A 121,896-nucleotide genomic window follows, 5' to 3' on the forward strand; every position below is an offset into this window, starting at 1 on the left:
CAGGTAATAATATTTCTTGTTGGAAGTTGAAACCGGAACATGCATCTGTCTCAATCAACACTGTACGGTCAAAACTACATTATAATTTGATTAGTGCGATGTCACATGCAACCGAAAGTTTTTCACTGTACGCGCTGATTGATGTTTACTCTGAGCTTACGAAACAACTATGGAATATGATAAACATGAAAATATATTTATTCAGCGGGGAATTGCCTTACGCATTTGGTTGCACAAATTATTAAATCGACACGATGCTTTTAAAGCTTATAGCAGTAAGACCTCTATAATCTACAGAACAATAAAATGAATTGAAAAACATTGAAAACGTTCACACAAAATTCACTGGAATTAAAAGCGAAGATTATAGAGACAAATACACTGGAATTATTTATGTGCTTGGTCATATCCTGAACTAGAGATTTTTTTGGTTGTCCATGCTTTGGACGTGACATTATTGGATTGAATTAATCTTAAATTTCTTCTGCATTACATAAGTCACACGTTCTTTTTCAACTGGTGTCTGCCGGAAAGATTCAAGGTTTATGACTCTCAAATATAAGTGTGCTTAGCGGTTCACGCAGTTCAATATTGTAGATGCCCGTATTTTTCGAATTCTAATTTCCTTTATGAAGTTTCTGTATTTTCTTAATAGTACAGTAGATTAGGTCAGAAATTGATAAGAATTGTTCAAAATGTGACAAAAGTATGAAACTTGCACAATTACTAATTTGTTCTTTCCTTTAAAAGCAAGACCCATGTCATCCAATAAAAACTGTAGCCGCCATCTTGGATTTCAGGATGGCCGCCATGAATGAGCGAAAGTAAGTATATTTGTGCTCTCAGGTCAACAATAATTATAATTTGTTGATCTATTCCTATGTTTTTGAACCCAAGGAATTCACTAAAACCAACAAATATATATTATCTTTAGTATTTTTGAACAAACATGACGAAAATAGCAAAACTACAATTCTTTGTGATAGTTGGTCTCACTCAAAACCTGAAAAGTAATATATATTACTTCTTTCAGGACAACTATAAACATAATTTTAATACATTTTCTGTTTTTGAATCCAAAGAATTCAAAAATCCAAAGAATTCAAAAATACCGACAATTATACATATACTTTATTATTTGCACTGTAGAATCACTTGAAATTGTTGAATAGCCTATAGGTTGTAAAGCACCCATTACAACAAAATAGATTATTCTACTATAACAGTGGTGAAGAATCAATGTCAAATTAATATTTTTCTACATGTATATTAGTGATGCACATCAGAGCGTGTTTTTTTCTTTATTTTCAGGAAAAAGTTCAATTAACAAAAGTTAACTCTTCTCTGCTTCTAATACCAGTAGCTTTGTAGAACGCTTTGCTAATACACATCTGCAAGCTACTCTAGAAATTTTAACAGCGTAGAAATGTTAAAAACAGTCAAGCTTGTAGTTCCACAAAATACATCTGCATTCTCAACAAGTGGTTCTTCTATTGAAAAAACAGACTGGAAGCTGTGTGTCATATGTCAGCAGAGTACAGCTGAGAAACTTGTTGTGCCTTCATTGGAGAAATACAGAGGGAGTAACAAACAGTGTGGATATAAACTATTTGCTCAAAATATCCTTGATTTTCACGAAATCAACTGTTTACCCTGGGATGTCAATATTGAGAGATTAGATAACGGCAATGGCATTGAAATTATGCTTGAAGTAAAGAAGGCTGTGTGGCATAAAACATGTAGAAACAGTTTTGATACACACAAACTCAAGCTTGCACAAAAAAGAAAGGCAAAAGAAATGACAGAATTTTAACCAAGTCCTGTTAAGACCAGACAGAGCAGTGCTTCAATGACAAGGTCAAATCGTTGTTTCTTCTGTGATGATGATACAAAAGACAAAACTTCACAACGCTCTGACTGCCAAACTTGGTCTTCGGGTTCGTGAATATGCACACGTATTACAGGATAGGAAACTCCTTGGTAAACTCTCAGAAGGTGATATGCATGCATTGGATGCAAGATACCATCTGAGCTGTATGACTTCATTAAATAATCATATCCGGACACACAATGCTGAACATGTAAAGGACAATCGAAAGCGTAAGTCTGCTAGTTTTGTATTAGCCGAGCTTGTTTCATATATCGAAGAATTTCGTCAAGATGAAACATTACCAGTTTTCAAGCTTTCTGATTGGGAAGGGTATATGAGTCCAGACTGAAAGAACAAGATCCAGACTTTGTAGGAAAAGTCAATACCACCAGACTCAAAAATAAGTTACTAACACTTATTCCAGACTTAACAGCTCAACAACAGGGACGAGATTTTGTCCTGATGTATAATTCTGACCTTGGAGAAGCTATCAAAATCGCTTACAGTAATAATGATGATGACAAGGCCGCCCACTTAGCAGCAACTGTCCGAATATTGAGAAAGGAGATATTGGCAATGGAGTACAATTTTGATGGGTTTATGGATCTTGGATATGAAATTCATGCTGTCCCAGAAACACTCCTAGCTTTAGTAAGAATGATTCTGCATGGACCAAGTATTCAGAAGCAGAAACATCCTTCAGAAGCATCAACAAAAATAGCCTTATCACTATCAGAATTAATAATTACAACAGAAAGAAAACGTGCCACAACCAGGAAACATCTGCATTTCGCCACATTAAAGCTAGGGAAAATCCACTTGTAATATACATTGGCCTTATGCTCCATGCCAAAACTAGGCAGAGGGCACTGATTGACAAGTTGTCCAACCGTGGTCTATGTATTTCATATGAAAGAGTCCAAGAAATTAACACTTGCCAATAAGTCTTGTCAATACCGTTTGTGCTCCATTCAACAGGGATGGATATGTCTGCCTTTCTAGATTGAAAAGTCAGCTATTTACAGTTGGGGCAGTTGATAATATTGACCACAATCCCTCTGCCGGAAATACTATGGATTCCTTCCATGGGACAGCAATTTCTCTCGTCCAGTTCCCAACGAAAGAGAAAACAGGAAATGCTAGAGAACCAATACGTATCACCGAGTTTGCTGCAAAAGGGACTTTGCCTATTCTACCAGAAGACTATGTAGAAGTAGCACATATTATGGTAAAACAGTCTGACTTGTTTGTACCTGCCTCAGATGGCCAAATGTTAGCAGATTCAACAATGATGTCAGAATCCAAGAGAAATGAAGATGGTTGGTTGGATGCTTTGTCAGGCATCATTGAAAGGGATAAACTTGAACCAGAGGACTCTGTGTCATGGGCAGCATACCAAGCAAGCAGACAGTCAGCTGAAATCAGACCAATATCCCCCATTGCATTAATGCCTTTGTTTACAGAACCAGCATCTAGTGCAGCAATGATAGCCCATGCGATGAAACAGGTTGCAATGGCTATCCAGCATTTGCATCCTGGCCAAACACCTATCATAACCATGGACCAACCATTATTCTGCCTTGCAAAACAGATTCAGTGGACATGGCCTGAAAACTTTTGTGAGGACAAATTTGCTGTGTTGATGGGGGGGGGGGGGGGCTTTACATTGAAATGAATGCTTTGAAACTAATTGGAGATTTTCTACGTGGAAGTGGCTGGTCACAGTTATTGTTCAATCAGAAATTACTACGTCTGACAGAGCTGATGTTATACTGAAATGACTGCATGTAACCCGGTCTCGATATGTACACCAAGTTACAGCAGCTGCCTTACACCTTCTTCAGTTATCTGCATACCAATCTTATGAAGAATCACTTGAGCCAGATGATGACAAGATGGACTTCAAAACATGGTGCAACACCACTGCTAACAGAGTGCCTCAATTCCAATACTAGGCTTTAGTACTTGAACTTAAACTGCTAGTCATGCAGTTTGTCCGTTCCCCCCGTCAGGCAGACTTCCAATTGTATGTGCAGTGTCTGGGACAGCTAGCACCATGGATGTTTTCGTTGGACCATACTAATTTACTCCAGATGGCTTCCAATTCACATCAAGGATATTGTACAGCTACAACAGCAAGTACTATCTGTTTACGACGAATTTCTATGTGGTTGCTTTGTTGTACAAAAATGAGAGCATGTCTTCTCTACTATGGCCATTGATCAGGCGCACGAGCAAATGAATGAGCAGATCAAAGGTGAAGGTGGTGTTATTGGAATCAGAGACAATGCTTCTGCCCTTATTAAATGGATCACAACTGGGCCAGAAGTTTCTTGAATCACTGACGAGTTTGAAAGCTCATTTCAACCAAAAGAAAAACAGCGCCATTTACAGCATCATGACCAAGGACTGGCAACTCAATCAAAATTTGTCAAACATGTTAAGTCAATGGTGGAAACATTTGAAGAACTAGGAAACCCATTCAGTGAAGACAGTACAGATTTGATTGCGCTTGACACAAAAGAGATCATGGGGGAGAGTGCGTTAATTTGCTTACAAAGCATCAAAACAAAAGGAAAATGCCAATATGAAAAATATGTTCAACAGCGTCTACAACAGCGAGTGACACCAGTTTCAGATATCATTCCTAAAAACAACATGTCTGTATTCCACAAAGTCACACATTCAAAATCTCTAAGAACTACGCACCTAATTAATACTCTGAAAAATAACTGTGAGTTATTTGGCAGGATGTGCATCTCTTGCCAATCTAGAAACGGGGACATAAATGAATTTTTTCGCCATGAAAATCAGGGAAGTCCACCTTCTTTATCAGATATGGGAGAAATTCGTCAGTGTACAAAGTCTGATTTGGTGGGTTGTTTGGAGAAGATATTGAATTCAGCTTTGGAACTGGTTACACCAACTGTTGATGCTAAAATCCCTGATGGCTCAGTAATTGTCAACATGCTTCGCCCAAAATGATGCACTAACTTAAGGTAGCGAGAAGGGAAATTTTCACTTTTTTCTTGATTTTTCAAAAATTGATAAAACGGTTATTTTAGACCTTGATACATCACCCCAGGTTTACAAAAGATCGAAATTGCGAAATAACGTTGCTCAAATTAGTGTTTTAAAACACTAGCAGAAAAGACTACAACTGCCGTTTCGTGGATATTTGCATAGTGTTTATCTTTGGAAGGAATTAAATGATAAAATCTTATCTGTATACTCTGTTGTTGACGATTCTGATATAACGGGTGATAAGCTTCCAGTTGCAAACAATGCGTGTTTATCTAACGTCCATTGTCAGCATTATTGTCAGTCGAGACTTCGTCGGAGAAACATGGTCATACAGTACTCATTTCGCCCAACCTTCCGCTTTTACATCGACCGCTTATCGCTTAATTTCCGACCACGCGGTCTTGTCCGACCGGAAACCGACCGCATTTTAATCGCGTTTTTTTTTTCGCTCGCTCGCTTATTGAAAACATTGACCGCTCGCCCTAACACTGAAAACTGGCACATGGGTGGTCGAAATGGTGGTTTTGATAGTGAAGTGTGAACATACAACTAGTATTAACTATTATTACATTCTGAACGACACTTCAAATCTAATAGCTGTATTACACTTGTATCGTGAAAGCAACTGAACTGGGACCTCTTGTTACGTGTTTTGGGTGCTTGTTCTAGATGTAATATTTTTATTTTTATTTTAATGAGACAGTTACGTGAAAAAAGCTTAGGTAACTCCTTTTGACAGAGCAGAGAAACAAGGAAATGTTAGTGATTAATTCCAAAAATAACGATATCGAATCCACATCGGTCCACGTCTGGTAAAATTCATTGACATTCAATTTTTAAAATTAAGTCACGATCATTGAATGAGCTCGGTCTATACTGTATACGTACCGCAAAAGTGTTCCCACAAAAAATATTTTCGACTAAAAACGGCCACATGCCCTGAACAAATCGAACAGAGCTTGACATGTATGAATAATTTATTGGGCTTAAAAGAAAAACGTGTCAAATCTAGTTATAGCCATAACTATTTGGTGGCCAGTCGATGAAAAATTCAATGTCCTTCAGGGCTGAAAATCATCGACGCTACTCTGGTTTACTTTATTTCACAACTTGCAGAGAAAACTGATTCGCGTGAGCTCTAATGTATCTTAACCTAGTATTTTCTTTTTGAACTAAGGTCAAATTCCATCAGTTTGTCAAAATATATGTTTTTCAGCGAATAATTTTGAAGCCTGTCACAGCACAAACAACTATGTGAATCGACGCCGGTGATTGGATTGTACGACGACCTTCAATTAGCGTCAAATATGCTTTGTTACAACATCATTGATTGGCTGAGAGTCACCTGATTGGAGCACGAACTGGGTCACAGAACCATATTTGTCCGTATAATCAACAGGACTTTGCAAAATAACCACACCCACATTTTCAATCTTTTTTAGCGCGGAAGTTGCCAACAAATGTAAAAAAAATCGTGAATTTCATGGATTCGAATAAAATAAAGCAAGCGATTGATAAGGATGATTATTAATATTTTCCCCGATGCTCTTCGAATTTATATTTTTTTTATTTCAAGGTAAGAAATGGCTAGTTGAAGTTGCATCGTCCTCAATGCGGTTGTTTCACCGCGAACAACTCTAGCTCTGTTTTGGGCATGGTTTAGTTTTGCGATGTAAAATAAAATATATATTAAAATAATAATACTTGATTAATTATTTGGGGTTTCAGCCCACAAATTACGGACATGATCTCCATGAATTACGGTCAATGTTTGTCTTCTCTCGGCTGATTGTCACGGTGTTGATCGACGCCCTTTCTAAACTCAGTATGGAGAAACCAATGGGGATCGACATTCCAAACAAACAATCGAAATTATCAACGAAAGACGAGATTTTTCTAGATATTTACAAACATACTGTCATGACAAACATATGTAAAATTAACAAATACACAAAGAGGTGTAATATTAGGTTTTATTTTAGGCTTAGAAATATTTTCTTTCACTCAGCCCATGTATGTAACTGCCATTTAGCTTTACGGTCCTTCAGCATCGGGGGAAAACAACAATAATTATACAAAACACATTGCGAAGACTCAACAATCAGGAAAGAAACCCCAGACAACCATGTCGTACTTGTGTTGAAATACATTTTGTATTTCACGTCAGAATATTGTTTAAAATAAAATATTCAGTCCACGCCAAAATCGAGGTCAAAGGGTCAGGTTGCGTGCATATAATTATATATAGTTAAAACAAAAAGTATTTGAACTTTTGTCATCTGTTCAACATCTATAAAAACCAGAAAGACAATTATAAGACAATGTGAACCTCGGAAATTATTCTGTTAGTTCGAATTTTAAATGCGCGCGAGCGAGCAGGTTGGCGGTGATATTTCGGGGTTTGCGCGGTCGAAAAAAAGCGGAAATTGTCCGGTTGAATTCAACAAGCGGTCGCAAAAGCGAGAGAAAAAGGTGATTGGAAAGCGGAAGCGGGCGGGAGGTTGTGCGAAAGGACTACTGTAACTTTGCACAACTTTCTTTTAAATCGTTTTATTTTCCAAGTCAATATTCTATTTTACTAATACATTTTTTTCTAACGCAATGGCGAAGAAAAGAAAGAAAGCGTTGACAGACGAGGCAAAGAAAAATCTGCCACTCAGTGTCGCACTCTGACACAGCAATTTTTTTTTCAAACATCGGCCATTTTGTTTCACCATGAAAACCGTTTTATTAGATGTCTTATCTGAGACACTTAAAGGATTAGCTTGTTTGTAAACTGTCAGCGTGTACAGTGGGACAGTAATGTTTGTCAGAGGATTATCCCTCGTTGTTCGTTTGCATAACAATGGAAAACCCGAACGTTCCTGGAGTACGGACTCAAATGCCAGCAGTTTTTTTCATTTTTCACGCTCGAGCTTGAAATTATTCATTATCTGACACTCTTTATGAGTTCTATGATATCAGTGGTTAATATGTTTGGCCATTTTTAGTGTATATTTATAATAATGCAGCAAATCTACAGTGTTTTATTAACCAAAACTGTTTTTCGCGTTTTTCTCGAGTTGAAGTTTTGATCGAGAACGACTCATTGGGACCGCCGCCAAATCAAGTGCGTTCGGACTAGGACATTCAAACTCGCAGTTATCGTTCAAAAGATAATGATGGTGCGAAATATGTCTGGGTTTTTAAAGAAAATGCTTTGTCACAGAATAATAGTCTGTTAAAGGTGCCAAGTATGAAATAATTTTGGGACAAAAAAACAAACCTGCATAGAAATCGGAATAATAGGTCTTTTGATTATCGGAGACGCATTTCAATGGACTTGATTACGGACAATGCATAACATAAATTTCACCAGGAAATTCCGCAGTGTGCTCTCGCAATCGCGTACTTAGTCATTTTTACAAGGTTCGCCATTTTTGATGTCACGTGATAATTATGTAAACAATGTCTGTCCAGTTTGTGGAAACTTGCACCTCTATACTTAGTCTTTTGATATATATAACCTAAATTACTGTTCTGAACGAGACAACAGATAGAGAATGTTTTATTTAAAAACGTCACAAAACCTTCTCGCTACCTTAAATACAAATACAAGACAAAACTATTTCTTCCTTACTTGGTGAAAACCTTGGAAAACACAAGGCGAGTTGATGTTGTATGGGACTGTTATGTTGACAACAGCTTGAAATCCTCTCAGCGACAAAGAAGAGGATCAGGGACCCGCATCAATGTCAAAGATTCTACTACTATTCCAAAAAACTGACATAGTTTCCTGCGAGTAGATCGAAACAAAACCGAGCTGTACCACTACCTGTCCAACAGTATCTCTACTCTGCAGGTTGAAGGGAAGAAAGTCTATAGTACACTTGATTCAGATATTGTATCACAAAATGGCCTTAGCAGAGATCCAGATCTAGTTCCATTTGGCCATGAAGAAGCTGATAGCAGAATATTCTTGCATGCCCGTCACTGTACAAAAAATGGGCATCGCAAAATATTAATACGATCTGTTGACACAGATGTTGTTGTCCTGGCAACAGCCACCTTTTGTGACATATCTCTTGACAATTTATGGATAGCCTTTGGAGTAAAGAAAGACTACAGGATGCTACCAATTCATGTAATTGCACAGAATCTCGGAGAGAAAAAGGCACTGCTATTTTTTCATGCATTTACTGGTTGTGACACATCTTCCTCATTTAATGGCATTGGAAAGAAAACGGCCTGGGAAACACGGGCTGCTTGTCCTGCTATTACAGACTCATTTGCGGCTCTATCACAAACACCTTCATCAATCTCAGAAGGGACAGTGTGTCTGATTGAAAGGTTCGTCGTACTACTTTATGACAGATCAAGTGAATGTACCCAAGTCAACCAGGCAAGAAAATTAATGTTTGCAAAAGGAAGGCAGATTGAGCGCATACTACCCACAAGAGCTGTACTTGTAGAACACATAAAACGAGCGACCTATCAAGCAGGATATGTTTGGGGGTGTGCGTTAGTACCAAGACAGCAGCTACCAAGTCCCAGTGACTGGGGATGGACATTGAATGCTGGACAGCAACAGATTCCTTTCTGGACATGCCTTTCTGAAGCGGCCAGTTCATGCAAGTAACTTGTCAAATGTTGCAAGAAAGCATGCCGGCCTCCATGCAAATGTATCATGGCATCACTCAAATGTACTGAGCTGTGCAGTTGTGCTGGAACATGCTATCGTCCTAACTGAATGGAATGGAATAAAATAAAATACATCACAACATTTTTTCTGAATAATGTGCCCCAAAAAGGGAGTATATATGGTCATTGTATGTATTGTATTACTTTTGAGTAATAAACACTTGATATATCATATATTTGTTGGTCTTTTTGAATTCTTGGGGTTTGAAAACATAGGAATAGTGTCTGAAATTATGATTCTAGGTTCCCCGAAGGAAAATATATTACATTTGTTGCTTATTTGCGGCGGCCATCTTGAAATCCAAGATTGCGGTCATACTTTTGTTCTGATTACGTGGGTCCTGCTTTTATATGAAAGAGTATACAAATCTGACATAGTATAGCAATTTTCATATTTTTTTTCATCTTCTGAACGATTTTTTGATAATCTACTGTACTATAAAGGGCTGTAGTCGTCGCGCCACACATAAAAACAAAGATGGCGACTTCATTCCCATTAGAAGAGCGCATTGGATTGCGGGAAAATCAATGTTTATCAACACAAATGTCGCACATGCGCAGCGCGACGACTGCCACCCTTTAATATATTTTACCCTTTGCAGTATTTGTTATCAGTGTGAACGTCTTCTATCCAAAGTGACCCGAAGTATTCTTCAAGTTGATCCCTTATATTTGTTTACTTTTGGTTTGAAATTGTTGTGTCAGACTAAGTGTTCTTTTCTTTAGACGGCTTTTAGCTTCGGCGAGCCATTTCATGTTTGTTTGTTTGTTGTTTATTTACTTGTGTTGTTACTATGATTGTCTGTAGTTAATGCAAGGTTTTCAGTGAAAGTACACGAACATACACGCAATTTTCTTGCCTTGTAGAGTTTGATATAGCTATTGCTGCCAATAGCAAATATCGAAGATTTTAATCAGAATTGTATACAATGCAATCGTGCATTATTTTCGATTTGTCCATCATTTAGAACATCCATGATTTAATCGATGATTTTGTTGCTGTTCTCGTGCTTCACGGACTTTCGAAGATCGCGTACGGAAAGGAGGGCAGTCTTCTTTGTTTACGACCATTTCTCTCACCCATCAATAAGCTTCTCAAGACACCTCAGCGGTCGGGGTAAATCCATTAATAGGCACGAAAATATGCACTGACCAATATTATTATTGATGAAGGTTGTGGTGAGCGGAGAATTCTATTCTGCAAATACTTAAATAATTGTGTTTTTACGGACAAGCCTGACGAAGAGCGAACTACAGTAGAATAAAATATTAAAATATTTACGAAGGTAGAAAATAGTATTGTATTGTACCATCAATGTCAATAATATAAATAACTTTTTGTTTAATTTGTGTGGGTTTCTGAACAACATAACTTCGATTATTTCCACATTTCCACAATTGCGTGCGTGTCTTCGACATAAAGATAATTTGAAAAACTATAGCGCTTAATGCTACCACGTCGGGAGGTGTACATTTTAAAATAAATATTTTTTTTACTCGTGTGTCACGTACTTGGATTTAGATTATGTACTCTGGTGCCCGGTTATAAGGAGCAAACAAATCAGAGCAAATACGGATATCCTTACAGACATACTACTTATCGGTCATAGCTAGAAAACACAGACAGTTACAGAATAACTGAGACGCGATCGTTTAGCCTAGAGCGTTATGAACATCCATGGAACGGTCATTCGCGTGACTGGCAGCGTTTTCAATAGTCAGAATAATTCGCACAGCCGTATTTGCATATATCTAAGCTTCCGGATAATGTATAGGTTATTATAGTAGCATGCCGCGTTAGCAACTTTAAAAGAATGTCTGAATCACAGATAAATATCAAGTCCTTTTCCCCCTGTTGCTACCTTAAAGGCTACGTCCAGCATGTTATTCCCCAGAACAACGAATCCAAGGCATTCATTGCCAGCTAAATAGCTACCCACATGGAGCTCCATCCCTCAGGCATATCCCCCGTATACATTATGTATATGTTTACAGATATTTTACAAAATTTCAACAAATATTCACAATGTAGTGTACATAATAGAGAGAATAGGAAAATGTCAAATGAAGCAGAGCATGATGGGCATGTTCTGGTTAGCTGTGTACAAGCTGTAGAATGAGATTGGCTAAGCCACTTTAAAATCACCTTCCATCCACCCTAACGAATTCTACATACCTTCATTCACAATTCAAAAATGTTAGGGTGTATGTGAAGATTGAATTTTAGTTTTTTGTCACTCTTAAAATGAACATGTTGATTTTGCTGTGTTTTTGAAGTAACTCACTATTTTGTGTGACATTTTCTGCCGTTACATATACGTAACCACACCTTACCCATACGTGTATAACATGTTGTGCTTTGTAGTGAACAGACAATGGATAGGCATTCATTTTTTCACTGATCGAAGGTTCAGTAGTGAATGACTTGTTTGTTGTTTCATGGTCTTATCTTGCTGGAAACTACCTTTAAACACTAATTTGCAACCTTATGGTCAAACCGCCGTTGAAATTTGATTGATGTGTTGTCACAGGTGACCAAACCATTTTCATTATACACGCTATTTGAAGTTTATCTTAGAGAATATGATGAGCATGCCAATGCGAGGCGAATAAAGGAGAATCGTATTTGTGTGAAACTAAAGTACATCCATTTATCATAGCGTATATAACAGGTGACTGATTCTACATTTACGAGATGAATAACGAATCCACACAATGTTATAAATGTGATTTTCAAAACACGTTTTTAATCAAACTACGGATAACTATTGAAAGTAAACAGGTATTCTCATAGAAAGTCAAAGAACTAATAGATAATGCAGGGACACGGTGACATCAAACTTCGGTACTATTACTCAACAAATCCATAAACGCGTTCAATAAATGTCACCTGTGAAAACTTACCTACTTAGTTTACATTTCAAAAAATCTCCCCGTGCGTACATGCACAGTTAGAAGTGAAACGTGTATTGACACGTTAAAATCACACATAGAACGGTCGAAGAACTGTGAACTAAATTTGTTGCCGATCATTAAATTATTTGCAATATAAATAATGTTAGGACCTGTTTATCACTGTGTGATGGTTATATGTATCATTGATCATAATTTTGCAAAGAAATCGCTGAAATGATTTCATCTATGCGCATAAATAGCATTGCTTGACACGTTCCACGCATGTTGGGCAGCTCCCTTTGGTGCAATTTCTCCAATGATTAATTTCTATGTCCGTATGAACTCCAATCCATTCCACGAAGCGCCCGCGTACCAATCAGAAATTAGAACAGCGAATAAATATTTAGGTTTATAAGTAATTTATAACGCACGTGTCTTTGTTACAGCGTACATACGGGTCACATATTTCTATTCAGCAACAGCTCCGTTAATTTGTAGAAATCTGCATGCGATAGCATTGTTGTAATAATATATTTAAGTTTGACATCAACTGACACGCGCGATTAGCGCCAGAGTAGAACTATTCTCTCATATGCCTCGGATAGAAAACTTGGCGGTAAATATCATTTCATGTGTGTATTTCTCAACACCGGTAAACGCATTCGACATAGGTGGTAACTGTGTCTGGCAGACTCCGAAAACTTTACGACAGTTTATTACAAAATTAAATAAAATATTTAAATCAAAATTTTTACGAAATAGAGATAATACTGTGTGTATGCAGTTGAAGTACGACATAATATCGAGCACATACATCAGTGTTGACAAAGTCCCATGATGCACTTCTTTTTTGAACTTCTGTGAACTAATTGTGAGTAATGTCATACACAACACCTGTACACTCCAATTATATTAGTGGAAGAGAAAATTCATTCAAGCATTTCCAATATGTGCGAGTATGTATGATATAATGGTACGGGTGATTGTACAGTAATACGACTTCGAACACATAGCAGAAACAATCAATTGTGCAGCTTTCAATTTTGAAGCAGCAACTCGAGAAATAGAAGATGGCTGTTGAATATTACATTATCAATTCGCAAATATGTAAAATATCACTCCCAGAACAAGCTGAAACATAACATGGGTTTAAAATAATAAAAAAACATACCCATGAACTAATGTTCTTGCTCATTGCATTTTGCGGGTAGCGGAGGAACGTTGCCCCCCACCAGGAACAATCTACAATGTAACTGTCCTTCAGAGATAAACAAAGTATTCCAACTCAATGAGTGGTAAGCCGGGTTTAATTCATAGTCTGCCCTAAATGTCTTATTAATCATCTCAAATCTCAACTTTACATATTTGCAAAGTGGAGATACAATTTGAGTAACCACATTCGCAGATTTTCTCAACTTCAAGGAATAGTGTTAGATTATAGTAACAGCCAAGGTGGACGCGTCCTGTAGACTCCACACGGCTAGCAATTCCCGCCCGTGGGATTTCCTCGTGAACTGCTATTCGAACAATGGTCACTGTGGGATATCGTCAATTGTTTAGTCTATATGAACTTCCAAATTAAAAAAAAACGTACACGTGCACATTCACCGCATGGTGGCGTCAATTTGAACTCCAAGTAAATGCAAAACTGAACAGACGGCAGATTTAATAATAAAAAAGTGCGCCAACTAGTGATCGTTGTTTGTATCTTTGATGGAGCGCGACACGTAAAATGTGGAAACAACAACAGCTGAAAACATGCGTGCATGCATATGGATCATAGAATCACGCGGTACATGAATATGTAAAGTCTGCAATCAGTAGTGACGATATCTTAAGGGCTATCTAAACGATGACATTTCAAAGCTCTCGATTTTTAATATTCATCTGCAACGCGTGGCGGCGTCGGAGTACTTCCATAACAACGATGGCATGGGGAAGCAATTATATATTTATTCAACAATTCGATGACAATTGTAAATTACGTATCACCTAATATAAATTGTCGCAGTCATTGACCCCTGCGAAATGCGCTAGTATTGAGTCTATACTGAGATTGAATTGTCACTCAGTGGTCACATGACAACTGATGGAATAGATGACTACAGATTTGCAATAAAAATCGATTAGACATCAACAAAGCGCGCATTGATCTTCCTAAAAATAACGAGACTGGGAAACGTGATGTAAATTGGTTATTCGTCCGCAATTATTGACTGTAACGCATGATATGTAAATTTCATATATATATATATGAATATAATATATTTATGATATATTATTAATATCTACGTGCAATGTGTCTATTCCTTCCAAACATGGAATAAGTCTATTATATCTTTAACACAAATGCACGCATTTTTGTTTTCGTTTTTCTTAAATTAATTATTAAATTATTTAATACTTTTAATGATGGCTCTTTTCCAGATTGTATACAGTATGATTATACAAAACAACATTTATTCATCTTCGGTTATACTTACCACTAATAATACATTTCCGGCGGCACAGGGTTTGTAATTATTCAGGTAAAGCAATTTGATGCAATATCCTCCCTTAGAGTAATGGGCGGTTGTGGTTACTCTTGATAACTGCTTTATAATGACAATGAAGCCGTTTAAGGCGATGATTCAACTTTACGTTTGAAAAGATTCTGACGTAATGATGTAATCATCTAACGCCTTCTGGATCTGCGTCATCGATTTTGATCTATGACAATAGAATATGATACTGTCAACTGAATAAGCGGATGGTGTGTCACTATGCTTCTTTTGTTATACATTGTCGCTTCACGCTGCTACTGATCATCGTGTAGGGAAGCATTCCTCTTGCCACGCTGTCGCACACATCTTAGAGGCGTGCAGATGTCCTCCGAACGCATAAGCGTGCCGTTGGCATGGGAACGCATTCATACTTATCACAGTAAATTCCCCAAAATAAAAACCAAACACTGTGATTAAACTATATATCTACTACATCACTGTTGAAGGTGTTTATTTTATATTTTAAATGTAGACATACTTAAGTGGAAAAATAACTCAGAATAAATTAAAATGTACTAAACAGTGAATAAAATATGCATAATATTTGCATTTATAAATAGCAGTTGACGTCATTTTGTAAAGTGAGTGCCACGACCTTTCAATATATTGCACGAGGCAAAACAATTCTTTTACGTATAATATCGGATAAACGCACGAGTTAATCAACCTGGCAGCTTAATGAATCCTTTGTAAAACCTTAAGAAATCTTATCATTTTTCGATTGCGCCAGATTAAAACGTTTAAAAATTGAAATTACACTTTGACGCATCTCAGAAATCCAATCTTTTAGTGGTCTGAGCCCACACTCCACACCTCAAAATGTTAGCGCATTTTATCATAAACCACTCTGCAAAGCGCATTTCGAGTGGGTTGATGTTTTATCAAACAGTGCAATTTGCTACCTATTTAACTGGCATAAACAACCTGTCGCACATTCTCACAAACAGTGCTAGTATTGACAAATGTAGTGACCGTGGTTTAGATATTATATATATATATATATCCTTATTAGTGAGAATTTACTTTTTGGACGACTAGCTCCCGCCATTTTGGAAAACCGAAATTGTCGTCTGACTGTAAGGCCGTCGCTGATTGGCTGCTGAGCTGGAATGACAATTTTTGCTTTCAAATACCCCAGGAAAGTGTACTATGTTCTTCGTGTAATTAGGTGTTCGTATGCAAGAGATTTTTCAACACAAACACGCCGAATTCGGCCGAATTCTGTTATCGGTTGGCTTAATATAACCCAACGGATCGTATTTTTGTGAAAGATTGGTATTTTTGTTCAGATTTGTAGGAATCTTAAAAACGCGTTTCACAACTTGTCTCTTATTTCGTTTTATGCTGCATTCAAGATCCCGGCGGCCGCCCATATAGTAAATATCGTATTTATTTTATTATCACGTGTGCGCCAGCTGACTGTGGTTATAACGTTTAAAACAGGAATGAGTCAAGACAATAACGTACTATCGTTGTATCATGGAGGTTTCCACTCAACCAGATCCATCCACAGCGTGCAGTTAGTTAATGTCAGCTCTGTTCAAAATGGCATGTTCTAGCTGTACATGTCCTAAGAAGTAAGATTCTTAGAAAAAGTTCCCTTATATTGCTATAACATGTGGTCATTTAGACTTGCGTGCACTGCGACGCAACGTGGCGTAAAGCTGTGTAGATTTTGGAAACAGAAAATAAACATGAAATTGTAACCATGACGTCACTCAACCAAAACCCTGCAAATCAGTTTGAATGCGCACCGTCACTAACATGAAACATGAAACTATAAAGGATATACAAAATGTGTCTGGAGATAGAGTGGGATGAGTTTATCTGGTTAGATGGTGACAATAGTGCCCTAGGAAAATCATTTGATTAAATGCAAGTAGCAACACTTCAAGGCACTGACACCTTGCAATAATATGACCGAGAATTCTAAAGATCAAACGAAACAAGTTGTTATTATATGGATTATTAGGTTAGGTGAGAAGGTGAGTGGACAATGCAGATAGTGACGTCAACAATTTCAGTGAGCTTTCCAAAGTCATAACAGGAAATGCATTCTTTATTTTATGACTAACCCTGCTTAAAATACTGTAACCACGATTTATGTTGTTTAAATTACATCTTCTAATGCTTTTTCATGCCCGACAAAATAACATCGTTGTGAAATACGGCCTAGTAAGACGTTTACCCGACATTATTAGTATGCGTGTCATTACATCATATAGATAATTACAATTCGGTCCACGATTGTCACATCGTGATGATAAAACGGTACAGTCATACAATTTGTTTTTCTTTGCTTGTCTGTTGGAACAGACATAAATTTACCATGCCGTACCGTATACCCCATGCTAAATGTCACAAGCATGAATTATGCAATAGGTAGTACATTCTGGCACGTGCTAGCCAACACGTGCAGACTAGCATGTTCCGACAACTGAACGCTCTGGCACACACTGAAAATGGGTCGTGTAAAACGAAACCATTCCTTGCTCATTACTGCAACCTTGGAAACAGACTAGTTAGCTGTAGTATTAATTTTAATGGCCTTGGGAATCTTTCTTTTTTTCAGATTAAAAGCAAAACCCACGGAAGTGTATTAGTGCCATGTTAACGCGTTGTCTCGTTATATAATAACGAGTTTCTATCAATGAGTTAATATAACCCATGCAATTTGCACATCTTATTTGATCGGCCGCTTGAGATACTGTCTTAGATTGGACACAATAATAGATGTAAAGCTATCAGCCATATGTACTGTTTCTATCACTGAGTGCGCGTAAAGGATTTTGTTGTTGTTTTCGCAAAAAAGTTGTTATTTCCGCGGGACAGCTGACGTATTTCTTACATGATGTATTTCTTAGTACTTGTGAGTGCTTGAGTTGTGTTGTCCGTCATTCGCGAGTATGTATATGTGAGACAGGCCTCAAGATATAGCGTTCAGATTGTCCACAAATCCTTGTAACTTTACCGAATTCAGTGTTGGATCGAAACGATTAAAATGCCACTATTACAGACACACGTTGTGAATACTCATAGAGCTTGGGGTTACTTTGTGACATGTATGGTGGTGCGTGTTTGCGTGCATTATGCATTTTATATCTGTCATTCTGCCTATGCACAAATTCAAACTCACAACCAAATACAAACAATGGAAAGATCGATATCGTTTGGACGTGATGAACAGAATTGAAATCGATATCAAAGAATAAACTGCACCGACAGCCAGAGATTCGGCTCATGCGACTTGCATGTCAGTAATTAAATGACACATTAATTTGTATATCGCTAGTGAAAATAGCGCTCGGCGATGCATGTCATAACCATTACTACATTATGAATTCGTTTTTTTAAACCAATTTGCTACACTTCAACATCACTACTGATTTAAAAAAATATGCAATTAAAATGTGACGCATAACCAATATTTTTTACTCATTTTTTTTACTCAATATTTTTTACATCGCAGACACTGTCAGCATTGTCATGACATGTTGCTACCTAGCCACCTTTCAAGGAGAAGCAAGGCCATATTTCATGCAATAATTATAAAATGTTTTTCAGGCTTATGACTCGGGCCTTCAGGTTTAGGAAGCATTTTGCAAAGTAGGACTGGACCTACTCGCCTTTCTCACAGAAAATGTCAATGTCTGTGAGGATACTATAAGCTTTGAGCAACAAACTGACATCGGGCTCACGGATGACCAAGGTCAAGGCTGCAGCAAGTTCAACCAGAGCAGCAAAACAATTACATGGCAAGGGAAAACTACGCTCTTTGGAACCATTGGTTGGTTCACTTCAAAAGTGTCCTCAAGTCCACATTCCCACATACTGTGATGTCTCACAGCCTCATTATTGTCTGAGAACATCATTGTTAACTTATTCTTATATCAACCACTTCTCAATGCTCGCTGGTTGTGAGCCAGGGGAGGGATCTGGCTTCATCAAATACGCATTTCCTACACAGCCGAGACAAAATATGATTCCCATTTCAGGCACAGTATGTAAAACAGCTTTTCCTCAATGTTCTTGTCAGTGTCACAATACAGGCTGCTGAAGCCACAGAAGAACTGGATTATCAATGACAACCTTGAGTGGGCCAAATTTTCCTACCTCACAGTATGTGACGCATATGATTCACTTTAAACGGGCAGCCTCTCCTCCAGAAAAGAAGATAGACATTTAACCTAAATGCCAATAACATCTTACAGATCAAAAATCAGTCCAATCTGATTAAAATCTGATGTAGTGTACGGGCTTTAATTATTTTGGCTATAAACTTATTTTAATTTTATTTTTATTACTTTTGTTATTAATGCCTTTTATTTTATTATTTTACTTTGATTTTGATTTTGTGATTTTTTTTAATTCCGCCCTACCTACATCTGACCCGATGCCTATGTAACGAGATTTCAACGAGACCCACTACCGACGATTTTAGTCAACGAATCACAGACCTCCTTCTATAGCGCACATGATGACGTTACCGGGCGGAGTCGGGTGGCAAACACACTCAAATAAAATGGCGGATTATACCGACGTTAGCGACCGAGAATAACACGGTTTTTCGGTAAGTTTATCATTGTCAAATGCAACGAAAGTCATTTTTATGTTAATATTGTGGCTCGAATGGTTCGACTTTAGATCGTTATTTTGCATAGTTATTCTGTGAGTGACGATTTTGTTTCCACCGTTTCGACCGAACACGAGTGTCTTTTTCCAGTCGCCTGCCCTGGGGACGGGTGATGTTTTGTTGACGATCGGGCCAACATCGTCTACGGTATTGAAGCCGTAGCTGTAAATATTCATCAAAGTGTATCAACATTTTGTACATTATACAATAACTCTTTATTAAGGTAATTGAGCTGATTTGGACTGGAATAAAATATTTTTTATTGGAACACATCGCAATTGATCAGGAAATATTTGTTTGCTCCAATTTTTTGCGTCGATGCCGTGGGTCGGTGACCGTTATACAATTTAAAATCAGTTTGCATTGTTTACTATAGCTGTTTACAGTGTTCTAATCATTACGATTTACTTATTTTTGTGCTTCCATTCTAGATAATTATGCTCAGTGATGTAAAATTGAAGCGATGACTGAATGAACGAACCTTGGCTGGCGAAGATGTATCTGGAAGTGCACACATTTGTTGGAAGTGAAAAAATATTCAATGTAATGACAAAATTTGTAAAATGCTGTGGAATTTCTTTTGTAAATAAAAATATACTAGCAATTTTCTATTAATGGTTCATTCAAGTGGGCACAATATAATGTACAGAAAGATTGCCCATAGAGTGTCGCTACACTGAAAAGTAAGTAACCGACAGCCTGTATAAAAGGGGGACTGTGATTGGCTGTTACTTACGCGAGATTTGAACGGGACTTGCATAGGCGTCGGATCAGATGTAGGTAGGGCGGAATTAAAAAAAAAATCAAAATCAAAGTAAAATAATAAAATAAAAAGGCATTAATAACAAAAGTAATAAAAAATAAAATTAAAATAAGTTTATAGGCAAAATAATTAAAACCCGTACACTACATCAGATTTTAATCAGATTGGAATCAGTCAAACTATTGTGTAGTTTTTAACATTATACCTCCATGGGTCTACCAGCCTAGACACATACAACAGTTTAGTGTTGATTAGCTAGAACCTACATGTAACAATGTCCAACTGATTTGTCTAGACTGCAACTGGGAGCAAGGAGGCAGCACTCACCACGTGGGGACCCAATCAGGTAGCAGTATAATAATAGGTGGCACTACAAGAAGGCATTCAATAAATAATACAGTACAGGCATGTCTGCTTTGTAAATGCACTAAACACAAACACATGGTGGCTGTTTTTCCTGTCAAATCATGCCTGGGCCAATCAATTAGGTGCGAAAGAGAGCATCCGATGATGTTAAGCTGGATAGGGTATCCATCATCACAGAGATAAATGTTCAAAGCAATGCCTTTTGTTGTTTTATGATTAGATAGTTGCACTCTCCGAGGCATTTTCTACAAACCGTTCTGCCACTTGCTGGTCATTGTTGGTGGTTTTGAGTTCGAGTCATTGTATAGACTTGCTCGTGAGATATTGTCATAGGGACACGTCTAAAAGTTGTTTTTTAAGACTATTACCACTTCAGGGTGACATCCTGCCAGGTGAAACCATGAAGCATTTCTTTGCTTCATCTTATTGCTGGTAGAAGAGCTGTCACTCACATCAACTTTTTACTTTCTGCATCTGAATCAGCAGGGTCACCAAGGAGCATCATGATACATTTCGTGTTGCGAGGTTGGACATTCACACCTACATGTCAGTCTTGTCTTTGTTCTTTGCAGTCATAAAGGATTGGGAGGCAGCTTACACACATAGATCATGTCAGCTTCTACTCAAGGTTATTCCAAAATGTACTCTGATAGAAAGCATGTGGGACTCAAGAATGTGGCATATGATGTAGCACTATTACTATTGCCTGCATTAATATGCAATTTGGTAGTGTTTCTATCAGTACTGGTGTCAATGCCGCCAGTGTAGGAGTGTCACACGCAACGTAATATTACCGTAATTGGTATAGTACAGGTGTGATGGTTCAAATACCAAAATGGCAACAGTAACAGAAAGACTTCCCTGGCGGCGATGATAAAATACGAACACGGAGCCAACAGATGAGGTTTCAACTGGTACTGGTATTATTATACTCTGCAAACATCAAGTACAATACCGGGGTAAAACTCCACTACTCCAATAACTAGATACTTAAACTCCAATACAATTCAACGGGATCTCCGATCTGATCTCAGTGCTGAACAACTCCCCTATATATACCCACACTGTCTATAAATAGACCATTACATCAGCATACATAATGAGTCTGGAACTTACTACAAATTTCTAGAATGTTCTATTACCTTCTATTGCCTCCTACAGTGTTCTATTACCTATTCAACCAGTTTCCAAAACAAATCTAGAATATTCCACCCAGACACAGTACAGTTCTAGAACATTCTCAGTTACACGGAAGTGGTAAATAAGCCGTATGCGACATGCCTCCCCTCTCAAGAATATTATAACATATAATATTACATGACTAGCAACGACGTCAATAATACGAATACGATAACAATTTCAAATAAAACAACAATACAATATATCAAATCGAACTGAATAAAGCTCTGAGTACATAAATTAGAAAATCACATACAGTAGAATATAATAAAATATGAAATACAGTCATAAGCGAATAACATTCTACTATACTGTTCAAAAGTTCAGGTAGGTGATGTCTCCCGCTCAACATACAACTTTAACATATTTACATGATACGTCTTCACTTTGTCACCTACCCTCACTCGTTCGCCTATTACCTGCTCCACCACATAAGGACCCCTCCACTGCATCAACAGCTTGTTGTTGTCAGCAAAATTAACACCTTATCTCCTTACTTAAGCACTCGTTTCTTTGTTTTACGATCATAGTAACACTTGTATCGGTTCTGTGCCTTCTGTAATTCCTCTCGAGCAATCACTAAAGTCTGTTCTCGCCGATCTCTCAACTCAAACACATACTGGTAACTATTAACTATCTCAGGAGTATAGCTTTCTTTGGTCCATAACTCTTTCAGGTTCTTCATTGGGCCTCTAACTGTTCGACCATATAACAGCTCAAATGGGGAAAAATCAGTCGACTCCTGTGGTACCTCTCTATATGCGAAGAGTAATGCACTAATATACCGAATATACCGATGGCTTTGACTTGGTTGTTCATGGCACAACTGCTTTAACATCTTCTTCAAAGTACCATTACAATTTTCCACCAGTCCATTACAAATGGGGTGATAGGGCGTAGAGGTCAGTCTCTTAATGCTGAGCAATCTTGCATGCATTCTGACACAAACTGAGTCCCCATGTCACTTAGTACTTCTTCTGGAACCCCTAATCGGCTATAAAAGTCAATCAACGCCTCGGCTACAGTCTCCGTATCTATATTTTTAAGTGGAACCGCCTCTGGATACCGTGTAGCATAGTCCACCATAGTTAAGATGTATCGATGACCCCATCACTGGCTGGTGTACTTGGTCCAACCAAATCTATAGCCACACGCTTGAATGGCATATCAATTAAAGACATCTTACCTAATGGGGCCTTCACAACTGATCCCTTTGAAACAGTCTTCTGGCACACATCACACGACCTACAAAAACTGGTAACATCTTGATGTAGCCCAGGCCAATAAAAGCTAGTCACAATCCGGTCTTCTGTCTTCTTTATCCCCATGGGTCCACCAAATATTGAATCATGGGCAATCTCCATAACACGAGTCCTCAACAGTTTCGGCACAACCACTTGACGTACCGTCTTGCCTCCTGGAACTGAACGATCCCAATACACACGATATAGCAAGCCTCCATATACCTGGAACTTGGTTGTATGGTGCCCTCTCACTTCTGGTTCTCTCTTATTATAATACTTCTTCAACGATGTGTCTGCTTGCTGCATCTCGATTAATTTGTCTTTTGTTACATGTGCTCCAGTCTTTACATCACACACTTTGAGCGGCTTCACCTTACCAGATTTCTTTGCTAGCGCTCTGGTTGTTACTGCTCCACTCACATTCCACACTGGATCCGGGTCATCTGGTGGTCTTGCTCCGGGCACATTCCCAACAATGAAATCATAGATTGGGTCCTGCACACATAATGCTTCAACCGTGCCTCTCAAATATGGCGTATCAATTTCCACCATGGCGACTGGAACCCTTCTTACAGTACGATCGACCATCAATATATGACCCATCTTTTTTGTATACTGGTCATCTGGTACCAAGCTCTTCTTGACTATAATGCCATTACACCCAGTGTCTCTCAACATGGTCACAGCTGTGTCATCAACATTCCCTTGACCCACAGGCAAAGTCATGTCCTCCACAACACCACTTCGTTCCATACATGCACCATTCGCAACCTTTAACTGCTTCCCCGATGCCAACAACAAATGGTCCTACTCAGTCATTTTAGGCACATCACTGTTAATTTGAACAGCACAGCTAACACTGATATTATACTCCTCTTTAACCACTGCAGCTGCACCAGTAGTAGTGCTGGGTTTGACACTCTTTCTTTCTTGACCCCTTGTTGTCCACTACGGCAGAACTTAGCCACATGTCTTATGGCACCACACTGAAGGCACTGTACACCTTTGTCATGGTTGACATCAGTAACGTGGGATGGATATTGTGCTGCTCGATGACCAACACCCTGACATACATAACTCCGGATACTACTACCCTGTCCCACATCAGTATTTCTAATGGCAGTTTTATTGTCGTTACACCTCACCTGGTCCTTTGTGGATAACTTTTGACCATGTGCCATTAGGTACTGCTTTGCTATTACTGCCAACTCATCTAAATCTTTGAGTGCTCTTTCTTTAAGATAAACTGCAAGATCTCTTGTACAGGCACCAATAAACTGCTCCTTCACCATCAAGTTGGTAACACCATCATATGTTGCTGCAGTGCCTGACAACTCAACCCATTTAGCAAAATAATTCTTAAGCCGCACAATTAACTGGTCAGGACTCTCGGAACTTTCAGGTTTAATTTCACGGAATCGCTTCCTGTACCCATCCTCTGTGAAATCGTATCTTGTCAACAGCGCCACCTTCACACGATCATAGTCAACTGCATCAGTGTCGGACATCCTGGAATATACTTCCAGTGCTCTACCAGTCAACAGCGCACTCAATTTTGTGGCCCATCCATCTCAATGCCAACTCGCATTCGTTGCAAACCTCTCAAACCGCAATAAATAACTATCAAGTTCGTCCTTACCATCAACAAATGCAGGCAACTTTGGTGACTGTGCATCACTAACCACATTTCGTTGACCGCCAAAATCCGCCTGTTGGAACCCCGGCATTGCTGCTTGCAGCTCTAATTTCCTCAACTCAAATTCTCTTTTCTTTTCTCGCTGTTCTGCTTTCATTCGCAATTTCTCTTTCGCCTGCTTCCGCTTCCAGCCATAACTATTCCTTTTTTTCCTCAATCTCCATTTTCCTTACCTCTGCTGCTTCCCTGTCCTTTTCTTGCTGTTCTGCTTCCGCTTCCAGCCGTAACTTTTCCTTTCTTTTCTCAATCTCCATTTTCCTCACCTCTGCTTCTATTTTCAATGTTGCCTTTCTCAATTCCCTCGCTGCTTGTCTGTCAGCCCGCTGAGAACTCAATTGCTCCAAAATAAATTTCCTTTCTATTCTCCAGTCATTCCCAGTTCATCCGCCCATTCCATCAACTCTTGTTTCGACATATCTTTCATCTCACTGGCCATGTTGTCTTCTATATGTCTTCACTGTTCCCGGACGAGCCCCCAGATGTCACACGCAACGTAATATTTCCGTAATTGGTATAGTACAGGTGTGATGGTTTAAATACCAAAATGGCAACAGTAACAGAAAGACTTCCCTGGCGGCGATGATAAAATACGAACACGGAGCCAACAGATGAGGTTTTAACTGGTACTGGTATTATTATACTCTGCAAACATCAAGTACAATAACGCGGTAAAACTCCACTACTCCAATAACTAGATACTTAAACTTCAATACAATTCAACGAGATCTCCGATCTGATCACTGTCTATAAATAGACCATTACATCAGCATACATAATGAGTCTGGAACTTACTACACATTTCTAGAATGTTCCATTACCTTCTATTGGCCTCCTACAGTATTCTATTACCTATTCAACCAGTTTCCCAAAAAATCTAGAATATTCCACCCAGACACAGTACAGTTCTAGAACATTCTCAGTGACACGGAAGTGGTAAATAAGTCGTATGTGACAAGGAGTGGTAGTTCAGTCATCAATCAATAAACATGACCTTATTGCTATTTATTGTTATTATGGTCTTCTCCATGATGGCTCTTCGTAGATTTTGCTTCAAAGTGCAATTATCATTGGTGGATGATGCCAAGCTGATTGTAAAATCCATTTCCCTAAGGTTAGAGAATCAGACCAGAATCTGCTGGTTGTTATCAATCACGCCTGGGTTATTAGTGATGACCTTTCATACAAAGAATGTCATATAGACATGAAGGTTAAGTTTGCAACCTTACAGACTCGTAACCATAATATCTCGGCATTTGTCTTGGCAGATTTTAACTTTGATAATCTCTCATACAAACCGGATATCATCAACGACTTTCCTGACAGTATAGTTGAGGCATTGCCTCCAGAGTCAGTCTGTTCCTGCATATACCTGCTGATGAATTTCTTGATGTTGTGGACGAAAATTGAAAAATATATAATCAAAATTTAAGTTTATGCCTGATGGCTAACTCAGATTAAAAGCTTATTCTGGCCTGAGTCTCAACAGGTGTAATGACAAATGAAAATCTCTCAAACTGGAGGGGACAAAGCAATTTGAGAAGTGTTGGGGTTTGTTTGCAGATTGGCCCCATAAAAATATAGAGATTTGGGGAAAAGTTATGCTATCATCAACATTGCTACATCCTCACAGAATAACTCAGATGCCGTCATGCTCATTGGGACACCTTCAGATGTGGACTTGATGCTTCATTAAACCACAACAAGCTCAAGGCATTGGACAAAGCCGTGTCGTGAAGCAGAATAAACTCAACAACAGTTGATAATGATCTAGACAGGAAATTGAAAGGGATATATCAAGTTTTATAGATAATAGTGCCGCCCACAAGGAAGCAGCTACAACTAATGAGAAGGCTTGGAGGTCGTAAATACAATCAATTAGATTCTGAACAAGAACAGTGTGCACCAATCACAGCCACACACCTTTCTGGGAGCAAGGCAGCAGAATTGCAAGCATTCTCACAATGATTGACCTAGCAATTATTGACTTGAGGTGGGGGCAGCAACTCACGCAATGACTGATCATTTTCAATCATTAACGAGTGAGGCCATCCATTACCAAAAGAACCAGCTTGTAACAATCATGTACATGTTTGTAGCAAGAATAATCCAATCTTGATGGGTAGTTTAATATGATACTTGCACCAACATTTGCAAAGTTGTTTGTGAAAAGTTAGGATTCAAAAACATTTATATACATATTATATCTTTCATAGTAATTTCTGAATAAGGATGAAACTAGTATCCATATTGGTGAATTAAACTTACAACCATAAATTTGAAGCTTTGTAATCAATGAATATACATATAATACAACATGTATATTGAGAATTAAAATAATATACAATACAATAGAAGGCCACAAAATATATAAAAACTGCTGTGATTTACTCACACACATGCATGCTATACCATTCTGTCAACTAATGAATAAACAGTCATATTAATATTGTCCCCATTCAGGGAAATATATTAGTAGTACACATGTATTCTTATTACTACACTTTGAAAATTAGGTAATTTATGTATACAGCTGTACAAATTGATTTACAACGTGTGAGGGCAATAGTAGATGTTTTGTTCGAACATTCATTCATTAATTAATCGGCCAATAACATTACAGTCGCCATGTATCGAGTATATGGCTTTTGAGTTTCAATTATTTCCTCACTTAAGTTTAAGTTGAAACAGAGAGCGCACATGTTTGTGAGTACGCATATGGGAATTTGTAACAGAGAGTATATATATATATATATATATATATATATATATATATATATATATATATATATATATATATCTGTTTAATTCGTTTAAAAGATTCCTCTCATTAGTAAATAGCGCCCTCACTCCACAATATTTAGAATGAGTGGTTGGTCAAAAGTTTGATGAGTCAGGTGCATCTATTGGCTAAGCTTGTTGTAGATAGATGCAAATGAGTATAGGAACCATTAATGCTGTAGGGTGTACTGGAGGATTTCATGTTTGTAATGACTGGTTGTAATGTGGTATCTCGCTGTTTTCAAGATGCAGCCTGATATTTGTTGCTTTCTTGGTTGTTCAATTGTGGCTAAAATTTGTGTGGTGGGTGGGAGATGTGTTTATTGTTTGTTGAGTCATTGTTTAGACATCCTGCAGCTTGAAATGGTATGGTCCAAATCCAAATTCGATATGGTGGTGTTGAATATCTGTGCGATATGGCAGTGTCATCTAAAAACCACACATCAAAATGATTTCTGTTTATTTATTTACTGTTGTAGATCCTGAGAACTAGCCATTGAATATGATGTCGGGAATAAATGGTTTTCTGAACAAGCTTTATTAATTATTGATGGCAATATTCCAGTATGAATTGGGAGCAAACTGTGACACCAAATCTAGTCGTTGTATTGTTATGCTTCTAAAATATTTTTTTTTTAAATAAAATAAATTAAATAGAAATATTATGTGTATTTTTGTATGTGGAAACATGGCTTGCCCACTAATAAATATAAAGAAGTGTGGTCTGCAGTTCTTTTTTTTTAATTTTTTTATTTGTGAAAAAATCTGGAGTGTAAACAATAAAACACTCACAGTGCAAGGCTAGTTCACCAACATGTCTATTCTCTTGCTTGAGTGTGAAAGTACATGGTTTAGTGACTAACTCTTATATTTTTTTATTTGGGAAGGTTCTTCTATAAAAATAGAACAGATATATATATATAGGAGAAGGTAAGCAATTTTGAGTGGTATTAAAGTATAACCGAGCATTAGACAATAAATATGGTGCTGCTGAAATGCTAGCTGGCAGTACGTATAATTCAGTTGGTTAATACTGAGCCTGTCATTATCGCAGAACAAAAAGATGGTAATCTATAAGATGTTTAAAAAAAGGAAATTTAGTTTTCACTTCAACACCCACTGTTTCTCTTCAGTATTCTAGTTTGTGCAGGGCCTGCACTCAATCAAACTGTCTTTTTAATTAAGCATCAATCAGGATTATTGTTATTATTGTTTGTGTTGTCAACCAGCTGTCCCGCCCTCATCCACTTGTCGCCAGGCAACCAAACACAAACAGGCTATCGGACCAATATTTCAAATCCGAAGTGGACGAAGGGGGAGCATACATTTTTCCTCACTGTATGAAAGGGGGCCTGCACACACAGTCCCCAGAGAACGGACCTCTCAATCCAAATCAAGGGCAATGGATAAGTATTGTGCCGAACAAGCTCTAACCGTACCCACAAACACGCTAGCACAAATAATGAGACCTTAATAATTCCAAACAACAAACGGTATATTATCAAACAACTAGCAGTCATGCAATACAAGATCAGTAAACTGCAATACATCAGCAGTAACATTAATCATAAATCACAGCTACTACTACACAGTTGTGGCTGAAACAGCACTCAATGCACAAAAATATCTCGACAGTTCAGTGAAAACAAGTAATCGAATGTCTCTTTACACATGTCACTGTACAAACTATCAGAAAGTACCATGCTCTGCACCAGTACAGTCTCGATCAGCTACCAAGTGCGTGCAACTCCTTATATGGCAATAGTCTTAATGACGTCACAATATGTACTAATCGCAATAACACGCAACGAAAAATAACATATTACATAAGTTTAACAAAAAGTCAATAAATGTGAAAGCTTATACACATCAAACTAAATCAGTGGAAACCAGCAACCATGTTGTTGACATATTTTCCGTTCAACTTGAGCAAGTGTTCAGAATTCGCGCGCTGGCGAATACAACTTTTGGCGGCAAACAAACCACAAATCAAAAATGTAATGCTTGCACTCAAGATCCGACACGGACAATATCTCAGCACAACAACATTGAAACAATAATTAACCCAGGGAAACCGAAACAGGAGCGGTGGGGAAATAACCCAGGGAGAGAGTGATTTCGAGCTCGCTAATAAATAATCATTACATCACATCCAACTCGTCGTCGACCTGAGTATCACTACAGTTTATTATCGTGACAAATGTAATACTCGGTTATGGCGAAGTCGGCCTATCACACATGAATCAGATTTACCTGCTTACCAGCAAATCCCACGCCGTCTTGATCACTCGTCGATGTCCCAAGTCTACCGCACAACAGCAGGCAATCGGGATTACAGCGTCAGCCTCATGGTTTGTAGGAGCGCAACGACGTCTTTCAATCATGGAAAGTTCGTATCACAGGATCCAAGACTTCCTCAGTCTCACAGCTGACTCCAGCGGCGACTCGGGTGATTCCCCTTCTCTGTCACAAGTGTTCAGTCAGGAATCAATGCCGTTATTCGCCTGATTTAGATGAATCTTCACTCCACTCACTGTAACTAAGTTCAGATTTTCCGGCCATTTTCCTGTCCTATCTCTAGCGCGTTCCTTCAACCAATCCGACAGCTCGCCTCTCCAGGACAAAGGTCGGTCACGCTCAATTAGCATAAAAAACTCCAAATTTAGGAAAGACATCCCCAACCCGTGTCTCGCTCCTGTACACGGTGAATACTAACAGTCTAAAATAAGGCACATACCATGGCATCGGGCAAACACCATGGCAACCAGTTTCCACATAAATACTAACCCAAAAAGTGATCCACACTCGGCTAATAAACCGGTAATAAAACAGCATTTCGTACATCACTTAAATACTGCATAATAGTACACTCAGTTACCTAGTCAACGCTAATACTACGTGTGACACAGCCAATCAGAATAGTTACATACTTACGTAATAATGTTAATGACGTCATATCTTTAAATGTTTATATCTTCAAATTCAGACATGTCATATATCATTTGAACGATGTTGATGGACCGAATGATACGTAATTCCGACCGTTGATATAACCGTTTTGGGTCATAATGGTTTTGTGGCCTATAGTCACAACTTCGGAAAAATGGGTTATGCACTTGCTCAGACGGTTAATGCATTTACCCTGTCTGACAACATTAACATCGGTACTATTTCCTTTAAATGTCTCATCAAATTTAAGTTTGTTTGAAACTAAAAATTAAAAAACGATGGAACCATTTAGGTGATGATGTGAAAGAGTTTAACTAAACCCAGTCATTCATGTGGTATATCTGGTCATCCCTCTATAACATGCATTCTTCAGAAAACACGTACACGCAAACCGTACCCTTGATGTGACAGTCAATAGTATATCGTGAATGAGTCAGAAGCCCTTTTCCCACAACACAGTGGTTATGCTGTAGACGAGTACGGCGTCACCTAGTCTGACAGTACATGGAACTTCTCACTCATCACTCAACCAATATCCTGCTCTATCCTGCGGCATAATTGAGAAATTGTAGTACAATTTTTGTTTACAGCTGTCATCGCAAAAGACAATGCATTTATTATTGTAGAGAAGGTGATTGGTGGTCATCCCTGCCAATTATTTGTACTGAACTATGATTTTTTATACGGTGTAGTAATAATGTCACACACGGCATTAAGGATCATTCATATCGTTACTATCAGTCATGACCATTTTGGCAGTGATGGTTATCCCAGGTACTAGTCATCGAGATAATTAAAACTGCCTGTGGCTTTAGCCAAAAAGCATCCAGATGTGAATCGTATTACGACCGATATAAAGAAATGCTCATTCTTGTCAGAAGAAAAGAAAGTGCAGCTCTCTTGACAATCAGAGTGATTGAGCAGGACAAATCCTGATTGAAACCCTCCTTGACTGGGCTATACATATCTATGAACAAGATGGTTGCATCTCATCAATAAATTGTGACTATTTACAGACTCAACGATTGATGCTCCAAGTTTCAAGTATTTCGTATTCATTACTTTATTCCATGTCCTATTCAGTGAACGTTCTTTCAAACAATAGTTCTGTTTCCCACAACTCCGCCAGAGGCATAAACATGACAACATGATGTGATTACAAATTCTATTAAAAGATTTGTAGGTTATAATAGAGTAGGTTCAAGTAAGTGTTTTATGTCAGCTGTAAAGCAAAACAATCTATTAGGCAAATATGTGAAATGCCAAAAAGACCTGAAAGGACAAGGACTTCTGAGAGAAAATGTTGAGTTGATAATTAAGTTCTTAGAAGTCGCTAAAATTAGGAATGATAAAATAGTTCAACGTATTGATCCAGATAGTTTCAATAGTTATTGTAAGTGGGTAATGGAAAATGGCACAAATCTCTCTCACTTAGGTTCAGGCTGGATCATGTGAATAGTTTGCATACTGTACAAATTGGTCATTATGTCTCGTTTGTTAACAATGAAATGAAAGACACATCTGATATTGAACTACAGCCGCTGACTATATATGTTCTAGCAATGAATAAGCTAAATGTGTCCCTTCACTAGACTACAGCCTCCATATCTCCATATTATTCAACACATTGGTGATACATTTGAGCCAATAATCTGTTTACATACATTAATGGGTTGGAAATGAGCCTGGTATAGCTCAAGATATAACTACTACATATTCAACTGGTGGTAAAAATGGCCAATAATGTTGGATTAGAACTAGTAATGTCAAAGAGATCTTTACAATTCTTAACCATTATGGTTACAGTATTAACTATTGGTAGTGTTTCATGTGTAACTGTTCATTTGCGTAATAGGTGTGCTAGTTAAACCTTACTGAATCGGCAGAAAAAAATGTGAAATCGTATATTTGTAAATATCACCACCCTTATAACATACCCTGATGGTCTCCTATGCCCACCCTTGAAGTTTTACTGATATCTGCAAGAATAGTACAATCATATAAAATAGCCAAACCCTTGCCTGGGTAAAGGAACTCATATGTTATGCCTCTTTTGCTCGAATTCGAGCGTTTTGGGGCCAATCATGAGTATTAAAAATAGATATTACTTCGATATGCGCCACAGTTAGGATATGATTCCGAAGGGAATGCAACGAGCGAATAGATGCGCTGTATTGATATTTTATGAGTTGAGAAACTGGCGTCAGCTACAAACAGAAACACCTATAGTTATAAATTTCGGACTCAAAAAGGCGTCCGTCGATAAATTGATTTGCGATTATTGCGATTTGTTTATACGGATTGTTGAGTGAGAGTGACAGAGTTCGAATACAATTGGGAATTTGTTGAAACTTGTAATGTGTTGGATTTTTATCTCGTATACCACTGTATATCATCATGTCATAACACGTGTAAATAGCATGTAACAAGAACAATAGCCTAGCGCTCTTTGATTGATTCAAGCCACCCATTGTACGATTAGTATTCAGCGTTATTTTAGCAATAGTTTCGCTTTCAACAGTTTTCCGTTGCACTTTTTTCAAATGTTGAAATATGTGAAATAAATATATAATATCCTACGATATTTTCTACTTTCTTGGTTGACGTCACGGGGCGTAAGTGATTACCGTTAGAATAGCCTGCGGCTCGGATGGGTACAACACAATTGCGGTAATCACTCGTGGTGCTTACGTCAACTTGAGAGAAAATACCGAGGGATTATATATGATTATCATTTACGTAGACACGTAAGTGTGACGTCACCCTGTGATTATATGCATTTCATAACTTTAATACCAGCACATGCGTGTGATATGTTCCTGAATACCTTGAGGATTTACACTGCCACTGGACACATGTTCTGGGTATTGCTATATTTACAATGTTGTATACTTTTTGTCATTTCTGTATTTTGAGAGTTCCCTCACGGTCTACATCCAGGGTATGCCGCCAATTCGCCGGCCTATATGATTCGAACGATCGTTCGTAAATTTCAAAGAGGATTTCACAATAACAATGACAAATCACGTACGTGTGTTATTGGAAAAAATAACCATTTTCTTTAACGTTAATGGCTGAACTGTTTACGCACGAAGCATTACACAGTACACAGTGTGTATGTTTTCTTTCAGACAGACAGTTGAAATATTTGTTACACTGCCTTGTAATAAAACATCCAGTTAAAATGCGTAACTATGGCGGCATGTTTCCGCCATAGCGGCATATTTCCGATATGGGACTCATAGCGACGTATACAACGCGTGTAAAATACATTGTTTATTTACATGAAAATCGAACACGCACTGCACGAAGATCACCGCCCTTTAATAAATTGAGTGAGTAATATCTAGAATTCCTATACAATTCTATTTTAGATTATGTTGTTTTGATAAGAGTACACCCCCCCCCCATTTAAAACGCACAATTCATAGGAATCATTTTAATGTCTGATTATTCAAGTATGTTGCGTAGACGAAGGTGATTGATTCGACAAAAATCTAGAATAATAGAATGTCATATTGGTAACAGCTGCGTTCACGTTCAGTGTGCTTCCATTAACGATATCGATTACAATCACCTGCCACGTTCAACGGTCTCAGACTGACTCGTTTTGTTCAATGTCACTGTTTAATGATTGTTTAAGTTTAATGATCACTTAAGGTAGCGGGACTATTATTTGCATACTTGTTTTCATCTTCTAATTGTGACCAAATGACTACAAATAGGCCCAGGAAAGTATATATTTTTGGAATCGCCAGACTTCAAGCTTTTCAAAGGTGTGTTTGCCATGCCCGTATCTGCATTCTACGGTGCGTTACTCAATCAAAAGTGAAAAATTACGTTTTTTGTAAAAAAAATAATTACGCATTTATGCTGGTGATAAGAAGTTTTTATTTTCACTTTTCCTAGTTGTTCAATAGTCTGGTAAATTGAATGTGTCTGGTCACTTTTATTCAAGCAGCGCGTTTTGAAAAGTAGTGTCCTGAATTTTAATTTCTGTTTTAGTCGCATTGCCCCCAACTCAAACCACAACACATTGGTAAATAATCCATGAAATAGTTTGTCTGGACACATTCAAGTTCCTCTCATTGTCACCTTAAAGCTGTGAAAATTTGGTGTTAATCCGACGACAATAAGTATACGTTATTTTTTGTTAAAGACCTTGTATTTTGAAAAACATAAACTCCTAGAAAACGTCCATGAAGTCACAGCAAAGATTTTCAAGCTTGTTTATCGTCACAAACGATTTGTTTTTCCTTCAAGGTATGTTTTAACATGTGTAGGGGGCATCCAAATGTGTAAGGCTATTGGAAACCAAAAAAATAAAGGAATATGATAGCTATAATTGGATAAATTCGGCATATGAAAACACCAAAATCAATGATTTTTTTCAGTGGCTGTGTGACCTTGTGTCTGATACATTCATATGCAAATGACTAATCTGTGAAATAAACAGGGGCGGAGACAAACCACTCAAATGTTTGGAAACACTCATTGTGTGTCAGATAGCTACTGATAACACATCCTAACATTGCTTTGTCTTGAGTTAATCTTTGAAACTTATAGGTACACAAATTAAACCTGTGTTGTTGATTTCGGAAAAACACTACTGAAGCTGCCTTGCTTCGAATTCCCTTCAGAAAATCTACATTTTAACCAACTTACATGACATTCTAGGTTACGTTGACTTTATCAGATGAAAGTTTATAGTGCATTTCATCAATTAATAAATAAATGTGAAAATCGTAATTTTCAACACAAATAATAGTCTCGCTACCTTAATTATTTATTGTACACAAAATATTAAAAAAGGCGGATGATTTCTAGCAATGTTATCTACTAAAATAAAGTCAAATATTATTCAACCATTCAATTTTATGCAAATCTGTAGACATTGTTTATTTCTTAACACATCAATTCAGCAATTGTTATAATAATTTCATAATAAGCTTAATAATAAGGTACAAATCAGCCAGAACAATAAAATGGTCAGATTTATTCTTAATTTAAGGTAGCGAGACTATTATTTGCATACTTGTTTTCATCTTCTAATTGTGACTAAATGACTACAAATAGACCCGGGAAAGTATATATTTTTAGAATCGTCAGACTTCAAGCTTTTCACAAGTGTATTTTGCATGCCCGTATCTGCATTCTACGACGCGTTACTCAATCAAAGGTGAAAAATTACTTTTTCTGTAAAAAAAAAATAATTACGCATTTACGCTGGCGATAAGAAGTATTTTTTTCACTTTTCCTAGTTGTTCAATAGTCTGGTAAATTGAATGTGTCTGGTCAGTTTTATTCAAGCAACGCGTTTTAAAAAATAGTGTGCTGAATTTCAATTACTGCTTTAGTCACATTGCCCCCAACTCAAACCACAACTCGTTGGTAAATAATCGATGAAATAGTTTGTCTGGACAAATTCAAGTTCCTCTCATTGTCACCTTAAAGCTGTGAAAATTTGGTGTTAATCCGACGACAATAAGTATACGTTATTTTTTGTTAAAGACCTTGTATTTTGAAAAACATAAACTCCTAGAAAACGTCCATGAAGTCACAGCAAAGATTTTCAAGCTTGTTTATCGGCACAAACGATTTGTTTTTCCTTCAAGGTCTGTTTTAACATGTGTAAGGCTATTGGAAATGTGTAAGGCTATTGGAAACCAAAAAATAAAGGAATATGATAGCTATAATTGGATAAATTCGGCATATGAAAACACCAAAATCAATGATTTTTTTCAGTGGCTGTGTGACCTTGTGTCTGACACATTCATATGCAAATGACTAATCTGTGCAACAAACAGGGGCGGAGACAAACCACTCGAATGTTTGGAAACACTCATTGTGTGTCAGATAGCTACTGATAACACATCCTAACATTGCTTTGTCTTGAGTTTATCTTTGAAACTTATAGGCACACAGATTAAACCTGTATTGTTGATTTTGGAAAACACTACTGAGGCTGCCTTGCTTCCCTTCAGAAAATATACATTTTAACCAACTTATATGACATTCTATGTTATGTTGACTTTATCACATGAAAGTTTATAGTGCATTTCATCAATTAATAAATAAATGTGAAAATCGTAATTTTCAACACAAATAATAGTCTCGCTACCTTAACTCCCCGCTCACATGGGGGTCAGTCAGATCGGGATACAATATTTGTCTAAATTATGTTTTTGATATTTTTAACGGCAGTAACCATCTTATCTGCAAAAATATTATCCTAAAATAAATGATAACACCAGGGTAGCGATTCGAATATTTGTGTCGAAAAAATAACACTTTTTATAACAGTATTAAAGAATGAAATTACCACGAGTAGTTAAAAATATTATTTGCATTTTAAACAGGCAGTAGAGAAACGCCGGACATATTTGACTAATTTCCGAGTTTATACTTGATGTGCATCCAGAGATTTTATATCTTTTTGTACAATCTGATTTTCGATTAATCGTACATATGTATATATTATTAAAGTTGTATATTATGGTGATTCTGGTGGGAGGTGGTTGGATTATGTTGTAATTGCGACTTTGTAGGTTATCCTGTAGGTTATGGATTTCAATCATTTTATAGGATTTCTATAAAATAAAAAAATTATAGAACCAAAAAGGGGATTTTATATTGAACTGAAACAATAAGAAGACATAACTTAATTAAATTTGTAATTTGTATATTGGAAAAGAAAATGATCAAATTTAAAATCAGTTTACAAAAAAAAAAAATATATATTTAAATCACAACGAGAGGGAATATAGACTAAATACCACCACAGATGGCGTCTTTACGTCAGCTTCTCCATTAACATCAAAGAAGACGGTCAGCCATTGCGTACACGGATAATGCCAAGTGCCATAAATATGACGAGTTGAATGTAATTGTAATTATTTTTAGGATAATGTGAGAAGTGAAACTATAGTGAACCTGTGAATGAAAGTATCATCATCTTGGTTTTAATGTGGTTTTGAGCCTCAGAAAAAGAACTATTCCAGCTAAATATAACTGCATTGTGTACTGTGTGAGGGATTATCGACACTGATTAAAGGTTGACGCAAAGATATTAATTTATATTCCTGGTTCATGTGACTTTTAAATACAATATATTTTAGAGGACACCACCGTTTTTCACTAGAACTTTGTCTTTTAATTACAAAGACTGTTTTTTAACTTTAACTTTTATGTAAAGAAAACGAACTTTGAAAGGTTCGAATGCGTGATTTTATGCCACAGTCCTGGCGCGTTTCATCCCTTATTTTATATTTTAATATAATAGGGTGTGTCTACATCGCGCGTTAAAATTGTCACAAAGTTGTGATAAATGAAAAAGTGGTATAAACAAGGATCAGTGATTACTTGAAATCAATACCAGGAAGGGGGGTAAAAGAAAAATTATATAACAATTTATTATTCAAAATTTTATTAAAATACATAAGTTTGTCCAACTCCCTGTGGTGTTCCTTATGAATATTCATAAGGTAAAGCGAATAAACGAACAAGTTATTTTAATGTGTTTTATTATTTCTCGAAATATATTCAAAGTAGATAGTTATCGATACGTTACATAGATTTGCAAATCATTATGTTGATTACCCCTAAGATATACTAGTAGTATATCCCACACAGCACGCCATCAGTCGAATGACGCAGTCAAGTCTATAACAAAACAAACTTCACGTGTGCCCAAAGTTGCAAGCCATCTTGCTAACCGACCATTCGAGTAATTCTCATAACCCCAGTAGAGAGAAATATCAATTACAATACAGGCCTAAATAATATATCAAGTGAAAGTAAAACTTTTTCCAGTGGTTTATATGACTCGATCTAAATACAATAAGCTAGAACTAGAATATATTTAACGGAAATTATTTCTACTTCAAGCTGAAATCACCCGAAGTTTTAAAATACATGGTAACTGAAAAGAATATCCATCAATGTGCATCGAGCAAATCATTATTTGAATCGCGCAAAGGTTCTATGGTTGTACGTGATTCGTGTCTCGTATTCTATCCATAGTTCTAGCGGCGCCGTATATGTCATAGAGTGATTATGCATTCCCCTGATAGATCGCTACACTCGTATCAAAACACAAACTAGCGGAAATCTGATGCCAGAGAATATTTAGCCGGTAATCTAGTCGTTTGCAGGGGAGTTCTGTAAGGCGTTGTAATGCTATATGTTCGATACGTCATTCCTGAGATTTACAAACAAATCAACCACGCCATTTGTTGTATATGGAAGTGGAATTCTTGACGCACTGTGATATATTCTTTTTCATATTGGTATAAAGCATATTGTTAATATTGCTAAATTGCAAAGACTGTTTAGCGAACTTCTCATCAATTAGAACTTTTAATTTGTTAAATCATATGTACCCCAATGGTATAAGTATAAAGCAAATGTCTGTAAACGGCTCTCAACACATGCATATGCAATGTTATATCATCATTAAATAAGATGTTATTTATGAATTAGTCCACAATTGACGTGAAGTATATATGTCAAACATAAAGTAAAAATGTGTGTGCTTTTAAATAACTTTTAGATGTTTATTGTGATGTTTGAATGTTTACCGGATTACATCTTGGATATTATATTGCACACCAAAATATACGCAAATTTTGCAACTAAAACAATAACCCGGGTTGTTTCGTTTGACTAAAAATTATAAAAAATAACTCTAATATTCTCTACCATTCACCCCTCCCATGTCAACTAATTCTTACATATTAGTTCGTTTTTAGATCAAATAATGATAATAATACTCTGTTTGTCTGTATGTATGGATTACATGTTTTCTTGCTAGCCTCATGAAATATTGTCTAAAGATATGTGGTTACTAGGCACAGTATTGCGTTGGCCAAGCCAAGTACACCAGCAAACGCCAATTATAACTATCACGGAATAAAACCCAAATATTTTGTTAAAAGTCCAAATGTTAGGGATCACTTACCTCTCGTTTGACATTAAATATGTTTATGTGTGATGAAACTTATTTTTTGAAAATATGTAAAGAATGCGATTTTTCAATTGATATTCTATTCAAGAAATGTTCAAGTTTCTTTGCTTTTTAACACATTTGTTTAGCAGACGTCAGAGAGATGACGATAAGCAAATTAATTGTTTTAATTAATTTAGGTCTGACTTATATATTAAAAGTTGTATTACGTATACATTTTTGAACTGTACACATATGCGATGCATATTTGAAGTTTTCATAGCAGTGTGATCTTTCCTTTTAATATGTTCCCCTTTTGGTAGAGTTCTGAAATTTTAAAAGTGTGAAGCGAAGGCGGCCTATATATATATATATAAAAAAAAGGTACTGTTAGTGCTGCGAACCTGCATCTGTACCGATAAAATCACACCACTACCATGGCTGTATGTCATTCGTTTCAAATTTGCATAGCTAATTCTTTTCAGTTCAGCCTGTTATTGCGGAATGGGGCAGTGTCATGTCAATTGTTTGTACACAGGTTACTGTGTGATCCGTGGTACGCTCTGTGTTCACGTCGACACGTATTGCCAGTATTGCGGCGTGTGTCCTATTTAGATTTTTTTTTTGTATTTGTGATTGCCATGATGTTGCACTATAACCCAAATCATTTCAAATGACCCAAGTCGTATGAATTGCTAATGATAGTTTTTTTTAATAATATTGCCGTGCTTGTGCTATTTAAAATGTTTCCACTCTTCAGTAATATAACGGCCATTGCATAATCTCCATAGGTTTAAATTATTTATTTCATTTATTATTTGACTATTAGCGACGACGTAAACCTTAAACTTGACACTGTTTAGTCAAGTGCAAAGAAAACTAGCAGTGCTGTACAATCAACGGAAATAAGCATATGTAAAAGAAAATAGAATAGGATAAATAGAAAGTCGAACAATTTAAAAGAACATGCAATAATGATAAATCATACACGCGTGGCTGTTCAAAATACCCTTTAAACAAACAAAAAATAATCGACTCTCCTTTCCTAACGATAATTATATTTCTATGCTCGATTAAACTTATGTAACTATAATCAATCTTCTCTCGTGAAACTAATTAATATTACTAACATTACATGTCAGCATATGATCATATAGGCCGTCGCACTGTGACGTCATATTTTTACAATGTTGCCAACCAGCATACGAATGGCTGATAACAAATATCGCTGGTGAAAACTTGCTTGCAATGCGCTGTGACAACATTGACCATAAGTTATTTTATCAACAGTTACACATACTTGAATATATCAATCATTTATTTTATCGAACGATCAGTTCTTGTCTACTAGTAACTGCGCACGCGCAAAATGTAAACAAATGCGACGACTATTACAGACACGGAGCGGGTTCCCCTACCAAATTGTGTAATTGTTATATATATATATATCGCCTACATCAATATCGTCATCGATACATCACTCATTAGATTAGCAAAAATGCCGTCTATATATCATTGTATTAGCAATATTTCCTTCTATATATCAGTGTATTAGCAATATTTCCTTCTATATATCAGTGTATTAGCAATATTGCCTTCTATATATCAGTGTATTAGCAATATTGCCGTCTATATATCAGTGTATTAGCAATATTGCCTTCTATATATCAGTGTATTAGCAATATTGCCTTCTATATATCAGTGTATTAGCAATATTTCCTTCTATATATCAGTGTATTAGCAATATTTCCTTCTATATATCAGTGTATTAGCAACATTGCCTTCTATATATCAGTGTATTAGCAATATTGCCTTCTATATATCAGTGTATTAGCAATATTTCCATCTATATATCAGTGTATTAGCAATATTGCCTTCTATATATCAGTGTATTAGCAATATTGCCTTCTATATATCAGTGTATTAGCAATATTTCCTTCTATATATCAGTGTATTAGCAATATTGCCTTCCATATATCAGTGTATTAGCAACATTGCCTTCTATATATCAGTGTATTAGCAATATTGCCTTCCATATATCAGTGTATTAGCAACATTGCCTTCTATATATCAGTGTATTAGCAATATTGCCTTCTATATATCAGTGTATTAGCAATATTTCCTTCTATATATCAGTGTATTAGCAATATTTCCTTCTATATATCAGTGTATTAGCAATATTGCCTTCTATATATCAGTGTATTAGAAATATTTCCTTCTATATATCAGTATATTAGCAACATTGCCTTCTATATATCAGTGTATTAGCAATATTGCCTTCTATATATCAGTGTATTAGCAATATTGCCTTCTATATATCAGTGTATTAGCAACATTGCCTTCTATATATCAGTGTATTAGCAATATTTCCTTCTATATATCAGTGTATTAGCAATATTGCCGTCTATATATCAGTGTATTAGCAATATTGCCTTCTATATATCAGTGTATTAGCAATATTGCCGTCTATATATCAGTGTATTAGCAATATTGCCTTCTATATATCAGTGTATTAGTAATATTGCCTTTTATATCAGTGTAATAGCACTATTGCCTCCTATATATCAGTGTATTAGCAATATTTCCTTCTATATATCAGTGTATTAGCAATATTGCCGTCTATATATCAGTGTATTAGCAATATTGCCTTCTATATATCAGTGTATTATCAATATTGCCTTCTATATATCAGTGTATTAGCAATATTGCCTTCTATATATCAGTGTATTAGCAACATTGCCTTCTATATATCAGTGTATTAGCAATATTTCCTTCTATATATCAGTGTATTAGCAATATTGCCGTCTATATATCAGTGTATTAGCAATATTGCCTTCTATATATCAGTGTATTAGCAATATTGCCTTCTATATATCAGTGTATTAGCAATATTGCCGTCTATATATCAGTGTATTAGCAATATTGCCTTCTATATATCAGTGTATTAGTAATATTGCCTTTTATATCAGTGTAATAGCACTATTGCCTCCTATATATCAGTGTATTAGCACTATTTCCTTCTATATATCAGTGTATTAGCAATATTGCCGTCTATATATCAGTGTATTAGCAATATTGCCTTCTATATATCAGTGTATTAGCAATATTGCCTTCTATATATCAGTGTATTAGCAATATTGCCGTCTATATATCAGTGTATTAGCAACATTGCCTTCTATATATCAGTGTATTAGCAATGTTTCCTTCTATATATCAGTGTATTAGCAATATTGCCGTCTATATATCAGTGTATTAGCAATATTGCCTTCTATATATCAGTGTATTAGCAATATTGCCTTCTATATATCAGTGTATTAGCAATATTGCCGTCTATATATCAGTGTATTAGCAACATTGCCTTCTATATATCAGTGTATTAGCAATATTTCCTTCTATATATCAGTGTATTAGCAATATTGCCGTCTATATATCAGTGTATTAGCAATATTGCCTTCTATATATCAGTGTATTAGCAATATTGCCTTCTATATATCAGTGTATTAGCAATATTGCCGTCTATATATCAGTGTATTAGCAACATTGCCTTCTATATATCAGTGTATTAGCAATATTTCCTTCTATATATCAGTGTATTAGCAATAATGCCGTCTATATATCAGTGTATTAGCAATATTGCCTTGTATATATCAGTGTATTAGCAATATTGCCTTCTATATATCAGTGTATTAGCAATATTGCCTTCTATATATCAGTATATTAGCAATATTGCCTTCTATATATCAGTATATTAGCAATATTGCCTTCTATATATAAGTATATTAGCAATATTGCCTTCTATATATCAGTATATTAGCAATATTGCCTTCTATATATCAGTATATTAGCAATATTGCCTTCTATATATCAGTGTATTAGCAACATTGCCTTCTATATATCAGTGTATTAGCAATATTGCCTTCTATATATCAGTGTATTAGCAATATTGCCTTCTATTTATCAGTGTATTAACAATATTTCCTTCTATATATCAGTGTATTAGCAATATTGCCTTCTATATATCAGTGTATTAGCAACATTGCCTTCTATATATCAGTGTATTAGCAACATTGCCTTCTATTTATCAGTGTATTAACAATATTTCTTTCTATATATCAGTGTATCAGCAATATTGCCTTCTATATATCAGTGTATTAACAATATTTCCTTCTATATATCAGTGTATTAGTAATATTGCCTTCTATATAACATTGTATTAGCGATATTGCCTTCTACATATCAGTATATTAGCAATATTGCCTCCTATATATCAGTGTATTAGCAACATTGCCTCCTATATATCAGTGTATTAGCAACATTGCCGTCTATATATCAGTGTATTAGCAATATTGTTTTTATACATCGGTGTATTGTCAGTATTGCCTTCTATACGTCGTTGTATTAACAGTATTGCCTTCTACATATCAGTATATTAGCAATATTGCCTTTTATGTATCATTGTATTGCAATATTGCCTTCCATATATCAGTGTATTAGTAATATTGCCTTTTATATATCAGTGTAATAGCACTATTGCCTTCTATATATCATTGCATTAACAATGTTGCCGTCTACATATCAGTATATTAGCAATATTGCCTTCTATGTATCACTGTATTGCACTATTGCCTTCCATATATCAGTGTATTTACGATATCGCCGTCTATATATCAATGTATTAGCAACATTGCCTTCTATATATCATTGTATTAGCAATATTGCCTTCTATATATCAGTGTATTAGCAATATTTTCTTCTATATATCAGTGTATTAGCAATATTGCCGTCTATATATCAGTGTATTAGCAATATTGCCTTCTATATATCAGTGTATTAGCAATATTGCCTTCTATATATCAGTGTATTAGTAATATTGCCTTCTATATATCAGTGTATTAGCAACATTGCCTTCTATATATCAGTGTATTAGCAATATTGCCTTCTATATATCAGTGTATTAGCAATATTGCCTTCTATATATCAGTGTATTAGCAATATTGCCTCCTATATATCAGTGTATTAGCAACATTGCCGTCTATATATCAGTGTATTAGCAATATTGTTTTTATACATCGGTGTATTGTCAGTATTGCCTTCTATACGTCGTTGTATTAACAGTATTGCCTTCTACATATCAGTATATTAGTAATATTGCCTTTTATGTATCATTGTATTGCAATATTGCCTTCCATATATCAGTGTATTAGTAATATTGCCTTTTATATATCAGTGTAATAGCACTATTGCCTTCTATATATCATTGCATTAACAATGTTGCCGTCTACATATCAGTATATTAGCAATATTGCCTTCTATGTATCACTGTATTGCACTATTGCCTTCCATATATCAGTGTATTTACGATATCGCCGTCTATATATCAATGTATTAGCAACATTGCCTTCTATATATCATTGTATTAGCAATATTGCCTTCTATATATCAGTGTATTAGCAATATTTTCTTCTATATATCAGTGTATTAGCAATATTGCCGTCTATATATCAGTGTATTAGCAATATTGCCTTCTATATATCAGTGTATTAGCAATATTGCCTTCTATATATCAGTGTATTAGTAATATTGCCTTCTATATATCAGTGTATTAGCAACATTGCCTTCTATATATCAGTGTATTAGCAATATTGCCTTCTATATATCAGTGTATTGGCAATATTGCCTTCTATATATCAGTGTATTAGCAATATTGCCGTCTATATATCAGTGTATTAGCAATATTGCCTTCTATATATCAGTGTATTAGTAATATTGCCTTTTATATCAGTGTAATAGCACTATTGCCTCCTATATATCAGTGTATTAGCACTATTTCCTTCTATATATCAGTGTATTAGCAATATTGCCGTCTATATATCAGTGTATTAGCAATATTGCCTTCTATATATCAGTGTATTAGCAATATTGCCTTCTATATATCAGTGTATTAGCAATATTGCCGTCTATATATCAGTGTATTGGCAACATTGCCTTCTATATATCAGTGTATTAGCAATATTTCCTTCTATATATCAGTGTATTAGCAATATTGCCGTCTATATATCAGTGTATTAGCAATATTGCCTTCTATATATCAGTGTATTAGCAATATTGCCTTCTATATATCAGTGTATTAGCAATATTGCCGTCTATATATCAGTGTATTAGCAACATTGCCTTCTATATATCAGTGTATTAGCAATATTTCCTTCTATATATCAGTGTATTAGCAATATTGCCGTCTATATATCAGTGTATTAGCAATATTGCCTTCTATATATCAGTGTATTAGCAATATTGCCTTCTATATATCAGTGTATTAGCAATATTGCCGTCTATATATCAGTGTATTAGCAACATTGCCTTCTATATATCAGTGTATTAGCATTATTTCCTTCTATATATCAGTGTATTAGCAATAATGCCGTCTATATATCAGTGTATTAGCAATATTGCCTTCTATATATCAGTGTATTAGCAATATTGCCTTCTATATATCAGTGTATTAGCAATATTGCCTTCTATATATCAGTATATTAGCAATATTGCCTTCTATATATCAGTATATTAGCAATATTGCCTTCTATATATAAGTATATTAGCAATATTGCCTTCTATATATCAGTATATTAGCAATATTGCCTTCTATATATCAGTATATTAGCAATATTGCCTTCTATATATCAGTGTATTAGCAACATTGCCTTCTATATATCAGTGTATTAGCAATATTGCCTTCTATTTATCAGTGTATTAACAATATTTCCTTCTATATATCAGTGTATTGGCAATATTGCCTTCTATATATCAGTGTATTAGCAACATTGCCTTCTATATATCAGTGTATTAGCAACATTGCCTTCTATTTATCACTGTATTAACAATATTTCCTTCTATATATCAGTGTATCAGCAATATTGCCTTCTATATATGAGTGTATTAACAATATTTCCTTCTATATATCAGTGTATTAGTAATATTGCCTTCTATATAACATTGTATTAGCGATATTGCCTTCTACATATCAGTATATTAGCAATATTGCCTCCTATATATCAGTGTATTAGCAACATTGCCTCCTATATATCAGTGTATTAGCAACATTGCCGTCTATATATCAGTGTATTAGCAATATTGTTTTTATACATCGGTGTATTGTCAGTATTGCCTTCTATACGTCGTTGTATTAACAGTATTGCCTTCTACATATCAGTATATTAGCAATATTGCCTTTTATGTATCATTGTATTGCAATATTGCCTTCCATATATCAGTGTATTAGTAATATTGCCTTTTATATATCAGTGTAATAGCACTATTGCCTTCTATATATCATTGCATTAACAATGTTGCCGTCTACATATCAGTATATTAGCAATATTGCCTTCTATGTATCACTGTATTGCACTATTGCCTTCCATATATCAGTGTATTTACGATATCGCCGTCTATATATCAATGTATTAGCAACATTGCCTTCTATATATCATTGTATTAGCAATATTGCCTTCTATATATCAGTGTATTAGCAATATTTTCTTCTATATATCAGTGTATTAGCAATATTGCCGTCTATATATCAGTGTATTAGCAATATTGCCTTCTATATATCAGTGTATTAGCAATATTGCCTTCTATATATCAGTGTATTAGTAATATTGCCTTCTATATATCAGTGTATTAGCAACATTGCCTTCTATATATCAGTGTATTAGCAATATTGCCTTCTATATATCAGTGTATTAGCAATATTGCCTTCTATATATCAGTGTATTAGCAATATTGCCTCCTATATATCAGTGTATTAGCAACATTGCCGTCTATATATCAGTGTATTAGCAATATTGTTTTTATACATCGGTGTATTGTCAGTATTGCCTTCTATACGTCGTTGTATTAACAGTATTGCCTTCTACATATCAGTATATTAGTAATATTGCCTTTTATGTATCATTGTATTGCAATATTGCCTTCCATATATCAGTGTATTAGTAATATTGCCTTTTATATATCAGTGTAATAGCACTATTGCCTTCTATATATCATTGCATTAACAATGTTGCCGTCTACATATCAGTATATTAGCAATATTGCCTTCTATGTATCACTGTATTGCACTATTGCCTTCCATATATCAGTGTATTTACGATATCGCCGTCTATATATCAATGTATTAGCAACATTGCCTTCTATATATCATTGTATTAGCAATATTGCCTTCTATATATCAGTGTATTAGCAATATTTTCTTCTATATATCAGTGTATTAGCAATATTGCCGTCTATATATCAGTGTATTAGCAATATTGCCTTCTATATATCAGTGTATTAGCAATATTGCCTTCTATATATCAGTGTATTAGTAATATTGCCTTCTATATATCAGTGTATTAGCAACATTGCCTTCTATATATCAGTGTATTAGCAATATTGCCTTCTATATATCAGTGTATTGGCAATATTGCCTTCTATATATCAGTGTATTAGCAATATTGCCGTCTATATATCAGTGTATTAGCAATATTGCCTTCTATATATCAGTGTATTAGTAATATTGCCTTTTATATCAGTGTAATAGCACTATTGCCTCCTATATATCAGTGTATTAGCACTATTTCCTTCTATATATCAGTGTATTAGCAATATTGCCGTCTATATATCAGTGTATTAGCAATATTGCCTTCTATATATCAGTGTATTAGCAATATTGCCTTCTATATATCAGTGTATTAGCAATATTGCCGTCTATATATCAGTGTATTGGCAACATTGCCTTCTATATATCAGTGTATTAGCAATATTTCCTTCTATATATCAGTGTATTAGCAATATTGCCGTCTATATATCAGTGTATTAGCAATATTGCCTTCTATATATCAGTGTATTAGCAATATTGCCTTCTATATATCAGTGTATTAGCAATATTGCCGTCTATATATCAGTGTATTAGCAACATTGCCTTCTATATATCAGTGTATTAGCAATATTTCCTTCTATATATCAGTGTATTAGCAATATTGCCGTCTATATATCAGTGTATTAGCAATATTGCCTTCTATATATCAGTGTATTAGCAATATTGCCTTCTATATATCAGTGTATTAGCAATATTGCCGTCTATATATCAGTGTATTAGCAACATTGCCTTCTATATATCAGTGTATTAGCATTATTTCCTTCTATATATCAGTGTATTAGCAATAATGCCGTCTATATATCAGTGTATTAGCAATATTGCCTTCTATATATCAGTGTATTAGCAATATTGCCTTCTATATATCAGTGTATTAGCAATATTGCCTTCTATATATCAGTATATTAGCAATATTGCCTTCTATATATCAGTATATTAGCAATATTGCCTTCTATATATAAGTATATTAGCAATATTGCCTTCTATATATCAGTATATTAGCAATATTGCCTTCTATATATCAGTATATTAGCAATATTGCCTTCTATATATCAGTGTATTAGCAACATTGCCTTCTATATATCAGTGTATTAGCAATATTGCCTTCTATTTATCAGTGTATTAACAATATTTCCTTCTATATATCAGTGTATTGGCAATATTGCCTTCTATATATCAGTGTATTAGCAACATTGCCTTCTATATATCAGTGTATTAGCAACATTGCCTTCTATTTATCACTGTATTAACAATATTTCCTTCTATATATCAGTGTATCAGCAATATTGCCTTCTATATATCAGTGTATTAACAATATTTCCTTCTATATATCAGTGTATTAGTAATATTGCCTTCTATATAACATTGTATTAGCGATATTGCCTTCTACATATCAGTATATTAGCAATATTGCCTCCTATATATCAGTGTATTAGCAATATTGCCTCCTATATATCAGTGTATTAGCAACATTGCCGTCTATATATCAGTGTATTAGCAATATTGTTTTTATACATCGGTGTATTGTCAGTATTGCCTTCTATACGTCGTTGTATTAACAGTATTGCCTTCTACATATCAGTATATTAGCAATATTGCCTTTTATGTATCATTGTATTGCAATATTGCCTTCCATATATCAGTGTATTAGTAATATTGCCTTTTATATATCAGTGTAATAGCACTATATCATTGCATTAACAATGTTGCCGTCTACATATCAGTATATTAGCAATATTGCCTTCTATGTATCACTGTATTGCACTATTGCCTTCCATATATCAGTGTATTTACGATATCGCCGTCTATATATCAATGTATTAGCAACATTGCCTTCTATATATCATTGTATTAGCAATATTGCCTTCTATATAACATTGTATTAGCGATATTTCCTTCTATATAACATTGTATTAGCGATATTGTCTTCTATATATCATTGTATTTGCAATAATGCTTTCTGTATATCAGTGTATTAGCATCATCGCCTTCTATATATCAGTGTATTAGCAATATTGCCGTCTATATATCAATGTATTAGCAATATTGCCTTCTATGTATCACTGTATTGCACTATTGCCTTCCCTATATCAGTGTATTTACGATATCGCCGTCTATATATCAATGTATTAGCAATATTGCCTTCTATATATCAGTGTATTAGCAACATTGTGTTGTATATGCTAGATGTAGAAGGCAATATTGCAAATACATTGATATATAGACGGCGATATCGTAAATACACTGATATATGGAAGGCAATAGTGCAATACAGTGATACATAGAAGGCAATATTGCTAATACACTGATATATAGAAGAAAATATTCCTAATACAAAGATATATAGAAGACAATATTGCTAATACACTGATATATGGAAGGCAATATTGCTAATATAGTGATATATAGAAGGCAATGTTGCTAATACAATGATATATAGAGGGAAATATTGCTAATACAATGATATATAGAAGGCAATATTGATAATACATTGATATAAATAAAGTAATATTGCTAATACACTGATATATAGAAGGCAATATTGCTAATATAGTGATACATAGAAGGCAATATTGCTAATATAGTGATACAATGTATATAGAAGGCAATATTGCTAATACAATATATAGAAGGCAATATTGATAATACATTGATATATAGAAAGTAATATTGCTAATACACTGATATATAGAAGGCAATATTGCTAATACACTGATATATAGAAGGCAATAATGCTAATATAGTAATGTATAAAGAACTCAACTATAAAGAAAAGAAAGACATTCAATAAAGTGTTGTATATGCTATATTTATTCCAAAATACAAATGTGTCGATTGTTCGTTCACCTGTTGGTGATTTGAGTAACTAGTTTACACTAATAAACATCTAGTTCAGATCTAGGATATATTTAATTTATTCAACTTTGATACATAGACGATCAAACACTCAACCAAGGCAACTGAGATGTGGTAACTGTATCTATAGTAAAGTGATAAACAGTTGAAACAGACCTCAATGGAACCCACTGCGCTATTCATCGCCATTCCCTGAAATCTCATCTCGAAGGTGTCCACTGATTAGCGTAGTAAAGGAAAAAGCTGTCCATACAGGGAACTGCACCAAGGAATTGTGAGACAGCATTGTTTACGTTGACTACCTTATTAAATCCGTTTCTTTTGTTTGTCATTGTAATTTCAATACCCTTACGTGAATTTGTTGTGAGATTAGACTTGGGTGCGCTTTAATTGCAAAACATTTTAGTTCTAGACGAACGTGTTAGATGTGACCTTTTGATATACGTGCTGAGTCACGTGTCATCTGGTCAATTATCCTTTAATGTGATAGCACGTTGTTTTCTATTCCACAACGCATTTAACCAAGATCGCATATTGATGCGCCGAATTCACGAAAGATTAGGCGGTGAGGACATTTTATTTCATTGATAAATATCATGCTACATCTTTAACGATACAAGAAGAAATTTGACCTTCTTCGATCCTTACATTAAATGAACAAAAGCGGTTTTTCATATAAATTCAATTATCGATGTACAAAAGATAAATTACTTTCAGACTCGCACCCAATGACGTCACAGTTGACATGTGCTTTGGCGAATCCAGGATAACAATGGAACGATATATTAGCAACGTCTATTTTGTAAAGGTGTTAAGAGGATTATTTTCTGAGCAATGTCTGTCTTCGATAAACGATTGACAACAAGGGTTACGCCGTATCCGTAACATGACGATTATTTACGTTTTGGGATTCTTCGTTTTTTTCAGATATTAAAGTATATAGCAAAGTATATATTAAAGTCTGCATCGTATTGAAAGTTTTGTCAAAACGCTTCAGTTTTACGAGAGATACATCATTTGAATCGACGTAACTTGAATTTGACGCACATAAAATTATTTGGTAATGTGACTTTTTCTGAGAGATATGATACCAAAACACTCTGAATACAGTAGAATGCATATTCTAATTGCTAGCAGTAATGTTAAAACAAAAGTAATAATTGGATCAGTGCTGCAACTAAATCAGCTGCATTTTGGCAAAGGTGTATTCTAATTGCTAGCAGTAATGTTAAAACAGAAGTAATAATTGGATCAGTGCTGCAACTAAATCGCTGAATTTTGGCAAAGGTGTATTCTAATTGCTTGCAGTAATGTTAAAACAGAAGAAATTATTGGATCAGTACTGCAACTAAATCAGCTGCATTTTGGCAAAGGTGTATTCTAATTGCTAGCAGTAATGTTAAAACAGAAGAAATTATTGGATCAGTACTGCAACTAAATCAGCTGCATTTTGGCAAAGGTGTATTCTAATTGCTAGCAGTAATGTTAAAACAGGGGCAATAATTGAATCAGTGCTGCAACTAAATCAGCTGCATGTTGGCTATGGTGTATTCTAATTGCTAGCAGTAATGTTAAAACAGGGGCAATAATTGAATCAGTGCTGCAACTAAATCAGCTGCATGTTGGCAAAGGTGTATTCTAATTGCTAGCAGTAATGTTAAAACAGGGGGAATAATTGAATCAGTGCTGCAACGAAATCAGCTGCATGTTGGAAAAGGTGTATTCTAATTGCTAGCAGTAATGTTAAAACAGGGGCAATAATTTAAACAGTGCTGCAACTAAATCAGCTGCATGCTGGCAAAGGTGTATTCTAATTGCTAGCAGTAATGTTAAAACAGGGGCAATAATTGAATCAGTGCTGCAACTAAATCAGCTGCATACTGGCAAAGGTGTATTCTAATTGCTAGCAGTAATGTTAAAACAGGGGCAATAATTGAATCAGTGCTGCAACTAAATCAGCTACATGTTGGCAAAGGTGTATTCTAATTGCTAGCAGTAATGTTAAAACAGGGGTAATAATTGGATCAGTGCTGCAACTAAATCAGCTGCATGTTGGAAAAGGTGTATTCTAATTGCTAGCAGTAATGTTAAAACAGGGGTAATAATTGGATCAGTGCTGCAACTAAATCAGCTGCATACTGGCAAAGGTGTATTCTAATTGCTAACAGTAATGTTAAAACAGGGGTAATAATTGTATCAGTGCTGCAACTAAATCAGCTGCATGCTGGCAAAGGTGTATTCTAATTGCTAGCAGTAATGTTAAAACAGGGGCAATAATTTAAACAGTGCTGCAACTACATCAGCTGCATGTTGGCAAAGGTGTATTATAATTGCTAGCAGTAATATTAAAACAGGGGCAATAATTGAATCAGTACTGCAACTAAGTCAGCTGCATGTTGCCAAAGGTGTATTCTAATTGTTAGCTGTAATGTTAAAACAGGGGTAATAATTGGATCAGTGCTGCAACTAAATCAGCTGCATGTTGGCAAAGGTGTATTCTAATATCTAGCAGTAATGTTAAGAGAGGGGTAATAATTGAATCAGTGCTGCAACTAAATCAGCTGCATGTTGGCAAAGGTGTATTCTAATTGCTAGCAGTAATATTAAAACAGGGGCAATAATTGAATCAGTGCTGCAACTAAATCAGCTGCATGTTGGCAAAGGTGTATTCTAATTGCTAGCAGTAATGTTAAAACAGGGGCAATAATTGAATCAGTGCTGCAACTAAATCAGCTGCATGTTGGCAAAGGTGTATTCTAATTGCTAGCAGTAATATTAAAACAGGGGCAATAATTGAATCAGTGCTGCAACTAAATCAGCTGCATGTTGGCAAAGGTGTATTCTAATTGCTAGCAGTAATGTTAAAACAGGGGCAATAATTGAATCAGTGCTGCAACTAAATCAGCTGCATGTTGTCAAAGGTGTATTCTAATATCTAGCAGTAATGTTAAGACAGGGTTAATAATTGGATCATTGCTGCAACTAAATCAGCTGCATGTTGGCAAAGGTGTATTCTAATTGCTAGCAGTAAAGTTAAAACAGGAGTAATAATTGGATCAGTGCTGCAACTAATGCATTTGCATAGTTGCGAGGTGTATAGTAGTATACAGTAGCAGTAGTATATCAGTAACATTATGTTACCGAATACCTTCATGAGTAAAGTGAAATGGATTTGTAATTGTTCCCAGTCATACATGTTACTGAAATGGTCTATTACTGAAAAAAAAGATTTGTGCTTTTTTCGAACACTTATTCAAGTCCGTGGTAAGTGCTTTTAGATACACGGATATCTCATCACCGATGCAATTTATTGGATTCGAGAACCATCAGGTTACAAATTAAATGCACGTGTGATCTATCTGTTAAATACATCATAACCTCTTTATCGTTATACGACTTTCTGAAACACAGACACATGCGGGACATTGGCGAATTGAAATATTGCCATGATGTTGATTTCCAAGAACTTGATATCCATGACGAGACTAACCTTAGACAAGACCCACTTTACATCCGTCGAACAGAATCAGTACGGTAAATTAGAGCGGAATATCTAGACCCACTTAGTCGACTATTTTTATATTATTCTGTGAATGGCTATAGCATGAGAATGCCTAAATTTATCCGCCTAAAGTGCAGATGAAATAATGCACACACTGTATTTACGGAACATAATTGAAGTTTGTAATTATAAACCGAATACATTCAGCTAGATGAAAACATGTACTTATCAAACAAGACAGCACGTAAGTCTTAGTGTGGTTTAAATTGGAAGGGCAATTATGAAGTAATGTGTATATTCTCAAAGTCTACTCAACATAACCAATTTTCAACTGTCTAAAGTGATCAACGAAACAATCTGTATTTTAAGAATTTGTCTCGAACGAGTAGACGTTTTCCAAAAAATACCGTGTGGGGGTAGATGAATATATTTAGTTTAAAAAACAGTGATTATTTTTTTTCTAATTCGACGTTTAAGCCTGGCGTTATACGTTTGCTTAATTTTCCATAATTTGGCGACCATCGCATGGCAACCTATAGTTACGGCTGAGCGCGGTATCGTGGTTAAAGGTTTGTTTACATTGGGCAGAATGCATTCAATATTATACTGCGGAAAACGAAAACACGTGGTGTCTGGTTTGTGGGGATCATAACAACTGTCGCCCCCTTGTGTTTTCTTTGCCCTAATGCGCATGTCAGTAAATATTCTCTTCACGTTTAAAGTCTATTTGGCTCGTTGTCGGTCTTAGTAATAAATAAATAAACCTGAAAGATGTCAAACATGTAAGTAAAAAAAAGAGATAAAATCATCTCTCACAGTGCAACAAACTGGTCATAGTAATTGCTTCATTTTATAAACAAGGCTAAATACGCCGAAGACAAAACACTATCATGATATACATGATATCGAGTGTTATACTGGAAATTTAACACTTTCAGAATCTCACTGAATACACTTACAATAGATCGATTCATGAACTTAATTATGTACGTGGTGACCTACGCGTTGGCGCTATATTGAAGCCTAATAACATAACTCGACTGGCATGCCTCGTTGTAGAGATTATCGTGTGATTAGACAACCGTGCGTATTCTTCAATCTGTCCTAAAACATATCGCATTTTGCAGAGGCACGTGTCAAATTTGGTAAACCTGAATACTTAAATTTTACTGTGAATTGCCAAGCCCTGTTTAATTATGTGAATCAATGCCAAACCATCTGGCAGTAATAACGATTCATCGATCTCTCATCCATGAGTGGATGTTTTAGTTAACCTAAGAGCGCATTTCCCACTGTTACCAAAGGTTGAAGTGTTGTTAATGGCGAGTTTTTTTTTAAATCAACCCGATGTACCAGTGGACCCTTTTTATTCACAATAATAAATATGCCCGATGATAAACCATCGAGAATCTCTATTTATATTTGAGTGTTGTGAATATGTGACATTATGTAACTCCCAAATGTGATTGTGAATCCCAAAATCCTATCATTAATATATAAAAAAATGTAATGTAAGATATATATATATATATATATATATCATTGTGCCTATTGACTCTTCTATAGATTATGCCTTAAATGATTCGAAACAACTGCATTTACATGTACGGGGCGTACTGACTATTATTGCCTTGGCTGTGTGTCTAGTCTAATCATTAGAGAGGAGCGTTACCTGACATTACCAGATTTATTGAATTCAAACTGTATCGTTCTATTACAATCAGGATACTGGAATACTGGGGAAAAAGCCAATTGGCGAAATTTGGTGGCATCGTAATTTTCGTTCGTATAAGGTAGAAACTATTCCTATCCCAGAATGCATTATACAGAAAAGGTTGACGACCCATTAATGACAATATGGTCAACTGGTAAAGACGATGATTCTATTTATATGTGGGGGTGGGAAGTAATTGAAAAAAAACACTTCAACAGTTTTGTAATTATATAATCGAAATGTTTTTAATATTAACAAATTAGCCAGCTTATTACGCATAGGCATATATAGTTGGGTTCACGTTACGTCATCCACAAAATATGTTTTCTGTCGATATGTATTATCGTATTTTTTACCAAAATAAATAAAGCAACAAACCCTCTGTTACATTATATGCGCATAAGCATAATTTATGCTCTGCTATCACAATAAGGAACTGTTTTCAACCAATTGTGTTGTGTTTTGTTGTGACACAGTGCTACAACGTGGGATGACATGTTTTTAACAATTCGGCAGTGTTAAACTACGCAAACGTTTACTGTGAAAGGGATTGCTTTTTTTGGAAAACAAAAACACATCGAATACATACGACGCCCACGTAATGTCAACGTGTCACGCCACGGCTTCTATCGGTGATTCAGAGACAGTTAGTTGTTTATACAGCCAGCCAGCCAGTCGTTGAGTCTTGAAGCCACCTTGGTATATGGAAAAATCGCGTCGAACAATTATTTGTGTTTCTGGTAAGTCGCATTATTATCTGCTGTTTTCACGTGCGTGCACGTAGACGTAGTACATGTATACATGTCAACCCGTAATTATATATTGAAAACATAACTATTCCGCTGAATAATCTTGAACATGTATTTTTTCGATCCTTAAACTGACATTCACAGTATCGTAGGTTCCCTTCTTAAAAATATGGTGGCATTTAATGAACACTACCAGATTCAGTTAGATATATATATATATATATATATATATATATATATATCTTCAGTTCAGACAGTTATCGTGCGTTACAGGAATATGTCATTCTCGCGAGAGCGACACTTTCTCCTTAATTGAATCTTGTTTATTTAGTAACATTTAAGAATTCAATATGTATGCATCACGTAATGCTTGCTCGGGAAAATGTCAAACCTTTAACCATAGGGTTAAGCTACGCTAAACAATATTTCGATGTACATTATTTAATATAATAAACATAATGTGACTAGTCGATACATTAAAAATTACATACCCGCCATATTCCTTAACTGGGCAGCTGTCGAGGCAGTGGCGTTACTGGTATTGCCAATGATATATCGGAAAGTAAGAGTACATAAACATATAGAATATTTAATATCAGTCTCGCCCATTTCTTACAAAAGGCATTGTATAATTATTAATGAGTTTTAATGTATTTGTTATCTTATTATGATAAAATTGACTATTGTCTACCCTAAAATATCAAATATATTTCGGATTTTGTCTAGCAATGTATATATGCCTTCTTAAGTTAAACTTCGTTGTTGATTTTCCCTTGACAATGAGATAGAAATATGCCCCTTTTGAGGAATCCTTTGTGTTGTGTCTTAGGATAATCTTTGCTGTAAATATACAATTGCATCTTAAATGTTTCCATGGAAATGTTTTTTTTTTATTTTCACATTAATCGAATTAATTTGTTTGGGAAAAATACATTCAATTGAAATCAACCGAAGATGGGAATGGATTATATTTCTCGTCAGTGGAAATTCATAATAATCTATTCGGACTCGCCGAGTAGTGCCACAATCAACTACCTAATTACGTTGAATCCGTGTTCCGCGATTCCCTTCTATATTCAACAATTATTCATACGTCTTTTCATTTGGATAAGCATATTAGCGGTTTTGACTATTCTCGTTTTTTTTATAAAATATACGTATAACAAGAATCTGGAATATGTAATACGTTTTCTACTCATAAATTTTGCATATATATTTATTTTGTTTGATAGACAGGACAGTATTTATAATGTTTGTTTGTTTGTTTTTGTATTTTTTTCTGGCGTATTATAAAATTCTCAAACACAGTGTAACCAGTAGATTCTATCCGTCAGATACGACATATTAGTTAATAAACAAGAAGACATGACAATTCATTTGCATATGATTTCACATGCTAATAATTAATTTCCGCCGGACGAATATTGTGCTTGTACATTCGACAATTGCCGTCAGATGAATCTCCTAACCATAGATTCGACAATTTCCGTCAGATGAATTCTTGTGCTCATGGATATGGTCATGTTTGTCAGTCGAAAAATAAATCACTTTGTTTCAGATGTACATTTTTCCGATTTCATTACAATTATACGCCCTTGATCGTCTGTCCTCACATTTGAACTTTACTTGTTTCATCTGATAAAAGGCGGCGGAATGGCAATGATTTAAATAATAGTGAAAAACTACAACCCAGCGGTCATATTGCTTGTTGGCGTAATTGAGCACGGCTGAGCCAGGCAAAGTGACAGCACCTGACAACATACATATGCAAGTCATTTGTTCCCGCGCTTTGACGAACAACGGTAGCCATTTTGTATGTGAGCGGGTTATCAATATATTGTTTGACGATCACTTTCTATTGTAAGAAATGCATATTTGAACATTGATATGTAATGCTGTCGTTTCCCAAAACATGAAACAATTAGGTGTAGAACCATTTAAAGATGTGAAGAAAAATATTCTGGCGAAATTTTGTACTTCATAGAATCCTTAGCTATACCTACTAATTCTGGGTAGGTCTTTCTGACCATGATTATACTAGGTATTATGTGCAGGATTATATACTGCGTGTTGTTTGTGACGTCAAAGATTCGAATTGTGATTGTAGATTTCATTTTAAGTGCGCATTCACTGTACATGCTATTTTAAGCTGCTTTTTGGGACATTGCGATGTGGCCTAACGGGGGCGCGTCTGTTCAAAGTGGCGGAGAACATTTGGCGAGTTGCGAGTTTGAATATCGTCTCCCTTGTTTATATATTCGTATATAACACAGAGGTAGAAGTTGACAGCTCGCAATGGTATGATGACTAAATTTCCATGTATTTAAAAACAAAATAATAAATTATACAGTCAAGTTCGACATACTAGATACTTCAGATACTTAACAGTTTTTACCAAACATCAGAATATTGACCAAAGAAGATTTCACGATAATTCAAACATTTTATTTTGTATGGTACTTATTCGAATCTTCAATAAAGACTTATTATACACAAATATCAATTTACCAATAATGTACTTCATTAAAAGATATCCGAAATGTCACCTAATCATTTATTTACAGTGTACATTCAAAGCCAAGGGCACCAGTAATTATTGCATATATGGAAAACAGGTACTGCTAACTATATATAATTATTAGTTCATTGTATATTTATACCCTTGAGACAAAATAAAATCCATAACTCGTAACTTTCATAATGTTTTCATATTTATATATTTATAAATTCAAACTGAAACGAAAGGTTTTTTATTGAACAATGGAATAGTGTTTTCAAGTGACGTCGGTGCGCTCGTTATTAGGCTGGATTGATTCAACTGCTATTGAAATTTATAAATATTTAGAAAGATGAAAAAGACTGGGCTTGTTTTGCCAAGAGTAACATTCTTCTGTTTCACATTCAACATACTTATGAAATATTTAATTATTACATTTTTTGAAATAAGAAGGCACTCGGAGAGCGCAAAACTCCACCATAGATATATCCTCATTAATACCTCCATCCTATTATATCAGTATCATAATCACATAATAAGCTTCTAATTTCTTTCTTTAATAAAATCAAATTAAATCTTGAATACTCAAGAAATCAGAGGACGGAACTGTCTGGCATTGGTGAAGAATCCTTTTAAAAAAATATCTCTATAGTAACTGAATCCAGATCTCTTCTAAAATATAATGACTTATGGTTCATGTTTGAACAACAACCCCCAACTTAAAACTCCATTAATTGTTGTCATTATCGTTTTTAGTTATTTGGCAACAATGTGTCATTGACAAAAAATGTTTCCATGGTAACGAGATCCAGATATCAACCAACCCCTTACAGACCTTTTGGTTTTCATTCTGATAATGTCAGAGAATTCATCATCTATAACTTGTTGAGGTATAAACGCTTGATCATTCCCAAATGGTTATTCCCATGGTAACTAGATTCATACTCTTGCAAAACATAATCGATATTTACCCCTCCTAACAATCAATGAATTCAACTAATTCCCGAAATGCTGTTGTTTACATGGCAACCACATCTGAATTTCTACAAAAATCGGATTGATTACCCGATCAAGAGAGACTCCTCCTGGAAACCTTCTCGTGAATCATTCATAAGTCATTCCCGAAGTTGCTGTTTTCATGGCAACCGCAACTCTAGCAAAATTGTATCCATCGGTCCGTGTCGAGAGCACCCGTTCTGAAAAAATATGAAAAACAATTATATCTAAATTTGCCATTTCCATTGTAACTGACTCACATCTCTTCAAACATTTATCAAATCAAATCATCAATCTTCATGAGTGACGTAACTGGCATTTTCATCTATTTGCTTCTATTCCCACTATCCTAAAACGCTCAATAGTCCAGTGGATTTAGCCCTGAAACAGGCCGAACCGGGAAGTAAATAGTACAATAACAAGTTTGGTATCAAAAGATAGGGAATTTTTTTGTAGATTTACCAAAACAAACCGCAAGAACTGATGATAACTTGGGCAATTCCTTTTTACACGGGTAGAAGTAAGGGGTAGGGTTATCCGCCTAGTTATAGAACAGACATTTGCTGATGTCAGCATTTCTTTAAAATTATTTTAATCCTGTCAAGTAGTCAACCAATCTTTTGTTTTACCAGATATCTATCGGTATAACAAAATATCTTCCCTTTATTTCTAACACCAGCATCTAGGAGACTAAGCACTGTTTGAACTTTTAATGACTCGTTTGTAATTTCCAGGGGTATTTAAACACCCTGATATTCCCAAAATATAGCTGAATCCTGTTACACAAAGAAGATTGTTTTGGTAAGACATGTATAAACACTATGATTACTTCTCTGTTTCCTTTCTGTATTAATTGCTCTGTTTAGAGTAATCATATTTTAATATAGTTAAAACAACTCATTTGGAAGTTCTTGCATGACTGTCAATCATAATAAATTGCTCAGTTTGTAAAGTCAATGTGACTTTTAATTATCATCACGTGATTTCCATATATGGCAACCAGACGAACCTTAAGTAGCACATAATTATGTCGCAATTGTTTTGCTTGAACCCTTGCAGACTTTCTGAATGCAAACACTGACAACTTTTACCAGGATTTGAAGGCTTTTGTGCGTACTAAACGCGTCTTGTTTATACTTATGATAAATTTAGATTCGCGTGTCCCTGAATTGCAAACATTGCAACAACAAAACTCAAAATCCACGAAGATGAGTGGGTGCAACAGGTACAAGCCAGACTTCTCAGCATCAGCAATGTTACATGATTTCTACTATCATGCAAAGAATGAAAAAAATCGGCTCATTAAAACGGCTGCACAACTTATTAAAAATGATATAAAATCTTCCACCACAACTATGCATTTATACCCAAACACTGAAGAAATGCAATGCACTTGAGTACCTTCCATACACCCTGAAAGTTATACTCAAAGATATGTTTGTTGGAAAAGACACTGATGTTAAGGTGGCATCCATAGGGCAGTCAGTTCGCCCACGAGTTGTAGTGACGCCACTACAGTTTGTCTCACGATTTCTCATCGATTCTCCCCATAGTCATGGGTTTTGTTCATCATATGCGGAGGTACAGAAGTTTGAACGCAGTGCCACTTTGCACCAAGGAACTGACATTCCTGGTTTCACACCCGGACATTTTATACAACATGTAGCTGATAATGTTGACCATAATGTCCGGACTATTGACGGGCTGAACACGTTTCATGGTTTGGGCATAATAACGACCATAACACCAGGGATATTGTGGAACAACAACATATCTAAAGTTCATGTCACATCCGAGGATATAGTTCCTGTTGCAAAAGTCAATATTAAATATTATAAGCAGTTATCAAAGGGCATGGCCAAATTAAATTATGCCCAGTTACCCAGTTTGATAGCAGGTGATGATACATTGAATGTGGATTTTCTGTGGAAAATCTCTTGGTTGTTACATCCATCTAGATCATCTAGGAATGGTTTTATGCAAATGGTACATCAAGGTTCTCATCCTGAGGTCTCATCTATAATGTTCATGCCAATGATCGCTATGAAATCAACTGATGAATCATGTATCTCCTCAACTATCTGCTTCATCAGTGAACAAGCCAAGAAGTATGATGTAACACCAGTGCTCACCTTCGACCAGCCTATGTGGTGGAAATCACTGGAAATCCAACAGAATGAGCCTACAAGTAGCAGTGTGAGGAATATTGTTCTCAGACTTGGTCGTATGCATGTGCAAATGAGTTTTCTGGGTTGCATTGAACATTTGAAGAGTGGATCTGGTCTTAAGGAACTATTGGAGACAATTTATACCGAGAATGATGTTGGACATATGTTGAGTGGCAAGGCCATTTACAGGGCTATTAGGGGTCACATTATAGTGGAAGCAGCATTATATGCATTGCTTTTGTCAATGATGTATGACCTTACATTACATTACATTACATTACATTACATTACATTACATTACATTACATTACTAAGAATCAAATATTCAAGAAGACATCCGTGCTAGTGAATTAACAGATATACCCGAACATGGCGATTCCAGTAATGCAAATCAGTCACAGACAGAAGATACGACAAATGAGTTGAAAGAAGCCGGGACCACCCTAGAGAGGATACTTGCACATGAGACAGAGATAGAATCCGTTTGTTCGGAGGAAGAACTGACTCTAATACAGGAAAAAAATCAACCAATTCAAGGAAACACTCGCTTCCCTTAGGACATCCAAGTTATGGTTCAGTACATAGAGATGATTGAAAAACTCTAGCAGTTCATTAAAGCTGAAAGAACTGGTAACTGGTCTCTCCATCTGAAAGCTTTTTCAGACATGCTTCCATAGCTTGCTACATCTGGCCATAATCTTTATGCAAAGTCAGTGTACATATATCTTCATGTCAAAACTACCAGAAAGTAATGCTGATGTATTTCGATCATTCCTGAATGGGTACCATGTGGTTAGGCGGACAGACAGGTACTGAGCAGGTATATCGACTGATCTTGCAATTGAACAAGTGTTGTCAAAACAAGTGGTGGGCTGACAAGGGATAGAGGTATGTCAGAAATACAACGTACCGTTTGGCTACTCTCTACACCTGTATGTGCAGAAGTCAACCGTGCAATGCAAGAGTTCACTGGTGTTTCTTACATCACAAGTGATCAATACAAAGAGAGTGCTAAGACCATAAGACTAAATTAGAGATCATAATGACCTAATAGAGTTGGTACAGTTTCTTCGTGCAAGAAATCCATTCACGAACAATTCTTCTCTATGTGGTATAGCTACTACACAGTAAATGTCGATAATGCTAGGTCTATTGGTGCTGAAATAATAAAGTCTATGATTGGAAAAAACGCGAGTGATTTTTCATTCACTAAAAAGAACAGGCTAAAACATTAAGTGTGAAAACATCATTACAGCTTGTTTCAGATGTACAAGTACAAGTTGATCCCCAGTTGTTATTTCAAAGACTTGTTTCCATTGCAAGGGGGAATTGTATCAACAGACGAGTTGTCCAGTCTTTTCACCTATGAGCTGTGTACTCATCCACCAGCAATGTTTGCCTCTGATGAACTGATGCGGGAAGCAAACAAGCCAGCTTTAGCCGAAGCAGTCTGGAAATGTGTTGATCCCATTACTAGTGACATGTCCATTGAGGTTAAGTATGTTATTGATGGAGGTTCACTTTTACAGAGAATTCCATAGTCACGAGTACTAACATATAAGAGCATCTGTAAACTTTACCTTGATTACATTGACCGCAAATATGGTAGACCATCAACAAAAGACACAACTCATCTCATCTCAGGCGTTCAATAGGAAAATGTTAATTTTGATTCAGACATGGTTATGAATATGAAGAAACAACAGTTCCTTGCAAATGCGGAAAATAAGCAGTGGTTCATTAATATCCTGGGAACTGAACTGGAAGTAAAGGGAATCAAAGTTCAACATGCTGAAGAAGATGCAGATGTCCTTATAGTGATGACAGCTGTAGACTCTGCTTTCAATGCACCAATGGTAGTTGTAGGTGAGGACACGGACTTGTTAGTGTTGTTGATGTATCATGCCAACCTAAATAGTCACAAACTGTATTTAAAACTAGAGGCGAAATACAAAAAAACGAAGTCAAAGTCTGGGACATAAAACATACCAAAAACAAACTAGGACACAAGATATTATTTATACATGCTGTCTTGGGCTGTGACACCACATACAGGATATATGGCTTAGGGAAGGGTCTGTCCTTGAAAACATTCCAAATCAACAAGCAGTTTTAATGTCATGATAATGTGTTTGATCAAGAGACGACATTGTGAAGTCAGGAGAAAAAGCCTTGGTCCTTTTATATGGTGGCAAGTCCGATGAAACATTGGATTCACTCAGAATGGGAAAATTCTTTCAGAAAGTTGCTACAAGCGTTATATGTGTAGGGCATGCAGCTGCAGGATACAATAGCCAACGGGTATACCACCAGGTTCTGATGTGGAAAGGGCAAACTCATGTTAATCCAGAAGAATTGGGCTGGAAAGTGAAGAAGGGAATATTGCTTGTTATCCGAACTGACAAGCCTCCTGCACCTGATAAATTACTAAAAGTTAACATATGTAAATGTAAAGCAGACTGTCGAACGACACGTTGCACATGTAGAAAACATGGACTAAAATGCTCCCCCATGTGTGATGAGTGTAGAGGTGTAAGCTGTAGAAATTCACCCAATCTGGATCTTGATGATGATCAACTATAATATTATAAACTTAGAATTATACTGACTTAATTTGATGATTGGCCAACCAACCAACCTACATATTGTCATACCAATCCCAAACAGAATGAAGGTACATGTATGACAAAACACATCTAAATATGCCCCAAATATTCCTGAAATTTTGTTTTTTAATAATGAAAATGATATATGAACAATAATCGCAGAGGTTTCTATATTGTGTAGAATTTATACTGATAAAATGCCAATGAAACAACACTAATACCAGACCCTGTATATTTCTGAAAATATCACCACTTGGTGGCGCTGTACATGCATATAGAGGGCGCTATTTGCTTTACCATGCGCAAAAAAATGTTTGGCTGACTAAATATGATAAGTGTGGTAAGTGTGATAAATATGTGGATATATTGACCATTATTATCCCATATGCATTTGTATATGTACGTCTTAGTGCATCAATAAAATGGCTTAATATTTCCATTATATGGGCAATATCAATACCTGAAAAATTCTACTTTCCTTTTGTCCGATTTTGGCAGACTTTTGATATGTTGTTTATAGATGTCTATTGTTGCTAAATCTGCAAAGAAACTTTCTGTTGCAATTTTGTCCGGGTTGACCTAAAAATCAAATCAGATAAACTGGACTACTAGCTTTCAAAAGACATCGGCTTCACAAGGTCGACGGACTTCTGACGTCAGAAATGACGTCATCATGTATATGACGTCATCATGCATGTTGAAGTGATCTGTTACAGATGCAGATTTATATTTCATTCATTGTTTTTAAAATATTTTTGCTATACAGTAATACATTTCAATGGTAATTAGAGGTTATTGCATGGTTGGATATCTACGGTATGTAAAATCAGTGCTGAAAACAATAAATCTTCAACATGGTCTAAAAAAAATTGCCCAACGGCTTAGGTCTTGGGGTTTGTTTTTTTGGTCATTCTCAATCCCTTAGCCAACGTTTGAAACAAAATTCGCTAATGTACTATTTTATTCCGGGTCAAACCTAAATCCACTTGACTACAAGTGAATGTTGTCAAATTCGTGAGTGTGCGTATTTTCGTACAGTGGCGTAAACATTGCTACAATCAAAGACGCGCTGAACAGAAAGTCAATTCTGGGCTAGTACCATTGTCAAATTCTGGGGAGTAGAGGACTATTTATATGGGAGACGTTACAATAAGGAACTATTAAAATTGTTCAATTTGCATATCAAAATCCTTTATTGAACAGAGCATGTTCTATATTCACCAAAAAACAAAGTTGTTATGTTTCTGGACACACAACAGACTCGAAACAATAGAAACCGTCCGATCCGAGCGACCTGCGTTCTTGAAAATCGAGTCTTATCGCCCTTGCGTTTCCGAGCAAAAAAACGTTGAGGCCAAAAACGAAAGATTTTCGCCCAATCTTCTATGAATTTTTCATAATTTAGCTAACTCAGTCCAGCGGTTAGATAGGGTATTTATTAGAGACGCCCGGAGAACCAAAATTTGGGACGTGAATCGCTCCAGCGACGAAAAATCTGCGTAAATAACCAAAGGGGTGAGGGAACTGCATTTCAAAAACATATTTTATATATAGGGTATATAATCAAAAAAATGCTTGGGATAGAACTAAATTAATGATATTTCACAATATTGATCCGATCTATCATTTTATTGCAGATTTGCATTACAATATTTGAGGCATTAACTGATAGGTTTTAATACATACATTTTTTTAGGGAATGGGGGAAATGACGTAATTTGACACTTTCTCTATTTTCCAAGCCCATTCGAAACTAGGCGTTGCTCGAAGCTGTTGTTCCCTGATTTCCTCTCCTCGTTAGCACCAACTAAATCTGATGCCGTTATAACTCCGTGACGTGACACATGCGAGAGTTTGCGTACATAAAATAAACCACATAAACCATTTTGATTTTGAGCAACTATTGATCGACTTTGAGAAACATCGCAGTGAAACCAAATAGATAAATGATGAGGCTTCTATAAAAAGAAATATATTTCGAAATAAAATGAATTCTCACAGAACAAAATTGCTATAAGGTCATTATAGCATTAATATCAGTTCTGGTTATACTTAGTAACACGTTCACTTCTACAGTAATATTACTGCGATACTTTTGTTTGTAGTCGTATGTCTTACAGTGCAATTTGATTTTGTGAGGTAATTTCTCTCAAACAGGCGGCAGAATTAGGCACTGTATTTTTCTTCAAATATAATCTAAGCAGGTCCTTGCCATTATTGATCTGTGTCTTTTAATGCCCTCACAAATGAACAGACTTAGTAAAACGCATTCTTGTATCTTCATATCTTCTCCGCCTTCTTGTAAGTCATAGCAAGTATAGGAGATCCATTACGGCTGCATTGTATTCACCGCTAAAGAGATACTCAATAACATCGAGCAGCGATCAGTTCAAGCCGATGCCGACAGAGACATAAAGATGTTACCTGCACAAGAATGCCGGAAACCTCGCAATTAAGCACATCAGTCCTTTGCACCTGAATTATTCACTAATAGCTTTTTCGTAAAAAGCCCACACCCTTTAGTTTCTGCGATCGGTGGTCATGAAAGCTGTTGGAGAAGACTTCAACGGAGAAAAACAGTTTCCCACGCATTAATTGTGTTGCATTTAGCCCATTTCACGTGATCTCATTTTTCTTGAGCTTACAATGTTATTCACCAACTATCAGAAAATCGTAACCAAACGACACGAGCATGGACGTGTTTAAAAAAAGTTTCTAGTAAAAATGTATTTGGTAAAGCTGAATATATTTTTTATGGAAGAGTCTTGCTAAAATTGTTATTTTTGTGGGATATGAGTTGTGTTGAACTATTTAATAATTATTTAACAATCAGTTACATTATCAGTTGTATTACTTTGATTATAAATTTAAAACACTAGGGCAGTTTGAGTCCTAGAGTTTGCACTACTGAGCATGTCACTGCGCATATATGCAATGCATTATTGGAGAAATATCCCAGTTCTATGTAATAGAAAAATATTATCATAATTGCAATTGTTGTTTTTTATACATTGTCATCGATCAAAATTTCGAAATTTAAATCATAATTCCAAAATAGAAACCAGTGCAAAATATAAATTCCACGACGATTCCGACTTTTGTTGCTCGATCAATTGTCTCGTGGCGGCAATACTTGTGTTGTCATTTTTGATATCCTAATAGCATAAATCCATAATATATAAACATGAAAAAAGTGACATATAATCTTCGATTCAGATCGAACCTCCTTAATTCCGATCACAAAATTCCAACAGCTGGTTTTAGCTATTTTCCATTTTTATGATTACTATTAAAAAAGAGAGCACAGGGTCATTATGACACATAATTGTTCGTCTAACAGCAATTTCAGAAAATACGCTTTTACAATAAAACACTTTACTCCAAACGGTCTTCTAACGTTGTGACGAAGAATTGTATGTTGACTAATGGGGTGTGGATATTCACGTCAACTTGAGTGCAATTCACTTTTGCTCAATCAGCTACCTTCAAGTAGAGATTTCGGAGACAACGCGATAGTCTGCAAACAGTGCTCAATGTTACAGATACGCCCTGCTGACACGATGCATCATTTGATTCGTCAACCTTTCTTGTCGAACACGAATCGTCACGGGCGGTAAATGAGTTCATCATTAAATCTCACAAAGCCATGACGTCACATTCTTCCAGCAGTGAAATAAATTAAAACACTTCGCTGTAACAGTGAAAGGCTTCGCTTTTTTTTAGAATCATCTAGCACTTTAGGGAGAAGTGTGGCACTAATCGATACCATGACAACGCTACAAGTCTAACACATTTATATTGTGTCGTTTCAACAATAGCAATGTGATCGGGTGATCGGGTTAGCTATACGAGCTCCAATATTGAATGACGATTTTTTAAATATACAGCATCGGCTTAATATTTCAGTGTTAACATTGTGTTTTATCTCATATATTATGACAGCTCAGTGTAATAACGTTATGTAATATATGTATATTATGAATGTAATAAAAAAACGGCAGTCTGATTGGTCCATGCAAGCAGACTGACATTTAGATATGGCGAACTGTCGCTAACTAAGCTAATATTTCAGGATATTGTTATTTTTACAAATATTTCTCGAATTATGATAATTAACATGTATGTTAATTCGATTATTTTGTGGTAAACAGGGTGCCAAATTCGAAATCTGATATTATAGGGTCGCTCACGAGACATCCTCTCTCTATATATATGACGCAATTTCGTTAAATTTACCCGCCATTACTCTCTAGTTACATATTATGTTGAACGAACGAACTCAAACATATAGTTCAAACTGCTTAGATGAACTCTTTAACGTAACACAACTGCAGTTATTGATCTGGGCATGTGTACAACGCAAAACAGTGACTCTAGCTTGTGCATCACGTGAGGTGTATGCAAATGAGGGAATAATCTCCGTGTATATTACCCATATTGTACATATCACGAACGTGCATTCCACTAACTCGCCATGATTCCTTATATCTTATTTCTAACAAATTAATTGCCACGCATCATTATGTTTATTTCGTTCTTGTTACCATTTTAAACTTGCTACGGATTTATTTTGTTATCCCTTAGTGCCTTGCCTTTCATACAACATTTACAACTCCGATAATGTAGATATTTCCAGTACTAAAACACTTTGTAGTATAACTGAGTCTGTTCAATAAATAAATATCGTCTGACATCACAGATCGTGATCTTCTCAAAAAATGAATCCGACAATCCCGCAGAGGGATAGTATAAAATCAACGTAATATTTTGTTATAACAAGATACCGCTAGTAAAAACAACCATTGTAATCAGAGATTCGTCTTTTGTCGGAATCGGGGAATATCATATTATGTTTTGTATTTTCCTTTCATAATAACATTCAATAAGTTTGTGTTTAAGGATACAGTGTCGAATATCATAGGGAAAGCAGCCTTATATGCAAGTAAACTACACAAAGTTATGTTATGGCATAGTATTATGCTTCGCAGTACTCTGGCACGCTATTATTCATCTTCACAGTCGGACCTCTTAGTATATGAATGTCAGAACTGATAACCATAGTGGTTATATAACATTCCTTACTATATTTTTTTTTTCAAACATGTCCGTCCACTATCTTGAAAATATCGCGCAATCGTTCCTTATCTCATTATAAGTTATGGTACAGATGCATCACGGGATAACGCAAAGTTACAACTTGCTGCAACTTATGCAGACGTATGTATAATAATACTATTCACGCATACTCTCTCACTCAATAGATGGAAGGAAACAATAATTGTCGATCGGATCTAGTGAATTATTCAAGAGAATGCAATGTGAATGGATACGGTTTAATAGGGCAAGGCATGAAATATTCTTCATAGTCAACCTTTATTTCATTGTAAGGATCATTATCCCGCCATAGTACGCGACGAAATCTGTAGAAATGATATCTCAGTCAATTCATCGATATCAATGCTCTTATTTCTAAATGACTCAGTCTAACATTTAAACGATCCATGGTGGATACAGATATAAGGATATGCAGCTGTGACGACATGTACTGTAGTTCAGAGACCGATCATTACATCGTGAAACAAATATTTCTAAAAATACTAATGCAAATAAGGCTATGAGAGAAATGGTTGTTCACTTCTCATATTTGTTCTGAGAGTTTGTTTTTTTCCTTTCATGAATAAGATCAATGTACAGTGCGGTTAATCGAACCCAACGCCTGAGATAGTTTGAGTTCGCCACACATGGTCGACTGCATACTCCAAAAAAAACATACATTCTGCCCACTTCACAAAACTAAGTGCACATAAACGTTTCAGTTGTTCTTGTCGCAACGAGTGGCGGTTTCCGTGGGACATCTGACGTATTCCTCTCAATACAATGCAATGCTTGAGTTGTGCTGACCCCCATTTCCGAACCTGTAAATGGGTTTCCAAGCCCGTTGACAGGAAATGGTAGTGTGAGTGGGTAACACGTATCTTCACTCGGATGAATAAATAAATAAATAAATAAATAAATAAATAAATAAGTAAATAAATAAATAAATAAATAAATAAATAAATAAATAAATAAATAAATAAATAAATAAATAAATAAATAAATAAATAAATAAATAAATAAATAAATAAATAAATAAATAAATTGTCATCGGTACCGACAACCGTTGACGTGCAAGTGGAAAGGCACGAGGATGGAATATGCATCTTCCATCGCAGTACATTAAGTATATAAACCCGCATCGTTGTATTTCGGGTAATGTATATGGATAAATATAATCAATCAGTGAATGAAAAGCATATAAGGTACGAACTGAATTGGAAAGAAAGGAACCTGTGGCACGAAGTGACCGTTAAATACGAAATGATATTGCGGTACGAAGCGATCTATAGTGAGGCGATTCGAGACGATGTGGCTATAAAGTGGCGTGGCTCCATAAACTAATATTGCCAGCTGATAACTGAGTCAATGCATTCTGAATGTGCTTATGTAATGACAACAAATAAGCGGAGGCTATATGCGCAAAATTACAAATTATTGTTTGTAGGTTTGTTAATTCAGGTGAAAATAAAACTAAATGCACGTTCTTCATTTTGGCCTGTTTCTATTACATGTCGCTAATTATAATTCGTAGTACGTGCCACCTAGATAGCAATATATAATTGACGACTCCCGCGGAGTTAACGAAAATTGCAGTAGTAGCCGCGAAAATTGGAAATAATGCTGTATGGCTGACTCGATAACATTACAACATCTACTTCTTATGTGCCTTCTTCTGTATACTGCCTAGGGCGATGATAAGTATGGCGATCGATAATGCCGTGTTGATGACATCAACTATACAACGGCGGCTCAATTTCGATCGCTATGTCGACACTAATCGCATTAAGAAATGAAAGTTAGATGTAAATTTGATACGTGTTAAACAGCAAAACCGATACATGATAATTGGGAGCGTACTAGTACGCACACCTGTTCCTTCATCGACAAGAGACCATGTTAATCGAATTATTACAAATAGCTAGAAGCGGTAACAACTATTAGTGTTTCTGTATTACTGATAAGACTGATCTTGATCTGTAAGTCCCATCGCTGTGCAAGTGTGTCTTTTTAGGGGGGTATTTTCTGAATTTTCCCCGGAAGTGGGGTATTTTATACAATGTGAACCTGTGAAGCCTTACAGGGGATATAGAACGAACAGGAGGTACGTGTATGATATTCTTCATCTCTGAGGACGTCACGACGAGAAATTAACAGCACAAACAGTTTCACTTTCAGCCAATCAGTGACAATTCGACGCTCGTGGTGGATATTGACGTACTGGTTGAATATCCAGGTGTTAATTTCAATGGCTACTGCACATAGAAGACATGTTTTTTATATAACCAAGTATATCACCATCTCATCAGTGGATTGCGCATTTTAACTGTAACCTAACTTGATTATTCAATGTTAGTCATCAGAATTATTATTATAAATCATAGTCCTTGTAAATTTGCTAGGATTTTATTAAATCTGCTTACACTTTTTGAAAGTACGTCTTAAATCATATGCAACAATTGGGGCGGGGTGTCAATCAAGAAACCCATGAACGTCATATAGTATGTCCCCCTTGTTTAGTAGAAAATAATAATGATGATAAATTATATATCAAAAAATTATTGCAATTTGGTCCGAAATTCATAAAAATACACATATAAATTTGCAAAACGTTGCATAAAATGTTGGCGGAGAAAAATTATAGCTTCCAAATGATTAATCAGAATATCGAGTGTATATATCGTGTCACTTCTACTGTTACAGTACAAAATGCATATATTTCACGGTACTTGATCAAATCGCAGAGGAAAAAATATATTGATTTCTCAGCATACAACTAAGTGGTGATGACATGGTGTTCTGAAAAGAGTGAACACTTTCTGCTCCCCATGTGGCAATCGTCATTTATCAGTCTGAGTTATAGCCGAGAACGAGGTCTATAAATTGGGGAAGAACTAGACTTGCTTGTGGAATTGCTATTTGGTACGAGGGTGTTGTCTGCTTTCGAATAAAAACGTGACTGATTACGGTTTCTATATGAATACAAGTGTATTTCTTTACAATCGACGTGTAGCTATAAGTGTGTTCGTTTACAATATCCATATGAATACAAGTGTGTTCGTTTACAATATCCATATGAATATAAGTGTGTTCGTTTACAATCTCCATATGAATACAAGTGTGTTCGTTTACAATATCCATATGAATATAAGTGTGTTCATTTACAATCTCCATATGAATACAAGTGTGTTCGTTTACAATCTCCATATGAATACAAGTGTGTTCGTTTACAATCTCCGTATGAATATAAGTGTGTTCGTTTACAGTCTCCATATGAATATAAGTGTGTTCGTTTACAATCTCCATATGAATATAAGTGCGTTCGTTTACAATCTCCATATGAATACAAGTGTGTTCATTTACAATCTCCATATGAATACAAGTGTGTTTATTTACAATATCCATATGAATACAATATCCATATGATTACAAGTGTGTTCGTTTACAATATCCATATGAATATAAGTGTGTTCGTTTACAATTTCCATATGAATACAAGTGTGTTCGTTTACAATCTCCATATGAATACAAGTGTGTTCGTTTACAGTCTCCATATGAATACATGTGTGTTCGTTTACAATCTCCGTATGAATATAAGTGTGTTCGTTTACAGTCTCCATATGAATATAAGTGCGTTCGTTTACAATCTCCATATGAATACAAGTGTGTTCGTTTACAATCTCCATATGAATACAAGTGTGTTTATTTTGTTTACAACTAGTGAAAAACAGCGGTCGATTAATCATGAAAAGTCCGTTGCATGTCAGCTTTAAAATACTTACACGTAAATCTCAACTGCGCGTACTAGCATGTTCGTTACTTCATTAATCGAATACTTGTTTTCTGAAAGAAAAAAAATATTTTGCAATACCTCATTGTCTATTGTTTTTTTGTTTTGTTTATTGTCATGACGCAATGTCAAAAAAAACTATTTAAACATCCATGAAAAAAAATCGACATCTTCTTTAAGACAAAGGTAATTATTAATTCCCGGCATAATACTGTTTCCAGAGACTACACTATTGATATAAAGACATTGCCATCATATTACTGTAAACGCATTAAATATTCACTTGATATTTTAGATGATAAATGAAATTCACCAGACTAAATCCACGTGAACACGTATAAAAGTAGAACTCAAGGTTTCCCTGTCGAGTTCACGAACTTAAAGGAAACATCAATGCAAACAACATAATGACCTCTAAAAAAAGCTCCACAAATGTAGAGAATGCAATTTATAGTTTTGTTATATGACTTTTCATTCTCTAGATATTCAACTTTATATCAGTATTATGTAGTCAGCCATCTTGATTCTCAAGCAAAGGATTATGGGTAAAGTATGACATTATAGAATCTGTTGTCAGAAATTGAGGAAATTATTTCATCTATAACATGAGAAATACTGATGCGAATTAGTTCAAATTTTTGTTGTGCATATTACTCATGTATATAATTATAGTAATGAAAATTAGAATATTACAAATACACATCAAGTGAAGATATTGCTAAAAAACGTTAAAAAAATTAAAATCAATATTTTAGTCGTGAAATATAGAATGTCATTTGTTTGTCCCCTTTTTGTGGTCAATATGTAATATATCACATATACAACCTACTCACATTGGTAAATTATATACAATATAAGGAAATTTGAGCATTTGGTAGAATAACATAAAAATAAATATTTTCAGTTCAGTTTCCATGACAACTATTTTATAAACATGGATGGCACCAGAACATGTATGCTACCAATTTCCAAACTTTCAGCCAATTTGAAGTTCAACTTTTGAAGTTATATTAGTGAAATCATTTTCTCATTTTCTAACAACAGATTATATGATGTCATACTTTACCCATAATTCTTTGCTTGAAAATCAAGATGGCTGACTACATAATACTGATGAAAAGTTGAATACCTTGAGAATGAAAAGTGATATAAAAAAACTGTAAATTGCATTCTCCTATATTTGCTGAGCTTTTTCTTTAAAGGTCATTATGTTGTTTGGATTGATGTTTCCTTTAAGAACCAGTGAAATTACTCAAAACATCAAAATAGTGAAATTAAATGCCAGTGAAAATGAAGGGTTTTAAAGTGTAGTGGTTAGCGTGGACACTGTGATATATCTTACCTTTACACTCAGTGTAGTTAATCGACTTTAATTTCCATTGATTATTACAACTGCACAGTTGACAGCGCATTGATTCATGCGCTTGTAACACTTGACAACAAAAGTAATCCTGTGTTGCCAATTTTACTTGAAATTATTTTATATATTTATAATTTTGTCAAATAACATCTATTTCAACCACATTTATATTGACTGTTATTTGTGTTCATTTGTGAGAATCGATTGAAAATTTATAGTAGGAATCAATACATACTGTTACGAAATATTACAGTGAGAAATGGACAATACACTAGCAATTTAATATACACATAACAAGGTGGCTGTAATATATATATTTAGGTTTTATTGAACTCCATTATAGTACAATTTCTATAGCGTAACAGTCATCAAATCAGCAGCGCGTTTAACATAAATTATACTGTGATTCACGTGACTTGTTCATTTAAATTCGCATTAATGTACATTAATTAACCTTTCAACTTTAGTATGTGATGTAGATAAAACGTAAAAAATGGTACGTATATAACAATACAACGATATGATCTCCTATAATTATAAAACGACGTCAACGCGTGACATTTCCAGTACTGTGTATTTAGACAATAAAAGCTTTCAGCGCAGACACGATCACAAAGACCGTAGCATCTTACTCAAAATACAGAACAGCGATCGCTGTAATGGTGACAAGGACGCTCTTAACTGTGTACAGTCTGCAACAACAAGTACACGGCGTGCCGTCTCTAAGCTGAATTTTAATTAACGAAACCTTACTACGCGATAGACCGCAAATACAATCGGTTGTAAAACAGAATATGTTAATAATATAAAACTCTGTCTAAACATTTGTTTTAGAGAATATATCAGAACACTTTACACAATCCAGTATTAAAATGATGAAATGGCGTTATTGTAAAGTTGCCCCAACGGTCTATCCGTTTGTTTCGTCCATCGTGGGCGCGGTTTTGCATCGCTGGGAATCGTGTGACCAGGGGCTGTCTCACACCACGTGTTTCTAATACGAATTCCTTCAGATGCAATAAATATGTAATTAATTGTTAACCATCTTGTTAAAACATATACATGATGATATTGTCCCTGGCCGGATTGTAACAACTTTCAGAATTGTTTTTCTCGCATTTCAATACATTGTATTCTAGATATAAAAACACACATATTAAACGCAAATATGAGTCACTATGTATTGTTCCTATTTCGGTGGTTTCCTATTCCGAGATGGTTCATCTGGAAACAGTGTGCCAATCGATTGAAATATTTGACATACTTAAAGAAATGTTTGAGCATGATGAGCAACAAATATTCGCGAAAAATAGAAATGTAGAGATTTTGGATAAATGTGCAGGCAGTCTAAATTTGAGAGCTAATATAAAAATGTAAAAGTAAGCGACTCAGGAACGCAGATAAAAGAAGTGTTGAGGTAAAAGATATTGTGGGCGTTACCTAAGACACGCTCAGAATGATACCAAATTATGTATGGAACATAACATTTTGTTTTCATTGTAATGAGTGCGGCTGATGTCGTAAAGTCATAGCACCATTAACCCGTGTTAACAGAAAACATTAATCGAGAAACAATCAAAATATGTGAGCAGCACTTTATACGTGAACTTTGTCATGAAACAAACGGGAATCGTTCGCTTATTCTTATAGTAACTAGTATATAATGCCCAAGATTGACTCAGTTGTACCTTTTTATTTCTGCCTGCTGCCAACCCGACAGTCTCTATCTATAGGGACTGTCTTTATTCATGATTAACTTCAATGTACAAGTTCGGGTAAGATCGGGGGTTAAGGTATTTACTACGCCTCCAAGTTATCGTGTTAAGACTAGTGTTGCTTCTAGAATAATAATCGGCTGATCACACCCAAAGTTCTTAAAGAAGTAGTTTCGCCATTTGTGTAGTTAACATGTATTTAATCACACTACCCACAGTACCGCGTGTCTACCTTCCAATATTATGACTTTTTTCATTTAGACGGAACACAGTAGTGTACAGCATTATACTCTTACAACTACGTGTGATATATTGTGAGGTTTGTAATCAATATGGTACATTACCCTTGTTATACTGAGACGTTATGTGCAATTACGTAATAGCAAGCGAACTAGTTTCCTGTTTATATTTCTTATTCATTCTAATATTTATTTATTTAAAAAAAAGTTAATCGAAAAATCTAGAAAATAAAGTAAACATGGCTGCCACCAAGGTTTGGCCGGGCTTCACACAAAGAAGTTCGCTGATTCTGTTCTAAACATTTTGGATTTCGGTATTCCCATGATATATCCTTGGAAGGAAAAGATGTATAATATTAAGGTTATTACAAAGATACCTAAAAGTATGCACTCAGACAGTACATCATCGCATCGACCTCCACTGCGCGTCGGTCGATACTGCCGCTGTACTGTCTTTGTGTATACTTTGATGTATCCTCGTAATAACTTCATATTATGTTATATGCTTCATAGATATACATTGACGTAGAGGGCGAAGCAATTCGCTCAATATTTGCTTGGCTGTAGTGTTTATGTGTATACTAGTATATATTTGTGACGCTTAAATGTAATCCGCACCAGACTGAAAATAACCTAACCCAATTTATCCACGGCTCGGCTGCTTTCGCTCTTGATGATTTTTTCTTGCTAACGCAAGTGTAAAATTACATCGTCTTGTATGTTACAGCCACCGGGACAAGGATCGATCAGAATTACTTGGCATAGTTGTTCGTTTCTACAAGAACATGGTCAGGCATGTCGATTGAATTACCAGATGATTTAACCTGATCAGGTTGGTTTATAAATTTTATATTTATATCATATTTTGTCTTGTGCATGGTTTCGTTCATTTTGAATTAACACATGCTTCGCTGTGGCGTGCCTACGGAAATGCGGCATTGATTCGTCGGGAATTTTGAATGACGGGACGGAAATAGATGGTAATGTACATATTTCTTTCGTTAGAAAATTCTCACTTGTGTTGTTGTTAACGTAGTATTTAATTGCAGTGCTAATAATGCACGGGACAGCCTGTCGTTTTCGTAAACAGGCGCATAATGGTCGTATACGTGCCTGGGGGTTAATTATTCGCTTTGGTTCATCTTTGCCAGCGGATTTGTCTATTTTTATTTCTCATCAGATATTGTGTGCAGACGTCAACGGACCCACATAACAACGGAAGTTCACATATATTGCTGACGTGCTGAGCACCGACTAGTCGATGGATGTAATTGGTGGGATTAGGGACGGAAATCGTCATAAATGAACACATTCTGGCTATATTACAGAGAACCACAATTTGAAATCACACATCCAAAAAAACGGTTCGCTGGGTTGTTTTCATCTTTCCATTTACCTCTGTACATCTCATCGAAGATTGTTTCAATATTATACGCAGCGCTGGATAATGAAACTATATTTTCCCGACAATGCTAGCGCTGAATTCACCTTGATCTACTTTGAGTCATATCCGCTTCCTGCGTTTACGACAGCGACAGAACACGTTGCCGGGGAGTCGCATCATCGAGACAAAACCCGTCGCGTTTCATAAGTGAGCAGTATGGAGAGTAGCCACGCAGTCGACTACGAAATTTATTCGTATAATATGAGTGGCAATTATTCAGGTTTTGAGCTCATGCCGTCGTTTGACGATTATGCGCTAGCGAAAGTGATCGTCTGCTGTTTCATGATTTTCTTCTCGACGGTTGGTAATGTTGCTACGTTTATCACTTTATATCGTATACGTCGACGGAAGTCTACAGTAAATATGCTGATACTGCACCTGGCCATTGCAGACTTAACCGTCACGTACACCCTAATGCTGTCCAACGCCATATGGTATGGCACGGTCAGATGGCTTGGTGGGAACTTTATGTGTAAAATCGTCAAGTTTCTAGTGATGTTCGGGCTATACATGTCAACTTTTATCATGGTCGCCATCAGTGTCGACCGGTACATAGCCATTATTCACCCGTTGAGTCGTAATCAGGGTCCACAGCGAGTGAAAATAATGATCATGGTAGCATATGCCTTCAGTGCGCTGTTTAGTCTACCACAGGTAAGTGGAACGAGAGTATTATACCTAACGCTAAAATACAGTACAATTTGACGTGAATAAAGACAGTTTTTCTACGGTTCCTTTTGTAACATATCTGGCCCATTGTACGAACACAATACAGTCTGGTGTAGTATGCCTAGCTACTCAGACACATAATACAGGTGTCATTGTGTAATTAACTATAAAATGTGTGTTTTGGACCATATATAAATTCAAATTCCAGAAATGTTTTAACGCCCAACTGAAAAACTCGACTCATCGGGAGGGGTTTTATTTTTGTCGGTGTGTATTATCAGTATGTTCGTTAATACTGGGAGTAGTAATCATTTATAAGCATAACTGTGAATTGATATCAAATGAGACAATCATATTTACATGACCGGGTGCCACGAAAATAACCTTGGATGAACAAATTATAACTTACGGTGTATTGTGGTTAACCTAACGATAACCTAAGAACACACCTGTTTATCGGTATTTTATGCGTCAGAAAATAGTTCTCATCGTTGCATTGTATGCCTCTATTTATCACTTACCGTGCTAGCTTACTACATCCATTTAGTCATTCATTGGAACACACGTGAAAACGAAATATACATTTCAACGCGACCTCGACTTAATTGATAAAAATGGGTTGGATGTGTATGCTGTTATTTAAATGCTTTGGCAAGTGTCTTCTGTGGCCGTACGTGTGTGTATTTTCATTGTCGGGATCTACTGTTCAGTATTGCCGCGGCTATGAAACAAATCATACTCGGCTAAAAAAAACATATAAGTGTTGTCACATTTGATTAGTGTTTTTCTATGGCATCAGATATGTCACAGTATCATTTCATATGTATACAGTCTATCTCATATCTTCACCGGCTGATAATTAGAGAACGGAATTAATATGATTGTTACATCTGTCACACCGTATCCCGGTAATCGCGCTCGTGATTAATTTCCCAACCTCATTTCATATCTCATTTCATTCACTGAGGTAATATATGCCAAACTCCGTATACCAACGTGCTTTGTTATATTTCGCCACTTGCGCGCATCGGGGCTATTTATACAGTGAGCAGACGGTGGACCCTTCCTTTGTTTTCATCTGTAGGTTTTACTGATACCTACTGAGTTGAAATTGGTTTTATTATGTCTAAAAGTCACGTGGCCATCATTTAGTGTAAATAGACTTTTCTTTACGAATACTTTCATCTCAATTCCAGTAAAAAGCGTTTTTTATTCCAAAGGCATTTTCAATCGTGAGTAACTCTACCAATGTCAGTTGATTGGCCAATTTCCGGTCTTAAACACGCGTACATTCACATAGAACATAAGAATTTTAAGCAAAGTGAAATAAAACACGTGTGTTCTAAAATAATTAAAATGTCACCAAATTAGTATTTAATAGTATGAAAAATAACAATCAATAATAAATATATGTGTTTTGGTGGGTGGGGGAAATCATAATATTCAAATTAGCTAAACTGTACATGGGTTCGATATATCGAATATGTTTTTATTTTCAATGTGAACAGTTGACCGATGACAGTGAGATCATTGCCGAGATGTGTGAGTACAATAATACCAATACTTTGCGACGAATTCTAAGGTTTAAATCTTTGATTGCTATCTGTATCTCATAAACTCTATTGTTCTATAATATTATGTTAATTGGGGCATAGAAACAGAATGACGCAACATGTTGATTGATATTAATTGAAGGTAATTTAAAATTAAATATGTTATTTCCTATTATATCAGTTCTGTACTAAAGAAACATAAATTTCTAATTGGAATATATTTTCCTGTAGATTGCCGGGAATATAAGTATTTAATTCACAACAATTATTTTTGTTAAATGTCAAACTTTAAATTGTTCCAATTAACTTTAACCAAGGAAACAGTCCTAATTATTATCATGTTTCTATTGTGCAGTTTATACCTGGATATAAACTGATCACTAATCAACGCACATGAATATATACGAATAAGATTATAATAACTGGAACCATCAGCTCCTTATGTACACACAATAAAATGACACTAAGAATGACGATACACCAAACAACTTTAATGCAGCTTGAGATATCGAATCATATATTTCCTGACTAGTATAGTGATGTGATAGATATAGACATTTAGAGAAATGTTTTACGACGAACTTGGAATACTACGTTTCACTGAAACACAAAAATAATCATAATAATAATAATAATCCACTTTATTTATTTGGTGTCTGACTTGTATAGGAAGTGAAAGCATATAGATATATTCAAAAAGAGCGAACCCGTGATGTCCATGGAATTGATAACACGAACCAATGCTGTCTATGAAACCGACAACCCAAACCAATTTATTACTGTTTTCTTGTACCGATGTCGCCCGGGAAACTATGACAATGAGCTAACGTTGCCCATGCCACTTTTACCTCGACCCATTGTTGTTCATGTAACTGCTAGCCCAAATCAATGGTGTCTATGCATCTGTAGATCGACCCAATATTGCCCACGAAACAGTTAGCTCAACCTAGTATTGCCCATGAAACAGTTAACTCGACCTAGTGTTGCCGTGAAACAATTAGCTCGACATAGTGTTGCCCACGACACAGTTAGCTCTACCTAGTGTTGTCGTGAAACAGTTAGCTCAACCTAGTATTGCCCACGACATAATTAGCTCTACCTAGTGTTGTCTATTAAAGTGTTAACACGACCCAGTGCTGTCCATGTAACTGTTAGTTCGACCCAATGTTGTCAATGTAACTGTTAACTCGAACGAGTGCTGCCAATGTAACTGTTAACTCGAACGAGTGATGTCAATGTGACTATTAACTCGAACCAGTGTTGTCAATGTAACTGTTAACTCGAACCAGTGTTGTCAACGTAACTGTTAGCTCGATCCAGTGTTGTCAATGTAACTGTTAGCCCGATCCAGTGTTGTCAATGTAACTCTTAACTCGACCCAGTGTTGTCAATGTAACTGTTAGCTCGATCCAGTGTTGTCAATGTAAATGTTAGCTCGATCCAGTGTTGTCAATGTAACTATTAACTCGAACCAATGCTGTCAATGTAACTGTTAGCTCGATCCAGTGTTGTCAATGTAACTGTTAGCCCGATCCAGTGTTGTCAATGTAACTATTAACTTGAACCAGTGCTGTCTATGTAACTGTTAGCTCGATCCAGTGTTGTCAATGTAAATGTTAGCTCGATCCAGTGTTGTCAATGTAACTATTAACTCGAACCAATGCTGTCAATGTAACTGTTAGCTCGATCCAGTGTTGTCAATGTAACTCTTAACTCGACCTAGTGCTGTCAATGTAACTCTTAGCTCGATCCAGTGTTGTCAATATCAATGTTAGCTCGATCCATTGTTGTCAATGTAACTATTAACTCGAACCAGTATTGTCAATGTAACTGCTAACTCGATCCAGTGTTGTCAATGTAACTCTTAACTCGACCCAGTGCTGTCAATGTAACTGTTAGCTCGATCCAGTGTTGTCAATGTAAATGTTAGCTCGATCCAGTGTTGTCAATGTAACTATTAACTCGAACCAATGCTGTCTATGTAACTGTTAGCTCGATCCAGTGTTGTCAATGTAAATGTTAGCTCGATCCAGTGTTGTCAATGTAACTGTTAGCTCGATCCAGTGTTGTCAATGTAACTATTAATTCGAACCAATGCTATCAATGTAACTGTTAGCTCGATCCAGTGTTATCAATGTAACTGTTAGCCCGATCCAGTGTAGTCAATGTAACTATTAACTCGAACCAGTGCTATCTATGTAACTGTTAGCTCGATCCAGTGCTGTCTATACTAGCGATAGCTAGACTTTGGGTTACTAATGTAGTACAATGCCAATTATAGACTATAATCGTGAATGCACGCTCATTAACAGACGAAAAAGGTCTGCATATTTTGAGGGGAATCATTGAGCTGTACGATGCTACATGTTTTGACAGAATATTTGGTGATTATCTTGAAAATCCATTGTTACTTCAATAAAAATACCTAATTACAAATTCTTTGCTGGAACTATTCACGGTTGTCCACATACGATTCCTAATGCGTTATTACTCTGGCAACCCCAGTCGGCTGAATAATCTGTCTGCTTTAATTTATTAAGAAACTAAATGAAATCGCAGTTGCACTTAATTAGTTGCTACTTTTGTCGATAGGTTGTCATAGTAACCAATTTGTCAGGTCATATTATCAAGATTACTTGGTGGCCTCAATAATATCGACGATCAGTATTTCGAATGCAGTGGTTTGAATGAGCTTTTTGCTATTAAGATTGTTCTTCATTAACGGTGTTCCACCCACATATATTTTTATTCGTCATATACAAAGAGTCACATTGGACATTTTAAAATAATAAAATGTGAAAAATATATTTATATATACCAGAAAATCGAAATAGTTTGTTGTTAATATCACAAAATTCATTAGAATCTCGTCTCGATAAAATGTAGAATCAATTTACACGCCGATTTAGTTTTAATTGAATCACATTGCAGCAGTATAACAGAAAACAGTTTATTTTAGTAGGTAATCCTCTGGCAAAACAGCTTGTCTATGTTAATGAAGATTTTGATTCAGAAGTGTAGATAAAAAAAATATTAGAATAGTCAGCAGACTATTCTCATGATTGATAGCTTTGTACAGAAACGACGCTCTTTCAATACTATAATCATTATCACATACTTGTTGTATGTTGTCCATTGTAAAAAACAAAAACAAATACGGACTGTGAAAGACAGCTTTCACGTATGCAAATTATATTTGTAGGTACGTTGTTGAGATATTACAGTCCACCACAGAATTGGTGACCCCTGGTTATCAACTGTGTTTGTCTGCATTAAACGGGGAATGCTTCTATGGTATTATAGTTGGCTGATAATGTGTGCATGCTGCAACAGAATGTAAAATATGATTTGACGCTGTCGTTGATTAGTGTCGATAGTTCAGTTGAAACTACATAATATAAACAACAATAATAATTACATTTCCACAAGTTAATATATATATATATATTAAATGCAGTCGAATGGGTTTATGAAAAGAATCGATTTTGCTGGCGGGTTAGGGTAGTGTGCAACTTCCAGCGCTATAATGATCGAGACTAGTTTGTAGGCAAGATTTGTTTATGGAATATGTTCACACATTTTTCTTGCATTCAAGTCGTCACGATATCTCTCAATTGAAGTAAAGCCGAGTGATTTGTCACAGACTAAATTGTGGGATGTTTCACTACATTCTCACCGATAATGTTGAATCAATATCGAGGAGCGTGTCGATTTGTCTGATGTCGTCAACTGCGCGAATGAGACAATGTCTCCATGACGTTCTATTAAGCGATTTGTTCTTATGCTAGTTTTGTTTCATTGTAGATGTTCTTGGCGTGTTATGTAATTTGAAACGCCTTATAGATATAATTTAAATGACTTTATACATCGCCGCACGGTGAAATGTTCCATCTAAAGCCATACATGATTTTAAAAAACACAAAGTTATTTTATACGGTGATCTAAAAAATATCATAAACGCACTCTCGAAGCTACATAACTCCCTTACATTATTAGTCCCCGTTCAGGAGAAGCCTGGAAAGCGACTACTAATTCGGACTGCGAATTTCCATGAACACTGACAGAACAATTGCGCATGCTTAGAATAAATTGATTCAGTTAAATTTAGATTCATTAATTTATTGATTTCAGATTCACAAATTTTATCTATTCGATCCTAAGTAAATTGATAACAGAAACACAGTTTGCACTGTACATAGAAATACAGAACTGTAATTACCAAACCGAAGACAATTGAGACTATCCATTTATGTTACAGAAGATACAAGATGAAGATAAAACATGCCTTGTAATCATGATATTTTTATCAACAACAATTATTATTGAGTGCCACCTTTATATTACATGTCAAGTATTTCTTCAGATAATAAAAACTTGTTTTATTTTAAACACGGGTAAATAATAATAAGAAGAAAATCATGGACTTGCTGAACATCTTCTAACAACAAAAATGTTGACGTTATAAATAAAGCAGATCAAACTGTGCGAATATGTATTATAAAGTATAATGAAGACGAGCTTTCTAATCTTGGATTTTTTGTCTATATAAAATTGTCAGAAAAATGTTTGTATCATTCTATATAACAAAGTTTTTGATATATATAAAAAAATGTTAAATTTTAGTGTTCTTCGCTGCACAAGATATTAACAGATGAGTTGTTATAATTAGAATTATTGTATTTTACACTAGTAAATCAATCAGTCAATCAATCAATCAATCAATCAATCAATCTGGAAGTAACACTGTTTTACCATGTGTGATCTCTGTTCCAGAGTATCATTGTATCCATCGAGTTTCTTTTTTGTTCCAACGCCCAATGGCATCGTAAGAGTCGTAAGTGTTTAGAAAGTAGGTTCTCCATTTCCATTTAAATCTAATGTGATGTGCGTAGCGATGTAAATTGTAATGTTGATCGCCATCTTTATAGTCATGTGAATAGCAAATATATTGAAATATAAACGCTTGTCAATTCACGTTTGTAAAGAGCCTCGCATGTTATTAAATTATTGTACGCTATTAATACTTCATATTTTTCAAGTAAATTGTTTTCCCGTCTGTCATGTCTGTTGCGTATGTTACGATTTCCGAAATACATCTCAGGAAAAAAAGAATGTTCATATGTAAATTAAATCTATTCATTGCCTATAATTATATTCGTATCTTTGATGTTGTGAACATTACTTTAAGATAAACTGTTTGTTTGTGTATGTGCGGTAAAACAATAGTGCTGTGTTTATCAGGACGCACACTCGAAATGCTTTCTGAAAGTAAATTTTAATATAAATTGTTGTCAGACTGAGTTGGAAATTGTGATCGACGAACGTACTGAGCACACACACACGAACCTTACTTGCAATGAAAATCTTGCCGTGAACTCCGAAATCACCAATCTCATGGCGAATTGACATGGCGGATTTATTCCTTTATTTGCGTAGTTTACTGGACATTTATATACTATAGATCGGTCGCAATTTAATAATGTGTAGACATGGGAATCCTGTTTTGTATGTACATTTTTTTTGGCTCTGGGCCTGGTAATCACCTGGAGGTAAGGTGCCGCCATATGGCTTCAGTGTATGACCAGTCGGTTGGTAACGATCTGCAACAGATATGCCGGCGCCAGTCGTCACTTTATTTCTGTTCCTGGTATATATTGAACTAACCAGGAGATTTTGGTTTTAATAATCGTGTACCAATCGAAGCAGATAATCATGTTTATAATTTCCGACTTTGAAATCTTCACATTCTTTCTGATTTTCGCGTTTCACGATTGCGTTGTTGTGATTTTTAGGTACGTGTTTAAATATAGGCAGTAGAACTTGCCAAGTAGCATTGCCAAAGTGTTATCAGAAATCAACATCAATAATTTAATTGCAAACTTCACAAGCTTTATCGTAACTGAATAGATAGAAATGGAAATTAACTGTATCACAAACTGATTCAATTAAATTTAATATAGTTCAAATATTTCATGTTAATAATTATATGACTTTTACATCTAGTGTCACTGAGACAAGCTTGGAGATGTAATAAAAATAATGCAAGACAATTAATTCTTGCTCTTGTTACAAAAAAAAAGATTGTTCGACAGATACTAGTACTATTACTATTTTTGTAAGCTCTTTCATGTGTCCAACATTTATTTCTTGTATTATATTTACAGTATTCTTGAACAATTTCTATGTCGTGCCTTATGTACCCACATGTGTTCTAAACTATCTTTGATTATTCTTAATTTTAACTAATAACCTTTTTTACAGACATCAGTGATGCTGAAAACTGCTTCAATGTCGCGCGAGGGAAATTTTTACCACTGAAATTTTTACAGTGTTTTATATCCTTCGATATTGAAATTTAGTATTTAAATCACTGCACTGAGAAGACTTCAAACAGTTATTGACCCTTATCGATATTATATTATGCATATATACACCAACGGGCATAATTAGGTTTTAAAAGAGATTAGTTTTTCCCATCATCTGATTGTAAGCCAAATGAGGGTCCTTCATGCAACTATTAAACATATTTGATCTTTAAATAATTAAACTGATTCATCATTAATGGCAATAATCATGCAATCCCGGAAATTAATGTGTTTACAAGGAAAATCAGTGTAGTTGGACAATTGGACAGGGACGCCATTTGTATTTTATAACAAACAATGACTCAAAGAAAGTCAGATAGAACATACGATTTAAAATAACAAAAGCTTTGCACAATAATTAACTGCCGCAAATACATCGTTTGATTTTTAGCTTGTGTGTTATAGTGGTAAAATCGTCCCACTACGCCGTCGATATGGACCCCACTGACGCGGCCTTATCAATGAGTCTGAAGTACGATTTTTTCGCACATGGCAGTGGATTTAGAATAGATGAATCGATAATGGATAGTGTATTTTCCGTCGTTCAGTAATAATATTGAGATGACACTTATGTTTTAAAACAATCTTCTAACTTATTTTCTTCAGTTTTTCGAAATCCGTGACACCATTTTTATTTCACTGATTTACCCATATCTTAGGTTATGCGTTTATACTTTTTTATTTAATCTTAATTTGTTCACATTCTATGATTTGTTAATTAATGACTTTGGATATTGATTATGTAGAGTGTCATTTTTATTTCATGTTTTAAAACATGTATTTTAACTCGCGTTGTAAGTATATCTTGATGCTGTGATGTTGTTATTCATTCCTTTAAATCGAATGAAATAGCACAACTAAACATATTTGGTCGGATCCCTATATCGATTTCATACATTGCATGTTTTCTAATCGTTGTCGCAAAATAATATTATAGCTGAAGTATTAGTGATAGGGAGAGCATGGCGCCATCGAAATGGCACTGGAGTCTTGATATATAATTTAGCGTAGCCAATACATAATACACATCGACTAATGTATGTAACATTTAGTGATTCGTAGAGCATTGCCAAGGGTGATTTTAGGTATCTCAAATTTCTATCATGTTTTTTTATCTCAGCTAAATCACACAAGAGGCTCAATCCTAAAGCTCGTGGTTATAATTCCCCACGTAAGACTTAGAAATGAACAATGCGGCACGTGTTACACGTTGTCACATGTTGAGTGTCAATTTCAAGCGCAACATTTCGACAAGGAGGTGAATTTCATGTTTCTAGTATATAATGTAGGAACATCTATTATTTCTGTTATCGCGGGAAGAGGCTGGCATATCATTTATTTGGCTGTTAGGTTTTTTCGAAAATTTGTATTACGTTTCCAAACTCACATAATTTAGTAGGTTTAGGATTTAATCTCACTGAAACTCATGGTTGGGGGTTGCCACTTTTAACTTAAAAACGAGCAAAACACACGTTATATGTTACCACCTATCGAGTATCAATTTCAAACGCACTATGTTAAAAAAAAGTACCTTTCAATCAATTCATATTAATTTTACATTATAGCAATGACATTTTCAATCACATTTTTATCAACAATCGTTATTCCAAGGGTTCTATATATGTATTCGCAGTCATCCCGTTCTGATCAGGAGAACAAAGGACGCGGTGGCGGAAACGATTGAAGCATTATTTGTAGTAGGAAAACAAGTCTCGTGGTTTCTCGCTTTCTACGAGATCCAGGCGGCCATGGGCCATTTGCGATTATTTAAGATCTGTTTGAATATTTTGTGGTGCTCCATAACTAGTCTGATCTGTACTGTCAGGTTAGTGTGCATATTTAAAAGCCGGGGCTGGATGATGTAATGAGAATAATGACATAATAATTAGTTATCACCCTCATTGTAATAACCCTCCTTCAAGTTACTAACTCAGCAACGCTGAATATCAAAAGGGTCGACCCTTACCCTTACGAGATTCATTCACTAACGAATGCGACTTTTGGGAAACCTTGGTTAAGGTCAGCAGGTGCTTGTGTTCGACCGAGCCTGGTTGACGCCAGGATAGCGCATAAAATTGCCGTTTGATAGAGAGATGGCCACACAGCCCTGTCACGTAGTCCCAAACATGAATACGACTAGCACTTGCAATTTGCACTTACAAAAAAAATCAGGAGAGACAACAGTGGCACTCAATGTCCAGAACTGTCACTGGCACAAAAACAATTATAGGGGAAAAAATCAACAACGCGTGGAATAACGTATGTGTATATAGTATTTGCGTTTCCCGACTTATTTTAAAATTATTAGTTTTAAGACTGCCTATTCGATGGCACTGTAATGCTTTGTCAGTAGAAAACTATTCCTATGAGCTTTTCTGCGGTGTTTCAATTAATCGTCAGCAGAGAGAATATAAGCGAACTCTATGAATTAATAATACATAACCTATACCATAATTTCATTTTTATCAAGTTTTAGTTCTATATTAAGACATAATGTTACAAATGATTTCACTAGCATGATGCACACAATCTAATCACTGCAGCATATCTCTATATGTGACCCGCAATGGTAGGTCAAAGGTTGTAAAGTCTTTACACTGCATGATATTTACAAACGCACGATGCATCAGAAAATATTATAACAGTGAAATTGGTTTTACAGATCATATAAGAATTTACAGTATTCGATTAAATTCCGTGAAAAAAAATTGCAATAAATATTGCGAGTCATGAGTTCTAGCATAATCACGTTCTCCCCTACTGTTACCCTCCCAATGCGATAATGGTTGTGTTAAAACTGTGTCACGAACGAGATTTAATTCACGATTCGTGTAAAATGCGAGAAAATATAAGCTTTTCATAAGCACTTTCGGAAAATTATTATTGTACATTTTGAACATTCTGCTTGTAGCTATGGAGGATTTAAAATCTGCAGCTCCAAACCATCTGTTGAATGAATACAGTTCCTAACTACACAAAAATTCTATCTAGAGAAAATACACCACGCTTTTATGCTCCTGTTTTCCAGTGAAATATATTATGCGCTATTACAGTACTCGTGTAAATGACTTTTGGAAGTTTCATAGCAGATTGACGCTGTTCATTATATATATAGAGAGAGATGCACATTGTTCAAATTCTGAATATTGTTTTTTCTTGTTTGATCGCGGCTTCTTGTATTATTTTAATAGTTTTTCTTTTAATTGGAACGTTGTTATATGTGCATGGATCTGTCGACCTCAACTGTTGCGTTAACAATCACACACACATACACAGTACATATAGCTTAATATGTTATTACTTTTTTGATAACATGTTATGACGTTAAAGCGGGGAGGGTCGTCACCTGCGCACGCGCGGGAATTGAGTCCCAAACGATGATAACAACACGCGCTAAGAACGCAAAGGCTCATGGGTTGACGCTTGTTTGTAAACAATGGCATGCCCACCTTACGCATGCGTAGGTGACGTATTACTACAATGGTTGATATTAACGTTGGCAATTGCTAAAATAACGCTACGCATAACATTAAAGGGCGGTGGTTGTCGCTCCGTGCCCTGTTTGACATGATGGGACTCATAGCGACGTACACAACGCGTGTAAATATATTGTATGTGTACATGAAATTCGAACACGCGCTGCGCGTGACCACCGCCCTTTAACGATTGGTTATCACATTAATATATGCTACATACACCACTTAATATTTAAATGTGTTTGACCAATCTCATCGCTGGGGACAGTTGATCAACAGAATACGGGTTTCAATGTCACTATATTTATGTTTTGTCATAATGGTGTGCTCTGTTCATCAAAAAAACCATGAGGACAAAAACTTTGTTTTTAATATAACACCCTTCACAAACAAATGTAAAAGTGTTAAACTATACTTTATGTGTCACTTCATATTAAAATTAGATAGGTTAATCATTATGGACAATGTATTCATCTTTTCTAATCACAACTATACGCCGCTGATACTACTTATATAATATCTCGCGCTTCAGTTGAAGAAACATAGAAATAGAAAAAATCGATTTTAGAACAGTTCTGTAACTCTTTAAATGCACGTAGTTACCGGTGATGGGAATATATAAACTGGTATTAAATTAAATTGAAAAAAATATATATGTTGAATGCAACTACATAAAATATTATTTGATTTCGTGTAAACAAACAATGTATTTCATACGCACTGTATCCATCGCATGAGACCCGTATCAAGGATTGTGAGGGTTTAATTGTAATTCATGAACTTTTGACCCTAATTTTAGATACAGTCAATGTAATCAATATACTATTCGTATCATGGGGCGATTTTGATCTGTTCTCAGAAAACTGGTTTAAATTAAATGCGCAATACATTGCGACAGGTGTAGACAAGATTGAATTTGCATGATGTAATTCTTGAACTGAAACAGTAATTTAAAATTAATTTACTGAGAAAGCAATGATTGCGATATTACTCCTATTTGTCCTGCGTTGACGATGACCTCACATGATCTGGAAAGGGGGCTTGAAGATTCTATAATTACTATATCTATGTACCTAAATCAGTATGTCGTATTTGTGCTGGGGGTATACGATTTTCAAACGCCGGCCGCAGAAATCAAATGATTTGATTTTAAACGTGAATTCCTTTTTTTATAGTTCAATTTCGAAATACTACTCTTTCATGGCGTTAGGATACCATTAATTCATCAAAATTGACCATCAACATACCCTCAAAATAGCCCCCGAATTCTATGCGATGTTGTGACGTCATTAAAACGCCTGTGTTGCGTGTATACATGTTCTCAATGTCCCCGTAATAATGTTGAAATGAGATACGACTGTGTGTGTTTTTACACGTTAATTCGTGGGATAAATCCAATGACTGTATGTAATGTTACAACAATGTCCACACGGAGGAATACAGAATACTACGCTCAGCACTGTCTGTGTTCTGAAATAATGCCCGCTAAACATCCAACAGAGTGGCTGGCGATGTTGCATACGAGCAAAGTAATTATCTGACTGAACATCTAACTAATGGTATTCAGAGATACTGCGCCTATAGTACCATCACAGCCATATTATACAAGAGAAACAAGACGAACATTTGTAAACAATCATTTTATGTGTATTGTGTTACATGTGGTTTAATCATATAACACGTGAAAAATACCTTATTCAGAGAGGCTGTGACCAGAGTAAAATGTTCATGCACTACTGTCGATTTCCGTTCCATTTTAATGTAAACAAACAAACAAACAAACAAACAAAAGAATCATATCTAACACAGGTCGGCGCGTTTAGCGTAGTGTTGTATATGGGTTAAAATGTTACTGTATGTACGTTTTACAATCAGTCACCATTCACATATATTACTATCACAGTTCATCGAATTTATTTATAAAAATAAGCATGTGCAAATTAATATATATCTTAGTAACCTTGTGTAAATAATACTAAGAGTGCAAAGCAACGTTGCCTAACTATACAAATTGATTTCGGAAATTGCCCTTTAAATTTAAAAAAAGTTATTTAAAAATATGTGAGCGTGGTATCGGCTCACATGCCCTCAATGGATTAAATGTATAGTATGAATGCAGGTAGCATATTGCACATCCTGACCCCTTGCTCTGATCAATCTACTTTGATTGCTTTCCATATTTTCCGTGGATGTGCACCGTGGTGTACACAAAGCTTGTCACAACAAACAAGGCTGATATAAATACTCTGGCTGACTCTAAAACAGACAATAAATGCTCATTCCATTTTTCCCGGTGTGGGTGTTTACACAGTTTTCTAAGCGATGATGTTTATGGTTACCGTATAAGATTACCTGATGAGTGGAGACGTCTACATTTATACGAGATAAGGATGTAACACAAGACAGAGAATACATGGAACAATAATTTCAATGAAACCACCTTGATCTAAAAAAATGTACCTAGTTCAAACTTACCCTATTCACTCACGTGTTTGTATTTTCACAGGTTCTAATTTTTAGAGTGGTGAAAGGCGCGCCTGATTTTGATCAGTGTTTGGCTGATGGACTGTACAAAGAAGTCTGGCAGGAGCAACTTTACACGATGCTTGTTTTCCTTGTTATGTATGCGTTCCCACTCGTAATCATGATCAGTGCATACCTCGCAATATTCATACTTATTAACAAGAAATCGAATGAAAAAGGTGAGTTTTATATACAATGAATTGAACAGGTGTATCATGTCGTACTATATTGTGTGAAAAGATTGGATCGAACATGTTACGTAATTATTACCATTATTTCGATTTTGAATTAAAAAGAACCTGTCAGAAACATTGTAGACAGTTGCGATTTCTTGCACGTGATATTGGAAACTTAATGTTCCGTATTCATCAATATAGTCTACAAGCAAATATACATTATGGATATAGAATACTAATCATTAGCACCTCTGTGACAATATTAATTCCCATAACTCAGGTGTCGACGACGACCTCGCGGTAATTGACAAATTATTTTTTGAAAGGGCAACCATAGTAGATCGATTAATGTTAAATGATCGATTATATATGTATCGCGTCAAGGTCACTCATCCTTCAAGCGTGCAAATGTAACCAATAAATATCACAGCTAATTTGCATATTGATTCTAAGCAGAAAAAGATGATGAAATCGACGACACTCATTTGTTGTGTTCATTTAAAAATGTATAGTGTACAGTATGCCAAATTTAATTCAAAACCTCTTGTGGAAATTGATTATTAGTTCCCGGGTGCGATCATTTGTGTTAAATATGTTCTCGATCTGAAAACGATAGATGCATAAAACTGAGTACCTTATCGTCATCGTGTTAAACGTAGGTTGTTTAATTTGTGTACTCGTTTTCCCGTGCGTGCCTGCAAGCCGTTAAGAATTTACATATTTAACAGTTTATTTTGTAGCATTCATTTTTTGGCACAATAGAAAACTAAAAAGCAATTCTCTCCTGTTGGCACGTACACTGTTCCAGTTACCATGGTTACCACGGTATCTACGGTATCAGTGTGAACTGTGGACGCGGTGACGATAGAGAATGGAACATTATTTGAAGGCAAAATCAAGTCACGCGGCTCTCTCTCGCTCTCGGCGAGATTTCGGCGGCCATTTGAGTCTGAAGGTATAATCACCACCAGTTTGCCTGAAAACGATCATTGAGTTAGACAGCATACTACAATTGGTCTATTAGTTAGACCTGTTATGATTTACATCAATATGTATACGAGAAATAAAATATGCTTAATTATGATTAAAATTGAGATTAATTTATTTATTCCCCTCATAGATTCACATATGCTTATGCTTTTTTCGGACGTAAATTTTAGACAAATAGGTGAGGTTTATTAGCTTATATTCCGGTGGATGCAACGAAAGGTGAAACAGAGGCGACATTTGATGCATAATTGCTTTCCAATCTTTTTTTCACCAACAGATGATATAGACAAGCTTTCTCAAATTCGTCATACCAGATCCCTACTATTCCTGAAAGCCAAAGTACGGACACTGCGCATGACAATGTTAATCGTGATGACATTCATCATCAACTGGACGCCCTACTACGCCATGATCATATGGTACATGTTCTTTGACTGGGACGTTATACCACATGAGATGTTCGAGATAGCCTGGCTGTTCGGCATGTCTAACTCAGCGTTCAATCCCGTTGTCTATGGTATATCAAACCTTCGTTTCTGTGGGAAAAGAAAAACGTACAGCATACGCTCCTATAACTTTGAAAAAAAATGTTCGTCTTCACCCGCCTACACTAGCTCGAGCAACAAATGTACGAAAACGCCGTCATCTGTATTGGCAACAACTCGCCGAATGTCGTACATGCATGCACAGAAGGTGAATTATTTTTCCCGGGACAGAAACTAAATGAATATCGAACAATTCAAGATCTTTATATTATATATTGAATACTTTATATATTGAAACACTTTCTTTCAGACCCAGATAGGCTTGTTAACAGCATAAGATTATGTGCTGTACGTTCCTACAACTAACAGTAACATCACTGATCTTTCGAATCTCGACAAGCAAAGTGTATCAACATGTGGTGCGTCAATCGTTCGTTTTAACGTAGTGAGTCAGGCTTATTTCGGAATTAATTTACCACACTCGCCACTCAGGCATATTGTAAATAGACAGGCTGACAGGGTTCGAGGAACTCGTGACACTGACTGACGAGTGAGCGCTCAGCCATTTAAGTGTTTAAAAGCCAGTGCATTGTAAGAGGGGTTTACAAAGGCCTTTCTCAGCATTGTGTGAGTTTAGAATGATTTTATAGATAACCACAGTGGACCAGTAAACACGCCAAGACGAATGATAAACTCAACTATCAAGTGTGCTATGCGGTATGCTACATGATCAGATAAACGAAATAAAACTTTATATATTCTCTTTATTTATATCGAGATACTAAGTCAAACAAGATGCCGTGTGCATACAGGTATTATGTATTCGAATTTTACCATGTTGGATTCCGGCGTTTCCGTGTGTATGGAATCTGCACCGTAATAATTAAATTACAAAAGCGATATTGATACAACAGCGTCGAATTGTGCAATTGATGATAACACATCAGTTACAAAATGTCCGTACTGGGCCGTAAGAGTTTCGTTTTTCAAAGCTAGGTGAAATATAATTGCTGTTTTCGCAACGGATTCACTAGTTTTGTGCTAATTGATTCTATTTCAGGGGTAGGGGGACTTTGAATGTTCGACTTCCGCACTAGTTAATATATTGACGATTCCTTATTAGCCAGAGGCACGTGGCATGGATGTTTTACAAGGGATTGAACATAATACAAGCTAGAGCGGAAATTGCCTCGTGGTTTTTCATCTTGCATTTATATTGACTGATTTACTAATGGGTAAACTGTTGCATTTCGGATTTCTTCTCGAGATGTTAATTTTATGGTTGGCTGTATTGATGTATTACACATTTTTTTTGTAACGTGCTATCAAGAACCAAGTTTATTTATTTCTATGCGATGTTTCTTGGTTTTCAATGATCAGGTGAAAGTTACGTATGCTAGTATTCCAGCATACGTGTTTCAACAACAGATGTTAACAGTACGGAGAGTTTCCCTTTGTCTTTAATTATTCGGAGATAGAAACAATGTGTAGTCTGAAACAATCATATTTGTGTATCGGTGTAGATGTGTGTATGTGTACCCGATGTGATGGTTTGACGTGTCCCATTCAAGACAACATTTTGTTGTTCAAGTGCCTATCACTTACAGTTTCGGTATTATATAGTAAATGATTGTTAATGTTTTTAAATTTAGTCATATTGCCGTTTTTTGTGACCAGCTCGGGGAGTGATTGAACACTGCTCGGGGTTATTACTTTTATGTTTTCAATTGTGCTAAAGACGTTTACATTTACAAACGATTTTTTTCCGTACGCTTGGCCATGTGACATTGGAATATTTTGAGAAATAAAAATAAGTAACTGCATGAAAATGTGTCTATGGTGTATTGTGTATTGGGTGTGGCCCTGAAACAAATAGGCACTAACAGTGATGTGTGACGTCAATATTTAATGCAGTGCTCCACTCGTTATACGTTACTCCACCAACGCCTAGATACGACGCTAGTAATATCTCATTGTATAGCCTAAAATTCATGCAATGTTCCACTCGTTATGCGTCGCCCCATCAACGCCTAGCAACAACGCCAGTAATGCGATCATCTGTTTTGATTGACAATGTTGACAATGTTGAATGACCATGACGCATTGTTGGTATTTGGATGATAACAGGAGATTCACACCCGCAACACTTAAACCAGTCATTGAAGGCATCAGAGAGCATAGATATGTGTAATATTGTATTTCTCTTTACCTTTATGGCATGTGCTAGTGTGACGTCCGCATAAACCTGAATTGGTGATGATTATAGAGCAACGGAATCATCTGTTTTCATAATAGTAGATTCATTGTTGTAAGATATTATATTTATAGATAACTTTATTCCATTCAATTACTTTGAGTAAAAATGTATAACAGAGGAAGGTGATGGGGAAAACGTGCTTCAAGGATACGGTAGCAAAAGGTTATGACCAAAAGATATCCCATAATATCCCCAGTAACAAATAAGGGGACTCTTATTCGCTCCTTGGTGTTACCAATTACCATCATAACATGTGCAGCGCCTCGGAAATTACTTGGTTTTAAGATTAGTATTAAAGTAGGAAAATTATTTCTTCGCTGCTTCATCCATCAAATCTTGTTGTCCACGTTGTTTCACGCAAATGTGAGGTGGAATGGTGAAATGGAAATTGTTGAAGTTTGAAGATGTTATTACAATTTGTGCATAGCATCATATAAACCTGGACTAGAGAGAGTCGGTGTGGAGCTGCTCATAAGATTGTGCCTGATTGGCTACCCGACCCTATAACAGTCCGACCAATCAGAGAGCAGCTTGTTTTGTCAATATTTGTCAGTCATTTATTTTGTGTTTTTGAACGTTTGTTGAAAGACCTATGGTTGGGTATGTTATTTCCACTTTGTTGACAGGTATTTTGACGAATCTAAGTCTTGCAGAATAGAATTTAATCGGTGCCATGGTTGTTGCATATCTAGTGTGATCATCCTCTATTTTAATAGCTGCACATGTTTCTGTAGCTCTCATACTGATGCCGGTACACAAACGGTTGACTCTCGCCAAAGACACACAGCCTCCTGTGGCACGTGAATTGGATGTATTTGCGAGAGTATATGAATCTGTTCAACGGAGGGGTTAGCAGAACGGTGTCAAAAGATTAGAATAACAAGGCGATTCAGAAGAACAAGTCAGAAATCAGGATTCCAGAAATGCCTTCTGCATAGGTTTGTTTTTCTATGAGTCAATGCTAAATTATAAGTTTGATTTCCACCGCTTTATAAATCGTAATAATATAGGTTAGATATGGTCTATCTATAGAATTCTCGTGTCTATGTCCAGAAAGTGCCGCTCTCGTAAGATTTAAATTTTCTTGAATGTAAAGACAAAGGGACCTGCACGTCTCTATATTGACTGCCAAGTAAACAAGGAAACGTGCTAGCTCCGAGTGTGGCCCTCATAGTCTGGGAGTCCTAACCTGAAATTTTAGCTATTTTAGTAAATTTTTTATACAAAGGTCGTATGGGTAATTTACAAGTCTAAAAAACAAACAACAATTGAAATAAAAACAATTCACGAGGATTAAACAAACTGAGAACCACACCACACCGTACACCAAATCAGTAAGAGAAAGATATATGGACTCGTGGTAAATAGCATGTGATGTTATGTGTAGCCCACGATTGTGATCTCACCCCAGAGGTCACTTACTGCATTTTTGCTAACATTAATTACGGTGATTAACCATAGTCCAGCAGATATTTGCCGAAAGTAATTGACAATTGACTTGACCATCTCGATAATATTTTTATTAATATCACATCTTCAGGATTAGGATAAATTATTGAAAACCAACTTATTGCAAAATATTCAATTCTAACCTGTCAATACGTATTTATAACGTGTCTAAAAATGTTATGAAATACGTTATGCTAATTATTCGGCATATGCATATGTTTAATTTACATATTGAGGTTCCAAAATATAAATATAGATCAAAGTAATGGTACATTCCATTATAAAGTATTCTCTGAAAATAATACATTTCGTTACAATAAACCCCCACTCCGAACTGTGAATATCTGGTGGTGTTTCTGTGCGTGTACAATGCCACAATACCGGGTGATCTTCAGTCATTCAAAGATAATTCACCATTGTGTTCCACATAGGCGTAGACTTGCCGGTGACGCAGTTATTGGACGTAATAGTAACCCCCCCCCCCAATGCCTTCACGCAGACACAGGGGAGTAGACACACATCTTTCTCGGAGCTTGGTTCAACATATAGTGAGGCACAAATGTCACATGGAAGATCAACCTCGTGTCACGCCATGTATTATTCCATATAGACACCAGCCCCTGCACAATAACACGCACCCATACCCATATGCTCACCCATACAGTATCCAGGGGCTGGTGTCTATATGGAATAATACATGGCGTGACACGAGGTTGATCTTCCATGTGACATTTGTGAGATACTGTCTTTGGGCGCTATATTCAGAGATGGTGAGTCATTGTATTAATTGAAACTATAACTGGGAATCCATGGGTGGTCATACGTGCTAAACATGTGTCACATTCATTATCGAACATGTTGTAGTTACTTGACGCTTGAGGGCTATGCCTTGTGTTATTACATTGCTCGGCATTGCCCTCAAGCGTCAAGTAACTACAACATGTTCGATAATGAATGTGACACATGTTTAGCACGTATGACCACTCATGGATTCCCAGTTATAGTTTCAATTAATACAATGACTCACCATCTCTGAATATAGCGCCCAAAGACAGTATCTCGTTAAATCGATATTAGGTACATTAAAACACATATAATAATGTGAAATATTTTTAATTACTACATCCCACTTACAGTGCAGATTATATTCAAATATCATATTATCTCAAATTGTCAAATATTTCTTTTCTCTTCTTGATTACAAAATTATGGTAACATCACGTGATTCTTGACCTGGTTATAATGAATCTAGAAATATATATCACTATCCTAACTACTAGTATATACGTGTATATTAGTTGTTTTTTGTTTGTTTTTTTGTTACAACATAATAAAACACAATGCGTCCGTTGCGACACAATACTTTTTAATTATTTTTTTTAAATTTTCTGATTTCTTCAAATAAATTCAATCTTACAAACATGGTACATTATCTTGATATTGAATATGAAAAAAAAAACATTTTTTACATCACATTGTTATACCTAAATGTATATCATATTTTCTCAGTACCATCAAATGCTTCCACAAGTCTTCGCAATACAAATTCCAAGCAGAAACTGTTTAGTTTGTTGCTAAAATGCGACGTATTTTGGTTTGAAACGCTCTTAATTTCTCTTCCACTACCATCTATTCAATATGTTCCAAGACATCCGGTCAGTCGACATCTCCAGCATACCTTTTCTTTTCAAAAATGTTGCTTGGCTTTTTCAAATTTATTGTTTGAAAATTCAACGTAGTAATCGCTTTATTTGTAATTTCCTTAATAATCCCAATATTTTAGTTTAAGATCAACAATGTGTATTCCACCTTGCAAATAATTTATTGTTTTTTTATGTTTTTTTTTTACTCTCTATTCAATAAATTAAATCTATGTTGTCTTACAGCCAAGAGAAAATAGGTAACAATAATAAATTACAAATTAATTGCGAATCAACGATTTTACCCTGAATTGTCAGATCACAAGACTTAATGAGCGCAGATAATAATCGCATCTTTATGAAAAAAAAAATATTTTATCTCAAAAACTTGTTATTGACTAATTTATTGTACTCTAAATGAATGGACAAGACCTTCATTAGACTGATTGTTGTTTCTGAATCCCGTCGAAGCACTCATCCCTATTTCTGCTCATCAGTTACTATAATTTTAGTTTTAAGAAGATATCAAAGGTCTGCACCATTTGCAGTGTCATCTGCACAGGAGAATTGTTGGTACTGCCTTGAAGGTAGAATAATTCCGTGCTCATTATTTTCTGAATGTGGATTGCCAGTAATTTTGACGTAAAGAGCAGTAGACAAAGGGCATCTCTGTGTGAACCCGTAATGTAGGTTAAATCATCCAGTGTTTCCCCTGTCAATTCATAGTTTACACATAGTTTGTATGCTCGAGTAAAGTCTTACTAGTAATCCATTGTATTAGAGATAGACTAAAGGTAATTAAATGCAAGATCTTTTTTTGAAGAGACAATTTTTTGCATATAATATCATAACCTATTTACTTTCAGTTTTCTCACATCTTCTAATAATGTCATTACTCAAGTTTAGTATTTTCGGTGATACGTCTATTTTAATAAAGCATACTGTTTACTTGTCGTTTTTATATTGTATCTTGGTCGTCTCAACTAAATCTGACTAACTACATTTTCTTATGATTATATGTGTTCTATTACCTATTCAACCATTCTCACAATGTGTTTTTCGGAACAGATGCCAGAAAACAACTTTCAAGACATCAGACATATTTCCCTTGTTATCGGGGTCACTGGGTGCATGTCATGATGTGACCCGATCCAGTGACCATGTAAGTTGCTCTTTCATCTTCATAACGTGGTTGTAAATTGATAACGATATTCTATATATTCTGTAATTAATTTTCTAATTAAGATAATGTTAATTAAAAGACTGATTTAGAAATGTGCAAGTACTATGAATAAATAAATAGATCAACTTAACTTATTGTACAACCTAAATAACCTATGTGCGTGCGTGTGCGTGTGCGTGTGCGTGTGCGTGTGCGTGAATATTGCATATAGTGTAGTACAAGTATTCCAAAGTAACAGTATTTGCTAAACTTTTTACTTCCGACTTCATTCTGAAAGACAAAGTAAGTTGTTTCACTTGTCATTTAAATGATTCATTTCAATGATTCATGTTTCATTGTACAATGAACAAAGACATTTCTTCGAAAATAAATGCTGATACAATTTGCTTACAACATTATTTAAATGTGTGATATCAACAAATGCAGCTTAAAGAGCGGTGGTCGTCGCGCCGCGTCCTGTTATATGGGACTCATAGCGATGTATACAACGCGTGTAAAATACATTGTTTGTTTACATTAAATTCGAACACGCGCTGCGCGACGACCACCGCGCTTTAAATGCCAATCATCCTCTTCGTTTATTTGTGTTTCGTGATAATTTGTTTGGGGGGAAGGTCTTAACTACACTTCAGGACTTGCAAGACCCTTTAAAATCATACTTTGACAATAACGATTTTGCGTGGCTGACTTTCGATATTTGTAGGTTAAGATCCACTGCCATAATCACAGAGATGCAGTTTACCTGACAGGTATTTTAATTCGTTAATTAGGAAACCAAGATGACCTACCTTGTCCACAAAACTATATATTTTCGTAAAGCTTGTTGTATGAATTTTAAATTTTTTTTAGTATTTTTTTTTATGGACAGTGTAGTTTGAAATATGCACAAAATGTGCTTTTTTTGGTCAAAAGTGATTTTAAACAAATTAGCTTCTAAATCATGCTTCTGTTTCCTGTCAAAATTGGTTTATATGTACATCTGCTGACTATGAAGAAAGTGCCGTCTTGAGAACTGTCTACCAGTTTTCAATTTTGCAGGGCAGCAGCTTAAATTTCACTACTTCAAGTTTATGCATAAATTAACACCCAGGCCAGTTGTCTGTACGATTGTTGTAACACTGTTCAACCCAAAACAATGCCCCGACGGCTTTTTGAAGATAAACATATTGTCAATCATTTGTGAACATTTCGAAACAAGAGGTCAAAGCGTCTAGGAGCTATTTTTTTAAAGTTCTGGGATGTGCACTAAAAAGAAGCTGAAATAATTGCTAATTTGCATAACAATTCTCTCAGTAAGAAGTTTGCTAATGCTCATAATTAAAATGGCTGTAACAGTTCCAAATTTAAATGTATTTTCGTTTTGTAAAAAGTTAAATATAGTGCATAATATGGAGATCCCGTCTTTTTTCACCATGTTTATTTTTTATTATTTATGTACAGCCTTTCTAAATCTTGCTAAGCATTCAAAAGAGAGAATGTTTGCACCTGTTATCTATATTTTACAATCGTTTTTTGAGTATGTTCCACTATTCACAAATCTACAAAACTTTAACAGTTTATAGCCTGTTTGGATAATTAAAAGCAAAAACAAATTCGCTCCCAAGTGCCCATGAACCTGAATCTACCTTAAAGTCGTTTTTTGCTTTACTTGTTCAAACCCCGACACACTTTGGTTCAGTGACATTGATTGTAGAGGTTTTTTGTGTTTTTTTAGGACTGGAAAACCTGACAACAGCAGAGACTCAAGGCACATAGTGCATACAGAGAATACTTCTTACATTTTGGAGAAATACGCTACTTTCACAAAAATCCGGGTTTTTTTGTTTTGTTTTTTTGTGCTGACAGCTACCGCCTTCAAGTGCAGTCACTGGTGCAATACTGGTTATTTGTGATTTCAAATTGAAAAATGTGATAACATTGACGATTGTCAAATGGATGGATGGTATTTCAAAGTCAGTTTTGTATACGTGAATTGTGTAATAGTAGATACTGAGAAATGTTTCAAGTGTCTAATGTTTCGAAATTAATATTGTTAACCACATTATCAATGAACGAGGCTTTGTTATAAAAACAGCTTGTGCAATGCATTTAGCTAATCAATTTACTTACAGTCATCAGGTAATTAAATTTGTGATTGTTATGTTATTCTGTCCCATGACAACAAAGACTTATATGAGAAACTATATGACACTTTTGCATCAAATGAAGACATCAGTGACGTGTGCAGAGTATAGCCTGAAATATGATGCTAAAACGAATCTGTAGTTCAGTTTAAGCTCTTGGGATTCTGATCTACAACTCTCGAAGATCTTTTGGGGCAAGCTTTGGATTTATTGGGCTGGTAATTTGATCTTGTATTCTGTGGAAGAGACTGATGCACAAATGTCAAACGACTCGGAGATACATTTCAATGTTTTAAGTATAGAAAACACATCTTTCACCATTTACTCTATTAGGAATGCAGACGACCACATCATATTTGATATACTTCATTCATCATAGATGAATAAAAATAATAAACAATTTTACAACCATGTGAATAAAAAAATGATTTGGTTATATTACATTACACCAGGGACCAATAATGTTAAATGTATGTGTCAAGTTTAAACGAAATCCATCCATAAACGACCAAGACACATTTTTGATGATTTTTAGCACTATCAAACAAATATATCTGTATATCTATGAAATTATGTATAATGAATATTTAAATATAATCAGTCAAAGCATTTTCATTTATTTATTCAGTTATATTTCAGAATCCTGTTGACCAATTCCATTCATTCTTTGCATGTGCCTAGTACCTTATGTGGGACATATGCACATGCTATGGCTTTAACGATTCGATTCAAAATGGCCGACTGGAAACCATCTTGTTTTTTGAAAATGTTGTATTTTGGACATGCTTTGTCAGTTTTCATTCAAACTTGGTACATAGAATATACATGTTATGATACATGTCATGACAATTTATTTCGCAATTGGATCAAAGATGGTAGACTGGCAGCCATCTTATTTTTTTATGCGGTATCTTGGACGTGCTCTGTCAGTTTTCATTCAAATTTGGCACATACATGTACTTTATACATGAAAATAATACATCATCCATTTATCAAGATACACACAAACTACGTATTTGTTCGTATATAAAAAATCAGTTAAAGAGAGGTGTTGGTATAGGTTCAGGGTAAGATGTCTACATGTCACAATGTCACTCCTGAGAAAATAAAATCAGATCTAGCCCAATTATTGACGTCTTTGACATGTATGTTGATTGTCCGTCACTTTTAAGATATAATCACTTTGGTGATTTTGTATAGTTGGGTCAAAAACCTTGAACCCTGTGCCTTGCCATTATACATATTGCAATTACATTCAATTATTTCATTCAAGACAACAAAAATAAGATAAAAAATCAAATATGTAAATATAAATCTTATTCAAATGAAATTTCATTAATATTTTAGGATAGGATTATTTTAATTACGATGTTAAAAAGAAAAAAAACTTTAGTTTAACACCCTACTTGAAGATTTGTTTATGAATATATATACATCGGATGACTTCATTATTTATTGATTTACCTTTTTTTTTGCAACAAGTAAATTTTGGAAGATATTTGTCTAAAGAAACATGATAATACACAAGTTGCCAACTACTATTTCTCGGAAAATATCGTGGTACAAACGGTACAAAGAAGCCAAATCCTTTAATTTTACATTCCGATATATTGATGATATACTCTCCGTCAACACATATCGGCAAATGTACGTTACGTTATACTACTTACAAGGTACTGTGGTGAAGTCAATGAACAATTGAATGATTGTTAAATGCAAATTAATCTATCATGAAATGCAACACATTCCTTTTTACTACTTTTCATTAAAAAGGACTGTGCTACAATTTCTTTATTCAGACTCTCTCCGATGTTGTGAGACAGTGGCGCGGACATATATTTCACGAAGTTATCACTAGAGGGAGATGTTCGATGATCCTAGAGAAAACGACGTTTGTGTTTTATTTGAGGTAAAACGTATGCAATTGTCCAGGGTGTCGCCGGGCCACATGAATAAGCAGCTGACAAGGTGTGTTATGTCGTTTTCTTTTAATCCGTCGGATGTCGTCGGGTAACAACAGAAAAAATATAAACAATTAGAAAAATGTGTGACATCCATTCTTCACTTCTTGGGTTGTTCCTAAAATTAAAAATAATATACGTTTCCAAGGTCTGTGGAGTAACACAACATGTACAATATTTGTTTTATGAGTTTGATTTGCAGCTAAAAACACGGGCGTAAATTTTAACACATTTCCGTATTATGGAGTATTATCGAAAGAAGAAGCTACGGTTCTATAGCACCAGAGTGTGGCCGACGTAGACCTTCTTTATGTTGAAGTCGGTAAGACCGATAAATACGACATGGTTAGCGATCGTAGGCTTAAGCATAGATCCTAGGGATTATGAATTAAGTAACTATTATCACCTAATAATGGCCTTTCGGCTGAAACACTTCTCAGTCTATGATCACAGATTGTAAACACACTTACTGAGGCGTCAGCAAAATATACAGTATAAATCTATCAATAATTCACAGCCTCATTGTGAAAAGTACATTGACTGAAGCGTTGAATCATGGCGCCAGCAAGAAGAACTCAGGTAGAACTCAGTATGAGCGATAATGTGGATTGAATGTGCTGATCATCCCTCCCGTGCACCGTTCCGTGTCGCGCCTACCATTTTAAAAGAGAGTGAAGGGTTGAGAAAATGAGTCTTTAAGTTGCGCACACACGCCGATGTAGACACACTCACGGGCTTCAACTCCTCTACGTAACATACAAACATCTTACTTAAAGCGGGGGAGTCGTCAACTGCGCATGCGTCAGATGGCCATAGCGTGTCATTGTCTACAAACAAGCGTCAACCCATGAGCCTTTGCGTTTATTAGCGTGTGTTGTTATCGTCGATTGGGACCCAATTCCCGCGCGTGCGCAGTTAACGACACTCCCGCTTTAACTTACAAACTTCATATCTTAAATACTTGTTATCTGAAGTTCGAACTAATTGCTTTTAAAATTGAACAAAATATAATTAGTACTTATTTATTCATTGAATTAATAAATTGCCCATATTCGGATAGGAAAGATTTATTTCATGGTAGGCCATTAATATTTATGAGAGTTTCATTAACATGACAATAATTTGCGAATAGTGCAAACAAAACTCACAAGAACGAATCCGTCAACATCTGCTATTAAAAAATCGATCAAGACAAAACATAAATTACATACAAAGATTCTTATAACAAATCACAGCTTGCACAGTGTAGACAATATAGAAATGTACTAACCAGTGTGTTAAGGAAAGCTGGAAAAAATTATTATTCCACCCAGTTTATTAAATGCCATAATGATTCAAGTAGGACATGAACTAATTAGCAATGTACAAAACAAAACACAAACCTCCCAAAAGAATTGACAGTGTAGCACAGTAATACTACATATAAGATACGGAATCAAAGAGAAATTGTAGATGTCTTCAATGATTATTTTGTTAATATTGGTGCCAATCTTGCCCCAAATATCAACAATTCTTTCAACGATTTCCACCAGTATCTTAATAAGTCTTATAATGACTTCTTTTTCATTAGCCCAAGAGGGTTGTATTGATGTTACGAAATCTTGACCAAAATAAATCTCCTGGCTGTGATACCCTGCCAGCAAAGCTTATTAAACAGGCTGCAACAATAATAATTTTCAAGCCACTGTGTTTTATTTTTTATATGTCCTTTTCCAATGGAAGTTTTCCAAACACTTTGAAATTGCGAAGGTAACCCCCCTTTTCACAAAAAAGGCGCAGTTGATGTTCCTGGCAATTATAGACCAATATCTGTGTTGCCCCTCTTAAGTAAAATTTTAAAGAATATATTCAACAAGCAATTGCAGCAGTATTTAGAGAAACAAAATATTCTTTTTGAACATCAGTACGACTTTCGCATTAACTACAACACAAGGCTTCCAGTGATTAATTTAATTAACAACTTACTGACCCAAATTGATGAAGGAAAAGTAACTGTTGGTATTTTCATTGATTTCACGAAAGCCTTTGACACCATTAATCACGATATACTCATGTCAAAACTGAATCACTATGGCATACGGGGTATTCCAAATAAATGGCTCAGAAATTATTTGCAACACAGAACACAGTTTACTTACTCAGATTCAACTTCTTCTTCACTTCTCCCTATGTCGTGTGGTGTCCTTCAAGGGTCAGTTCTTGGTCCAACATTATTTTTGATTTATATTAATGATTTTCCAAACTATTAATGATTTTACAGACTATTTCAATTTTAGGTTATTTGTAGATGACTCAAATTTATTTCACACATTCCCATCAGGTTCTGACATAGATTTATCTACTGTTAATGATCATCTGAATAATGTAGTTGATTGGTGTGATGCAAATAACAATTGACAATAAATTGCTCAAAAACAGATTACATAATTTTTAGGGGCCAACGTATATCATTTAGAGTAGTAGGGTCATTGTCTGTAAAAACTTCCCCATTGAACAAGGTTGAAATGGCGACTTTTGTGGGAATTTAAATTGACAGTCATTTGACGTGAGAAAAACATAAAACAAAACTTACTAATCTTATCCGGAAAAAGATAGGCGTCCTACTGAAGTTACGACATTATGTTCCCCAACATATTTTACTGTTATTATACCAAACACTAATTGAACCCCATATCGCTTATGGATTAGAAGTCTGGAGGAACACATATCCTACAAATTTGAAAAGCATTATAACAGCACAAAAAACAGATTGCAAGATTGATAATTTTCTCTGATTTTACTGCCCATTCTGCACCTATTTCCAAAAAAATTAGAATTCTTGATGTCGCTAAATTGTGCACATATTCAATTTGTAATTTTGTATATGATATTATTCATGGTAATCTTCCACATTCTCTGCAAACATACAACTTTAAGTACTTACAGCACTGTCACAATATCAGACAAAGGCACCTATGTGACTAACATGTTCCACAAATGAATACAACTATAGGCCAATTTTCAATCTCGTATTTAGGAACTAAATTATGGAACAGTCTGCCTGTCACATTAAGATCACAACCAAAGCATATATTCAACCAAAAAATGAAGGATTTACAATTGGCGAGATACACCACATAACTTTATTTTGATTCTTTACTATAATCTTCTATTTACTTATTCTGTTTAGCGCCAAATATTTAAAGTATTGTATATTTATTTATGTTTAAAGAAATTTGAAAAGATTAGCTTCCTAAAGCTATTTCAAATTCCTTTTACCTGTAAATATATTTATTTATTTTTTTATTTCAGAATTGTATTTTTCACGAATAATATGGGTAATAAAACATCATCTAAATATATAATTAATAAATCACAATATATCAGACTCATCAGGACACGGTTTTTTTCCCTAAGTTTCTGGAAATCCGAGGTGTCCATGCATATCCGGAAGACACACTGAACATCAATTATGATGGCGATTCCTTATGATAATGCATTGTAATAATATGAGGTTATTACGAGGATACTTCAAAGTATTCACGAAGACAAGACAGCGGCAGTATCGACGGACGCACAGTCATTGTCTGTCCCGCGACAGAGATTGTGCTACAGTTTTGTGCTAAATTTACTCAATTATATGATATATAACATCTTGCGAAAGGAATATGCTTTGTGTCGGGAACGCAAGCGATAGTGCGCCATCAAGTGTGTGGATGTGCGTAGTGTGATGTCACTCCTCTTCAAGGCAGACACCTCCCTCCCACCCATGATTTGGCCCAACACTCAGTCACGGTGACGTTACCTTTGTCATTTGTTCAACAAACTTGATTTGCCACTTTTAGTCAAGAGTTAGGGATTTTAAGAAAAATCGTTTTTGTTTATTCAATTAACTGGATATGTTACATTGTATTCAGGATTTCTTAATAACTTTGTCGTTTATTCAAGCAATTTGTTCACTTTACCCAAATAGTTAGGTTTTTTAAATAATCCGGCCACAACTGGGATACCCAAGTTGCGGTAACCCAGTTGTGGTCTTTTTTTCAGCCAAATACAGGTGTATTTCATTGTGTAAATGGGTTACAGACACAAATATTATATATTTATTTATTCAAGGTACAGAGGCCATCGGCCTATAAGTACAAATAATGTATGTCAAGAATGTATTACAGAGCTATTATTGTGCTACAATTTGCATGGTCATGTTACCATGGCTATACCAACTCGCTTTCTACGTCTTGATAAGATTGAAGTAAGGTGCAAGATAGTTTTTTGTCAAGATTGGTCCACGGTTCTGACTTTCAATCTACTGAATAATTACACCGTGTCTCGCGTGGTGGCGCTATTTGTATCAATTGTAAGTACAGTAAAACCTGTCAAAACCGACCATGACTGGGACTGGGATCTATGGTCGGTTTTCAGAGGGAGTCGGTTTATTCAGGGTGGGCGTGACTTTGATTGAAACAACAATTACATGTGCTGTAAACACGGGACAAATGAAAGACATCGGAGTTTGCCTCCGGTGATTCTACATGTATTTACAATGTGCATTTATTGTATTGTTTCAATAAAATAATTTACCAAACAAGACAAAAATATTATGGTATGTACATGACATCAATTAACATTAAAATAACTATTCGAACAGACCGGGTAAGTATTGCGTATCATAACTGAAGGCGTCCATTTTGGATGACATCACAACGTATGTGCACGTGAGCTACATGTAATTATCATAATTTATGCAGACAGTCGATTTTGCTGTTAAGTCAATCACAGTCCCTCAACAGGGACTGTGAGTCAATGAATCAAATTACGATGTAAAAAATCATCAAGTTTTGACTACTTTAAAGAACACCTTTTTTTTTCAACGATTTTGTTTTCCGTTCGAATTATGAAATTTTGGATATCTGTCAAGTAACTGGAGTCTTTGTTCTGTAATCTTGTCAACATGTCTAGCACATCGCCATGCGTCAAGTCACTGTCGTTGTGGGGGTCAATAATTTGACTGTCGTTGCAATTTATGTCATTGTTGTCTATAGATTCATGGTTTTCTTTGTCTGCAATAAAATTCTCAACAATCTGTTGCTCCCACTCGCCGTCATACATTGCTTCAGTCGGTATACGTTCATCAAAGTGGAGGTATTCTACAACGCTACACTGTGTTTGCGGGTCTACAACTTGCTAAATAAGGTTTCCGAATTCTTTGTTGTCGTCTGCTTCTTCGTCATCATAAATTTCAATCTTGAAGCCCCCTTTACGGAAACATTCGAAAGCACAAAATTGTCGATCAGAATCGTTATGAAAGAAGAAAACTCAATGTCTTTTGAGCGTTGAAGAAGTGATAATGCAGTGTGCTTCACCGCAATTGAAGGTGATGACCCCGATCATTTGTTTATATCCGGGGTCATTATACTGTCCAGACACCACGCGATGCGTGGGCGTGTGGTGTGAAAAATGTAATCAGTTGCCATTGTTTTACACGGGACGTTACTTGTAGTGTGAGATTTGGTATTGTTTCTGTGACGTTCGCGGAATTTGGACACAATGCACACTTTTTAGGTCGGGCAGACCGAATTACTAGACAGCGGATGTGGTGCAAATGGTCGGATGGTCGATGTATTCAGTGTGAATATTGGACTTGGGACCGATCAATGCGGTCGGTGTTCGGAGTAAACAGTGGTCGGATTTCACAGGTTGTTTTAACATAGGCGTCTATGGAGAAATTTCGGGGCTACATAAATCGGTCGGTTCTGACAGTAGGTCGGTTTATCCAGGGGTCGGTTTTGACAGGTTTTACTGTACTAGATTCAATCACTGTTATATTATAAATCACGGGCCTAGTAAAAGGTACAGCGGAGCACACAGCGAAAAGACGTAATTGTTCAAATTGACGACTCGTTTATAATCTTGCATGAAGTAAATTGTTGATAGACACTAGCACGAGCTGTCCTGGGGCAGTATACAGACAATTAATTGAAATAATAAATTAATAAATGTCCATTGAATTATTATGTACAATCTGGCATTTCTGCCATTCCGGAACCAGCATGGTCATATTTCATTCAGACTTGGTATAGCCATTAAACATAATGGGTCATTGATGCACGTATTTTTTTCGGATTGAAAATGACCGATTGGCGTTTTTTTTTTTATTATTATTTTAACAAATGTAGTTCCAGTGTCATATTTCGGTTATGCTTCGACCGATCACATTAAAACTTGACACATACATCACATGCCATATCATAGCATATCATACATAAGAAAATGCAATTGTTTCCTGATTCAATTTAACGATGGGAAAATGACAAAATCGAGCATTTCGGCTATTCTGCGACTTGATATCGGTCATGCATAAACATATTCTATTCAAACTTGTCTCCAGCCTACAATTCGAGGCATGATATAAAGTTTCCCCTCTTGGAATCTTGAGGTAAACATGTTCTGATACAACGAAAATGGCCGCTATTCACAAAAATACAACTACTATTTTCTAGGAACATGGGCTGGAGATCCCAAACTTTTGAAAGTCAGTATTGCTATATGGTCAGGAAGTTCATTTTATTGCAAATTTGGGGTTGTTTTCCCTCACAAGCAGATTTGGTCGTTGAGGATGAAAGAGTCTCTTCAAAAAAAAATTACACTCCAGCACAGATTTATTTCATATGTAATTGGCGATAATTGTTTTTCTTCAATTTCGAATTAAATAAACATTTGTTTTGGTGATGTGTACCAATAATGGATAACATTTAGCGAGACAATTGTATGCATGATACGTACAAGTTAATATCTTTCAAATAACATATTTATTCCCTCGCTTACGATTATCTTCTGAACATTATAATATTCATTTGCACTATTACCGCGCCATCTATGGTTAATTCAAGGCTTACTTCGTTTACAATCTGTTTCCCTTCCAGTGTCGATAGTCGGCCCGGTAGTCGGCATCAGACTACGAATAACCATTATGGCATACCTGAGTGTGAGGGCGTTATTGCTTTGTTAATTGGTATACTACAGCAAGACGTATTGGTTGGGTTTAAGGAGAGGGTGTTATAGCCCTGGAGCCGGGAACAGAAGCCGGAAATAGCCACTGGTGGCGCTGTATACAATCGAAACCTATTGATCAATGGCACTGTAAGAGTGAACGTTATTTACATTCGGTAGTCGACTGTCCACTCAAACGCCTCCATGTTATTAGCATGCGTATGCCCTCAACATCTTACCTATACAAGGACTGAATCAAATTTAGATTTTAAGAAAGATTTTTACAGATAAATTGTGTTTCCGGTCATTATTGGGTCATCTGTGTGGTTAAAAACAGAGCGTATCAATTTGCTGCACATCCATTATTTTCCATAGAAAACCTCATGGCGGTGTTGGAGTGAGCAGTGCACGACCGAATGTTAACAGCGCCCACTCTTACAGCGATGTGGATCCCGGTGATAAAGGGACTGAACTGAACCGGGTAAGGGGGTGTACCATCTGACATACAAACACATGCATATACGCACACCTTCTGGGTGGGGTTTTATTTTATCAACTTACATGTTTGTCTAAAAAGTGAGTTGCAGGGAATCAAAAAGGTGACGTCAACTTTCTCTCATAGATCTCCAATGTAAAATATACTATGTAAATGGCCAACAGACCGGTTGTCCCACTTTTATCTCTGCAGCCCCTAAAATAACATCATGCAGTATCGAGCTTATAGTTTCGATATTCATGGCATGGGGCATGGGGAGGCATGGCGTGGGTAGGGGCGGGGGTGTTCTGCCACACACATACATTCAGCAATAAACCAGACCAGTAGTATTGTATTCTTATTATGGCAGTTTGTATTTATACATAACGGAATCAAACTAGTATCTATAATACAGATGTATGTGATATTAAACATTCTGTGAACCTTACATGTTAAGACTAAAGTCTAGAAACAAAGTACACGTTCGTGTTTACTTTTATTAAACAGAACAAAATTTTGGGTGTGGTAGAAAATAACAATTCCCCCCTCCCAAGCTGCATACGCTACATATGCAACGTTGTTTCTTTAGAGAAAATAATTATCTAAGGGTAAATTGTTCATTTATTTAATTGGAATGTCTTTGAAGTAAAAGCTTACATAATACTGTCACGTGGACTATCAAATAAATACTGACTCAGAATTCACGTAAACCACTGGCACTTATATATAGCATGATACTTGCACATTTGTTGACAATTGATAATCCGAAAGCAATAATATCTCCTTAGATACAATTTGCCTGCCAGGTCCCAGGAATCAGCCGTCGATAAAGTGTGATATCGACGCTCGGCTATTTCTTTGACAATTTCTGCCTAAACAGTTTCTCGAGAAATCATCAATATTTGACCGGAACTAAATTCGTTGTGTTTTTGGGCAAATGTAGACCCAAATAGCCGAAATAGTATTCTGTTGCACATACACATGGCTCAGGCATGGACCAGTTCACCTGAGTTCAACGTATACAATATATCGGGAGTCAACTCGATTCAGGAGAAGAAAAAAACTAACATCATGGCAGTTCAGACAAACAATTGAGAAAAACTGTACAAAATTAATATTACAAAGATGTGGTCAACAAGCACAATATCCAAAAATAGGCATGGTAACAATAACAAAATATATACAAATATACAAATAATTCATAATAAATAAATGAATAAACAAGAAAAAGAAATACATAACAATGATTAACACAGTCTGACATTAACGTTGAATTTCAGATATAATCTATATACAACTAATGTGAAATTGGGGAATTTGTGTAAAAAAAATATAAATAAATAATAAAGTAGTTCTTCTGCTATCTACAAGAGTTTGGAAGAACGTGCTACCCCCCCCCCCCTCGACTCCGCAACGAGTGGTCGGCGCATCTATCGCGGAACTCGGGCGCGGAACAATGTGGGCAGGAAGTGCCGTGCGAGGATACTTCTACAAAATCGGATATGTAAGTATTGGATAAGCTTTAGCGTGTATAGTTTCAATGTAACAATGCTTGTAACGTGTAAATGTGCGTGCGTAAAATATATGATAATTATGTCTAATGAGCTGGACACTTGTGACTTTTTGAGACAAAGTGGTAGTTAAAGCTGTCCCTGCTTTTACGTACAATAATTTCACTGAATCCACACTCTTCAAGAACTTGCAAAACGTTTTCACGCCCCCACATTGTGCCGAGGCCTTTGCCGCCATCGAAATACAACGATACGGGCATGCAATGAAAGAGGCTGATGACATAACCATCGATCGCACGGGGGTTACCAATGTTGCAATTAGGGCGGCTGCTTCCTGCTATTTCTAGCATGGAGAAGGTGCCGCCAGGTTTCAACACTCGGCGGATTTCGTGAAGCACCTGCAGTGGCTCGGCTTGGTCGTGGATGCAGTCTAACGCGGTGACGTACTCAAACTTGTCTGTCCAGTCGCACGGCAGGGACGCTGCGTCGTGAACCTGAAAGTGTATGTTCGTTAGGCTCATTTCTTCAGCCTCGATCTGGGCCGCACTGATGGCGCTGGCAGAGATGTCAATACCGTAGAAGGAACTGCGCGGAAACTTTTGTGCTAATATCATTGGAGCTCTTCCTTTGCCGCATCCAACGTCCAGTACTGTCACACCAGTTTCTGTAATAGAGCATATAAACCTTAAACCTTCTAAATCTTAGAATCAAGCATATATTTGAATCTTCATTTTATAAACAAAAAAATATTTCGCCAAGAAATTAATTCGACATATATACACAAATTATAATCCATAAATCTTACCAAGCAGCTCCTCCAATTCAGGAACCGATCCAACAAAGTCTGTTAGAAGCGTTTTATTATGCATAATGTTCGACATATAGTGCATAAAGTCTTGAAACTTTGGATATTGGTCGTAGGCAACACCTAAAAGACAAAGAAAGTAACATAATGAAATATTATGTGATTGTGCTTGTTTCGGTTCAGCCAACTTACATGAATTCAATAATCTCTCTCTTTTTTTACCGTTATAAAATCGCAACGATTGGGTTACTTTACATGGCCTAGTAAACGAACAGACGTATTATTATTTCAAGGCAATTGTTACGTTCCGCCAAATGAGACTCATAGTTTGAAAGGAGACGGCGCCGACGAGGGTACTTGGCATGAATACGTACCTTGTGGACCATCGGTTTTGAAACAGTCGCTGACCTGGTCATACGCTTCACAGAGCATCGGAACCAATGTTGCCATGGCCGCAATATTGAATTTACCGACCAACAAGGGGAAGCGGTTCGGCGGTACGTGATATGTTCCCATCTCTTCGTTCATTTCCACAATCCGGGAAGCTACCATGGCATGCAACCATTCTCGGACATACCTACGAAAAAGAAATCATGTTTTTTTATCTTTTACTCTGGGAATTTATAAATCCTAACTCAAATTAATCAATAATGCGTCCAGAGCGTTTGTCAGACCCGGGCCGGCACTGAGCATCCATATTCATGTACGTGAACACATTTTGGTTGATAACTAACAGAGAAAGTGCCTTGACCCCACTTCTTGCCCTAACCGTGTACGCATGCAGTAAATGATAACATTATATTATTGGAACATAATTTAAGTTGTACATGTAAAATATAATGAGCATTATTAAAATCGATGATTACTATTAGGTAGAAGTAGTAATATTGAAAAACTATAACACCGTGATCAATCAGGTAACACGGTGAAAAAATGAGGATCGGTTCTATTGCTCAGCGCCACGAGTACTGCGCCTTCGTTATGAGATGGCAAGTGTCCAAACAAAGTGTCAATAAACAAAACAAATAACACGCGGATGACTAGGTGATTCAACCGCAGCCTCGCCGCATGCCCTTTAGCTGGCTTGTGGTGTACGATGCTTACCTTTCTTTTAGACCCAATGATTCGGCTATTTGAACAGACGTCTTAGGGGTGTCCATAACTTCGAATATACCATGATGTGCACCAATGCTAAGAGCAAGTGCCGTTGCTCCACCGTTGATCATGCTTCTTACTCTTCCTGCAAATTGCTGCGTGGACTCGTCTCCCGATTTGCAATTGTGTTGGTTGTTCATCTTCTCGCTGCTCATCGTGTTCGATCTTCGTTCGATTGCCTCGTTTAAACGTATCTGTTGAAAGAACTTCTTTCTGTGCTGTCCAACGTACTGGTTAGATGCTGCGAGATCAACTTCTGGCTGGTTCTGGTTCACTCTCCTCTCTTATGGTGATTCTCGGGCATGGATGGGTGATCATGCTTACTGTATTTATATCCCAAAACAAAAGCATGACGTGGGCTATTTACCGTAATTTTCTGCACCTGTCCATTAGCTGCGTAGGGGACGTGGATGCGTTTTGGAGGGACGCGGCGATAAGCTGGGGAAACTTTAAAAAAAACATTGCACCACAAGGGACTTGTTTTCAAACTTGAGCATATTTCGCTATTTGTTGAACGAGAACTCCCTGTTGTCATATTTCACTTAACAATTTGACAAATAAATCAATTTGAGCTGTCCGTTGACTGGTCAGTGTTTTGCATGTGAGATCGAATCACATACATTTAATGGTGTACGTGCCATGCTGCATATATTGACTTGTGAGTGTTAGTAATTGATGTGTGTACCTCTAGATCTCACAATGATTCAAAGTCTTGTGACACGATGACGTCACTATGAACGTCATAGCTCCCCCACACGTGGGTATTAGATATTGCCCCGGGTGGTAACAGTATACAGCAGACTAAGATTCCATTTGCTAAGGTAGCCCATAATATGCACTTTATTTGTTCGTTTGCAGTCACTCGTTCACGAAGACCAGATAAAAAAAGATAATTAAGAAGTATTTTTTTTTTCCAACAGACGCATTGGAAAACCGTAAACCTCATAAACCGGTATAGTGGTGATCTTTCATATACTAAATAGCTCGCCAGTACTCCAAAACAGCGCAAAATTTTATTATTTTCAGTTTCCAACGAGGAAAGTATTTGCAAGAGCCAAATACTGTTGGTATAATTATTGAAAAACTCAAGTGGCTGTTAAAAATGATATTGAATTATCATCGCTGTACAAGACTAAAAACTCTCAGTGCTATGGTATTCCAACCTTTGGGGAAAAAAAGAATACATTAAAAGAGAGTATTAGTGCACGTATAGTTTTTTACTAACTTGTGAAACAATTCTTTTATATTGAATGCCATTTAATCAGCAATGCTTTTCAATCGCCCAGACTACCCCCATGACCGGTGCTCTTGTTGCTGACATGCGACTCTACAGATCGGAAGGTATTCGAATTACCTCACACCATGTGAATGTGGGTCGAATGTTAAGTGGTATAGTTTTTAACGCCCTGTAACTTTATATGTATAGAGTCTAACGCCGTGGACAATGCAGGACAGTCTAAAACACTTGAGTAAATACATGACGATATACCATGGCATATATCTTGAACAATTACATGCAAATGGCGTGGAAATGACGTGGAAATGAATTTTATGTAGACCAAAAAATAATTCTCCATCTTGTATGTTTTGTTTGCATACATTTCATGTTTGTTAATTTGATACCATGAACGTCTTATTTGGAAAAGTATAAGAATTTACGAAATAGTTATCCAAAATACGTATCTAATGTCATTTTAATTGGATATTTTGGAAAGCGTCGCATGCGACGCGCAGTCAATTACATGCCACTCGCCGTATAGCAATAAATAACATCTAGGGTGATGCGATTCGACGTCCTCACAAACGAGTTACATCTAGGGTGATGCGAGTCGACGTCCCCGTTTTCGCAAGGTCGATTGTAGTGACCTGCAAAATGAGTTAGTGTATATTATTGGTGTCACTGTTCAATGGTTTGTATCCGGGACCCTGGATTAGTTATTAATTCTTCTTTCGTATGACACACTTCGGTATTGTAGGTAGTAAGCTTCTTCTAACATAAGAAAGTGGTCGATTGATTGATTTGCGTTTTTGACTGTAGAATTGTCAAACACGGTCCTTCCCCACATGAAAGTCGCCACTGACATTAAATGTGTTTCTTCGATTCAGTGCGTCGTGTTTATGTCATTAAACCAACCATTATGATGTACCAAGTACTGGACTGTACCAGTTCGATAGGTATCATGAGTCATTTTGTGTGACTCTCTAAGGAATGTACAGTATGTATATCTGTGGGCGCACGTCTGTTAAGTGATGTGAGGTGATACGTGTGTCTATGTGAGCGGGAGGGGTGGCGATCTTATTTCTAATTGGGATATCATTTTAATTCAATGAGATGATGGGTTGCCACGTGTTTGATAGTAGTTTAAGTTACAATTTGAATAACTGCCATACCTTTAAACCAATCAACATTTTGTTAATTGTTACATCCGGAATGTATTGCGGTATTATTGGTCTCTGCGTGCCTTAAATAATTATGCTGTGATGAGTAAATTATTCATGTACTTTTTAAAAATCCTTTTAACCACGATTCAGTTAATTACGTCACTCGATCGCTTTCTTTGAATTCGATCAAGTTCGAGTTGCAAAATTTGGAACTTGAATTTAGAGGTTAGCCGATGCTTTCGTAACTCGATGTTCGCAACTCGAACAATTCAACTTTTCCCAACAATGCACTATTCTATGGTCGTTCATTTATTTAAAGTAGTTCGAATTCTGTTTAACAAAGGTCAATGTTCTGAATTATCTACATTTTTTAACTGGTTCTTCATTTTGACCTTCTTCTTACGACTACAATCAAACATAGCATTTAAATAAATCTATATATCGAAATAATGCATTTTCTTTAATTTATTTATTTATCAATTCATCACAACTGTACTAATTAATATGCGGGTCACGCCGTGCATTCACGGTAACAGGACGTTGCCCGTATCCTACATTACCAATGAATATCAACGACCGGTTTATTGTTAAAAGCATTGACACATGCTCATATTATTATAATTATTATAAAGGGTACACAACAACGAACTACGAGTACCAGTGGTTTATTTCAATCTTTATTTGAGGTTGCAAGAGCTATTTTGTAGTTAATTTGTGTTTATTTTAAAGCAGAGTGACTCCATGTCATAATGGGAGGGTAAGAGTTCATGCCCCAGATGGATGTACTCGAAGTCAAAAGGCGAACGCCCTGTCTAAGTTTGGATCATGCCGTTAAATGTACGTTTATCATCTACATAAAAGACAACTCATATTCACGGCAGTATGGGTCAGTAATCGCAGTGCACATGTCCTGTCCCAATTCGACGTGGGTTGATAATTACCACCATAAAAGTCAAGGAATATAGCGTTTGCATAAACATACATTGGTGTCCAATGTACACCGTGTATTAATAATTGTTGCTTGTTTACATCTGCATTGGAAAGTGTTACCCTTATATGGCGCGGTTCCCCAGCAACAGAGCTGCGACATGCACTTTATGGAACATGTTATTTTAATTCAATGAGACAGGGAGTGTGATGGCATATATTCTGAATGATAACTTCTTTTATTACCATTTGAAATAATATAAATATTTTCACATTATTTGCACAAAAACATTCCAATGCTGGAATTTTATTTTATTGCTATACCTATGTATGCCGGGCTTCTTACAACATCACCGAACGGCACAACTTCTCTACTTGTATTATCAATGGAGAATACTATTTAAGTATTGCACATTGGCGGAACGCATGTGACCATTAGAATGCATATGTTCTGTTCACTGGCCTGGGCGAGCACTCGCGCGTATAGATTAAAGAAATTCCGTGTCGCTATACTATCTAAAAGCAGGTCGCTGTCCGTGGTGTCCTAATATTGCCACTGATTATCTGAGTTTTATCTTTTGTCCACACATGTAACTTATTCAGAGTTGAATACACAAGTAGGTCATTTGAATATATATATTCATCTAACACTGAATACATATCACACGAAGGTATGTGGGCTGTATATTCAATGTTTTAATAAATTAATAAATACAGGCCTTATGATTTCAATCCATTGGCAAAGTGAACTCTCGTGTTTGTTTTATTAGATGGAACGAAGGAACGAAGTACAAGGAACGGGGTCGCATAAATTAGAACGCTACAGTTTGTTGCTCTCAGTAAATTGCATCTATTATGTAGCTGATGCAAAACTATGGTTAATTACGACTGTATTTCTCAGCATTATTATTAATTAACTAATTGTCTGCTAAAAAGTGTTCATTCGTGTGAATATTGTCTAGTATATACGGACATGAATAGTAACACCGGGCAGCTTGCACTGTATTCATATGTAGTAATAAGTTCATTATCATAATGGTAATTTTCTCAAGGTAGCGAGAACGCTTTCATGGCATTTTAGTCATTCTCCAGTCAAGTCAAGAAAACACATAAAAAAGTAGCAACTACTAGACATGAATGATATGTTCTAATAGCACAATAACATACTGAGGGTGGGGGGGGCTTGTCCATGTTGCGAGTGACATGATAAACTCCATTGATCCGTAAATATACCAAATCAAGGGATGACCAATCATCAACATTACTGTTCATCAAAAATCACTGACTGTTCACAAATACGCTATAGTTCAAGCGAATTTGATTAGACACAATGAACAATCAAATATACTTTTCATCTAAGCCTCTCAAAAGGTAAACATTATTTCACAAACAATTTGTCAATAAAACTACCAGAGTCTTGGCAAATTGCCAATATAACTTTATTATCGTTCTATCATTATCATCTATCATGATTTACCGTCATATAGGTCGTGTAAACAACTATAATTTATTGATGTTGAATGTATTTTACACACGCTTCGTTGGGATTTTGACGATGTTTTTCATGTTGCTTAAATGTGTTATTATATCGTTAAACATTTCCGGGTTTTTAGGGAATAATTTGTTATTATACGCCCCTGTCGACCGGGTCTATAATTATAATTATGAATGATTGTGTCTAAGCGGGTAGATAACATGTTTCAGCTTTAAAACGTTGAAATTGATAATGTTATTGAAAAGCCCATATGAAATATGTCATAGAAAGATAAACATAACTGTTGATGGCAATTTAAAGTATTCCAAATATATGTATATGTATATTTTCTGAATAAAATGGCGCCGAGATTGCTTTGACATAGAAGATACTAGAAAATCAAGCAAAACTGTGTTCATGTATTTACATTGGGTGAAGTAACCCTGAAAAAAAAATTCTTCTATTTAACAGTGATTGATCACCAGCGCGTATTAAACGAATAATCGCATCTGATGACCTATCAAATATTAACAAGTTCAAGGCTGAAAGTCGCTGTAAACAAGGTCAGTTTTATAGTAAATGACATTCAGACAAATTCATTCCGTTACTAGCGGTGGTGAAGTGTACAAACGATAAACGACGTACAC

General features: G+C 35.8%; 2 protein-coding genes across 3 annotated transcripts; one reads left to right on the forward strand and one right to left on the reverse strand.

Moving 5' to 3' along the window:
- The first annotated feature begins 56,640 nt into the window (after positions 1-56,640).
- Positions 56,641-96,767, forward strand: LOC102809141 (gonadotropin-releasing hormone receptor-like). 2 transcript variants are annotated; one of them, XM_085506770.1, is made up of 5 exons: positions 56,641-56,783; positions 77,985-78,089; positions 78,438-79,355; positions 93,271-93,466; positions 94,731-96,767. In XM_085506770.1, exons 3-5 carry the CDS (start codon positions 78,858-78,860, stop codon positions 95,174-95,176), a joined length of 1,140 nt encoding a protein of 379 aa, XP_085362896.1. In that variant the 5' UTR covers positions 56,641-56,783; positions 77,985-78,089; positions 78,438-78,857; the 3' UTR covers positions 95,177-96,767. The 2 variants fall into 2 exon arrangements, with proteins under 2 accessions (XP_085362896.1, XP_006820827.1); XM_006820764.2 differs by lacking the exon at positions 56,641-56,783 and having other exon boundaries at positions 77,950-78,089.
- Positions 96,768-114,456: 17,689 nt separating this feature from the next.
- On the reverse strand, positions 114,457-116,760 carry LOC100369140 (uncharacterized). The gene is made up of 4 exons (XM_006820763.3): positions 116,416-116,760; positions 115,686-115,888; positions 115,312-115,434; positions 114,457-115,170 (listed from the first exon to the last, which is right to left on the reverse strand). The coding sequence occupies exons 1-4, from the start codon at positions 116,619-116,621 to the stop codon at positions 114,593-114,595; spliced, it is 1,110 nt and encodes a 369-aa protein (XP_006820826.2). The 5' UTR covers positions 116,622-116,760; the 3' UTR covers positions 114,457-114,592.
- Positions 116,761-121,896: the final 5,136 nt, after the last annotated feature.

The sequence above is a fragment of the Saccoglossus kowalevskii genome, chromosome 13 (genome assembly GCF_978046115.1).
Source record: "Saccoglossus kowalevskii chromosome 13, keSacKowa6.1, whole genome shotgun sequence".
Classification (NCBI taxonomy): domain Eukaryota; kingdom Metazoa; phylum Hemichordata; class Enteropneusta; family Harrimaniidae; genus Saccoglossus; species Saccoglossus kowalevskii.

Bases quoted from the DNA above. Each gene is read 5' to 3' on its own strand.
- LOC102809141 (XM_085506770.1), top strand. From the start codon at position 78,858: ATGGAGAGTAGCCACGCAGTCGACTACGAAATTTATTCGTATAATATG. The intron at 79,356-93,270 runs GTAAGTGGAACG...GTATTTTCACAG, and splicing joins CGCTGTTTAGTCTACCACAG to GTTCTAATTTTTAGAGTGGT. The intron at 93,467-94,730 runs GTGAGTTTTATA...TTTCACCAACAG, and splicing joins CAAGAAATCGAATGAAAAAG to ATGATATAGACAAGCTTTCT.
- LOC100369140 (XM_006820763.3), bottom strand. From the start codon at position 116,621: ATGAGCAGCGAGAAGATGAACAACCAACACAATTGCAAATCGGGAGAC. The intron at 115,889-116,415 runs GTAAGCATCGTA...TCTTTTTCGTAG, and splicing joins TCATTGGGTCTAAAAGAAAG to GTATGTCCGAGAATGGTTGC. The intron at 115,171-115,311 runs GTAAGATTTATG...GCTCTATTACAG, and splicing joins TGAATTGGAGGAGCTGCTTG to AAACTGGTGTGACAGTACTG.